This window comes from Salmo salar, chromosome ssa07 (assembly GCF_905237065.1).
Source record: "Salmo salar chromosome ssa07, Ssal_v3.1, whole genome shotgun sequence".
In the NCBI taxonomy this organism is placed as follows: domain Eukaryota; kingdom Metazoa; phylum Chordata; class Actinopteri; order Salmoniformes; family Salmonidae; genus Salmo; species Salmo salar.
The window spans coordinates 52,670,388-52,792,283 of record NC_059448.1 but is presented as its reverse complement, the minus strand read 5'-3'; the positions used below and the strand labels follow the sequence as shown (position 1 = coordinate 52,792,283).

The window sequence follows — 121,896 nt, the reverse complement described above, 5'->3', positions numbered from 1 at the left end:
AGTAATGCAAGATATGTAAACATTATTAAAGTGGCATTATTAAAGTGACTAGTGTTCCATTTATTAAAGTGGCCAAGGATTTCAAGTCTGTATGTAGGCAGCAGCCTCTCTGTGTTAGTGATGGCTGTTTAACAGTCTGATGGCCTTGAGATAAAAGCTGTTTTTCAGTCTCTCGGTCCCAGCTTTGATGCACCTGTACTGACCTTGCCTTCTGGATGATAGCGGGGTGAACAGGCAGTGGCTCGGGTGGTTGTTGTCCTTGATGATCTTTTTGGCCTTCCTGTGACATCGGGAGCTAGATGTGGGTGGAGCAATGTCAACATAAGGGTGCAAATTAAAAACACTCACAAAAGCTCCACATCCAGCTTCTTCACTTGTGGGATTGTCGGGGGGGGGGATTGCTGAGGAGTGTTTCTGTCTGTAATAAAGACCTTTTGTGGGAAAACCACATTCTGATTTGCTGGGCCTGGCTCCCAAGTGGGTGGACCTATGTCCTCCAAGGCCCACCAATGGCTGCACCTCTGCCCATTCATGTGAAATCCATGGATCCATGGACTAATTTATTTCGTTAAATTGACTGATTTCATTATAGGAACTGTAACTCTGTAAAATCGTTGAAATTGTTGCGTGTTGCATTCATATTTTTGTTCAGTATAAAACAATCAATAAAAGACAGAGGTAAGAGCTGAGAAATGAGGGAGGGAAGGAGAGATGTTTTTTCCAGGTGCTTTAACCATGTGGTTTTAATGTTTGGTCCTCTAAGGCAGGCACTCAGAGAAAGACCAGCCGTTGTGGGAAAAGAGCAGAAACACACCAGGAACTTTTTTATCTTCTAAAAATGATTTATTAATACAATATGGTACAGTACACCCCATAGTACTGTATGACTGGCAGAAACCAGATGAGGCAAAAGTAGAGAAAACACTAAACAATGATCCCATATCTGTACGTGACTGAGTAAGGAGTACATAATCACATTAAAACCTTTCTAAAATCATGGTCAGCAAAAAATTGAATAAAATAAAACATACAAATGGAAGAAAATGCAGTTTGTCCCATCTCGAAGAACTCTATGATGCCGTCCCAGGTGCCTTCACTCCGACAACTCCGTCCCAGGTGCCTTCACTCCGACAACTCCGTCCCAGGTGCCTTCACTCCAACAACTCCGTCCCAGATGCCTTCACTCCAACAACTCCATCCCAGATGCCTTCACTCCGACCTAGGTGCCTTCACTCCGACAACTCCATCCCAGGTGCCTTCACTCCGACAACTATGTCCCAGATGCTTTCACTCCGACAACTCCGTCCCAGATGCCTTCACTCCAATAACTCCATCCCAGATGCCTTCACTCCGACCTAGGTGCCTTCACTCCGACAACTCCGTCCCAGGTGCCTTCACTCCGACAACTCCGTAACAGCGCGGCGACAACAGCGGATCAAAGAGCTGCACCAGAGTGGAGAACACCACGTCTTCCTGTAACAGACATCAACGACAAGAAGAACAAAAACAGTTAGAAAACAACGTCAAAGACCCCCTCCCCAAGACACACCACCGCACCGCAGAGTTTGTCTTTGAACCACGCCGCGAGGGGCCTCAGATGAGAACTGCTCTCTCCCCTGTAAAAGATCTTTGTAACGTTTCCCTTGAGTAGTCACATCTGTGCAAATATTGTGTTAGGTGGACTCTGACAGGCTGGAAGCAGCATGTTTGAACACTGTCTTTATGTTTGAACACAGTCTGGCTTGATACCTTACAGATACTGACCAATTATGGCTCCATGTGTTTGGTAGGCCTGCACTGAGAGCTATGCTTTTGTACAAAGCTAAATCAACAGTCTGCACTGACCACCACATGCACGCACGCTCACACACAGTATATGTCATTTGAGTGTGGACACTTTTGGTTGAACTTGGAAAAAAATCTGCATTCTAATCAATTTCTGTTACATATTCCTGTTAGAGAACACTTTTGTACAAGGCATCAACCTTAGATAGCTCATTACGATCACTCAAATCACAGATTACGTCATTAGTTTTGGCCCGGAGTACAACGGTGTGAAGTTACACCCCTGGTCTGTAATAAGGGGGACACCTCAAACTCTCCACAGCGCGAACTCAACCCTAATGGCGTCCTCTCTGATTTCTCTCGACTTAAGTGATCTGTCGTCGGAGAAATTTAACAAGTCGCAAAGCTCCTTTAATGGGACAAGCAAATCATCAAGACCTATGGATAAACATACAGCAGTTATAGGAGCTGAGTTTAGGGGCCTTAAAGGACACGTCCGTTGAGTACACGCCGCTATGACTTCAATAGGAAGGACTCCATATGAAATCTGAATCGGGAGTTTCTTCATATAGCCGTGTAATGTGTGTGATAACTTTGAGAACTCCTCACAAATTGGCACAAGGATCACTCAGCATTACATTTGAAGAGTGTCGACGCGGAGCGTTTTAAAGTTGTTGTTTTTTCAAAGCATGTTCTCAGAGCAGGAAATGGAAAATAGAAATTCTAAACGGCTGAACCTAACAGGAAGGTGGGACTACGTGTCTGGAACATCGGACGTAAGCAGAAGCCATCGCGTAACAGTCATAATCACTACATTATTCCCCTACCCAAGTCATTCAGAAAATAGCTCAACCCTTCTAAGGGCCACACCACTGTATCACTTTAAAGAGATGGACCGAAGACAACTAATAGTCTACATAACCACGTCATCCAAAATCCCTTCTGAGAAAACATGAATGGAACAGCTAAACAGGTACAGTATTTGGCTGGTCTCAAATCTGTTTGTGCTGTATAGCCAACTTCTATGGTCAATGTTGCATATACAGCAGAAACAGATCTGGGACCAGGCTTGAACGGTATAGCCATTGTCTCTGTAGCAGCGAAAGCCACTAAAACCACACTCCAAGAATCCTTCTGCTTTTGTCCTATCACATTGTGAATCAATGAACACACCCTATAGCAATTAGCCAGACAATGTGCATTCCAGGCCCAGACCTCCTCTGTTTGTAGCTGGGAGGGAGAAACAATAGTTCCCTCCATTGGTCTGGCGGCTGAGGTCATGTTCTCACCCACTACTTAGCTCTGGGGAACCAGACACTGGTAATGATGGGACAATGAGGAAAAGAGATGTTTGGTGTCGCGCAGCGGCCGTTTGAAGTCATAGGGACCGGGCCACTATATCTGGCCTGCGTGTGTCTGTGTGTGTTCGTATGTGTGTCTGTGTGTGTCTGTGTGTGACCACAGGTTGGAGGGATTGAGAGAGAATGAACAAGGAGGAAGTGAGGCCTCTCCTTTTTTAGTAACATTGATTGGTGTGCTGTAGTTGGGGTGCATCTCAATAGTGGACCCCATCCCTTGTCTCCTCTCCTTTATCTGCACGGACCTGTAGGAACTGGACAGGTGAAAGCAAATCCCCAGTAGACATTCACCATTTTAGTCTCACCGATCCCTATTCAGATCAGTGCATATGAAGGAGACAAGGAGAGGCGTCCACATTAGACTAATGAGATGCATCCCAAGTCTGTTGTGTGCCATTGTGGTTGAGGCTGGTCCTGTACCTGTTCTTTCAGGAAGCAGAGGCGGTCCAGGAGAATCAGACCCTCGATGCAGGGAGCCAAAGTCACCTTCAGCTGGGTAAACACAGGTAGCAGGTCAGTAAACACTAGTTTTAAGTGTACTTCTGTTAAGTGTACTTCAACACTATGGGATCCAACGGAATACAACTAGGTACCTTATCAAAGCAGAGCAAGGGCATGGCTGTTGTAACATCACTGAAATAGAACACCTCTGATTTCAAAACTAGGTTTCATTAGCAGCCTGCGGACAGTAAAAATATCACTTAATTGCCAGATTATTTACACAGAGTAGAGTTTACACAAGTCATAGACCAAGTTTAATAAGGCTTAATAACCGCTCCAAAACAGAAAGTGCTGGACAAAGAGAATCAATGCTCCTATAGCCATAGAAGTCCTGTGTGAGCCATTCATTCAGAGTGATGATACTTCCTCTAGGTAGTAGTGCTACGGTATCCCAGTTGGGACCTACCATGTTAAAGGCCTCCATCTCAACCATCCTGGGTCGGTATGTGTCGTGGTAACCCTGTATGACACCGTCAGACAGCTGGTCGAGAGGGAAGGAAGGAGGGAGAGGGGAAGGGGAGGAGGGAGAGATGGGAGAGAGGGAGGGAGGGCGAGAGGCAGAGAAGAGGTAGTGAAAGAGAGATGGAGGAGGGAGAGATGGGAGAGAGAGGGAGGGAGGGATAAAGAGAAGAATGTGGGAAGTGTTAGAGACAGAGCAGAGTCATGTGTGGAGGTGATAGGTGAGTAACATGAGAGTGGTAACACACAACCCATTGAACACTTTTAATCCCAGGCTTTACGAGCAACAAACCTCTCATTTATAGAACGACTCGAGGGAGCCAGTTCAGACATGCCTTACCCATGATCACACAGTACTCTAGGTGCACATTACACAACTTGTCCATTTCTAAACAGCCCTTTAGATTCCATGTGTCAGTTTCAAAGATGGTGTAGAGCAACCAAAGACGTTCAACTGTACAGGGACTTCAGGTACCGTTACAGATGATCGTTACTGTCACTTCAATTGTACAGAGCTATGCTAAAAGCCTGTCCTCTCGCCGGGATTTCACATCTTACGCCAAGAATACGCTGTTGTTGTTTTTTTACACCAAATCCATTATGGGTTGCTTTCCTGGTGTCCAAAGCAGCAGTGTGGGATTCCCCCTGAGGATGTGTTGCTCTGAAGAACATTCCCAAGTCTGTTCCCAAAACGTCCTAATATTGTGATATCTCCCATCACTGACCTTTGACTCGTCCAGCTCCAGCCTCCGGAGGGCTCTCCAGACGTAGTCCACGAACGAGGTGGCCTTGGAGTAGACGTTCCCCACACGCTTCTCGCTGCCAACGACACACATGTGAAGACAGCTCTTTCAACCCCCAAATCACCATCGCTGAAATCAGCCTACCAGTGTATATTAAGTCATAGGCATCTGATTCTCCTCTTCCCTCTCTTATTTTTCCTCCCTTGCTACGCTACGCTACACTACGCTACAACACCCTGACAACCAAAGTGAAGCGGTCATCACACATGCAACAGTAGAGAGGTGGTCAGGTCCATTCATGAGGTATGGGATCCTGACTTCACTCAGTGAGGGACCCAGTGTCCTGTAGTCTACAGGTGTGAGGTTGTCATCGTGTGTGTGTGTGTGTGTGTGTGTGTGTGAGGTTGTCATCATGTGTGTGTGTGTGTGTGTGTGTGTGTGTGTGTGTGTGTGTGTGTGTGTGTGAGGTTGTCATCATGTGTGTGTGTGTGTGTGAGAAGTTGTCATCATGTGTGTGTGTGTGTGGTTGTCTTTGTGTGTGTGTGTGTGTGAGGTTGTCTTCATGTGTGTGTATGGTTGTCTTTGTGTGTGTGTGGTTGTTTTCGTGTGTGTGTGAGGTTGTCCTCGTGTGTGTGTGGTTGTTTTCGTGTGTGTGTGAGGTTGTCTTCGTGTGTGTGTGTGTGAGGTTGTGTGTGTGGGGTTGTCTTTGTGTGTGTGTGTGGGGTTGTCTTTGTGTGTGTGTGGGGTTGTCTTTGTGTGTGTGTGTGTGGGGTTGTCTTTGTGTGTGAGGTTGTCTGTGTGTGTGTGGGGTTGTCTTTGTGTGTGTGGGGGGTTGTCTTTGTGTGTGTGTGTGTGGGGTTGTCTTTGTGTGTGAGGTTGTCTGTGTGTGTGTGGGGTTGTCTTTGTGTGTGTGGGGGTTGTCTGTGTGTGTGTGTGTGTGTGGGGTTGTCTTTGTGTGTGAGGTTGTCTGTGTGTGTGTGAGGTTGTCTTTGTGTGTGTGTGTGAGGTTGTCTTTGTGTGTGTGTGTGGGGTTGTCTTTGTGTGTGAGGTTGTCTGTGTGTGTGTGAGGTTGTCTTTGTGTGTGTGTGAGGTTGTCTGTGTGTGGGGGGGTTGTCTGTGTGTGTGTGTGGTTGTCTTCGTGCGTATGTAATACAGAGGATACCTCCCCTGTCTCTCTGGGGCTGAGAAGACCAACTGTAGATTTCTCCGTTCTGTTTTCACCAGGATCAATCATTCCTCTTCACTTGTTCTACTTTACCCAGCAGCAGTCAACAACCCATTCAGGAAGTCTGATGATCTTACATTGTGGGCTGCTCCTTACAATGTTCAAAATTACTATTGACCATAGCTTCAGCTAGAGGGGTAGAGAATACCCTTCTATCTTCACATCAGAAGTCTGTGTTTTTTGTATCCTAGCTGAATGAATTTGAGTAAGTGGAGATTCTTACAAAGTGGCCACAAACCATAAAATGAGGGCCAGTAAAAACCCACTAGAGCAAAAGCTAACAGGTTTTGTCAACGGTACTGCAGACTCCCCAAGACAGGGGCACCTGGACACTCTCAGTAGTCTCCGTAACCAGGGAGACCAAACCTACCTTTTAAAGGAGCTGTAGTGATCCTTTAGAATCACATGGATTAGGGAGACCAAACCTACCTTTTAAAGGAGCTGTAGTGATCCTTTAGAATCACATGGATTAGGGAGACCAAACCTACCTTTTAAAGGAGCTGTAGTGATCCTTTAGAATCACATGGATTAGGGAGACCAAACCTACCTTTTAAAGGAGCTGTAGTGATCCTTTAGAATCACATGGATTAGGGAGACCAAACCTACCTTTTAAAGGAGCTGTAGTGATCCTTTATAATCACATGGATTAGGGAGACCAAACCTACCTTTTAAAGGAGCTGTAGTGATCCTTTAGAATCACATGGATTAGGGAGACCAAACCTACCTTTTAAAGGAGCTGTAGTGATCCTTTAGAATCACATGGATTAGGGAGACCAAACCTACCTTTTAAAGGAGCTGTAGTGATCCTTTAGAATCACATGGATTAGGGAGACCAAACCTACCTTTTAAAGGAGCTGTAGTGATCCTTTATAATCACATGGATTAGGGAGACCAAACCTACCTTTTAAAGGAGCTGTAGTGATCCTTTAGAATCACATGGATTAGGGAGACCAAACCTACCTTTTAAAGGAGCTGTAGTGATCCTTTAGAATCACATGGATTAGGGAGACCAAACCTACCTTTTAAAGGAGCTGTAGTGATCCTTTAGAATCACATGGATTAGGGAGACCAAACCTACCTTTTAAAGGAGCTGTAGTGATCCTTTAGAATCACATGGATTAGGGGAGACCAAACCTACCTTTTAAAGGAGCTGTAGTGATCCTTTAGAATCACATGGATTAGGGAGACCAAACCTACCTTTTAAAGGAGCTGTAGTGATCCTTTAGAATCACATGGATTAGGGAGACCAAACCTACCTTTTAAAGGAGCTGTAGTGATCCTTTAGAATCACATGGATTAGGGAGACCAAACCTACCTTTTAAAGGAGCTGTAGTGATCATTTAGAATCACATGGATTAGGGAGACCAAACCTACCTTTTAAAGGAGCTGTAGTGATCCTTTAGAATCACATGGATTAGGGAGACCAAACCTACCTTTTAAAGGAGCTGTAGTGATCCTTTAGAATCACATGGATTAGAGAGACCAAACCTACCTTTTAAAGGAGCTGTAGTGATCCTTTAGAATCACATGGATTAGGGAGACCAAACCTACCTTTTAAAGGAGCTGTAGTGATCCTTTAGAATCACATGGATTAGGGAGACCAAACCTACCTTTTAAAGGAGCTGTAGTGATCCTTTATAATCACATGGATTAGGGAGACCAAACCTACCTTTTAAAGGAGCTGTAGTGATCCTTTAGAATCACATGGATTAGGGAGACCAAACCTACCTTTTAAAGGAGCTGTAGTGATCCTTTAGAATCACATGGATTAGGGAGACCAAACCTACCTTTTAAAGGAGCTGTAGTGATCCTTTAGAATCACATGGATTAGGGAGACCAAACCTACCTTTTAAAGGAGCTGTAGTGATCCTTTAGAATCACATGGATTAGGGAGACCAAACCTACCTTTTAAAGGAGCTGTAGTGATCCTTTAGAATCACATGGATTAGGGAGACCAAACCTACCTTTTAAAGGAGCTGTAGTGATCCTTTAGAATCACATGGATTAGGGAGACCAAACCTACCTTTTAAAGGAGCTGTAGTGATCCTTTAGAATCACATGGAGGACGGCCCTATAGAAGAGTGACTCCATCTGAATCTGTGGGAGACACAAAATAATAAAATATCCCATGTTATCTTCACTTACAAAAAAAAACTATTTTCTTGAGATATTCATTCACTCTCTGCCAGTGATTAGGGTGCGTATTAAAACCCATTGGAGGAAACGTTTTTATGACAATGCCCAATGCTTATACCAAACTCAACATATGATCTGAGTGCAATCAGACTGGTTGTTGGACGCGAGCTGCCGTTTAAGCACGCAATCCCATCCCTTAGTGATTACATTAATATTCAGAAAAATTATTTATGAATGGTCCGGGCAGTATCGTGTAACGGGTTTGACCCCGCACACTAGTGTCCCAAGTGGCAGCCTATTCCCTATATAGTGCACTACTTTTGAAAGAGCCCTATGGGCCCTTGTCAAAAGTAGTGCACTATATAGGGAATAGGGTGCCACTTGGGACGCAATCTAAGGTCGGCGGCTCAAATATCTATAGTATTGTAAGTCTCAATCAGGCCTTATTGTATGTGAAAGACCCTGGAGATGTATGGAACAGTGTTCTAAGGCATCCCTATCCACTTGCTCTGGAAGGCGTCATATAAAAACAGGATCTGTAGCGTTTGGGAAACGCACGTGGCCAGATGCTGGATGCAATCATTCAATTGATCAGCTTTGATTATCTTTGATGAGCACAAATTTGTAGCAACCAAAAAAACTCATTGAACTGTGATTGCATGATGTCATTCTCACACAGACAACTCATTGAACTGTGATTGCATGATGTCATTCTCACACAGACAACTCATTGAAGTGTAGTTTGGCCAAATGTGTCCAACGTATTCATATACATGTATATAGTACTTACCCCTTGGCCCTTGGCAACTCTCTCCAAAGCCTGATCAAGAGAAAATAAAGTGAAATGTTATTAAGTATTCAGTATTTATTAGGACCCCATGAATGGACTCTCCCTGGGGTCACAACAGAGTTAAAATAGTTACATTGCTCTTACAACATGTGGTACTCAAAAGGTAGAAGATATCAATTAGTTAGTCTCACTACAATAACAGACTGAGGACCAACTGTTCAGCATTGAACAGTTGTGGGCACTAAAAAGTCAATACTGTGGCACAACCTAACCGTATAGTGCCCTCAACTATACTGTCTAGTTGAAAGATGGTGCCTTAAATATTATACTGAACAAAAATATAAAACGCAACATGCAACAATTTCAAAGATTTTACTGAGTTACAGTTCACATAATGAAATCAATTCAAATAAATTAATTAGGCCCTAATCTATGGATTTCACATGACTGGGAATAAAGATATGCATCTGTTGGTCACTGATACCTTCAAAACAAAGTAGGAGTGCAGAGTGCCCCACCATGGGGCACTCTGTTCACAACGTTGACATCAGCAAACTGCTGGCCCACACAACACCATACACGTGGCCTGCGGTTGTGAGGCCGGTTGGACGTACTGTCAAATTCTCTAGAACGACGTTGGAGGAGAATTATGGTAGAGAAATGAACATTGAATTCTCTGGCAACAGCTCTGGTGGACATTCTTGCAGTCAGCATGCCAATTGCACACTCCCTCTATTTGAGACATCTGCGGCATTGTGTTTTGTGACAAAACTGCAGATATTAGAGTGGCCTTATATTGGCCCCAGCACAAGGTGCACCTGTGTAAGGATCATGCTGTTTAATAAGCTTCTTGATATGCCACACCTGCCAGGTTGATGGATTATCTTGGCAAAGGAGAAATGGTCACTAACAGGGATGTAAACAAAAGTATGTACAAAATCTGAGATTTTTTTTATTTCAACTCATGAAACATGGGACCAACACATTACATGTTGCCTTTATATTTCTGTTCAGTGAGATATATATATATATATATATAGCAAATTACATTTGACTCAATATCTGTCACCTAAGGTGAGTCAAGCTTACCAGACACGCCGACATCCTGGCATTTCTGCCACAGAACCAGGACTGCTCCCTCAGATAGCCACTCAGGGGGAAACCACACACGCTGCTGCTTGGACACTCTGAAACAAACAAACACACACACTTTAACACCAGCTGTCAGAACTGCACCGTGTATTTAACACCATAGGAAAGTGTGACTATGGTAGATGACAGGCCACCAACCAAAGTCCAAAGGGAGAGAGAATGAAGTGAAACAATACTATTCAGAGTTTCAAACTCAAAAAAGTTTCAAACTCGAAAAACCCGAGAGCGCGGGCGTCGCTAACCCCTTAGCCACCTTACTCTTTGACTCCACTCCTGTTGAACACATGGTAGTGGTATTAGCAGAGGCAGTCCTGGTCAGAGTCAATTGGAGCAGACAGGCTTTGCTAGAGTTTGAAAGCTAGCTTACAGTGTACGTTGTGGAGTGTTTACATTTCGTTAGCACGCTAGCCTTATCTCAGCCATACTGAACTGACCACGTCTCGAGGGCCAAGCACTGTTCGCCCCCTTCCCTGGCACACACACGTGTTTCTAATATTGTAGCGGGCGACGAGGCATCTGTTAGTTCCCAACAGTCAGGAAGAAGGAGACACAGTGGCTCTAGGGCTCTGCGGCACGCTTCCTTCACGCCCTTAAGGACTGGTCCCGGGCCAATTTATGTTAAGGGAAGCTGATCTCACATCAGATGATGGGTCTCACACTCGGCTAAATCCACCAGACTGAATGACTATGACGAATGGTGCAGTCCAGTGGCTATCGTTCCATATGACACAATTGAATGGATGTTTCCTATACGACTTAGCTAAGGATCTCCACACTCTTATAGTCTTGAGCTCTTTTAGTGGTTTGGGTTCCCATCTTTTAGGGTGAGGTAGTACACTGCAGGGTTTGGCCCGCATCCCAGAATTCTCTGCAAGGCCGAGACAACGAGAGAGAGAGAGACAACGAAGAGAGAGAGAGAGAGAGAGAGAGAGAGAGAGAGAGAGAGAGAGAGAGAAGCATGAAAGGACGTCTGGCACAACTCAAGTGTTTTCAATCAAAACGCTGTGATGTCATTATTGGCGAACCCAACAGAGTGGCGAGTAACAGGACAGGGGTCGCAGTGTTAAGAGAGAAAGCGTGATAGGAAGCAGCTCACCACGCCACGGTGCCGAATCCCTGTTAAAAGCACGCAGGGGTTGTCATCACACACAGAGAGGATTCCAGGTTTCATACCTCACAAAGGGAGGGATAGGGGAGCAGCTGGACCTAACATTCTGACCAATCACATCTGTCTGAAGCTAAATGTATATCTAGCTATGACAGGGAGAAAAGAACCACATGATATTGAGTCTTCTAGGTTAAAAGAATAGAGGAATGTAGACTTAAGCAATAAGGCCCGAGGGGGTGTGGTATATGGCCAATATACCACGGCTAAGGGCTGTTCTCACGCCCGACGCAATGCAGAGTGCCTGGACACAGCCATTATCCGTGGAATGTTGGCCATATACCACAAACACCCCAGGTGCCTCATTGCTATTATAAACTGGTTAACAATGTAATTAGAGCAGTAAAAATAGATGTTTTGTCATACCCGTGGTATATGGTCTGATATACCACGGCTTTCAGCCAATCAGCATTCAGTGTTTGAACCACCCAGTTTATAAGAGAGAATATTTCACTGTTGATGTCAGGGAAACAAATGTATTGTAAATTGGAGGGGGAAAAAGCAAGGGGAACAGGATATAGACACTACTATGGACTATTTACTGTTGACCTTTCAGCTGCAGGTCCATGTATCAGACAAGTCTCCTTGCCTTTGTGTTTTCTATGCTATAGCCCTATGGGTCTTTATATTCTGTAGAGTAGATAGTGTTTTCTATACTATAGCCCTATGGGTCTTAATATTCTGTGTAGAGTAGATAGTGTTTTCTATACTATAGCCCTATGGGTCTTTATATTATATGTAGAGTAGATAGTGTTTTCTATACTATAGCCCTATGGGTCTTAATATTCGTGTAGAGTAGATAGTGTTTTCTATACTATAGCCCTATGGGTCTTTATATTATATGTAGAGTAGATAGTGTTTTCTATACTATAGCCCTATGGGTCTTTATATTCTGTGTAGAGTAGATAGTGTTTTCTATACTATAGCCCTATGGGTCTTTATATTCTGTGTAGAGTAGATAGTGTTTTCTATACTATAGCCCTATGGGTCTTTATATTCTGTGTAGAGTAGATAGTGTTTTCTATGCTATAGCCCTATGGGTCTTTATATTCTGTGTAGAGTAGATAGTGTTTTCTATACTATAGCCCTATGGGTCTTTATATTCTGTGTAGAGTAGATAGTGTTTTCTATGCTATAGCCCTATGGGTCTTTATATTCTGTAGAGTAGATAGTGTTTTCTATACTATAGCCCTATGGGTCTTTATATTCTGTGTAGAGTAGATAGTGTTTTCTATACTATAGCCCTATGGGTCTTTATATTCTGTGTAGAGTAGTGTTTTCTATACTATAGCCCTATGGGTCTTTATATTCTGTGTAGAGTAGATAGTGTTTTCTATACTATAGCCCTATGGGTCTTTATATTCTGTGTAGAGTAGATAGTGTTTTCTATACTATAGCCCTATGGGTCTTTATATTCTGTGTAGAGTAGATAGTGTTTTCTATACTATAGCCCTATGGGTCTTTATATTCTGTGTAGAGTAGATAGTGTTTTCTATACTATAGCCCTATGGGTCTTTATATTCTGTGTAGAGTTAGTGTTTTCTATACTATAGCCCTATGGGTCTTTATATTCTGTGTAGAGTAGATAGTGTTTTCTATACTATAGCCCTATGGGTCTTTATATTCTGTGTAGAGTAGATAGTGTTTTCTATACTATAGCCCTATGGGTCTTTATATTCTGTGTAGAGTAGATAGTGTTTTCTATACTATAGCCCTATGGGTCTTTATATTCTGTGTAGAGTAGATAGTGTTTTCTATACTATAGCCCTATGGGTCTTTATATTCTGTGTAGAGTAGATAGTGTTTTCTATACTATAGCCATATGGGTCTTTATATTCTGTGTAGAGTAGTGTTTTCTATACTATAGCCCTATGGGTCTTTATATTCTGTGTAGAGTAGATAGTGTTTTCTATACTATAGCCCTATGGGTCTTTATATTCTGTGTAGAGTAGATAGTGTTTTCTATACTATAGCCCTATGGGTCTTTATATTCTGTGTAGAGTAGATAGTGTTTTCTATACTATAGCCCTATGGGTCTTTATATTCTGTAGAGTAGAGTAGTGTTTTCTATACTATAGCCCTATGGGTCTTTATATTCTGTGTAGAGGTAGTGTTTTCTATACTATAGCCCTATGGGTCTTTATATTCTGTGTAGAGTAGATAGTGTTTTCTATACTATAGCCCTATGGGTCTTTATATTCTGTAGAGTAGATAGTGTTTTCTATACTATAGCCCTATGGGTCTTTATATTCTGTGTAGAGTAGATAGTGTTTTCTATACTATAGCCCTATGGGTCTTTATATTCTGTAGAGTAGATAGTGTTTTCTATACTATAGCCCTATGGGTCTTTATATTCTGTGTAGAGTAGATAGTGTTTTCTATACTATAGCCCTATGGGTCTTAATATTCTGTGTAGAGTAGTGTTTTCTATACTATAGCCCTATGGGTCTTTATATTCTGTGTAGAGTAGATAGTGTTTTCTATACTATAGCCCTATGGGTCTTTATATTCTGTGTAGAGTAGATAGTGTTTTCTATACTATAGCCCTATGGGTCTTTATATTCTGTGTAGAGTAGATAGTGTTTTCTATACTATAGCCCTATGGGTCTTTATATTCTGTGTAGAGTAGATAGTGTTTTCTATACTATAGTCCTATGGGTCTTTATATTCTGTAGAGTAGATAGTGTTTTCTATACTATAGCCCTATGGGTCTTTATATTCTGTGTAGAGTAGATAGTGTTTTCTATACTATAGCCCTATGGGTCTTTATATTCTGTGTAGAGTAGATAGTGTTTTCTATACTATAGCCCTATGGGTCTTTATATTCTGTAGAGTAGATAGTGTTTTCTATACTATAGCCCTATGGGTCTTTATATTCTGTGTAGAGTAGATAGTGTTTTCTATACTATAGCCCTATGGGTCTTAATATTCTGTGTAGAGTAGTGTTTTCTATACTATAGCCCTATGGGTCTTTATATTCTGTGTAGAGTAGATAGTGTTTTCTATACTATAGCCCTATGGGTCTTTATATTCTGTGTAGAGTAGATAGTGTTTTCTATACTATAGCCCTATGGGTCTTTATATTCTGTGTAGAGTAGATCTTTCCTAGTGTATTGTACATTTAGAATGATGACTTAATGAAGTTTTTTCTGCATTGATTAAGTGTGATTGGGATACAAATACTACAGCGCTCTCGTATGAAGTCAGAATACATGTTGGATAAATCATATCCAATTCAACACCTGAACATTAGCGGGTCAAAAATATCACATTTGCAATCCTCTAAACTGTTATCCTGAGACGATAAATCCATTCAATGATTCTAACAGTCTCTTCTTAGCTAACCGAATCTAGAGAGCGCTAGTTGGCTGTGTGCCCAAGTCATCAACCCACATCAGTGTTTATGCTACTTCATATTTGGCGTGTGAGAGAATTATGCTTCCCTTGGGCTGGTGAGAGTGACAATGTAGACAGTGCAGGGTGACAGAATTATGATTAGCATAAAAACTGGGGGACGTCGGTGGACAGGTTGCAGGTCTCCTAGTGGGGGAGAGGAGGCAGTTGCAGTCTGTAGTCCTAAGTAAGAGTTCGGCTCTGGTTGAGATTTCCACAATGGAAACCATATGTTCTCTAAGGGGTGGAGGAGGGTGGGTCTGTGTGCTGGTGACTGTGCCTTCCTGCCTGCATACTGTATGCATGTATGTATGTATGTATGTATGTATGTATGTATGTATGTATGTATGTATGTATGTATGTATGTATGTATGTATACTGTGTGTACCTAATGAATGAATGAAATCGAAGCCTTTCCCTTGGGGAATACACAAAAGCCTCTCTGTACACCAGGTTGGTAATTAGATGGTAAGTCCACTGCCTCCTTTCCCTGTCCCTCTGACTGATCTGAATGGACTTGATAGGTGAGTGACACTGTCATTCTAACCAACAGTATCTAGTCCATTCCCACTGGAGGAACTTTGTGAAGGATCTATGCTCCTCAAAGAGCAAAAGGGTTTAAGTCAAGTCATGAAGTCCAGGGGTTCCCAAACTATTTTGCTTCATGACCCACCAATTGAGGTGTCATTTGAGTTGCGACCCACAATAAGGGTTGAGTGGTGGAAAAACATACACTGACCAAAGAATAAGTATAACAGATTAAAATAACCTATTCTTCAAAACACACACACACACACACTCACGGTATGCCAACCTTTACTTTCCCCCTGGCCATGTAATTACCTTGTCTGGTGGGATCAAACTCCTCAGAGAGAAGGTGGTAGCAGCAGCCAACGCTGCAGACTGAGAGGAGCTCCCGTTTGGCCACAAACATGCGCAGGGTGCTGGGCGCCAGGTCTCCACACGTGTGCAGACCAACCATGACCGCATCCTGGGTTTGGAAAACAGGGAGAGCGGCCTCAGCACTGAAACAGGCCTACATTAGCAATGTGATGCAGAGCTGGCATCAGTGATCATTCAATTATATTATAGGCACATTGACACAAGCACACACTTGGAAGAAAATGTCTACTTGAATGTGTATGTACTATGGTGTGAATATGAATCTTAGGGACTTTATCTATCTAAATGAATTAATTGCCACACAACCGCAGTTGGTGACATTTGCATTCAAAAGAGCATGGTTTTGCCGTTGTCGTTGTCTTATTGGTCGACAGTGAGTGTCACCTACCTCTAACTCCCCAATAATCTCTTTGAGCTCCGTCTCCGCGGTAACGTAGGAGGTCAGAGGTGAGTACAGCATGCCGCTGCCCATGCCACCACTGTTAACCCAGCTCCTGGCCTTCCTCTCCAGGTTCTCCCTCTTCCTCCTCTCCCTCTCCTCCAGGCTCAACTCACTGGGGGGACCCCGGGGGGAGGTGGGCTCCACCATGCCCACACACAGGGCACTGAGAAAAGGATCCTCTGGAGCTGAGGCTGGGTCACTTTGGTCCAACTCTGGAAGGGAATTGTCCTCTAACAAAATGGCGGAGGTAAGTGATGTCATTGCATCTTCCTCATTCCGATCTGTTAACCCTGTTGTGTTGGTCTGTGCCTCCCCGTCTCTCCTCCCCTCCTCCTTCTCTGCATCCCCACTCATCTTAACCATATCCTCTCTCTCTCTCTCACCCGGTGCAATATCCTCCAAGTCTTCCTGGCCTGAAGGGGGCATCACTGTCAGAGTTCTATTGGCTTTGCTGTGCCTCTGGTAGGCCCGGGAGTACTTCTTGAGCTTCCTGTTCCTCTCCTGGGCGCCGTGCGTGTTGCTGCTGGACGAGTCGATGCCGTACACCTGGAGGCCGTACCGCAGCGACAGGAAGGAGCACAGGTAACCTTTCCCCGAGCCCACGTCAATCACCTGGGAGACAAAGATTTATTGTGATGGGTCAGAAAACAATGTAGTCCAGTCGATGTTGTTCAAGCTTGTCTTGGGTGCACTACTCATAGGGTGTGCAGGCTTTCGTTCTAGCCCACCACTGTTTAATTAATCAACTAATCATCAAGCCCTTGATAAGTTTGGTCGGGTGTGTAAGGCTGGAACAAAAGCATGCATACACCTTGTAGGTGCCCAGGAGCAGGATTGAAGAACACTGTTGTGGTCAGGGTGGTCAGGGTCAACGTTTTAAACAGAAGAGAGTTTCTTATCCCACAATATCAGATAGTACCTGGATCTGTTTCAGAGTGTTTTCTTCTGTTTTGTGCCTGCTAAAATGAGACCCGGTTGTGTCTCACCTGTTTGACCCGGCAGCGCTGGGCTAGGCTGGCCACCACCTCTGACATGGCCTGCACCTCGTGGGACTTCTTGGAGTTCATAAATTCACCACTCTCCACCACAGCAGCTGGAACTGTCAATGGACACACATGTGCAATGTCAGTGAATCCTTGCATGGATGGCAAAACTGTACACTATCTGTGCATTGCTATTGAGAGACCTGTGAAAAAACCTAGTGTCAGTGACCATAGAAATAGAATTACTATAAATAGATAGTAATTATATTTCTATATCAGTGACACTAATGACAGTGTGTTGCAATGACAGAACCAAGGCCTTGGACTAAAACAAACAGTTCTCCTTTAGTTATTCTTAGGATAGGTTAGGATAATGTCCATTCTTTTGTACCTTCCTCCAGGGGTTGAGCGTTGTCAGTGTGTCTGAGGGATTGCAGTAGCTCTGTGCGGCCCACACAGACCCCGAGGCCAGGCAGGGAGTGGGCATAGGCAGCCTCCAAGAGCTCAGCCACATCCACCAGGCGCTTACTATCATCACAGAAACCAAAGGTGATCTTCTCGGCTTTTCGAGAGTAAAAAAAAGAAACATAACAGTTGTCCTTTGTTTATTTTATTCAACATTTTTACTTTGATAAATATTACAACCGTGTAATAACAATTACATATGAAACATTTCATATTTGTCAATGAACCATCGACAAAATAACGCTTACTGTACCATTGCCATGATTTAAGTAGTGTTCTGGCGTCCTCTTGTGGTCACCATTCAAAGTGATCTCTGTCAAGACATCCACGGGTGGCACAGCCATGAACTGGTCCCATACATCGCAAGTGTAGAAATCCACAGTGTGGGCATTGGCGATGCTCAGTGAAACAGAGAGGAAGAGTTTAACAGCATCTATTTTTTTCTGAATCGCTTCCAGAGAATTCATGGAAGATGCCATTGAATAAAAACTCTAACCTAGACGTGTTTACAGCAGGTCCTGGAATGACTCCCCTCTTTACAGTATAATCAGGCATAACTAGTTGCAACTGAACGATGATGAGTTTCTTAGCACGTATGTGGCAGCCATGTTGGGTGTACCGAAATACATTGAGTTCTATGGACGCTATCCTTACTTACGCACCAACACAAATTACGTCCCTCGTGGTCGATTGCTCATGGATGGATTTGTCATGTCTTTCTGAGACCACCACATACGTCATAACAATGCGACGAAAAGCACATGCGAAGTAAACACATGAAACTTGCGATATTTTGCTAAAATTTTGTAAAATGGCACCACCAGCACAGCACAAAATGAAGACCAAGGGCACATTTGACGGAAAACGTGCCAATAGAATCCAACCCTACAATCGACCAGGGGGCAAGAAGAAGTGGGTCTCTGAGCACAAACTATTCGACGGCAGTATTGGAGAAGGTAGCTAAGATCGCTTGCCAGTGCTAGGTAGCCGTAGTCTGAGTTCCAGTCACTTTATCTAGCTAACTTGCCACTGGAATGTAATAGTTAGCTGAACAGAGACGGCAACCAGGCTAAGTTAGCCTATCTAGCTATCTAAAGTGTTTAAAATTGCAGTTCATGTATATTGTATAAAATGAAATCATTCAATATGTTAGAGTGCCAGGATAACTAGACCTTCCAACTGTGGAAGTGGGGAATCTATAAAGGTCCTGAATAATCTATGAAGCCCCCCCCCAAATGGATCAATTAGCTAATGAACTTACTTAGCTACATGGGTGGCTAAATGTTCATGTGTAAGTTAACAAACAGTGTTTTTGCAGATATACGTTCATGCTTGAGCCATAAACATCTCTCTTGCCTCAGGTCAGGGCTTTGCCTTCAAAAGGAAGGAGAAAGTGAAACATGAATACAACAAACTGCTACGGAAGGAGAGGAGGAAGAACACAGAGTTCAAAACCCAATATACAGAACAGTACCCCGAACATCTGAGGCATCTCTACGAGGCTGAGGCCGAGAAACTGAGGAATGAGGTTAAGACGAACAGAATCAACAGAACCAAAGCTAGGATGGCTGGCGGTGGTGGTCCAGTAGAGGAGGAAGCAGCTCCCATGGACCCAGCTACATCCATAGACCATGCAGCTGATTCTGGCATCTCCTCTGACAAGACTGACTCTGCCTCACAGCCCACTCCAGCAGTAGTGCCCTCAAAGAATGACAGGTAGTCACTTAAATAATGTTTACAAACTGCTTTACTCATTTTATTTGTATATATTGTATTATATTCTACTGTATTTTAGTCAACGCCACTCCGACATGGCTTGTCTTAATATTGATATATTTCTTAGTTCCATTATTTTGCTTTTAGATCTGTGTGTATTGTTGTGAATTGTTAGATACCACTGCACTGTTTTTCGCTAGGAACACAAGCATTTCGTTACACCCGCAATAACATCTGCTAAACATGTGTATGTGACAATACAATTTGTTAATCTGGTTTTGAGTAAAGCAGTTTGTGCAAAAAATGTAAATGCATTACCCACTTGCAGTGCACTGTGTAAAATGTCATTTCTGTCAGTGAAGTGTGGCAATGCTTTGTGCGAAATGTCATTGCAGTCAAGGCCAACCACTTGAAGGAGTTACAATGCGTGATGCAACATGTTAATGTGTTGTTGTTTTCCAGTCTACCCATGAGTAACCGGAGTAAAAAGAAAATGCTGAGGAAGACTTCCTATCAGAAAACAAAAGAGGAGTTTGAAAGTGTTAAAGAAAAGCAGAAGAATAAGAAAGAGGTATAGTGTTTCACGTTCTCAATTTAAAGTCCTCAGAAAAGTACTATCGTAGGTCAAAAGCGTTGGACTGTTCTCAACGAGTGGTATTTTTTCCTCCATATAGGAGTTTTTGAAGAACAAGGAGCAGAAAGAAGAAGCTATCAAGAAGTACAAACAGAAGAAAATGGAGACATTTCAGATGCTGAGCAAAAAGACGAAGAAGGGGCAGCCCAACCTGAACCTACAGATGGAATACCTGCTCCAGAAGATTCAAGGGACCGGGCCGGGAAAATGACCCGGAAGAATGGACGTCAAAGGCTTCAAATAGCAAATAAACAGTTGGAACTCTTACTGTGATGGTTTTATATCATAGATGAGTCTTGTTCTTCTTTTGTGATCTGCCATTGTGAATAGATTGTATCATAATAGATTTTCAGACTTTTTAGCAGTTTATTTACATTTTGAACCACAAGGTGGCATTTGAGAGATGAGCTGTTCTTGTAAAATATTTAAATATTCCTTTCAAATAGCAACCATTTCTATTAAATGTTAATAAAAGGTTGTAAGCAAAGTCTGGTTTATTGTTCTATTCGTGAGTGCACCAAGAACTAAAGCTAGTGTTGATCCAAGAAGACTGCAGAATTCAGAGTGGCAAATGTAGTGTTTTATTTGTAGCGGGACAAAATAGAGACCATGTCCTGGACACTCCCATAAAATGACATCTCTTTGGACGGCACGGTGTACTTCCTTGCCCAGGCGTTGTCATAGTTACAGATCATGTGTAGCGCGCAAGTCTTTTGATGTCCATGATGCCCTTTCACTGTCGCTGTCATTCTAATAGTACTAATTACCTGTTGCATGTTGATATTTAACGGGAGTTCTGTCTACCCTAAGTGATGATTATTAGTGAGAACTCGGAACACTAAATCCCCTCAGGCGGCTGCCCCATGACATCACATGGTATGCGAATTACTTTTCAAAGCGTCGTTTGAGAGGCAAGAACTTCCTAAATAGGAAGTCTGGTCATCGCTCTCTGTATTTTGGTCCGTGTTGATAGTTTCAGGGCTAATATCTTAATCTTTTGGAGATAAAAGGTAAGTTATTAGTGTTTTTCTTTTGCTTATCCGATAATTAATTTGATTGCTTATTTTACTCAATACAGAATGCATGAACTTGCCTATGAACATTTTTATGGATCATATAGACGTAAGAAATTATACATATTTTCACACCCATCGGTTTTAAATTGTATACATGATGACAAGCACACATTCTAGTTTCGATTTTGTCACAAAGGGCAACAAACATATTGCACAAATTATATTATTGCTTTATTTTTTAGATTATGAAGATTTTATACATAATTAATTCCTAATTAAATAAAGGTTAAATAAAATAAAAATGCTACTGTTGCCATTTATGTTGCTTAATGCTCCTTCTAATGACAACAAACCAAACTGACATTTCCTTCTAAATGGGATGCTACATCCTTTGGTCTGGCTAGGTGAGTAAAAGGCAGATGATATCCTGGTCCCAAAGTGGAATACAGAGTGTTTTGTAATATGATAGGCTATAGGCTACCAACCCGGTCTCAGAGCATTTCGTATTATTCTGTATGTAAATCAGAGACACTCCATTTCGTATGATATGTTACGTTACGTTTCGTATGGTATGTATTCATTTGTGAATAGTGTTACCCACATTAGTCAACATCTACAGAGCATGTCATATTCTTTTTCTACCTTAACTAAAACTGCTACTGTACAGACCTACTCATGAGTTCAAGGCTGATAGGCCTTGATTTGAAGCCCATGATGCTGTCACCCACACCTAACGTTAGCTATTTCCACAGAAGCCCTATCCCGCAATAACCACTTCCTCCCCCTCAATTTGTTGTGGTTAACTGTAGCCCTGCTTTACAATGTAGTGAAAAACATAGCAGCTCAGGGTGCAGATTAGCAATAGACTGATAGCAGCACAAGGATGTTACTCTCTAGAGCATAGGCTGTAATACTTTTGTGTTTAGAAGATACAGTAAGTCTACCGACTGCTAATAAACAGTGTTCCCAAACCTGAAGAGAATTTCATTGAGTGTTTTTTTTTCACAATGTCTAGACTGTAGTCTATGGTATGCAGGAATTAACATAGTCGTGAGGATTGTATGCTTCGGTATTAAGATAAGCCGTTATGTTTGTACTTCCCAGCATGTTAGCTAGGTTGAAAGTCTAAGCTTATGAAAAAGGGAATTTATACCCCAAGGACTATCCGGCTGCTGACACATGGTTCAAGACCAAACTTTTCTCACCATAGTTGTTACTCAATAATAACACTAACCCCTTTCCTGTTATTTTTCACATAGATAAGAGACTTACATCACAGAAAGAGTTCTGCTTTCATGCATTACTAGCCTACAACACACTACCAACATGACACACAGCTCAAAAGCTGCTTTTAGACAGGCAGACCGATTCTGATATTTTTTCACCAATTTGACCATTCAGATCAGCTCTGAAAAAGAGCTGATGTGGAAAGATCTGCTGTGATTGGTCGAAAAAATAATTCTTGGAAAAAAGATCAGAATTGGGCTGCCTGTCTAAATGCAGCCAAACAATGACTTATGAGAGCGTATAAATCTAAAAAGAAGACATTACATCGTGATGCTCTCTGTAATCATGGTCTTCATGTACCCACTTTTCAAACAGATTTAAGGTTATATTCTAATGTCTTTCCTTTTTATTCTTCCCAGGAACAAGACAGACCATTTACTGAGATATGAAAACTCTTAGACAGTCTCTGTGGCCTCATCACTACTGACTTGTGGTGCCTAGTCTCATCGCTCACCATGACCCCAACCGGCCAGGCCGAGGAGTGAGACAGCCATGTCTGATTCTACCTTGTTCAGAGCCACCAGAATACTCTGCAGAAGTATATCTAGTGACATGGAGGAGTCTGAGGCCAAGGGCAGAGGAGGAACTGTCCCCATGAGGAAGTGTTCAGACAGGAGGGGTTCTGATTGGGGAAGCATCACCATGCTGGATAAGACCAAGGAATTCTTCCAGACCTGCGATGTGGAGGGCAAAGGCTTCATCACACGCACCGATATGAGGGTTAGAGGAGGGGCTGATGGGGGGGGGGGCTTGTTTTGCCTCAGTTTTACACTTGTTAGAAACTTAGATGTTATGGACATAGATGTCTATCCCATTGATGCAGCCATGCTTAGATAATCGTTTTGACAGAGGGACAATTATGGGAATTATGTCAAAACCCACTGGGCAAAAACTCTTTGAATCAACGTTGTTTCCACGTCATTTCAACCCAAAAATTACATGTGATGACGTTGAATCAATGTGGGGAAATAATTGGATTTGAAAAAAGTCATCAACGAAGGGAATTTTGTATTTTTTTCACCTAACCTTTAACCTTAATTCAATGACATAGTGACATTTGTTGTTGGATTCACGTTGAATTCACATTAGTTGACAAATGTAAATCAAAACTAGACGTTGAACTGACGTCTGTGCCCAGTTGGAAGTCACTGATTAATTCTGAACGGATACAACTAAAACGAGTTGAAACAAGTTCATTTCATGGGTTAAGGTACACACATACACACATACACACAGATGATGCTGTCTCTCACAACCATGAGATAACAGTGTGACATGCAGGAGGTGCTTTGTGCTATGGCTCTCTACCTCATTGACCATTCAGAGGTTTTCATATCGAGACCTATCCACCTGCTCACTGAAGAAGCCACTCAATAGCACGGCACCTTTGATCACTGTGTCCAGGAACACTGGATGGATTTCCATCAGAAACATGTGCATGCACACACATACACACACACAGTTTTTGTATTTCACTCAAGCACTGTTTTGAAATGAACAAGAGTAGGGTTTTGTACATTTATATAGTTTATAAACAGAAGAAGAATCACCTGGAAAATGGTAATGTTGATGGTGTGCATTATTTAAGGATAATGTAACATGTAATTGCCTATTAATGAATACAATCATATGGCCTATACCTTCTGTGCCAATATTCTCCCGTCCCTTTTTGCAATCAGGTCTAGCATTGACCACACCACTGGCACTGACAATATGAAATCCACAATAATGTTGTAAACTTAGTTAATCACTCCCATTTTCTAGTCAATGGCTTTCTTTGTTTTCCTTGACACATTTCTATTCAGAGAGGCAGGACAAGGTCAGGGTGACATATTACAGCTGTAGTAGATGCACATCCAATGCTACTGAGTTGAATATCTTTCTCTTTGGAGTGAAGCAGGAGAGGAATGTTGGGCTTGTGTTGTGTTACGTCTCTTAGCAGAAGAAACAATCTATTTCTGTGTGTGTGTGTGTGTGTGTGTGTTCCACAGAGGCTTCACAGAGAACTACCCCTCACTGCTGAAGAACTGGAGAATGTCTTTGACTCCCTGGATACTGACCAGAATGGCTATCTCACCCTCGAAGTGTTCTCATCAGGATTCAGTGAGTTCCCTGTTTTTCTCTTTATCTCCCTACATTCAATTTCAATTCAATTAAATATGACTTTATTAATCCCCAAGGGAGAATCTGCTGTATATCTCATGGTTTACTCTTAGTTCAATAACTTGTGTTTTGAGATCAATGTAGTGAGGGACCACATTCAAACGTGACAAAGATAAGGTATAGATTAATTTATCTCCTAGCTGGCAGGGAGTAGATGCTCTGTAAGGATAGGTTGTACTCTGTATAAAATGCACTTCCAAACTTAAAAACTTGAGTTCTCTTTTCACAACCATCGGAAACTTGATAATTGTGAGTGCAGGGCACTTTCAAAATTGAAACACCCCTATTTGTAATTCAAACTGATGTTACGACACCTTGCTGGTGGTGCTTATGCTTCCTGCTCTGTCCCCAGGTCAGTTCCTGCACGGCCGGAGGATCTCTGTAGCCGAGGACGCAGCACGCGTCCTCCCCACTTCGAGGAAGCCCTCAGAAGCCCTATACCAGAGCCAATGGGATGAGAGGTTGACTGGAGGGTGGGAGGATGAGGAGGAGGAGAGTCACTTCTGTATGCTGCTGGAGAGCCTAGGGGCCAGCAACGTGTTCCAGGAGTCAGTGGAGTTAACCACACCTCACATTATTACATACTATATTACTATACAATAGTAATTACATATTCAACATTACAATATTGCACCTTGTATGTATTCCCCAAATATCTTTGTTTGGGGTTGTTACCTCATCTTGGAAAGTATGGGGTTGCACTTGCAACTTGCCCATCATGGCTTTAGCTGGTTCATGGTGTACAGAACTGTTTGGGCGCCACCTCTCTACGCTTTTGGAACACTGTGTCTTTACAGTGATTTTAATGGTTTCTGTTATAGTGGAGGTCAACCAGTAAGTTGAATGTGACCGGTCCCTGTAGTTTTATCAGAACTCTTACCCTCCGTCTCTCCCTCCTCCAGTCCAGGTGAGGTGCGCAGCTTGTGGGCCCAGCTGAGGAGGGACGAGCCTCACCTCCTGTCGAACTTTGAGGAGTTCCTGGCCAGAGTCACCTACCAGATCAAAGAGGCCAAAGAGGAGAGGAGGGAGATGGAGAGCGCCCTCCAGAGGTCAGAGACCACAAATACCTCCTCTGTTGTCTCTGCTACTCCCTGGGCCAGTTTACCGGACACAGATTAAGCCTAGTCCCAGACTACAAAGCATTGCCAAGGGAGAATCTCTTTTGAAAGTGCTTTTTAGTCCAGGACAAGGCTTGATCTGTGTCTGAGAAACTGGCCTTTGGAATTTAGGCATGATTATGTGATCATTATGTGTGATATCTTCACTGTGACTGTTTAGTGTACTGCAACCACAACCATTTAAACCACAATACAAACAGCTTGCAGCTTTGTAAATGCACATCCAATATTTCTTCGGTTTCTCGATTGCAGCTCATCAGAGTGTAATTATTTGGTTCAAACAGCAGTCATTGATTCATAGAACTGACAATAGCTTGTTCAGTTCCAACCCATGTGACAGATCTATGGTCTATTTTGCTATAGAGGTCTGTTTGTGTACCAGATTGTAGAACAAATAACATTTGATTCAGGATTCTATCCCATTGAAAGTAGTCATTTTACATGAAAGTTGAAAGCACTGAGTAGTTAATAGCTTCAAAAGATTGATACAGACCTTCAGTGAATGAAAGCAGCGAGGTTCTAGCAAGTCAACTACTCCAGACATAAGTTACGTTACTTGTTGAACCTGTCGGTGACATGTTTTTACATTTATTTTATTTGCATTTTATTTATTTCACCTTTATTAAACCAGGTAGGCTAGTTGAAAACAAGTTCTCAATTACAACTGCGACCTGGCCAAGATAAAGCAAAGCAGTTCGACACATACAACACAGAGTTACACATGGGATAAACAAACATACAGTCAATAATACAGTAGGAAAAAAAGTATATATACAGTGTGTGCAAATGAGGTAAGATAAGGGAGGTAAGGTAATAAATAGGCCATAGTGGCGAGGAAATTACGGTATAGCAATTAAACACTGGAGTGATAGATGTGCAGAAGATGAATGTGTAAAGTGGAGATACTGGGGTGCAAAGGAGCAAATCAATACAGTATGGGTTGAGGAAGTTGAATAGGCTATTTACAGATGGGCTACATCAGTTGAAGAGCACGCATTTAGTTTTACTTGCATTTAAGAGCAGTTGGAGGCCACGGAAGGAGAGTTGTATGGCATTGAAGCTCATCTGGAGGTTAGTTAGCACAGTGTCCAAAGAAGGGCCAGAAGTATACAGAATGGTGTCGTCTGCGTAGAGGTGGATCAGAGAATCACCAGCAAGAGCGACATCATTGATGGATACAGAGAAGAGAGTCGGCCCGAGAATTGAACCCTGTGGCACCCCCATAGAGACTGCCAGAGGTCCGGACAACAGGACCTCCGATTTGACACACTGAACTCTATCAGAGAAGTAGTTGGTGAACCAGGCGAGGCAGTCATTTGAGAAACCAAGGCTGTTGAGTCTGCCGATAAGAATGTGGTGATTGACAGAGTTGAAAGCCTTGGCCAGGTCGATGAATACGGCTGCACAGTATTGTCTCTTATCGATGGCAGTTATATCGTTTAGGACCTTGAGCGTGGCTGAGGTGCATCCATGACCAGCTCGGAAGCCCGATTGCATAGCGGAGAAGGTACGGTGGGATTCGAAATGGTCGGTGATCTGTTTAACTTGGCTTTCGAAGACCTTAGAATGGCAGGGTAGGATAGATATAGGTCTGTAGCAGTTTGGGTCTAGTGTCTCCCCCTTTGAAGAGGGGGATGACCGTGGCAGCTTTCCAATCTTTGGGGATCTCAGACGATACGAGAGGTTGAACAGGCTATTAATAGGGGTTGCAACAATTTCGGCAGATCATTTTAGAAAGAGGGTCCAGATTGTCTAGCCCGGCTGATTTGTAGGGGTCCAGATTTTGCAGCTCTTTCAGAACATCAGCTATCTGGATTTGGGTGAAGGAGAAATGGGGGCGGTTTGGGTGAGTTGCTGTGGGGGGTACAGGGCAGTTGACCAGGGTAGGGGTAGCCAGGTGGAAAGCATGGCCAGCTGTGGAAAAATGCATATTGAAATTCTCAATTGACGTGGATTTATCAGTGGTGACAGTGTTTCCTAGCCTCAGTGCAGTGGGCAGCTGGGAGGAGGTGCTCTTATTCTCCATGGACTTGTGAGTTTGTGCTACAGGAAGCAATTTTTTTTGATAAAGCTAGTCTTTGTGCGTTTATGTTTCTGCCTGTAGACACAGAGCTCTATGTGGGTTTACCATAATGCTATATAGAATGCCCCCGTTATCCCTTTCAATAGACCGCTAAGCTCAGATCATATTCTCAAAAGGGAACATTGATTGCAAGCCTGAGGAATTGGCTGCCATGTAGACAGATATGAGAATGTATTTTTCTCCCCTGAAACAATGTACACTGTACTACCTTTGATAGGTATTTGTCTTGCTATGGTCCCCATTGTGTTTGGTAATACTAATGCATTGTTCTCATGGTACCACTTAAGACAACGTGAGTCCTCTTACTAATTGGTTGATTAATAAGGTGGCGGAATGTTAAATTCCAAGAGCAGTGCTTTTCCATCTGTATCGACACAGACAGTATGCTGGTACCTGCGTGTACCGGTCTGTGTAACTACAGATGGAAAAGCAATGCAGTAGACTAATGTAATGTGACCAGTTCTTTGGCAATGGGTTGAGCAGGCAGAGTGAAGTAGAAGTAGAAAAAATACATGTTCAAACATTTAATAAATTAAGGAACGGTTTCACAAGTTCACCTTTTCAGCGTGGCTCATCTCTAGCCCACTAACACATTCACAAATCACAGGAAGCAGACATCCATTTTTCTTCCCGCCAATACTCCCAGGAACCACCATACCTCTGGACTGCATCACTTCCCGTGGGCTACCACCTAGAACAGAAACAGGGTTTACATACATGCCAACTGTTCTGTTAATTAGTCAGTTGTCCAATGAGAAGGCTTGATGAATTAACATGGGCAATTAGTCACACCTGTGAGGCTATGACATAAACAGAATAACCTATAATCAATCTTAAACCTGCCACTTGTAAACAGCATCTGGTTAAGTAGTTATTTAATTGTTATTAAATCCATTCTCCCCCATACATGCAGGAAAGCAGCCACACACGACATTGAGATCCGCGGTCTGTATGAAGAAATGGAGCAACAAATGAAAAGCGAGAAGGACCGGCTGCTCCTCCAGGTACATATAGTTGATTAGTTAGTTGAAATGACTTGTGACCCTCTCCCAGACCTGGACTGTCTCTTAACACCACACTCTAGACACCTGCTGGAACCCTACCTACTGTATACCCTTGAACAAGGATATCAATGGACTCAACAAGGTTGTGTTGTATTTCTGTTGTTTAATTTCTCCTATCCTAATGTGCTCTCCCCGTCTCTCCTCTGGTCTCCTTCAGGACTCAGAGCGTCTCCAGTCTCGTAGTCACGACCTGGAGCACCAGCTGTCCAGTAAGGAGAGAGAGCTGGAGCAGCTCTTCCAGAAACAGAGGCGGGTGAGTGACTGAGGTGCCTCCTGGGTGGGTATAATTTGTGGAATGTTCCAACAGGAATCTGTTCCAAAAACGTTGTAAAGAACAAGGTTGCCAACAAACAACACATACAAAGTTGTATAGCAGCAGAATAAGATACCGGGTAGGAGTGGACTATTTTAATTCCGTTTTTCACTCGCCATGTTTATTCCGAAAATGTCTGTCCTCACTCTCGTAGCCTATTGACAAACATTAAGAATAAACTACATGGTGAGTTGATGTCTTTTCGACAGCTAGTTAGCTAGGTGAATCGATCATGTTACTTTGTATGTGTTGTTTGTTGGCAACCTTGTACTTTAAGACGTTTTTGGAACAGATTCCTGTTGGAAAGTTCCACAAATTATACCCCCCCCGCCCGCCTCCTGTAACTCTCCAGGCGGAAGGTTGGCCACCTCTGGTCTCCTGCAGGGCTTAACCTACTTCTTGATTTCAGTCTTTGTGTTTTCAGTGCAGATAAAGCAAAATGAAAGACAAAAAGAAGCTGTGACTATAATAGAATACATATCTCCCTAACAATGTTGCCCTTTGACCCCCCCAGTTGGATCTCCAGTGTCGCGACCTGAGCAGTGAGCAACAGGAGAGCCGGGTGGAGAATGTCAAGCTGAAAATGACCAATGAGGAACTGAGCAGAGAGCTGGAGAGCACCTGTCAGGAACTGTCCTTGGCCCAGGAACAACTGACCATGCTGCAGGACCAGGCTTCCCGCCTGCACCAGGAGAGAGAGATGTGGGTTAATATTACCACTAGATGTAATGACCAAACACACTCACTCACCTAGGCATCACACTTCCACAAACGTTCCATCAGTGGCTAAGGCATGTCACTCCTAGCACAGCTAACATTCAGTAGATTACTGTCCAGGTGTGGTTCAGTGAGCTTTGGTGACTGTCTCTCTCTGCTCAGGGAAATGTACCGAGTCACTGAGGGACTACAGAGAGAGAAACAGAGCCTGATGAAACAACTAGACCTTCTCAGGTAAGTTACACACACACACACAGTATGCATGTTATACATTTAATTTGACAACTTATTGTTTTTTGTCCTCCTTGCAATATCTATCCAGAGAGATGAACAAACATTTAAAAGATGAGCGAGACATATACTGTGCTGTGGTGAGTTCTCGAATCATGATGTTTTGACTGTTACCTTTGAGGTGATATTGAATGATAAGACATATTCAAGCCAAAGGCACATTTTATTTCCACATTATATGGACATTGACAACAATTTTTTTTTCTTCTATTATATTCTATTCTGTTCTCTTTGCTCTACAGAACCCCAGGAACTCCCCCAAACAGAAGCAGAGAGCAGGATTGGTCAATCTGTTTGCGGACACCAGCCAGCAGCCGGTTAAAAGGTGAGGTCATTTCCTTTAGAAGTGCCCTGAACATAATTAAGTCTTGTCGTGTGTGAAAGGAAACTGATTTTATGTCCGTCAGTAACGTGATTTAAATCATTGGATTAAAGAGGAGAAACAGGATGTGCAATCAAAAAATGTGTTTTTGAGGCCAAGGCACCCAATTAGTCGATTTAATGTAAGGTACTTTACAGCATAAGGAGTGTATTTGCAATATAATATACTAACAATATATTTTAAATGTAGTGACTTCTGCGCTGCTCTTGACAGTAATGGCAGCACCCAGAACCATTTTGAGTTACCATTTAATGATAATGGCCTGTAACGAGAGACTAACGTGAAAATGGGACACTCAAACATTTTTTTTTGATCCAATATCCTCTGTTTCTTCCTCTTGTCTCCAAAGAGCCTCACTCCTCACCCACAATGGGGGTTCCTATGAGTTCCTTGATGCGCTGCCAGTAGAACACCTTCAAATCTCTTTTGTCTCCTCCCCCTCCTCATCTAGCGAGGACGATGTTGACACCGCTTGTCCACCACGTTCGCCGAAAACCAACTACGGCCTGGCCAACGGCTACCACGACTCCAACACCTCGTCTCCAACCCAAGTGGTTGAGGTGGAGGCACAGGGGGTGAGGGTGAAGGAGAGGCTCTCCAAGTTTGAGTCAGAGAAGACCCTCGCCCCCACCCAGAACGAAAGGGACAGGCATACAGAGTGCCAGAGTAAGCCGGAGGTTGGGGGCGACGGCCTGGACGGTCCCCCAGATGGGTGGCCTCTCCGTCGGGTTATCTCCATCGAGGAGGACCACCTCCCCCACCTGCTTCATGGAGGGCCCCAGCCCCTGCTGCACCAGCTCAGTGAGAAAGACGACGAGGAGGAAGAGGAGCAAGAGAAGGAAGATCTGGAGAGTAGTAGCCCCTTCGCCCCTGTTCCTCTACCCATCCCGGTCACGACAGTGTCCCCCTTCAAACACAGAGGTAGTTTCAGCAGAATCAGAAATATCCCCTCGTCACCTCGAGGACAGCCCGTTGGCAAGGAGACCCAAAATGTGAGCAAATCTCTATTCATGTATTGTATTTTAATTCACTTTGGAATGACTGAGTTAGAATGAAGTTGACCCCAACCCTGCTGTAGTAGGACATTACCTAATAAGATCAAATCTATTGTCCTTGTGTTAAGCATCAGAACGAAAACCCTTCATCTGAGTGATCAACAACATTTCCAAAGAAGCTCTTCAATATGCAATCAATTGAAAATATCATTCTGTTGTCCTCTTTCTCTGCCTATCCCTCCAGAGGGTGAAGGAGAGGGCCGTGCCTGCCCCGGACCGCCTGTTTAAGGTGGTTCTGGTGGGAAACTCCAGCGTGGGCAAGACTTCCCTGCTGCGCACCTTCTGTGACGGCCGCTTCCACCCCTCCAGCCCCGCTACTGTGGGTGAGAACCGACAACACATTACTGTGTCCCACGGGTGTCACGGACCTTTTGTGTGTTAATACAGTGGCAGTGGTCGTTTGTGCATTCACCTTGTGTGAAGGTGGTGTGTGTGTGTGTGTTACTATCAGAAGATTGAAGGGCAAAGCACCATCACATGAAAGGGCTTGTAAAGTCAGACTTCCTGTCTATGAACCTCCGGTAAGCTTTGTACCACCGCAGATTATGTCACATCGAATCAATTTAATTCTCCTCTGAATCCCCTCGGTTCCCCCTTATAGGATGGCTTGTTTGATTTCACCGCTTTGACTGTGAAAGACAATTTACCTAAGCATCATGCTTGATGAATAGCTCAACTACCCCCCCTGGTGTTCATTAATGAAATGATGTAATGCTACAGTATATTATTGATGTGTATTCCTCTTAGTACCCTAATAACCAGTCGGAGGGCTATTCCTGACAGGTATTGACTACAGTGTGAAGACTCTAATGTTGGACAACACCCAGGTAGCCATGCAGCTGTGGGACACGGCCGGGCAGGAGAGGTGAGCAGCCACGACCAGTGAAAATATTATTGCCAAGACCTCACCAATAGATACCAGTAGCTAAGAAAACAATGTGTTGTTTTTGCCTGGATGCTAGTCTGAGAATGTGACTTAAATGACATCAAAGCAACGTTCTCAGGTTGGCATTTGGTACTTTGGCAAAATAAACAGGGTTCCATTTTGTCCAGTTGTGACTTTTCTCTGTGTTGGCTACAGGTACCGCAGCATCACCAAGCAGTTCTTCCGTAAGGCAGACGGCGTGGTGGTCATGTACGACGTCACGTTCCTGGACAGCTTCAAGGCCGTGCGACCCTGGCTCATCAACGTCCAGGTCAGCTCACATTTGGCCTTTGGCCAGACAGGACATGACAAATAATTGTCTGTTCTAAACAGTTCATTTCTATCTGAACGTTTTGAACAGACGCCTGACCTTTCATTGACCTCTGTTTTCCCAGGAAGCTGCGGGAGTGGGCATTCCCATCCTGCTCCTGGGCAACAAGATGGACGCGACGTCCGAGAGGGAGGTACCACTTAAAGATGCAGAGACTCTGGCCCATGTGAGTTCTCCGTTTAGAGACTCATAAGTATAATCCTATAGCATACTAGGACAATCTCAAGAACTGAACGACCAACACAGAGTGGGGGAAATCTGTTCACTGTCTATAAATATGGACAGGACCTCGCATAGCTGTCACTATTGCCATCTGTAGGTCCTCTACAGATGCCATATCTTAATTTGACCATCCTGTTGCAGGAATTTTCTTGCACAGCAGGAAATGTAAACTTGTAGCATATTCAAGGTATTAAAAAAAGCTTCTAAAGTTTGTAATTTCCACGTAAACATTTTTGACTTGCCAGCAGCATACCATCATGCATCCTACTGCTAGCTTGCCTCTGTAGCTAAGCAGGGTCGGTCCTGGTCAGTCTCTGTATAGGAGACCACATGCTAATGGAGGTGGTGTTGGAGGGCCAGTAGCTGGCACCCCTAAAAAATAAAATGTCCATTAATTATAATTAACATTGCCTGTTGCTGCAGGATTATTTTCCAACCTGGCTCAAATGAACATCCTACAACTGTAGCTAAGTGACAACCAGTGACCTGAGTCTCTTCTCCCCTGTAGGACACCCGTGTGATATTCTATGAGGTCAGTGCTTATACCGGCTACAACGTGACAGAGGCCATGATCCACCTGGCCAGGTAAGGGAGGGAGAGGGACAGCCCCTAGGTATCCAGATCTGAATGAATTGGACAGGTATAAGCTATGTTAATGTTCCCACCTCCCCCTCTGATCAATTAGAATTGGAATATTGTATGGATGTTAATCCTTTCAGATTAACTGAAATCTCCAGAGGTTAGGAGTCAATTTGGGGACAGTGTGTGACATGTCAATGCGTCTGTCTGTGTGTCCAGAGTGCTGAAAGAGCAGGAGGATCAGGTGAGAGACACGTTTGTCTTACTGGAGGCCCTGCCCATCAAGAAGAAAGCCTGCTGCAAGTAAAGACACTCTGACAGAACAGAGAGAGAGCATTTGGAATGGCTGGAGACTCCTGATAACAAGTGAAGGAACTCTTCAATCTAACTCTTTCTCTGTGCTCTCGGAGCCAAATCTTAACTTTGTGTACATTTGTTAATCAATGTCTCAAATTAGGACGGCCATTCTTTCAGTACCTGTTTTGTTAAAAGCAAAGAGCCCAGTTGAGCTGGATCATAGTGGATTTAGCTCTAGTCTACATTACAACCCTTTGTCTGTGTTATTTGGATCTCCTGACTGTTATGAGCAATAGACATGTTCTACTGTAGAACTAATGGTATATTTTGTCAATTTAAAAAGTGGATATTATTTCAATGTATAGAATGAATGTTTTTCTTTGGTTGTGATTATGTTGTTAATCAAAACACAGAATGGATATGTAAATAAGAGCTTGATTAAGTTGTTAGTCTGTTACAACATAAGCACAACAAAATAATGATTGCCATAAATTGATTAAAATACTGATGTGAAATGTAATTATTTGATTCTTACCCAACAATTCTAATTGTTCTTTATTTGTTCATCACTCCTACACCACACCCCAAAATCAAAATGGTAAAATAAATGTTCCAACTGGAGATGGAAGACAAGACATTTCTCCCAGGTTTCTATCATTAAACATGTTCCATTAGCAATTGTGAATATCTCAAATGATCAAACCATGATGCCTGAAATCAACCAAGAACAAAAAGCTAAACATGCAAATAACTTACCAGTACGGAATACCAACAAAATATACCTAACTTGAACAAACACTGAATGACTTTCCTGTTAAACTCTTAGGTTCTGCATTCGTTGAACTTTGAAAGACATCGGTGAAACAGAGGTGTAGTCTGTCTGTTTTCCTTGATAAAAGACATGCTCAGAGTTTGTCCTTAAAGTACCTCTGGACTGGCATCTAAAATACCTATAACTCCTTCAGATCTAGTACTAATAACACTGAAACTCAACCTGAATAAAATAACTAATCAAGTTCATCAGGGATATTACATTCTCAGGGCAGCTTTTAAAAATGTGGCAGGTGATGGCGCTATTGCTTCGAAATGGCTTGTTTTTATGACATCACATAGGTGCTGGAACGCTGTCATCCAATCAGATGCGTATCGTGTCCCCCTAGGACCAATAAGAGGGCCTGTTGGAGAGCCTGTGCCCTTCCTCTCAAGATGTGTCCAATAGGGGGCTGAGGAGGGTGATATCGCCCTTTGCTGGTCAGCTAGCGCATCTTGTAGTCGTGGGAAATGGCCGCATTGCACAGCTGTCCTTTAAAGTCCAACTCAAAGGTGAACTCCAGGTCCCGCTGTAATACAAGAGAAGACTCTTCAGTCCAACTATAACCATTTGACAGTATCGTGTCGACCCCAACCATAGGTGCTGCCTCTGGTATTTTCTTTTCACATTGTCCTCCTACAATTTCAGCAACTATGGATGTGTAACCAGGCCAGCACAGTACGGCTTGGCTTAGTAGTGGGAAAATGGTATTTGAGATGGACACAACAGTAGGGATATTTAGCCCTTTTGAATGCTTTGAAAATACATCCTTCTTTCCTACCTCCATTTAAAGTAGTCACTGACGTACAGTTGAAGTCAGAGGTTTACATACACCTTAGCCAAATGCATTTAAACACAGTTAACAATTCCGGACATTTAATCCTAGTAAAAATTCCCTCTTAGGTCAGTTAGGATCAACACTTTATTTTAAGAATGTGAAATGTCAGAATAATAGAGTGATTTTATTTCAGCTTTTATTTCTTTCATCACATTCCCAGTGGGTCAGAAGTTTACACTCAATTAGTCTTTGGAAACATTTCCTTTAAATTGTTTAACTTGGGTCACACAAGCTTCCCACAATAAGCTGGGTGAATTTTGGCCCATTCCTCCTGACAGAGGAGTCAGGTTTGTAGGCCTCCTTGCTCGCACACACTTTTTCAGTTCTGCCCACAAATGTTCTATAGGATTGAGGTCAGGGCTTTGTGATGGCCACTCCAATACCTTGACTTTGTTGTCGTTTAAGCCATTTTGCCACAACTTTGGAAGTATGCTTGGGGTCATTGTCCATTTGGAAGACTCTTTTGCGACCAAGCTTTAACTTTCTGACTGATGTCTTGAGATGTTGCTTCAATATATCCACATAATTTTCCTCCCTCATGATGCCATCTATTTTGTGAAGTGCACCAGTCCCTCCTGCAGCAAAGGAGATTTCTCCAATAAGTACGATCTTTGTCCCCATGTGCAGTTGCAAACCGTAGTCTGGCTTTTTTATGGCAGTTTTGGAGCAGTGGCTTCTTCCTTGCTGAGTGGCCTTTTAGGTTATGTCGATATAGGACTCGTTTTATTGTGGATATAGATACTTTTGTACCTGTTTCCTCCAGCATCTTCACAAGGTCCTTTGCTGTTGTTCTGGGATTGATTTGCACTTCTCGCACCAAAGTACGTTCATCTCTAGGAGACAGAACGCGTCTCCTTCCTGAGCGGTATGATGGCTGCGTTGTCCCATGGTGTTTATACTTGCGTACTATTGTTTGTACAGATGAACGTGGTACCTTCAGGTGTTTGGAAATTGCTCCCAAGGATGAACCAGACTTGGCAGTCTCCAATTTCTTTTATGAGGTCTTGGCTGATTTCTTTTGATTTAACCATGATGTCAAGCAAAGAGGCACTGAGTTTGAAGGTAGGCCTTGAAATACATCCACAGGTAGACCTCCAATTGACATTAATGATGTCAATTAGCCTATCAGAAGCTTCTAAAGCCGTGACATCATTTTCTGGAATTTTCCAAGCTGTTTAAAGGCACAGTCAACTTAGTGTATGTAAACTTCTGACCCACTGGAATTGTGATACAGTGAATTATGAGTGAAATAATCTGTCTGTAAACAATTGTTGGAAAAATGACTTGTGTCATGCACAAAGTAGATGTCCTAACAGACTTGCCAAAACTATAGTTTGTTAACAAGACATTTCTGGAGTGGTTGAAAAATGAGATTTAATGACTCCAACCTAAGTGTATGTAAACTTCCAACTTCAACTGTATGTAAGGTTGGATAAGTGATGGAAAGTTTCCCACCGTACTACTTTCACCAATCCAACCCTCTCCGATCTGTGAATACTTCAAATAAGGGAAGAAGGGAGGATGCATTTGTAGAGTTTTAACAGTTAAAGTCAGTGGGTGGTACAGCAATAGGATGGCGGTTTTGCGGCGTCTGAGCTAATACTCAGGTAGGGCTTCACTCTTAGAAAGACATATTCATAGATCATGTTAAAGACTTGACATCTATAGTCAGGAGTCGTTGGTTGGACTATAGAAAACCCCCATCTGGAATAAAAAAAATTAAAACAGCATTTTATTCTATGCTGGCGTGGAGTGAGCTGCAGTTCTAGTACAGCGTAACTCTATTCTCACCACATTCTTTTCGTTAGGCTTGACTGCGATGCTGCCCAGTATCTCCTCTCCCTTCTTCACAGTCAGGTAGTCCTCCAGGTAAAACACTGTCTGCTTCCAGTGGGTACTTGCGGCATCAGGAGCTGGCCATGGGAGAGAGGGGGAGGAATAGGAGGAGGAGAACAAGAGGAGGGGGAGATGGAAGAGAGGGGGAGGAATAGGAGGAGGGGAACAAGAGAGGAGGAGGGGGAGATGGAAGAGAGGGGGAGGAATAGGGACAGGAGGCGAGAGGGAGATGGAAGAGAGGATAGGAGAAAATGAGTAGGGGAACGAGAGGGGGGGAGATCTCAATTGCATACATATTGAGTCCTCTCTCCTTGTCTCCTTCTCATCACCCATTGGATAAGAAAGCTAGATGTTCCTCCCCTCTGACCTATCCTCCAAAGGGTTTGAGAAGGAGAGAGGACGCAATGAGTATGCAATTGAGATCTTCACAGAGATGGTGGAGAATGAAATAATCAGGAGAGGGAGACAGAAAAAGTACCATTGGTCTGTATTTTTAACCTGTGCCGTTCCACTTAACACCACTAGAGGGGGGTCAAGAGCTGAGAATCCAAGTCAACTTGTCATTACAGGAAACAGCATAGGATGTTATTACTACATGTTTTTATGTCTAGCAGTACCTTTTGATCATCAGCCTCAAACCTACACCTCACAATAATATCGCCCTCCCCTTGTCAAAACCTTGATGAATTAACATGCAAAAAATGTGCTGTGCTTCCACAATCTTCCAAACAAAACCAAAGGATCATTGCCAGAGACAAGAATCTCCACAACTACAGGTATGAGAACAGTTTTTCACCCTGGCTTATTTGTACAAGTGCTACAGTTGACTGACTTACACGAAATGATTGATGTCTGTTTGAAATGACAACTTTCCATTGTTGCATAACCTGGACAGGACCCAGAAACTGAACACAGTGGTTCTCTCCCTGTAAAAGATCTCTCGCGGCTTCAGGTTCCAGACCTTATAACAACACAAGTGGCTTGTGTGGAAGACATGTAACTTATATTGTCATACACCTCATTTCAAAGGACCTAGCGTTTAGTCTACTTGAATGTGGTCACATCGCGGGTTAAGTTCATTAGTGCACACCGTAGCAAAACATTTTTGAAACGGAAAACATAAGTAGGTCTTTCTTATTGGACTAGTTTAGGTAGTCCTTCCCTGTTTCAGTCTGTTTTCTGACTCTTGGTGCCAAATGAACACAACCCATATGTGTGTGGTGAGGTCTAACCGGTAGAGAAGCCAGTCTTCTTATGACACTTGGTGAACTCGATGTTGAAGTAGGTGACCATGGCGTGGACATAGTCGTTCCTCTGGATCTGCAGGCAGAAGGCCGTGGTGAAAGACAGGTCCTCAGGCTTCACCGTGTAGATGTCCACTTCCTGGGTCATAGGTTACAAGGGAAATATGGTACAGGGTGACATGCATCGGAAGATAGATATCTCTCTCTCTCTCTCTCTCACACACACACACACACACACTTCTCCTTTCTCCTCTATCTCAACATCTCTCTCTCTCTCTCTCTCTCTCCTTACATCTATCACTCTCTCATACATAAAAGCACTGTCAGACATACACAAATCTCTCAAACACACGTCTTTGGCTCCATTCTGCCTCTTCAACCTCATTATCTATGGGATGATATTAGATTGTTGGGAAGCTTCATGACATGCTTTCTGATCTGCGGTGTTTTCTTCCCAGTCAGTGAACAGGTTTCTCTGCTGTGTCAGGAGCTATAATCTATTCTGTCACACTAAAGCACTTCAGGCTTGTAACTGGAAATGGAATCCACACCCTCTACCTGACTAAGCTCTCCTTCCATTTTTATGTTCTGCTCTTTATTTCATTCAATTCCACCCAATATATTTGTTTATTCATTCATTCACTCATTAATTTATCCATTCATTTATTCAATCCAGTCAGTCAGTGAGTCAATCATCTTTTTTATTAATTAGTTCCTTCATCTGTTCAATTCATCCATTCATCCTTTCATTCATACGCCCTTGAAAGCATGGCACCTCTCAGCATCAAATACTTTCCTCCTGAAGATAATGCACACAGCATCTTATACCTCACACACTGAAATGGAGGATATATTCTCTCTTTTGGATGATTGATGTGACATTGGACAGGACAGACAGGCCGTCATTGGACAGGACAGACAGGCCGTCATTGGACAGGACAGACAGGCCGTCATTGGCCAGGACAGACAGGCCGTCATTGGACAGGACAGACAGGCCGTCATTGGACAGGACAGACAGGCCGTCATTGGACAGGACAGACAGGCCGTCATTAGCCAGGACAGACAGGCCGTCATTGGACAGGACAGGACAGCAGTGTTAAATCCCAATGTGTCACACAGACCCGGGAGTGCTAGGCCTATTTATGGCTCAGATACGGTGGCTGGCATGGGTCCCACTGTGAAGTCTGTACAGTCTAGACACATTCATTGACAGGCAAATCACAGACAGGGACACGGAACCCATTTAGGGCTCATCATAATTCTTGGCTGGTAGTTTCTCTGTGACACTTCAATTTTTTAAAGTCATTTTTTAGTCTGTCTGGATTCAGGCAATAAATAATAACAAGTATGTATTATACGCAAGTGAGATTTAGATTTTTTGTTGTTGTTGCATATCCCAACTCCCCCTGAGAGTAGGGTCACGGCCAGGGTCAGCCATTAACACACACACACACACACACACACACACACACACACACACACACACACACACACACACACACACACACACACACACACACACACACACACACACACACACACACAAACTGACCTTGACTAGGCAGGAGTTGGTCACCACCTGTTTGGGGTCCACCACGTCCACCAGGGGCTCTCTCATGGCCACATTACGGATGCAGGTCATGTCAAAACCGTACACGTTCTCCCACCCTGAATACACACACACACTCAGATATGAGCAAATCTGGTACACTCTGTGTCTGAAGTGGTGGTCATCACACAGCCGCTCTCTCTCTCTCTAAGTGGTGGTCATCACACAGACCCCTCTCTCTCTAAGTGGTGGTCATCACACAGACCCTCTCTCTCTCTAAGTGGTGGTCATCACACAGCTCTCTCTCTCTAAGTGGTGGTCATCACACAGACCCTCTCTCTCTCTAAGTGGTGGTCATCACACAGACCCTCTCTCTCTCTAAGTGGTGGTCATCACACAGACCCTCTCTCTCTCTAAGTAGTGGTCATCACACAGATTCTCTCTCTCTCTCTCTCTAAGTGGTGGTCATCACACAGACCCTCTCTCTAAGTAGTGGTCATCACACAGACCCTCTCTCTCTCTAAGTGGTGGTCATCACACAGACCCTCTCTCTCTCTAAGTAGTGGTCATCACACAGATTCTCTCTCTCTCTCTCTCTAAGTGGTGGTCATCACACAGACTCTCTCTCTAAGTAGTGGTCATCACACAGACTCTTTCTCTCTCTCTAAGTGGTGGTCATCACACAGACTCTCTCTCTCTCTCTCTCTCTCTCTCTCAGTGGTGGTCATCACACAGACTCTCTCTCTCTCTCTCTCTCAGTGGTGGTCATCACACAGACTCTCTCTCTCTCTCTCTAAGTGGTGGTCATCACACAGACTCTCTCTCTCTCTAAGTGGTGGTCATCACACAGACCCTCTCTCTCTCTAAGTGGTGGTCATCACACAGACTCTCTCTCTAAGTAGTGGTCATCACACAGACTCTTTCTCTCTCTCTAAGTGGTGGTCATCACACAGACCCTCTCTCTCTCTAAGTGGTGGTCATCACACAGACTCTCTCTCTAAGTAGTGGTCATCACACAGACTCTTTCTCTCTCTCTAAGTGGTGGTCATCACACAGACTCTCTCTCTCTCTCTCTCTCTCTCTCTCTAAGTGGTGGTCATCACACAGACCCTCTCTCTCTCTCTAAGTGGTGGTTATCACACAGACCCTCTCTCTCTCTAAGTGGTGGTCATCACACAGACCCTCTCTCTCTAAGTGGTGGTCATCACACAGACCCTCTCTCTCTCTCAGTGGTGGTCATCACACAGACTCTCTCTCTCTCTCTCTCTCTCTCTCTCTCTCTCAGTGGTGGTCATCACACAGACTCTCTCTCTCTCTCTCTCTCTCTCTCTCTCAGTGGTGGTCATCACACAGACTCTCTCTCTCTCTCTAAGTGGTGGTTATCACACAGACCCTCTCTCTCTCTAAGTGGTGGTCATCACACAGACCCTCTCTCTCTAAGTGGTGGTCATCACACAGACCCTCTCTCTCTAAGTGGTGGTCATCACACAGACCCTCTCTCTCTAAGTGGTGGTCATCACACAGACCCTCTCTCTCTCTCAGTGGTGGTCATCACACAGACTCTCTCTCTCTCTCTCTCTCTCTCTCTCTCTCTCTCTCTCTCTCAGTGGTGGTCATCACACAGACTCTCTCTCTCTCTCTCTCTCTCTCTCTCTCAGTGGTGGTCATCACACAGACCCTCTCTCTCTCTAAGTAGTGGTCATCACACAGACCCCCTCTCTCTCTAAGTAGTGGTCATCACACAGATTCTCTCTCTCTCTCTCTCTAAGTGGTGGTCATCACACAGACCCTCTCTCTCTAAGTGGTGGTCATCACACAGACCCTCTCTCTCTCTCAGTGGTGGTCATCACACAGACTCTCTCTCTCTCTCTCTCTCTCTCTCTCTCTCTCTCTCAGTGGTGGTCATCACACAGACTCTCTCTCTCTCTCTCTCTCTCTCAGTGGTGGTCATCACACAGACCCTCTCTCTCTCTAAGTAGTGGTCATCACACAGACCCCCTCTCTCTCTAAGTAGTGGTCATCACACAGATTCTCTCTCTCTCTCTCTCTAAGTGGTGGTCATCACACAGACCCTCTCTCTCTCTAAGTAGTGGTCATCACACAGACCCCCTCTCTCTCTAAGTAGTGGTCATCACACAGACTCTCTCTCTCTCTCTAAGTGGTGGTCATCACACAGACCCTCTCTCTCTCTAAGTAGTGGTCATCACACAGACCCTCTCTCTCTCTCTCTCTCAGTGGTGGTCATCACACAGACCCTCTCTCTCTCTCTCTCTCAGTGGTGGTCATCACACAGACTCTCTCTCTCAGTAGTGGTCATCACACATACTCTCTCTCTCTCTCTCTCTCTCTCTCAGTGGTGGTCATCACACAGACCCTCTCTCTCTCTCTCAGTGGTGGTCATCACACAGACCCTCTCTCTCTCTCTCAGTGGTGGTCATCACACAGACCCTCTCTCTCTCTCTTAGTGGTGGTCATCACACAGACCCTCTCTCTCTCTCTCAGTGGTGGTCATCACACAGACCTCTCTCTCTCTCTCTCTCTAAGTGGTGGTCATCACACAGACCCTCTCTCTCTCTCTAAGTAGTGGTCATCACACAGACCCTCTCTCTCTCTAAGTAGTGGTCATCACACAGACCTCTCTCTCTCTCAGTGGTGGTCATCACACAGACCCTCTCTCTCTCTCTCTCTCAGTGGTGGTCATCACACAGACTCTCTCTCTCAGTAGTGGTCATCACACATACTCTCTCTCTTTCTCTCTCTCTAAGTGGTGGTCATCACACAGACTCTCTCTCTCAGTAGTGGTCATCACACATACTCTCTCTCTCTCTCTCTCATGTATACTCTCTCTCTCTCTCAGTGGTGGTCACACACAGACCTCTCTCTCTCTCAGTGGTGGTCATCACACAGACCCTCTCTCTCTCTCTCAGTGGTGGTCATCACACAGACCCTCTCTCTCTCTCTAAGTGGTGGTCATCACACAGACCCCCTCTCTCTCTAAGTAGTGGTCATCACACAGATTCTCTCTCTCTCTCTCTCTAAGTAGTGGTCATCACACATACTCTCTCTCTCTCTCTCTCTAAGTGGTGGTCATCACACAGACTCTCTATCTCTCTCTCAGTGGTGGTCATCACACAGACCCTCTCTCTCTCTCTCAGTGGTGGTCATCACACAGACTCTCTCTCAGTGGTGGTCATCACACAGACTCTATTGGCACTGTGTTGGATTGGAAGAGTATCTCAAGTTTTAGATTGAGACTAAAACTGTTATTCTCTATTTGCTGCCTAGGATCGATAACAACCCTCAGAAACAGTGGAAAGATAGCACAGCTTTACAGTTGCCAAAAACGTGGGCTCAGTCCTTCCACCCTCCCTTAGTGTGTCTATCTGGTGTTGCTCTAGTGAGAGACAGGGGCCTTAAATACTCTTCTACTATGTCTGGCAGCCTTGTATTATAGGTCTACTTCAGTTAGGGTTAAGAACAGAGCAGACAGGCTCTCCCTCTCTTACCTCCATCCCTCCTCTACACAGCTCTCTGTAGTCTAGTCCAACCCAGAGGCTGGAGGAGAGAGCCTACCGGAAGAGGGAGAGGATAGGATACCTCCAGCATACATACAGTATACACACAGTAGCTAAGAAACGGAGACGGAAGGATGTTCTCACAGTGTATCTTGAAGTCCTTGTACTGCCTGTCCTCGATGGCCACCACATACAGGGCAGCCCTGTCAGGAAACATCAGCCCTCCAGGCTTCTGAATGTGAGAGGAGACACCAACATAAATTTAGTTGAGATACACCTCATAGAGAATAGAGACATCCTACAGTCACATGCATTGTCTGCACACCTGGCATCCTGTAACATTAGCTCATACCCGGTCTAAAACCCTGAAGCAGCAACACTGGTTAGAAACCAGATCGTCTTCTCGCTGGGCGCTATAAGCAGGACCTTTGTCGATATGTGGATGCACACACACACGCACAAACGTACATGCACACACACATGCACACACATCATTGCACACATACATGCATGCATGTACAGGTGTAGAATCTTCATTTGATCTATATTGTAACAGAAAAATTATTCTGCAGCAACAGGATTTGAACGTTTAGTCCATAATGTTGCTTGATTGGTGGTTAGGCTATTAGCTGGACAAAAGGTGGCTACATGAAAAGAGCATTACTGTTAATATAACCGTGTGTTAGTGTGGGTTTTCAGTGAATTTATGTAAATCTTCAAAGCTCATCTGCATATCCTGTGGTGCAAGAAAATTCTCAGCAACAAAAGACTGACCAAATTAAGATCCTACACCTGTATTTTCTCTCTCTCTCTCTCTCTCTCTCTCTCTCTCTCTCTCTCTCTCTCTCTCTCTCTCTCTCTCTCTCTCTCTCTCTCTCTCTCACACCCATACACAAAAACAAACACACAGGCTTACTAGCCATTTGTCCCTGGCGAAGATGACCGTATTGAGCATAGACTCGTAGAAGAGACAGTAGCCCATCCACTCTGAGATGATAATGTCTACTTTCTCCACTGGCAGCTCCACCTCCTCCACCTTCCCATTGAAGATGGTGATGACTGAAGGACAGGACACAGAATGTCACTCACAACACACACTCCACTACACTAAACACTCCACTACACTAAACACTCCACTACACTACACTAAACACTCCACTACACTAAACACTCCACTACACTAAACACTCTACTACACTAAACACTCTACTACACTAAACACTCTACTACACTAAACACTCCACTACACTAAACACTCCACTACACTACACTAAACACTCTACTACACTAAACACTCCACTACACTACACTAAACACTCTACTACACTAAACACTCCACTACACTACACTAAACACTCTACTACACTAAACACTCCACTACACTAAACACTCCACTACACTACACTAAACACTCCACTACACTAAACACTCCACTACACTAAACACTCTACTACACTAAACACTCTACTACACTAAACACTCCACTATACTAAACACTCTACTATACTAAACACTCTACTACACTAAACACTCTACTATACTAAACAATCTACTACACTAAACACTCCACTCCACTAAACACTGCACTACACTAAACACTCCACTAAACACTGCACTACACTAAACACTCCACTATACTAAACACTCCACTACACTAAGCACTCCACTATACTAAACACTCTACTACACTAAACACTCCACTACACTAAACACTCTACTATACTTAACACTCCACTACACTAAACACTCCACTACACTAAACACTCCACTACACTAAACACTCCACTATACTAAACACTCTACTACACTAAACACTCCACTACACTAAACACTCCACTACACTAAACACTCCACTACACTAAACACTCTACTACACTAAACACTCTACTACACTAAACACTCCACTATACTAAACACTCCACTATACTAAACACTCCACTATACTAAACACTCCACTACACTAAACACTCCACTATACTAAACACTCCACTACACTAAACACTCCACTACACTAAACACTCCACTACACTAAACACTCCACTACACTACACTAAACACTCCACTACACTAAACACTCTACTATACTAAACACTCCACTACACTAAACACTCCACTATACTAAACACTACACTACACTAAACACTCTACTATACTAAACACTCCACTACACTAAACACTCCACTACACTAAACACTCTACTATACTAAACACTCCACTACACTAAACACTCCACTACACTAAACACTCTACTACACTAAACACTCCAAAACACTAAACACTCCACTACACTAAACACCCCACTACACTAAACACTCCACTATACTAAACACTCCAGTACACTAAACACTCTACTACACTAAACACTCCAGTACACTAAACACTCTACTACACTAAACACTCCACTACACTAAATACTCTACTACACTAAATACTCTACTACACTAAACACTCCACTACACTAAACACTCAAATACACTAAACACTCTACTACACTAAACACTCCACTAAACTAAACACTACTCTACACCAAACACTCCACTACAACAAAAATATATTCTAAATGTTAGAATAACATTGATCAAGTGTCAATGTTCCACTTTTTGTTCTGGGTCATTCAATTAGATGTCCATCTGTGGAGTTCCATCAATGTGACATTTCAGAGTGGTGATCAGTGACATACAGCTCATTCTGATTGATGTCTCAGTTTAGCGATGTTTTGTTTGGGAGGAGAGCTGCCAGACAGAGCTGCCAGACAGAGTCCAGGGTGAAGATGTCTGTCTGAATATCTCTCCCTCTCTCTCTCCCTCTCCCCTGCCTCTCTCTCCTCTCTCTCTCTCTCTCTCTCTCTCTCTCTCTCTCATTGATACTTTATCAATGTTAATATATCATGTCTCTCAGTATGCCAGCTGTCTCCCCCACTGCACCCGGATAGTAATAAGGATCCACAGAACATGAGTAGCCTATTATGTATACTATGCATATTATGGTTGCAAGTTGCCTTTAGACACAGTTCTAGAATCAGAAGTTGCCTTTAGACACAGTTCTAGAATCAGAAGTTGCCTTTAGACACAGTTCTAGAATCAGAAGTTGCCTTTAGACACAAATCTGTTTATCCTCCCCAAATCCTCCCCAAATCCTTGTCCCTTGACTAGTTAACTTGTAGCATGTAACTTTGACAGGACATAGCCATGTCGCCTACCCTGTGTGAACCTATATAGATAATTGGTTTGTAGTGTAACTCTTACCATTGTGTAGGTGGTTGGACTTGATGATTTTCTCAGAATACTCTGATATACTTGAACACTCAATCTGGGGAACATAACAAGAAGGAACAAACAGGTTTGATGAATGTCAGTAAATAAAGAAAAGGTCTGGACTGCTCCTGTGCTTTATTCAGTGGAGAAATGTTGGATGTGCACATCACCTACATACTCGTTGATGAATGTTAGGTCACACACACACACACACACACACACACACACACACACACACACACACACACACACACACACACACACACACACACACAAGGGTTGCAGCTTTACCACTCATCCTAGATCCAATCTCCACTTTATCAAAAATGTTATCCATGTGCTGTATCTTTTCCCTCTCTCCTCCATTGGTGTTATACAGTGGGAAGAACAAGTATTTGATACACTGCTGATTTTGCAGGTTTTCCTACTTACAAAGCATGTAGAGGTCTGTAATTTTTATCATAGGTACACTTCAACTGTGTTTGTGTGTGTGTGTGTGTGTGCGTGCGTGTGTGTGCGTGTGTGCGCGCGCGTGTGTGTGTGTGCGTGTGTGTGAACAAGTGTCAGTGCTACACCCACCAGGACTTGTATCATTTATATCCACTTCAACTCAACAGACAGATCAGACGACAGTCGAATATCAACCATCAAGTCCTTTTGTTCCTCAGCCTGGTTCACACTACAGGGCCAACCCGAGCCAGGCCACGCCGATCTGGGCTGGCCTGGTAACGCATCCACCATGGCTGCTTGAGCCATGCTGGAAAAGGACAATGTGAAAGGAAAATATAAAACCCAGCAGGGTATGGTTCAGCTCGGCCCTATAGTGTCCAACAGCCATCTGTTAAATGCATAGTCAGGGGCGCGTTCAGAAGCACGCAACGTTTTGGAAAGTTTAGATAGAAATAGGCTATGTAGAACGAACATGCCTCTCCACATGGAGAATTAAGGAATCACATCAGCTCTATTCATGGAAAGTCTATCTGCAACATTCGACAACGTTTGGGAAATGAACAGTGTGAAAAATGTGTTTGGTGTTTAAAGCAGGACAAGGACTCTCACCCCGTACACGTGCCTGGCGCCCGCGTTGGCAGCGAACATGGACAGAATGCCTGTCCCACTGCCCACGTCCAGAACTATCTTGTCCTTGAACATGTGCTTGTTGTGGTACATGGCATTCCTATAGGTCAGGGTCCGTACTTCATCCTTCAGCATCTCCTGTCCAACAGGGAACAAGATGGGAATGTTGATAGGATTGGGAATCTCACAGAGAGCTGAATCCTAACTTTTATTTAAGTCGAGTTTTCACTTAGGGCTGGATTCAATCCTTATCGCAGAAGTATTGTGGAATATCCAGCCTTTAGTCATGCATTGGTGTCAATGGGAGACTAAGTGAATATTTAACTTATGTGGAAGTTAGGATTTCCAGAATGTGCAAGACTTTGTAGCTCTGTGACAATGACTAGGTCCAGGAGTTGTACCTGGTCAGGTCATGGGGTCAGGAAAACATGATACCATGATACACAGAGGATGTCAAGCTCAAAAAACTTAACCCTATCCCAGCGAAGATCGGCTTTTCATTCATCTGACTTTCAGTTATCTGCATGTCCAGCCCTCATATTTAGCCTCACAATGAAGTATTTTACCATTTTATTTTCAGGACAACCAGGGCTACAAGTAGAACACAAAACACAATTTGACTTAAACAGTTGCATTCATGGGTTTTATTGACAAATGTCAATTTAAAAACTTAGGTCTGTGAAAAAATGTATATCTAACAACTGTTTGGAGTTTGTGACATCAACTATGTGAGCTTATCATAGTTTTACAGACAGTATGTCCTATGATCTTCTATGTAGAAGAACCCCTTACCTTCTAATCACTCTTGTGTGGCTTGTCTGCTTCATAGGGCAAGTAGTTTTTCATAGATAGCTTTTAATAGTTTGTAGCTCAAACCATTCGGACTCTACAGATGTTTTTCTATAAAAGACCCGGACCCAGACACCCTTTCGGGATCCGCCCTTGTCTCAAAAACGCTGCTCTAGTGCAGCCCCCATTAATCACACAGACTAATGGTGTCTATGGGTGCAGAAGAAATAAACAAATCCAATGGTACAACCCAGAAGTCTGTAACTCAAACACACTATGTTAAAAAAGGGCTTAGATGTCCAAAACGCCCTGGCAATACGGTGGGACTCATTGGGTTAATATCAGGCTAAGAGAGATTCAACAGAGTGTGGAAAATGTGTATATAAATGTCCTCATACAGGACGTAATGAATATGCTACACTGAACAATTCAGAAGTGGGAGGTACATGTGTGTGTCCCAAATGTCCCCATATTGTATAGCGCACTACTTTCCACCAGATCCCTATGGGCCCTGGTTGAAAGAAGTGCCCTACATAGTGAATATGGTGCCATTTGGGACGTAGTGCATGTCCTCTTAAACATGTAGAAATGACAGCTTCTGGATTTCTATTCATAGAAAACGATCATAGTGACAGAGGCAGTATTTAGGCCGCATCCCTGGCACAGGCTCTTTAAATAGAGGTAGGTCTATAACGAAACCCTGCTGGGATTATCTGATACCCATCTATCTGCACTCGCACACACACTCACACATTTTATCGGGGGCAGTTCTGTTCTTGGGTCTGCTTGGCATTCAGACTGTAACCTGACCCACATGCTAAATAAGGACCTTGATAGAAACACATTTTTTGGTTGTTCCCATTTTCTTTTAGGTTACCTAGAGCATTTGGGGTATGAGTCTGACACTTCAATAGATCACTATCTGGGGTATGAGTCTGACACTTCAATAGATCACTATCTGGGGTATGAGTCTGACACTTCAATAGATCACTATCTGGGGTATGAGTTTGACATTTCAATAGATCACCTCTGAGGTATGAGTCTGACACTTCAATAGATCACTATCTGGGGTATGAGTCTGACACTTCAATAGATCACTATCTGGGGTATGAGTCTGACACTTCAATAGATCACTATCTGGGGTGTGAGTCTGACACTTCAATAGATCACTATCTGGGGTATGAGTCTGACACTTCAATAGATCACTATCTGGGGTATGAGTCTGACACTTCAATAGATCACTATCTGGGGTATGAGTCTGACATTTCAATAGATCACTTCTGGGGTATGAGTCTGACACTTCAATAGATCACTATCTGGGGTATGAGTCTGACATTTCAATAGATCACTATCTGGGGTATGAGTCTGACATTTCAATAGATCACCTCTGGAGTATGAGTCTGACACTTCAATAGATCACTCTCTGGGGTATGAGTCTGACACTTCAATAGATCACTATCTGGGGTATGAGTCTGACACTTCAATAGATCACTATCTGGGGTATGAGTCTGACACTTCAATAGATCACTCTCTGGGGTATGAGTCTGACACTTCAATAGATCACTATCTGGGGTATGAGTCTGACACTTCAATAGATCACTATCTGGGGTATGAGTCTGACACTTCAATAGATCACTATCTGGGGTATGAGTCTGACACTTCAATAGATCACTATCTGGGGTATGAGTCTGACACTTCAATAGATCACTATCTGGGGTATGAGTCTGACACTTCAATGCCTCGCCCTCTTTCCTTATCCATGCCAGGTACCAGGATGTCAGTCCTGTGACAGTCAGTCAGTTAAGCAGGCAGGCAGGCAGTCAACCAGTCAGTCCATTAGTCAGTCAAGCAGGCAGACAGGCAGCAAACCGTCAGTCCATTAGTCAGTTCCTTAGTTGTTCAGTCAGTCCGTCTGAACATCTGCTTGTCAATCCATCAATTAAATTTGCTGGCAGCTGCATCCGAAAACGTGTAAAGCCTAAACCCCCCAGAGAGCAAGCAGTGGTTACAAAACATCCCAACAGGCAGGATAGTAAGAACATCCATGAGTCTCCTACCTACAGTGCCTCCAGAAAATGTTCACACCACTTGACTTTTTCCACATTCTGTTGTGTTACAGCCTTTTTTGGGTCACTGGCCCACACACAATAGCGTATAATGTCAACTTTTGTACAAATTAATAACAAATGAAAAGTTGAAATGTCTTGAGCAATAAGTATTCAACCCCTTTGTTATGGAAAGCCTAAATAAGTTCAGGAGTACACATTTGCTTAACAAGTCACATATTAATGTACGTATTAATTGCATGGACTCACTCTGTGTGCAATAATAGTGTTTAATTAACACGATTTTTGAACGACTACCTCATCTCTGAACCCCACACATACAATTATCTGTAAGGTCCCTCAGTCGAACAGTGAATTTCAAACAGATTGAACCACAAAGACCAAGGAGGTTTTCCAATGCCTCCCAAAGAAGGGCACCTATTGGTTATAATTATAATGAATTATGCTTTGGATGGTGTATCAATGCACCCAGTCACTACAAAGATACAGGCATCCTTCCTAACTCAATTGCCGGAGAGGAAGGAAAACGCTCAGGGATTTCACCATGAGGCCAATAGTGACTTTAAAACATAGTTTAATGGATGTTATAGGAGAAAACTGAGAATGGATCAACAACATTGTAGTTACTCCACAATATAAACCTGATTGACAGAGTGAAAAGAAGGAAGCCTCTACAGAATAAAAATATTCCAAAACATGAATCCTGTTTGCAATAAGGCACTAAAGTAAAACTGCTAAAAAAAATGTGGCAAAGAAATTAACTTTATGTTCTGAATACAAAGTGTTATGTTTTGGGCAAATCCATCGCTAAGTACCACTCTTCATATTATTAAGCATGGTGGTGGCTGCATCATGTTATGGGTATGCATGTCATTGGCAAGGAAGAGAGTATTTTAAACATTTTAATGATACAAAAACCAGAATAGAGCTAAGCACAGGCAAAATCCTAGAGGAAAATGGGTTCAGTCTGCTTTTCAACAGACAATGGGAGACAAATGCACTTTTCAGCAGGACAATAGCCTAAAACACAAGGCCAAATCTACACTGGAGTTGCTTACCAAGATGACATTGAATGTTCCCGAGTTGCCTAGTTACAGTTTTGACTTAAATCGGCTTGAAAATCTATGGCAAAACTTGAAAATGGCTGTCGAGCAATGATCAACAACCAACTTGACAGTGCTTGAAGAATTTTTTTAAGAATAATGTGCAAATATTGTACAATACAATCCAAGTGTGCAAAGCTCTTAGAGACTTGCCTGGAATGACTCAGCTGTAATCACTGACAAAGGTGATTCTAACATGTATTGACTTAGGGGGTTGTATACTTATCTCATCAGGATATATTAGTATTTTATTTTGTATAGCTTGTTATTTCACATTACAGAGTATGTGGATTGTTGACAAAAAAACAACAATTAAATCCATTTTAATCTCACTTTGTAACACAACAAAATTTGGAAAAAGTAAAGCGTTGTGAATACTTTCTGAAGGCACTATATCTACCTCATGGATGAGTCTCCTACCTACTTCATGGATGAGTATCCTACCTACCTACCTACCTACCTACCTACCTACCTACCTACCTACCTACCTACCTACCTACCTACCTACCTACCTACCTACCTACCTACCACCTACCTACCTACCTCGTGGATGAGTCTCCTACCTACCTATCTGATAGATGAGTCTCCTACCCACCTACCTACTTCATGGATGAGTCCCCTACCTACCTCATGGATGCCAAAGTGGGCGTAGGAGTCAAAGTAGTAGTCCTGCGATGTCATTTCCTCTGGGTTGAGCAGCTTTGCCATCTTGCCGCGCCTGGGGCAGGTGGGCAGGGCCGCTACATGGGGCGTATGTGGAGGGTGTGGCACATGGTGGACAGTAGGCACAGGTTTTGGCAAGGAGGCAGGCTGAAAGGACTGCGACTGGGGGGTAGTGATGGTACGCTGCCGCTAAGAGAGAGGAGGGGGTGAGGCAGAGAGAAATAGGGAATATGAAGACAGAGAGAAGGGTAGGGATAGCGCAAATAAAGAGACAGAAATAAAGATAGACAATGTGGGGAGGAAAGAGAGATGGGAGAGTGAGAGATGAAAAGGTGGGAGGGAGAGGGATATATAGAGAGAGAGAGGGAGGAAGGGAGAGCGAGGGAGAGATTGAAAATTAGGGACAGACAAAAGTGAGTGGAGGTGTATTTGAAGAGAGGGCACTTGAACATTATCAGAGAACAGCAACAGGACTGGATCTGTTTGCAATAACAAATCGCTTTCAATACAGTGCACTTTGATTCAAAACCATTTGTTATAGCATTACATGGCTAAATGTGTTATTTACAAATACAGTGAAGCACTTAGAATGCATTAGAGGTCACTTGGTAGGCTAGATTACATAATGTTACGCATCTACCCGTTTTCAGAGCAGCAGGAGTCCATGCGACAGATTGTGCCGAACGGATAGTGAAATCAGCACCAAGGACAGCGCACACGCTAACCACTACAGATCATTTCTGCATTGCATTTCTTTGCAAATTTAATATTTTAACGGGATATATGCCATAACAATTTACAAAAACAACTAAACGTTGCATGTGCCTGCATTGCTTTTTACAGACACCAGTAGTCGATACATCATTGATTACTTCAAAACTGACAAAGACACTAAAACATTAATAAACAGAACCATCAGAAATGGATCTTTATCGATTATATCAATATTACCGAAGATTTTGACCAGCATTTGTCACTCCTTGGATCATTTACCAGCGAACTGACATACCTCAGAATTGTCCGGCTCCGCCATTTTTCTCCGTAGGAGCAGGCAACGCGAGTGCCTCAGTCCCATATGAGCCAACGCGATTTCTTCAACCCAGGGAGGGAAAAATCTTATATAAAATAAACTTAGTAGCTCTCTTTGGATGAGCTAGATTTGTTTTCTCTAGATTGACTTTCATAAATGATGCAAACGTTTAATATCAGAAATAGTTCATATTTTAGGCTAAATTCCAACTTATTGTTAGCCCCCTAAAAAGTTATCATGCTCTTCTAAAACGTTTGTTTCACATCGATAAAAACGACAGTTTTCCATTTTGTAAAAGTTACAGGTGGTTCCTATAGAGGCACTTGGACATCAATTGCGCCAGCACCCCGAATTAACCTTCCTCTCTCCTCTAGCGCACTGCAACATATGCCTATGATGCAAGCAAACTATACCAAAATGCCTGTAGTCCACGTTAGGAAAATACATCCTCATTCTCGGCTTCCCCTCAACAGTTGTTTTCCACGTCTGTCAACATATCTCACAAGTCGTTGGCTTGAAATCGCCCCGTCAGTGATATTTTATTCGGAGAAGGATGCGCTATCCTCCGTTTGACTTGGCTACGTTCCCATGGCAAAAGTTGAACTTGACTATTGAGTTGGAGCTGTTCATTTAAGGTTTTACAGGCAGGCAGGCACCCGTTTTTCCAAGAACCGGGTCGTGATCAGAAGTTATAAATCGATGCCTCCCAGATGCTTCTCTTCACCTTCACACCAGATTTTCCGGCAGAATATAGAGAGATACTGTATTTAGCGGACCAATTGCCGTACTTCTCGACTTTCGCAGGATTCCCCACCCGGCAGGGCAATTCTTATGAGCACGCAAGTGTCTGTACCTTTGCAGCATACGTTTCCCCCATACTGTATCTAAACTACTTTATATGAGCCATGACCTTGAAGACATGTTCTAGCCTACTTTCGTAATTAACACAAGAAAAGCCTTAAATCATTTGGGGCAAAATGGATCGAAACTGTGCGTAATTTTCCTAAATGATACGAATGACTCTTGACACACTCCCAGGCGTGCCATTCGATCTTAAATGTGAACATTTGTGAATGATCTAATTTGCAGAGTCATTGCAAAGTTGGAAATCTAATCGCCTACAGGTGTTTAGTTTATTTCCCTAAAGTGTCATTATGCATAATGAGGACTTGGATCGCGATACAATAATTGCTGCTTTTAAGGTTGCACCGCAATTTCATAATATAAAATATATATGATTGATGGGCTACACATACTGTAATGAGTATCGTCCGTTATCATATGTTCAGCATCACACTGACCAGGCCTAAGACTCAGAACCAGAAGACGTTATTGCCATGCAACAGTGTTACTACTTCTCTTGGTCTTTTACAAAAAAATCATCCATATATTTTCTATCTTATTTCTATCGTATTCATATAATAATAAAACAGAAAAAAGTAAACGTCCATTAATTTAATGACGCATATTTGCACAAACAGCCTTGCATTTCAACACTAAACTGTGACACTTGCAGACACATTGTATATTATCCGCAAAACACCAAATGACTAAGTGTCTCTCGACTAAAGCGAAATCTTGTTCTAGAGCAGATGCCTCGAGCCTGTTCCTGATTATAGATTGAGGAGGTGTGAGTTTATTGTTAGGCAGCTATAGCAGCTTCCCCCACATTACCACTGCCTGCCTGCCTCCCACTTCCCTGCTTGTGTAATGGCTCAACAGTGGCAGCTGCTGATGGAAACTGGGGAGCCATGCTTCCATTCACAGATGCTGAGAATGGTAATACACAAGTGCCACACACACACACACACACACACACACACAGCATCAAACCATATTAAAATAAATATTCCTTAGGCCATTTAAAAGAAGAAAGTATACAATTACACAAGGACAAATCCAGAAATTGTCCTTCCTCCCTGGGGCAGTGGTGTAGCCTAGTGGTTAGAGTGTTGGACTAGTAATGCCAGGGTTGTGGGTTCGATTCCCACGGGGGGACCAGTATGAAAATAAATTTAAAAAATGTATGAAATGTATCCATTCGCCACTGTAAGTTGCTCTGGATAATAGTGTCTGCTAAATGACTAAAATGTAAATGTAACCAAAAGGTTGTAAGTTCAAATCCCTGAGCTGACAAGGTACAAATCTGTGCTTCTGCCCCTGAACAAGGCAGTTAACCCACTGTTCCTAAAATAAGAATTTGTTGTTAGCTGACTTGCCTAGTTAAATAAAGGTAAAAAAAACATGTACTTTCTTTAACAGTCATGAGCATTATGTGCTGGTTGTACTCAAGGACACCAGCCCATGCAACACACTGCACAGCTGTGGGTGGCAATAGCCTTGGGCAGCTTCTTAGTACAAGTACGTCTGTCTGTATACCATGAGAGGGAGTGGGATTGCTTTTTACAAGGTTCACAAACGTTGAGGAAATAAGTATTTACGATTGAATTAGTATGAAAATCATTGTTAGATGATACCTGAAGTCTGCACTCTGACATAGCAGTAGCATTGTTGCTACAATATTAACCTAATTACAATGACAAACATTATGATGTTAACGACTCTAGGGTTGCATCACCATATTCTCTCTAGTGCACTACGTTTATTATTTAACATTTACATTAAAGGTATTTTAACACTTTTAACACTCTTTAATGAAAATCCAGACAAGATGGAGAAACAGCAGATAGATTTGGGATGCAACCCACTCAACCACAGATCTGAACAATTATTACCGGCCAGTCTTAATGGGAGTAAATGAAATAGTTGCTCAGCGAAACTTGGTGATCAACAAACTTATTCTGACATTATAACGCATGCAGAGCTGGTGAATGGGAGTTTGAATTGGTGCTTTCTGGGCATTAAACATATACATAACGCACAGGTACTGGTTCAGGGTCAGCTAGCTCTAGGCTAAGGTTGGTGCTAACCCACTAGAATGTTCAAGTGTGAACACTCGCTTAGCCCTGGCAAAATCTCCCTTAGCTCAGGGCTAAGGAGGCTCTTAGCCCTGGGCTAAGGTGCAGTGTGAATGCGCCTAAAGTGCATTCCCTCACGTGTTGTGTCCTTTAATCACAGTGTCTTGTTTTGAGTCTTGTTTGTTGACTATATCAATTTAATTAAAGTGCACCCTGTTGATTAGGCTTTGGGAGTTTAAAAAAATACATATTCTGGTAAAATAATGTTGTTTACCCAAGCAAAGTGTTGACTGATGCAAATAATTTCATTTGACACCTCATGCGTGAAATTAATATTTTAGAGACTGGTATGGGGTAATTTGAGATTTCGAAACAATGTGGTCAACAAGGAGGTGCGGGTGGTTCTATCAACAACAGCTCCCTCTTCATTATGCAGAGTAGTCTGCCTGTTGATGAAGTGGCGGTCTCTCCGACCCCCCACAGGCTAAGGTTAATTTGATATTTAAAAAGAGAGCAGAACATCATTGATTTGACTGGTGTGGTCAATTAAATAATGATGGAAGTGAAAAGGAGATTGGGTCACAGTGGCGATTTTAGTATGTAAATCTTGGTGGGGCAAACTCAAACCATTTGTTTTAGATACATGCCAGCAAAGTCACTACACAACACTAAACAATACATTAATTGCACTATAATGGTGACAAAAAGTGCCACAAACTGTTAGGGCCTACATAAAGCTGTCCCAACAGCAGAACTTTCTTTCAGCACCATGGAGTGAATCCTTACCACCGCTACCCTGGCTATCAGCAGAGCCTTGTCTGGCAGCGAAACAGTTCATTCAGCCTCATTTACTGCCGTTTAAAAAAACCTAGCTGACATCGCTGACTTGCTTAAACAAATGGTGTTTCTACTGACAATTGAGATGTACAAACTATAAGGGAACGACGAGCTGATAAGAGGCAATCCATAATTTCGATTAAGACATTAATGAGCAAGCTAGGACGGACGTAGTCAATATACAGTTGAAGTCGGAAGTTTACATACACCTTAGCCAAATACATTTAAACTCAGTTTTTCACAATTCTTGACATTTAATCCTAGTAAAAATTACTCCCAAGGATGAACCAGACTTGTGGAGGTCTACAATTTTCTTTCTGAGGTCTTGGTTGATTTCTTTTGATTTTCCGATGATGTCAAGCAAAGAGGCACTGAGTTTGAAGGTAGGCCTTAAAATACATCCACAGGTACACCTCCAATTGACTCAAATTATAAGCTTCTAAAGCCATGACATCATTTTCTGGAATTTTCCAAGCTGTTTAAAGGCACACTTAGTTGACTGTATGTAAACTTCTTACCCACTGGAATTGTGATACAGTGAATTATAAGTGAAATAATCTGTTGGAAAAATTACTTGTGTCATGCTCAAAGGAGATGTCCTAACTGACTTGCCAAAACTATAGTTTGTTAACAAGAAATTTGTGGACTGGTTGAAAAATGAGTTTTAATGACTTCAACCTAAGTGTATGTAAACTTCTGACTTCAACTTCCGACTTCAACTGTATATATATATACACTGCTCCAAAAAATAAAGGGAACACTTAAACAACACAATGTAACTCCAAGTCAATCACACTTCTGTGAAATCAAACTGTCCACTTAGGAAGCAACACTGATTGACAATAAATTTCACATGCTGTTGTGCAAATGGAATAGACAACAGGTGGAAATTATAGGCAATTAGCAAGACACCCCCAATAAAGGAGTGGTTCTGCAGGTGGTGACCACAGACCACTTCTCAGTTCCTATGCTTCCTGGCTGATGTTTTGGTTACTTTTGAATGCTGGCGGTGCTTTCACTCTACTGGTAGCATGAGACGGAGTCTACAACCCACACAAGTGGCTCAGGTAGTGCAGCTCATCCAGGATGGCACATCAATGCGAGCTGTGGCAAGAAGGTTTGCTGTGTCTGTCAGCGTAGTGTCCAGAGCATGGAGGCGCTACCAGGAGACAGGCCAGTACATCAGGAGACGTGGAGGAGGCCGTAGGAGGGCAACAACCCAGCAGCAGGACCGCTACCTCCGCCTTTGTGCAAGGAGGAGCAGGAGAAGCACTGCCAGAGCCCTGCAAAATGACCTCCGCAGGCCACAAATGTGCATGTGTCTGCTCAAATGGTCAGAAACAGACTCCATGAGGGTGGTATGAGGGCCCGACGTCCACAGGTGGGGGTTGTGCTTACAGCCCAACACCGTGCAGGACATTTGGCATTTGCCAGAGAACACCAAGATTGGCAAATTCGCCACTGGTGCCCTGTGCTCTTCACAGATGAAAGCAGGTTCACACTGAGCACATGTGACAGACGTGACAGAGTCTGGAGACGCCATGGAGAACGTTCTGCTGCCTGCAACATCCTCCAGCATGACCGGTTTGGCGGTGGGTCAGTCATGGTGTGGGGTGGCATTTCTTTGGGGGGCCGCACAGCCCTCCATGTGCTCGCCAGAGGTAGCCTGACTGCCATTAGGTACCGAGATGAGATCCTCAGACCCCTTGTGAGACCATATGCTGGTGCGGTTGGCCCTGGGTTCCTCCTAATGCAAGACAATGCTAGACCTCATGTGGCTGGAGTGTGTCAGCAGTTCCTGCAAGAGGAAGGCATTGATGCTATGGACTGGCCCGCCTGTTCCCCAGACCTGAATCCAATTGAGCACATCTGGGACATCATGTCTCGCTCCATCCACCAATGCCACATTGCACCACAGACTGTCCAGGAGTTGGCGGATGCTTTAGTCCAGGTCTGGGAGGAGATCCCTCAGGAGACCATCCGCCACCTCATCAGGAGCATGCCCAGGCGTTGTAGGAAGGTCATACAGGCACGTGGAGGCCACACACACTACTGAGCCTCATTTTGACTTGTTTTAAGGACATTACATCAAAGTTGGATCAGCCTGTAGTGTGGTTTTCCACTTTAATTTAGAGTGTGACTCCAAATCCAGACCTCCATGGGTTGATAAATTGGATTTCAATTGATTATTTTTGTGTGATTTTGTTGTCAGCACATTCAAATATGTAAAGAAAAAAGTATTTAATAAGATTATTTCATTCATTCAGATCTAGGATGTGTTATTTTAGTGTTCCCTTTTATAAATATATATATATATATATATTTAGGTAAATAGGTGGGTTGCCACTGGTCACATAACGAATACCGAGAAGGTGAAAAACAGTGTGAATGCTCTTAAAGTGCATTTTGTGTCCTTTTGTCACAGTGAGAGGTACGCACTTTTAGCAATGATCACACAGACGCCACTGTCATTACAGTGAAGCTGACTGAGACACACACACACACATACACATAGACACACTCTATATACACACACACACACACATACACATCAAGACACACTCTATATACACACACACAGCCCCCCCACCCCCTTTACACACAGACAGATAGATGTGTTTGTTGTTTCCTCTGCCAGTCCTGTCTTTGACTTTGTCTGCTCGACCGTGGCCCGAGCTTAGCCCCTCATGCGAGACAAGGCATTAAAGAGCTTAGCGGGCTACAAACGATGGGCGATAAACTAATGACGGTGGAATGGGAAGGGACAGACAGGTGCTGCCAAGGAATATAAATTAGTTGAGTTCTGAGAGAAGGAAGTATACTTACGCTGTTTATTTCTCTCACATTTGAGTTGGCTCCGAGTTTATTTTCAGTCTCCAGGGTGTGATTAAAATTGGCTTCAAATTCAGAGCTGTGATGATCTCCCTCTCATAAACAGCTGCTGTGTTTGTGACTTCTGCCCATTAGCTCAGTGAAACACAGAATCCATGATGGATCATAACATCCCCTTCTGTAATGGAGTTTGGGGAGACTGATGTTGCTGTAGCAGGTAACATCCACACATCCTTTCTTGGTGGCACTCCATCAATTCCTAATGGGCTGTGGGGATTATTGGGTTACTGAGATGAGGTTAGAGGGGAATACACAATAGTCATCCTGTTTGTTAGAAAGGAAGCAATCTGAAGACAACTTATGTGAAAAACTGGGGAGAACATAACATTGAAAAAAAATGTAGAGCTGAGCAAGAGAGGATAAATATAACCTGGTTCCAGAATCCAGATCTGTTTGTGCTGTCATTCCATTCCCATTCCAACATTCCAACCCAGCGTTTACAAGACATCACAGACAGATCTGGAACCAGTCTAGGATCAATAGGCTTGTAGTCATAAACAATTATGATAGGCCCTCTCTATTGTTTTTCAATCAATTCATATTTGGGAAAGATTAAAGGCTTACAAATCTGCCACTATGACATTTGGTCAATTATTTCCCAATTATCCTAGCTATTCAACTGGAGGTCTCTCACCCAAACTATTTCCCTCACATACACACCTGAATTATAATCTTATGTGGCACTTTCTCCCAAACCACAACATATTCCATGTGCCCTGTAATTGTCATGTAGAACCCCATAGCCATGCTGAGGCCTAGGAATGGTAATTTGCGCTTGAGGATGTTTGCTTCATCCTGAACTCCCCCTGCAGAAAAACACCATTATTTCCAATCATACTGCGGTTACCTCCCAGTAGCGCATTTGTTTTTCGCCGTCATCTTTGTATTCATTGTGTGACCCAAACTCATTTTCACTTTCAGCATTCTTAAAATAATTGACCACGCCAGTCAAATCAATGATGTTCTGCTCTCTGTTGAAATACCAAATTAACCTTAGCCTGTGGGGTTCGGAGAGCCGTCCACTTCATCAGCAGGCAGACTACTCTGCATAATGAAGAGGGAGCTGTTGTTGATAGAACCGCCCGCGCCTCCTTGTTGACCACTTGATCAGAATGGATGACGTGAAGTGTTTTTGAAACCTCAAATTACCCCATACCAGTCTCTAAAATATGCCCTAACCGCATGAGGTGTCAAATGAAATGATTTGCATCAGTCCACACTTTGCTTGGGTAAATAACATTATTTTCCCAGAATGTGTATTTTTAAAACCCCATAAACCTCATCTACCGGGTGCACGTGATTAATTGGATTGATATCATCAACAAACAAGACTCAAAACAAGACAATATGTAACAAACTTACTAGACTTGTACTTGTGTGAATAAACACACAAAAACAATGTAATTACCGCCTGTTACATTGTATAGGCCTGTAGGCCAATGCGCTGTAACAGTAGCACTGCGGCTTAAATACTATCCAAATCAATGGGGGCGGGTAGTTTCATTCATTTCCTTTTCACCCCATAATGACCCCTCATTCTTCCCCACGGACTGGACGCTAGGGAAGCATCAAGCTTGATTGTATCATCACATAGCCTATGCTACAATAACGAGACGGCTATTCGTCCGTTTATCCTCAGAAGCAAGCCGTGCATTTGGTGAGTGAGGTAATTACGGCTACTTTCCTAAATTGAGATGCATGCAAATATAAGCAATTTCGTGAACTCTGTCTGCTACACGCAGCTCAATGCAGGTGCATCCAGTGTGCGGTGTTTTGTTAGGGAAGCCTGCTCAGTATCCATGGCCTCCAAATGTAGCAAAAGATTTTGGGAAATGAAAAATGAAATCATATTTTTTATGTTTTGAAAATATTGTCTAGTGCATAGGCAGCGGTTTCCTTATTCGGTTTTGTAGACAGTCAGAACGTTAAAAGTGAGTCTGCAAACCAACGTCCAGCCTATTCCACTGATCAGCGAGCGAAATGGACGCTGCGTAGATATAGACAAACGTGAGGATCTATGGCAATTTAGATTTTCATATTGACGGTGAGGATCCCTTCTCTGATATGAAGCTTATCAAGCACTCATCTCTTGATGGATGTTTTATGCGGGGGAAAATCGACGGATCCTGCCTGCCTTCTGGCTGTACATAGATTGCCGCAAGTGCCCGTAAACACACATCCATCACATATGCTCACACAGCGTGAGGTAGCCTAAATGTGAGTGCATGTATATCGTTGATATATTACAAGCTACATCTTGCTGGCCGGCTGGCCTGGCTGGTTGCATAGGTAGCCTACTTGTAAAACATTCTGTCCAAAGCATATTCTAGAATGTTCTGTTTTTGTTTCTTGTCTGTCCCATCAAAGTTACACAGTAACTGATTTGTTAGTCCGAGGACAAAACTTTCAGCTCGTTTGTTTTCAACCAGTGAATGACATACCGGTAGCCTGCAAGTCACATTTCAGAGCTTGTGCTCTTTGATAATGCATGTTCAGACAGTTCAACCCATTCCCTGTGTACTGGAACTCCCTATAGCCCAAAGCCACTGGTTTGAAGGAACAGTACACACAGTACACCCATTGTGCTGAATAACGTTTGAGCCAGCAACTTCACAAAGAATAGAATAGAATAGGACAAGAGCTGAGTAGAGCATGAGTATAGAATACAAACAGTAGAATATAAATGTCTTAGATTCGAATCACTGTATTTTCCCCAAGAGTCAAATAGAATGAATACAGAAAAGAGTAGAATATAGAAAACAAACAGTAGAATATAAATGTAATTGATTCGAATCACTGTATTTTCCCCAAGAGTAGAATAGAATGAATACAGAAAAGAGTAGAATATAGAAAACAAACAGTGTAAAATAGAATACAATAATGAAATAATTTTTCCCAAGGGAGCTTTAGGTGTTGCAACAGTAGCCTATAAACACATATCAGCACAATTAAAGATACAGATACCAAGAAAACGAAACAGTTTTGATGCAGTTTAGGGTTTACAGACAAAGCCATATTTGCAGATGTGTTACTGCAATGTTTATAGTTGGGCTGTAATGGCATGAGCTAAACTTCTCCTAGGTATCAATGTGGCTAATCTATAATTAGCAGCTTGCCATAATTTCTTATGGGAGGATGGACACACACACACACACACACACACACACACACACACACACACACACACACACACACACACACACACACACACACACACACACACACACACACACAGTGATATTAGCTTGAGCTAGAACTGAGAGAAGTCTCCAAAGGCTTGCAGTGGCATTCGTTGCTGTCTGCTGATTGGCAGATCAATGTGGCAGGCCTAAGTGCTCACTAACATCTCCTTTTATTTAAAGTGCTGCAAGTGTGTGTATTATGAATGATTTATGTATTTCTAGTCAAGTCCACTGGTGTGAATGATTTATTTACCTGTTGCTGTTATTGGATATGTGAGGTTAGCAGCATCTAGAAGTACTGACTCTTACACAGTGTGTGTCAGTGACTAGATCCATTCTATGCAATGCTTTGGACATAAACCTTAATGAAATGAGTTGATGAAAATGCCATAACTATACTATAAAGACAGTCTTACAGGAATAATTGACTCTTGTTAGTAGCTCAGCCCTATGATTGACAGGTCTGAGAAATGAAGAAGTGGATAGTCATGTCATATTAGATTACGCTGTCCAGTGATGCTGTCCAGTGATGCTGTCCAGTGATACTGTCATGGCGATGTGTCAATCAAAGGCCTTCAGAGGCTAGGCAGCATCTTTCTCCCTCTATTTAATTGGAATGTGTGTGTGTGTGGGTGTGTGTGTGCGTGTGTGTGTGCATGTCTCCACAAATACCTTTGTTTTGGCGGCCTGGCTTTTGTTATAACACCAACGCCTCTTCACAGGGTGTTCACAGAGTGTGAGGATAATCAATGTCCCTTGTCTGGTGTGCTATAGTTGCTAGTTATCGTGCAGAAGGGAGGAAGTAACCAACAACAGTTTGACTGACTGCTGGTGGATATGTGATTTGGGTTATTGTTCCTGCTCATGTCATGCCTTGTGTGATGTGTTATTGTCCTCAAAATGTCCCCACATTTTATGTCTTAATTTGCATTAGAATTACCGGTTAGCATTTTCTATGTTGTTAGACCGTTTCTCAGCCATTTGAAATGCTATGTGAATTGTCAAGTCCTCAGAACTCCTGGTTAGATTTTTTGTACCCTGTTTTTATAATATTCTTCAAACATTGGAGAATCTTGTGAGAACAGAAAGTCTGTGAGACCTGCTGGTTGGGGTTTCTACCCTGTTTTCAACACTGCTGACTGTTATGAGAACAGTCAAGTACTTTTCAGCCCTGTTGACTGTTATGAGAACAGTCAAGTACTTCAGATTCAGAACTGCCAGTTTAAGTTTTGTACCCTGTCTGTCCAGAGCTGTGGAGGGGAGATGTCGGCCATGTACAAAGACGACCAGGATAACTGGATGACTGTCTGCCTCAAGTACCTCCTCTTCGTCTTTAACGTCCTCTTCTGGGTGAGTAGCACTAGCCTGGTAAACTGGCCTGGTAAACTAGCTCGGTAAGCTAGCTCAGTAAGCTAACCCGATAAGATCTTTTTGTGTTGGGAAAGACCAAGTGAGTTGGCTTTACAGCACAAAACAGATCTGGGATCAGGCTGTATTAAACCTCTAGTACACAGAAACAATACTTTTCTTCCAGTGACAGGTTCATAGTTGATTTATTTAAGAGGGGACTCAGGGAGAGAGTGAATTGGGTTAACGTTCGCGAAGGCATGCATAGGGAAGAACGATATTTGACAGGTTTTACATCAAAGGAAGCTAGTTAGACTTCTTGTGTGACTTCTTGTGTTGCTCTTTCTTAGCCAAGAGAGAAGGAGAATCAGAGAGAGAGTTACAGTGAGGAAAGAGAGGGAAAGAGTTACAGAGTGAGGAAAAAGAGACACAGAGGGAGAGAAAAAACATGACAGAGAAATGGAGTGGCGGATTAAATTTAGGAGCGCTAAGAAATGGACTTGGCCCAGTGTACTGTAATATTTATGGCCTGTCGGTGTTGGACCGAGGTGCTGTGGATCAAACCTGGTCCCTGGCAGCTGGTGTACGTTTAATGTTTAATAATACAGTTAACTATTAAAGCTATGTTCTGCTGGGCCCTTGGGCCTGAAAACAGTCGTTCTCTGTCTACAAAGTAAGGGATCAGATTCAAACGGGTTCTCTTTTATATCTCTCGCTTTACATTTCACACTAACCTAACGACTTCCCTTCAAACCCCACATTGCATAACAGTAATACCTCCCACTTTCCCCAACGGCCACAGCCCCAGCCTGTCTGTTCCTCTATATTGTAACTCTGCACCCAATGATACTACATACTAATACTCCGGAGTTGCCCATTCCTTTAAACTATCACTTTTTCCCCTGGCATGGTGTTTTAGCACTATAGATGTCAGATCTGAATTTGAGCCAGTTTGCTACAGCAGGAAAATAATCGAATAATCCTGCAGCAACAGGAAATGTGAGTTATTATGTGAATAATAATTAATGGACATTTTTATAGGGGTTGATACATTTCCAGTGGAAATTACAAACATCAGAAGCCTTTTTAAACCTAAAATACGCTACAAGTTTGACATTTCCTGCATTGCTGGAAAGTTCTGCAAAAGGGTGATCAAATTTACATCCTACATCTGTAGCAGCAGTGTTTGTTGTTTGGGAGTTGGGACTTGGCGTGTAGAGGAGGAGGAAAGGGATGGGAGGCTGAATAGGCGTGACTCTCCCTGGGATTTCCTGCACGTCCGGGTGTGACATAGATGACAGAGATGGGGAAAACAGATTAAGGGCATCGCCACGTCACCCCTCTGATGTGGCCACCATTGTTTATGGAAACGAATCACTCCACTCTGGCTCTGTTTGGCTCGCTCTCCTTTTTTGTCACTCTGCTCTCTTCCTTTCTCTCTCTCTTTCTCTTTTTCTTTTTCTCTTCCTTTTTCTCTCTCTTTCTCTCTTTCTTTTTCTCTTCCTTTCTCTCTCTTTCTCTCTTTCTTTCTCTCACTGTTTTTGTGTATATCCCCTTCCTCTCTGACTCACTTTATTGACACTGCGTTCTCTCTCTCTGTCATCCTCCTCTTTGTTTTTCTATCTCTCTTTCTCCCTCTCTTTGTTTTTCTATCTCTCTTTCCCCCTCTCTTTGTCTTTGTTTGTCTTCCCTTTCCCTCTCTGACTCACTTGGTGACACGCCAACACTCTCCCCCTCCTCATTCTCTCTCCCCCCTCACACCCCTCCTGTCACCTTTCCTACTCTCTCTCCTTCTCAAATTCAATTGAATTCAATGAAATTGGCATGAAACATTTAAAGCCAAAACAAACATGTGGGAACACATGACATCAACCTGTCTCTCTCCTCAGGTTGGTGGAGCGGCGGTGATGGGCGTGGGCATCTGGACCCTGATAGACAAGAGTGACTACCTGAGCCTGCTGGCCTCCAGCACCTTCACCGTGTCCGCCTACATCCTCATCCTGGCCGGGGCCCTGGTCATGGTCACGGGCTTCCTGGGCTGCTGCGCCGTCATCAGGGAGCAGAGGAGCTGCCTGTCCACGGTGAGGGAGCCCTCCCTGGGCAGGGTGACTACTCTAGGCCCCAGGCTTTCTGGATGTCTCTGAAAGGCCCCTTGGTCTTCTGAATGTTTATGTTGATTAAAGGGATAGATTGCACACATTACAACATTAGTTAGATGCATTATATTGAAAGTAGTGTATGGCTCATAGATAACTTTCAGGATAAGATACTAACTAATGCTGTAGTTCGTGTGAGATATCTCTTTAATGGCACTGTTGGTGTTTGCATAAGAAAGGGGCTGGTTATATACTGTAGCTACAGGTGACTGGTAAAATGAGAGAACACAATGAAACAAGGAGAATGGAGCTATCTGCACTCTGTTCTCCCTAAGGGAATATTCATTTAGAACATCCGTTTAGCTTGTCCCAATTCCAACTCACCTTGGTTGCACTCATCACTTTTGGGTACATTGTATGTACTTTCCTTTACCCCAGATACCGGTTTCCTTTGAAACGTCCCTGTACCTGACGCTCCTTCCCTGCACCCCTGCTCTCACAGCTCCACTTGTGTCTTTCTCTTATGCGTGTGTGCGCGCGTGTGTGTCTGTGTGCGCGTGTGTATCTCTGTGTGTGTGTGTGTGTGTGTGTGTGTGTGTGTGTGTGTACGCTGGGAGCTGACAAATGAGCTGACAATACTGTCCTCATTGTTTTAAAGAGACAGGCCAGGCAGGAGAGGAGCAGGCCGGAGGTGGGCCACTAACTCTGCGACTGCAGCAGGATTGGTTATAGTCAGGCATTAGTAGTCATACATGAAACAAATGGAGGGGGGAGAGGGGGCTTTGGGTGGTGGAGGGCAGTGGTATAAAGTACTTAAGTAAAAATACTTTAAAGTACTACTTAAGTAGTTTTTGGGGTATCTGTACTGTACTATTTATATTTTTGACAACTTTTACTCCACTACATTCCAAAATCAAATAATGTACTTTTTACCCCATGCATTTTCCCTGACACCCAAAAGTACTTTTAAATGCTTAGCAGGACAGGAAAATGGTCCAATTCACACACGTATCAAGAGAACATCCCTGGTCATCCTACTGCCTCTGATCTGGCGGACTCTGTCACAGAAAATGTCGTACTCTTCGGCGAATATGTCGCATGGGAGAGAGAAGGACCAAGGCGCAGCGGGATTGTGGACACTCATGTTTATTACTGACAAAACATGTAAGGCATCCACTTGAAAAACAACACTAGACAGTACTCACGACATGGACAGTCTTGCAGGCTATACAAAACGCAGTGCAAAATCAATTCCCCACAACCCCAAAGAAAAACACACACACCTATATAGGACTTCCAATCAAAGGCAACTATACACACCTGCCTTCAATTGGAAGTCCCAATCACCAACACAACATTTAACAAACACAAACCACCTGCCACATCCTGACCAAGACTAAGCAATACGCCCTCTGCTGGTCAGGACGTGACAGTACCCCCCCTCAAGGTGCAGACCCCGGGATGCACCTAAAAAAAAGAAACGCAAGAAAATCCCCAATACCCCAACAAAACCAACAAACAATAACCCCTAAACAATAAGGGAGGGAAGGGAGGGTGGCTGCCGTCACCGACGGCACTGTGCTACACCCTCCCTCCCCAACCCACCTATCCTGGAGGTGGCTCAGGTGCAGGACCTGGACTTCGTTCCACCTTTGGCGTCGCCCACTTCGGTGGCGCCGCTAGCTGACGTGCCACTCGGGCTGACCCTGGCAGACGGACCACTCGGGCTGGGCCGGAGGACAGGAGGGCCACTCGGGCTGGGCCGGAGGACCGGAGGACCGGAGGGCCACTCGGGCTGGGCCGGAGGACAGGAGGGCCACTCGGGCTGGGCCGGAGGACAGGAGGGCCACTCGGGCTGATCCTGACTGATGGGCCACTCTGGCAGCCCCGAACAGGCGGGCCACTCTGGCTGATCCGGGCAGTCGGGCCACTCTGGCTGATCCGGGCAGTCGGGCCACTCTGGCTGATCCGGGCAGTCGGGCCACTCTGGCTGATCCGGGCAGTCGGGCCACTCTGGCAGTTCCGGGCAGTCGGGCCACTCTGGCAGTTCCGGGCAGTCGGGCCACTCTGGCAGTTCCGGGCAGTCGGGCCACTCTGGCAGTTCCGGGCAGTCGGGCCACTCTGGCAGTTCCGGGCAGTCGGGCCACTCTGGCAGTTCCGGGCAGTCGGGCCACTCTGGCAGTTCCGGGCAGTCGGGCCACTCTGGCAGTTCCGGGCAGTCGGGCCACTCTGGCAGTTCCGGGCAGTCGGGCCACTCTGGCAGTTCCGGGCAGTCGGGCCACTCTGGCAGCTTCTGACTAGCGGGCGGCTCTGGCGGCTCCTGACTGGCGGGCGGCTCTAGCGACTCCTGACTGGCGGGCGGCTCTGGCGACTCCTGACTGGCGGGCGGCTCTGGCGACTCCTGACTGGCGGGCGGCTCTGGCGACTCCTGACTGGCGGGCGGCTCTGGCGACTCCTGACTGGCGGGCGGCTCTGGCGACTCCTGACTGGCGGGCGGCTCTGGCGACTCCTGACTGGCGGGCGGCTCTGGCGACGTACGACTGGCGGGCAGCTCTGGCGACGTACGACTGGCGGGCAGCTCTGGCGACGTACGACTGGCGGGCAGCTCTGGCGACGTACGACTGGCGGGCAGCTCTTACGACTGGCGGGCAGCTCTGGCGACTTACGACTGGCGGGCAGCTCTGGCGACTTACGACTGGCGGGCAGCTCTGGCGACTTACGACTGGCGGGCAGCTCTGGCGACTCTTGACTGGCGGGCAGCTCTGGTGACTGTTGACTGGCACTCCAGTCTTGCCCCGTCAAACAGCGCTTGTGCCCCCCCCTAAAAAAATCTTGGGGGTGCCTCTCGGTCTCCCTTACCCGTCGTGTTCCCCAGTCCTCGCCAGACTTCTTCCGCTGCTTGGTCCTGGTTTGGTGGGGAATTCTGTCACAGAAAATGTCGTACTCTTCGGCGAATATGTCGCATGGGAGAGAGAAGGACCAAGGCGCAGCGGGATTGTGGACACTCATGTTTATTACTGACAAAACATGTAAGGCATCCACTTGAAAAACAACACTAGACAGTACTCACGACATGGACAGTCTTGCAGGCTATACAAAACGCAGTGCAAAATCAATTCCCCACAACCCCAAAGAAAAACACACACACCTATATAGGACTTCCAATCAAAGGCAACTATACACACCTGCCTTCAATTGGAAGTCCCAATCACCAACACAACATTTAACAAACACAAACCACCTGCCACATCCTGACCAAGACTAAGCAATACGCCCTCTGCTGGTCAGGACGTGACAGGACTCACTAAACACACATGCTTCATTTGTAAATTGTGTCTGAGTGTTGGAGTGTGCCCCTGGCTATCCGTAAATTTAAAAAAAACAAGAAAGATGGTGCTGTCTGGTTTGCGTAATGTAAGGAATTTGAAATGATTTATCATTTTACTTTTGATACTTAAGTACATTTGATCAATTACATTTACTTTTGATACTTAAGCATGTTTAAAACCAAATACTTTTAGACTTTTACTCAAGTAGTATTTTACTGGGTGACTTTCACTTTTACTTGACTCATTTTCTATTAAGATATCTTTACTTTTACTAAATGAGAATTGAGTACTTTTACCACCACTGGTGAAGGGTGTGTTTTGGTTGTGGGGTTAGAGTGAGTGGTTGTTTAAAGGAGAGGCTTGAGTGAAGAGTTGGTGTTCATCAGATCACTATGGCTGTGGGGTTGTATGAAAGAGAGATGTGTCTGTCACGTCCTGACCAGTATAAGGGGTTCTTTGTTATTGTAGTTTGGTCAGGGCGTGGCAGGGGTGTGTTTGTTTTGTGTTGTCGGGGGTTTTTGGGTATTCTATGTTTTGTATTTCTATGTTTTTTCTATGTTGTGTATTTCTTTGTGTTGGCCTGGTATGGCTCTCAATCAGGAACAGCTGTACATCGTTGTTGCTGATTGGGAGCCATACTTAGGTAGCCCTTTTTCCACCTGTCTTTTGTGGGAAGTTGTTTTTGCACTGCTGTGTGTGTAGCCTGCGAAACTGTTTAGCTGTTTTTAGTTTTCTTGTTTTTCCGTTGTCTTCAATAAAAGTTATTATGAGCATTCACATACCCGCTGCATTTTGGTCTACTCACTACGACGGCTGTGTGTGTGTTTGTGTAGAACACAATATAATGCAATGTTATTACCAATCAACAATGGCTGTTAGGAATTAGCTTTAGTGTGGTGTGTAATAATACACCTCCCACCTTCCTCCATCTGCCATAACCAATATTCTGGCATTACCACACACACACTGTGTTTGTTGATGATGATGATGTGTGTGCTTGTGCGTGTGGCTATGCGGCTGCATGTGTGTGTGTAGCCTGTTAGAGGGCAAGGTAAAGAGGGAATGGCTGCTTTAACTCTGTTATAGACTATGGTCTCCTAAATGAAGGCTCCTCTACAGCTGTGTGTGTGTGTGTGTGACAAACAATGGTTTTGGCATAGCTTTGTTTTTCCTCGCCTCCACGCGTCACAGCAGCGGCAGGCTGGGAATGAGCATCTGTCTCCCCGTGATAGCCTTGAGCGCCACGCTGCACGCCAAACGCTTTGTGTCCCGCCTCTACGACAGGTGTGCCTAATTAGCCCTGGTGTGTGTGTGTGTGTGTGTGTACGTGTGGGAGTGTGTGTTTGTTGCTTCATTTAGTTTTTGGTTGATTAATTGTGTGTGTGTATTTAGTGTGTGTGTTTGTGTGTGTGTGTGTGAATGTGCATGAATGTGCGTGTGTGTATAGCTCTCTAAAAAGCTCAACCACCAGTCTTGTTAGTCCATTGTTGCTTTGTGTGTATGTGTGTGTGTGTGTGTGTGTTGTGTGTGTGTGTGTGTGTGTGTGTGTGTGTGTGTGTGTGTGTGTGTGTGTGTGTGTGTGTGTGTGTGTGTGTGTGTGTGTGTGGGCGAAACATACTCACCATTTACATACTCTGCTGTTAAATCGAAATAGTGTTATATCACAATGATACAGAAGAAGATTTTACACAGCAGATAATGGTTGGTTGGAACCGCCTACCCCCAAGCCACCCCCATTTCTCATCGATTTAAATACACATATTGATATCTTCCAGACTAATTGGCTAATAAGGTGCTAATTAGGCCACTGAGACTTGTGTGATGTCCTCTCCTCTTCTCCAGTAGCATACTAATGATGGTTGCGTTTTAACAAAGTGTTTTTCTATGTGTGGTAACGATATCTATGAAACATCCACAGAAGATTCATTTATAGCACCTTAGTTATATCACCCCGTAACATAGACTTTATAAGCATTGCTCGAAAAAAATCCATACCAGCTCATAGCTCCTTTTAGGAATGTGTTGGATGGACATTGGTGGTACAATGCATTATAACACTTGATTCATTCATAATGGCTGATGATCCATATGAGTGAATATTAATGCATGTATGCCTTCAGTGCATCATTTAGAACTCATTATTGAAAGGCAGTTTAAATACCATGTGTTATTAGTATTATTATTCATTATCCAGAAGTGACTCAAAGAAAGTCTTACCCGTATTTTGTCTCCCATGAAGCCTGGATTTCAGCTCTATATCAACATAATCATACAGTAGCTAATCCCTGGATCAAAGCTTTATGATTCTGTCAATATTGCTGTTGTTTTCTGGTGTTATTGTTGCTCCACTGAACTAAGTACTGAATGTACTGGTTTGGAGGTGTTATATTGTTTTACTGAGTACTAGTTTAGAGGTGTTGCAGGGTTTTTTACTATTAGTTTGGAGGTGTTGCAGGGTTTTTTACTATTAGTTTGGAGGTGTCGCAGGGTTTTTTACTATTAGTTTAGAGGTGTTGCAGGGTTTTTTACTGAGTACAGGTCTGGAGGTGTTGCATTTTTTTTTTTACAGAGTATTAGTTTGGAGGTGTTGCAAGGTTTTTTACTATTAGTTTGGAGTGGTTGCAGGTTTTTTTACTGAGTATTAGTTTGGAGGTGTTGCAAGGTTTTTTACTGAGTATTAGTTTGGAGGTGTTGCAAGGTTTTTTACTATTAGTTTGGAGGTGTTGCAGGTTTTTTACTGAGTATTAGTTTGGAGGTGTTGCAAGGTTTTTTACTATTAGTTTGGAGGTGTTGCAGGTTTTTTACTGAGTCCTGGTTTGGAGGTGTTGCAGTTTTTTTTTTACTGAGGACTGGTTTGGAGGTTTTGCAGGGTTTTTTACTATTAGTTTGGAGGTGTTGCATAGTTTTTTACTATTAGTTTGGAGGTGTTGCATAGTTTTTTACTATTAGTTTGGAGGTGTTGCAGGTTTTTTTACTGAGTACTAGTTTGGAGGTGTTGTAGGGTTTTTTACTATTAGTTTGGAGGTGTTGCAGGTTTTTTACTGAGTCCTGGTTTGGAGGTGTTGCAGTTTTTTTTACTGAGTATTAGTTTGGAGGTGTTGCAGGATTCTTTACTGAGTATTAGTTTGGAGGTGTTGCAGTGTTTTTTACTATTAGTTTGGAGGTGTTGCAGTGTTTTTTACTATTAGTTTGGAGGTGTTGCATAGTTTTTTACTATTAGTTTGGAGGTGTTGCAGGTTTTTTTACTGAGTATTAGTTTGGAGGTGATGCAGGGTTTTTTACTGAGTATTAGTTTGGAGGTGTTGCAGGTTTTTTTTACTGAGTATTAGTTTGGAGGTGTTGCAGTGTTTTTTTACTATTAGTTTGGAGGTGTTGCATAGTTTTTTACTATTAGTTTGGAGGTGTTGCTGTTTTTTTTATACTGAGGACTGGTTTGGAGGTTTTGCAGGCTTTGTTGTGTTCTGTTCATTGTTGTTCCCTCAGGAGATAGAGGTGTTTTATGTCTCTCTTAGTTCTCAGTACATTTAGCTGTCTGCAGCGGAAATCAAAACCTCTCGCTTTTCTTTTTCTCTCTCGCTCTCTCTCTCTCTCTCTCTCTCTCTCTCTCTCTCTCTCAAATATTAAACGTATCCCCCTCCCTCTACACTCTGTTCTCTCCCTATTCCCCCTTCTCTTTCTCTGCTAGGAGAAATTTGACAGACATCTCACACCCCTAATTCATTTCTCCTCATTCTGCACAGTCTGTCACATTGCTCTCTATTCCTCTGGTCTTTTTTCATTCTCTCTGTCAGCTTTGGGAATGCAGGTGCGTGACAATACAAAGACACTTGATGGAACGTTTTATATCTGCATTGTCACAATAACTGAGTGATTTTTGGTAGGAGTCTAAGAGTGAGTGTTGGTTAAGATGTTAAGTGAGACTGTTCTAAACAGAGACATGCAGTTAATGCAGCATTATGTCTTATATTCAAGAGAGAGTTTTGCCTGTAAGTGTTGAACTGAACTGTGTTAAGACTGATCTCTCTCTCTCTGTCTGTCTCTCTCTCTCTGTCTCTCCAGTATTTCTGCTGTCTGTTGTTGATCTTTCTCATAGAGCTGGTGGCAGGAGTCCTGGCCTACGTGTATTACCAGAGGGTGAGTGACTACTTCTCCACCTTCATCTTTTATCCTCTTGTGTACCCATCCCTCCCTTCCTCCCTCTTCCCCCCCCACGTATTTGTTTTATTTTTAAATACTGATCTATTCATTGAGTCTGGAGTGCAGTTCTGGGACTGCATCTCCATTGCATTTGAGCAGCCATGTGTGTGCGTGTGCATGCTTACCTGGTGTGTGTATGATACCTGTGTAAAGACCATGTATCTGGAGCCCTGATCTCCAGACTGACCTCAACCCCGAACCCTGATCTCCAGACTGACCTCAACCCCGAACCCTGATCTCCAGACTGACCTCAACCCTGAGCCCTGATCTCCAGACTGACCTCAATCCTGAGCCCTGATCTCCAGACTGACCTCAACCCTGAACCCTGATCTCCAGACAGAACTCAACCCTGAGCCCTGATCTCCAGACAGAGCTCAACCCTGAACCCTAAGATCATCCTAATCTCACACATCTGTCTGTCTTTCAGTATAATCAGAAGTAAATGGTAGACTCAATATCCTGGTGAGGGGAGATCTTATTCACTGGAGTTGAGTTGAGTTTCAGATAAATCTAAACATAAAGTCTCACACAAGCAAGGCAACCCCACTTCACTCTCCTCTTTTACTCTAACTGAGGTGTTCTCTCTCTCTCTCTCTCTCTCTCTCTCTCTCTCTCTCTCCTTGTCTACCCCCTTCCTCGCTGTCCCTCTGTCCATCTCCCCTCTGTCGTGTCTTTGGCATCATTAAACCGAAGACTTATTTTTAGCAAATAAATTCTTTGTAATTATTATGTGATTAAACTAACTTAATCATGTAAATGTAATTAACTAGGAAGTCGGGGAACCAAGAAAAATATTCAGATTACAAAGTTATAATTTTCCTAATATAACTTTCCGATATTTTAATATCTGATCAATTAGTCTTCTAATTAATGAATTATTCTTTACCTCACGTTAGTCTCATTCCAAACTTCATAAATTGTTGGTTATCTGCACGAACCCAGTCTTCACTATGAATCATCCATACATCAATTGTCTTAAATAATTTATTTACTAACTAAATAATCACAGAAATGACTAAACAAACAAACAGTAGATATAGTTATAAGGAAATGATAGCGGAGTTTCCCTAGAGGGATAAACCGGTATCGCGGCTTGGTAGACAAAGGGACTGAAAAGGGCACGAAAGATAAAAGACACTACAAAGTTGATAATTATAACAATTTAAATGCTAATCCTTTGCACATGAATGCTCACTCATTCGGGAATAATTGCAATCAATATATATATTTACGCTCAGTGTGACATCGCGATCTCTGTTGGAAAGTTTGTTTCTGTTCGAGAGTTTGTCTGCTCTCTCTCTGCCGTGGTTAGAATGGATAGATCAGAGTAACATTCAGCAATGTTGTTGTAGAATAGATGTTTCGGTGGTTGTCGGTCCTCGCATTCACAGGTATATAATTTCTAGCTGCAGACTAGTAATTAGTATCAAAGAGTAGCTCTTATTCTGTCGGATCAATAGTCTCAGAATTTAACCACGTGGTATGGTTAAAAGATTCAGCAATCTACTCAAACCTTAACTTCCTCTGTGATGAGGTACTGGTCTCGACTCAAACCTTAGCCCTCTCGGTTATCGAGGTAAGCTGGTCTGCAGAGGATTCTCCAGGTGGGGGCTATATTCAGAAGAGCAGAAAAAGGCTGTCCCATGATGCCAGATTAATGTCTGTGCTCATGGTTAACTTTAAAGGAAATTCAGTTCCCTTTCATTAAACAGTTTAAAATCACATTACATAATTTCACAAATAGTTTCGTCTTTACTCATTTATTTTATACAACAATTAGATGCAAGTCTCATAACTGAGACTCTTGTATAAACAGAGTTATGTTAATGTGGCTGTATTGTCTCTCATGAGTTTCACAAACATTAAACGAAATGGACCAGTCGTATCTGGATTCTTCCCCGACCGTGTACACCTTCTCCAAAACATGTACATTGTTCAGCTCTCAAGTTCTATGCTGGAGAAGAGGTTCCTTTGTCCTCCTGTGAAACGTTCTCTCTCTCTATACTGTCTGGCCATGAGGAAGAGAGTCCACAAAGGAATTTACGACCTGAGATAACAGCAGCCTGGGTGTAGGTGAGAGAGAGAGAGGGGGAAGGCACGCTATACCCAAAGAGGGATACGTTATGACACTTCCCTCTCTGTTTCCCTCCCTACCTCTCCCCCTTCCTTCCTTCCTTCCTTCCTTCCTTCCTTCCTTCCTTCCTTCCTTCCTTCCTTCCTTCCTTCCTTCCTTCCTTCCTTCCTTCCTTCCTTCCTTCCTTCCTTCCTTCCTCCTCCCTACCTCTCCCCCCTCCCTCCCTCCCTCCCTCCCTCCCTCCCTCCCTCCCTACCTCCCTCCCTCCCCTAGCTCAGTGAGGAGCTGAAGCAGCACCTGAATGAGACCATGACAGAGAACTACGCCCAGCCAGGGAAAGAGGCCATCACCCTGGCCGTGGACAGACTACAGCAGGACGTAAGGACTCAATCTCCCATTAGCCTTTGCTTAGTTTTTCTTGAAGGGACAGGAGCGCCAGTGGTAAAGCTGGTTCACATTAGTTATGGCACATAGTTGTTACACTCAACTGATAAAGCTGCTGTAGGACACACACACACACACACACACACACACACACACACACACACACACACACACACACACACACACACACACACACACACACACACACACACACACACACACACACACACACACACACACAATCATCCCTGTTCACCTTGAAGCATGTGAGGTTCAATGTTAATCATATGCGAGGTCACGTCCACTATATGGGTACAGTATGATGCAAAGATGTCAATGCAGTCTGTAATACGTAGTTATGACTACTTGGTTTACAAAGGTTTTTTGTGATGTGTTTTTTCTGCCTCTTCATTATTTTGTTGATTGATTAGAATTAGATGCGATGGTTTTCAGACATCAACTAAGTGTATCTAATGATAAACACAATCCCACTCTTCTTCTGTTGGTCAGTTCAAGTGCTGTGGCAGCAACAACTCGTTTGATTGGCTGCATAGTGTGTACATGACCTCGGCGGTGTCGGAGGGCAGGGTGGTCCCGGACAGCTGCTGTAAGACCATCACCACCCTCTGTGGCCGCAGAGACCACCCCTCCAACATCTACAAGACTGAGGTGGGTGGGACTGTTGGAAAATCATCTTTCAACAGCAAATATGTGCCAAATGGGTTACAGCAGACTTTAAGTGGTCATAACTGGACATTTCCACAGTAGAAATGTGTTATGTTGTCTTTCTATTTCATAGCGATGACAGCAGAGCCCAGCACTGTCAGTGGAATGGAACTGTCCATCATGATTTCAGATCTAACCATTTGTTCATATTTAATGGATCAATACAATTCAAGTTTCATCCTAAAATATTCCTTCAAATAAATCTTTCAAAAAATATAAATGGATCTCGACATGGAACAATTGATCAATATTTCAGGACCAGAAGGTTGTATTGGGCATCGAATGATTTGTAATGTCTGAAATGGGGACAGACAGATGATATGTCCCACAGAGCTCGACTGTCTCCTTTCATATTCTGTCTATGAAACTGAAACAGTCAAATACTCTGGTTTGGAAAGTCACTTTTGCCAACAACTTTTCTCTACTTGACAGAATATCAGTAAGGGATGATAGCGTAAGCGCTCTGAGAATATTTAATAAAATATTTGAGATGCTACTTTCGCTTTTATCTGTGACAAGCTGGAGAAGTCTGTGCTTGTTTCTCTCTTTCGCACACACACACACACACACACACACACACACACACACACACACACACACACACACACACACACACACACACACACACACACACACACGCACACACACGTCTCGCTCCTTGGTTCCTCCACTTGTCAGTGTCACTCCAGTTCAGAGGAGTGAAAAATTGATAAAATCTCTTTATAATTTAACAAAGTTTATATGGGTGGAACTGAAATATTTACTGTGCATTTAGGGAGTCCGCTGTGGTTGACAGCTCCCCACACACTCGGAAAACACTTGGGTTGAAAATGTGCTCGTCAATGTGTTTTCACTTGTCTAGGAAGCTGAGATGTTTAAAAAAAATGTCCTCAGAACTGTGACTCACAACATGGCTTGAAACAACCTACTCAGTCAAAGCTCTTTGGTAAAACAGTATGACACTGGATGTACGGAGGTGACTGCCCATGGATGTTTACGTTCACTCCATCCAGCCATGGCTCCTCAATGCCCCCTCTACCCACATCTGAGTGACGTGTGTGTGTGTGTGTGTGTGTGTGTGTGTGTGTGTGTGGTCAGAGAAGGAGCCTCCTGAGAGAGACCTAATTCATCCCACTGTTCTCTCTACTTCTCTCAGGCTGCCTGTTAGAAGTTGATGTTACTCTTCAATAACACAGACCCCAAAGCAAATCAGGGGGAGAAAAATAGGTTTATTCAAAGAGGAAAAATCATAGATGTTATGCTGAGAGGTAGATGTTCATTATTCCCTGTCCTCGGTGATTCTCTCCACAGAACAAAGGGACAGGATGTAATTTATAACCCAACCCTAGCCTGGGGTTGACCAATTAGAATTCCTTGCAAATAAACTGGGCCAATGGCCAAATAACAAGTCTCCTATTTCAGGCTCAATGTATTGACAAATTCCTCCCATGTCTCTGACACATTGATCATTAATTCCCTATTACAGAAAAAAACACTATTTCCATTCATCGTTAATTCCCTCTTGACCTTTAGTCCTCTGTGTTGTGTATTATTTTAAAATAGTCTTACACTGCCCAAGTCCTTTATCTTACTGTAGTTTGTTCTCTGCAGTGTAACTCTGTACCACACACACACACACACACACACACACACACAATTGCCGCAGCAATTTGGAGACAGACATAGAAAGAGCTGGAGAGGGTAGGGTTGATAAATATACTCTGGTAAATGAAGAGCATAGCCCAATTCAATTCTCCTTGTTCACACCCCCTCAAGGATCAATTCCAATTCTCCTTGTTCACACCCCCTCAACGATTTAGAAGCATTGGATTGATCCACATATGATAGACACTGACTACATCAATCAGGTGTGTCTGTGCATGTATGTGTGTGTGTGTTCATCCCTGTGTGCTTGTGCATCATACATGTGCGTACTTGTGTGTGTGTGTGGGAAGTGATTTGACCCCTGACCTGTAACCTTTGCCCCACAGGGTGGCTGCATCACCAAGCTGGAGCAGTTCCTGGCTGACCACCTGCTGATCATTGGAGCTGTAGGGATAGGAGTGGCCTGTCTACAGGTCGATCCCCCAACACTGACCAGTGGCTTTATTAACAGGAAATGATGAGGCCTTATTATATTTCAGTACTGTGGTAGCACCTCACCACAGACACAAGCTTTCACTATCAGACTATCACAAACTATCATTTTGTTTTTGGGGGATTTGGGGTATCACCGATGTCATGGATATCAATATAATATAGTGATAATAGTGGATATAATCTGCTACTATGGATATTGGTAGCCTTACTGTTGAAATGTCTTCAATGCTAGCTAGTATCTAGATGGATAGTTGGGGACAAGCGCAATAGAGATTGTGAACAGAAAGGGAGAGAGAAGGCAAGGTAAACTTTGCTTGTTCCTCTTAGTAGAGTAACGGGTTAAGAGGTGAGACGATTGCTTAAGGAAATATATATATATTTTTATATCAGTCTCAAAATATATCCACATGATAAAAGGCTTTCCAATTTTTTGTACAAATAAACATCAATCTGGCTATAATCTTCCTATTACCTCAAAGATGCATCCAGTAACTCCTTTTACCGGTCAGACAACCTTTCAATGCACTCTATTACCCCCCTATATCCTCTCAGCTGTAATCTGATCCCATTCACATTCTGGGATTTGATTTGCTGCGGCCTCAGATGGACCAAGCTCATAGCCCAATCCACTCACAGCCCCTGTCATCCCGTATACGGCTTCAAAATGGCAGATTTTGTCATTGATAAGCGCCTGAATTGGAATGAAGTGGCTGTACAGTAACATGCTATACCTGACTTCAGAGCTCAGGGTCTCTGCTTCACAGCTCTGTATGGGTTTTGACTGACAGCCGTTAACTTGAGCACTGCTCGCGACAAGAAGATGCCCCCGTCCCTCCCGCTAATTGGGCTACGTTTGCACATTTGTTATTGTCTGAGTGAGGGAAATGCTGTGAATCGAGAGGAGTCGATGTGTTCTGAAAGATGAGACGTTGAGGATTATAATAAATACCGCTTTGATGTCATACAAGCAAACAACACACCTGTGAGTCCAAATGTGCACTTCACATTTCCATATTTGAAACTCATGTCGTTTACAGTATCGTAACGTTTCTGATCGATATAACCCTAACCCTTCTCAGCAGTATCGTAACGTTTCTGATCGATATAACCCTAACCTTTCTCAGCAGTATCGTAACGTTTCTGATCGATATAACCCTAACCCTTCTCAGCAGTATAGTAACGTTTCTGATCGATATAACCCTAACCCTTCTCAGCAGTATAGTAACGTTTCTGATCGATATAACCCTAACCCTTCTCAGCAGTATCGTAACGTTTCTGATCGATATAACCCTAACCCTTCTCAGCAGTATCGTAACGTTTCTGATCGATATAACCCTAACCCTTCTCAGCAGTATAGTAACGTTTCTGATCGATATAACCCTAACCCTTCTCAGCAGTGTTAGTAACGTTTCTGATCGATATAACCCTATCCCTTCTCAGCAGTATCGTAACGTTTCTGATCGATGTAACCCTAACCCTTCTCAGCAGTATAGTAACGTTTCTGATCGATATAACCCTAACCCTTCTCAGCAGTATAGTAACGTTTCTGATCGATATAACCCTAACCCTTCTAAGCAGTATAGTAACGTTTCTGATCGATATAACCCTAACCCTTCTCAGCAGTATCGTAACGTTTCTGATCGATATAACCCTAACCCTTCTCAGCAGTATCGGAAGAAAAAGGTCCCTCCCCTCAGACCAGTGTGTTTTGAAGAGGAAGTGAGGAGATAGGATGTAAAGAATCAAGGAAAGATACGTTGAGATGGGGCCATGGACAGGAAACTGTATACCTTTCTCTCTCAGCATGCTTTGTTATAACTCTTGGATGGGGCAGCTGCTCTCCACCATCGATCTGCTCTCTGCAAATAAACTCCACAGGGACTGGACTGGAATCTCCATCCCCCAGCATGGATCGATCTCCTGAAAATGGTTTACTGTTCAACCAACGTTGTTCATAGATTGGTGTTTTCGTCAAGCTTGGGATGTGATGCTCGGGTTGAAAGGTTTCTTATTGCAGTCCGGTGATGTTTAGTAGCCAAATCTCAGATTTAGTTTGTGCTCTCTAGCCAACTCTCGTCATGCTACATCAGTCAGTTATATACAGCACACAATACGGCATCAACACATCTGGGACCAGGCTAGATGTTTTGCAGTCAGGAGCAGGACATCTCCAATCTAGCTGTGGCACCACTTCACTCTGTTAATAATACCAGACTGTGCCATTTCTTTGCTTATTTACAATATTATTGTCATATTCTCCATAAATTATCTTTGTATGGCGAGAAAACAAGGCTTTGTTAATTAATTTAGATTTTATTTAACATTTTGATACAGCCTAACTGATAAAACTGCACAGTTTTGATTTGTACATTTCAGATAAAGTATAGTCTTGCACTTCACGATATATCGTCATTGTCAAATATTATGATATTAGATTTAATCATATATCGGCCCAACCATAGCTTAGACCAAACCTGAACATACAGTACTGGCTCCATCTTGGCTACTCCTTCCAACCAACCAGAGTTGCCACTCTTCTCAGTGTTCCCATAGCTTTTCTCTTGGAATTCCACAGAGGAGTCATGTGATCTTGTCACTGTGGAGACTGTCGACATGGGAATTCGGGGTTCCTAAGAAAAACAAATGTTTTATTAGCCCAAAGACCCTCCCCCTATTAGACAATATATTCCCAAATAATATGCTGACATTTTTCCACACACATATACAGTGAGGGAAAAAAGTATTTGATCCGCTGCTGATTTTGTACGTTTGCCCACTGACAAAGAAATGATCAGTCTATAATTTTAATGGTAGGTTTATTTGAACAGTGAGAGACAGAATAACAACAAAAAAATCCAGAAAAACGCATGTCAAAAATGTTATGAATTGATTTGCATTTTAATGAGGGAAATAAGTATTTGACCCCTCTGCAAAACATGACTTAGTACTTGGTGGCAAAACCCTTGTTGGCAATCACAGAGGTCAGATGTTTCTTGTCGTTGGCCACCAGGTTTGCACACATCTCAGGAGGGATTTTGTCCCACTCCTCTTTGCAGATCTTCTCCAAGTCATTAAGGTTTCGAGGCTGACGTTTGGCAACTCGAACCTTCAGCTCCCTCCACAGATTTTCTAAGGGATTAAGGTCTGGAGACTGGCTAGGCCACCCCTTAATGTGCTTCTTCTTGAGCCACTTCTTTGTTGCCTTGGCCGTGTGTTTTGGGTCATTGTCATGCTGGAATACCCATCCACGACCAATTTTCAATGCCCTGGCTGAGGGAAGGAGGTTCTCACCCAAGATTTGACGGTACATGGCCCCGTCCATTGTACCTTTGATGCGGTGAAGTTGTCCCCTTAGCAGAAAAACACCCCTAAAGCATAATGTTTCCACCTCCATGTTTGACGGTGGGGATGGTGTTCTTGGGGTCATAGGCAGCATTCCTCCTCCTCCAAACACGGCGAGTTGAGTTGATGCCAAAGAGCTCCATTTTGGTTTCATCTGACCACAACACTTTCACCCAGTTGTCCTCTGAATCATTCAGATGTTCATTGGCAAACTTCAGACGGGCATGTATATGTGCTTTCTTGAGCAGGGGGACCTTGTGGGCGCTGCAGGATTTCAGTCCTTCACGGCGTAGTGTGTTACCAATTGTTTTCTTGGTGACTATGGTCCCAGCTGCCTAGAGATCATTGACAAGATCCTCCCGTGTCATTCTGGGCTGATTCGTCACCGTTCTCATGATCATTGCAACTCCACGAGGTGAGATCTTGCATGGAGCCCCAGCCCGAGGGAGATTGACAGTTCTTCTGTGTTTCTTCCATTTGCAAATAATGGCACCAACTGTTGTCACCTTCTCACCAAGCTGCTTGGCGATGGTCTTGTAGCCCATGCCAGCCTTGTGTAGGTCTACAATCTTGTCCCTGACATCCTTGGAGAGCTCTTTGGTCTTGGCCATGGTGGAGAGTTTGGAATCTGATTGATTGATTGATTGATTGCTTCTGTGGACAGGTGTCTTTTATACAGGTAACAAACTGAGATTAGGAGCACTCCCTTTAACCTCTCTGGGAAATGTGGGACGCACAATTCAACAGCCAGTGAAATAGCAGGGCGCCAAATTCAAAACAACAAAAATCTCATAATTCAAATTTCTCAAACAAACTACTATTTTACACCATTTTAAAGACAAACTTCTCGTTAATCCAACCACATTGTCCGATTTCAAAAAGGCTTTACGGTGAAAGCATAGCATTAGATTATGTTTGGACAGCACCTAGACAAGAAAAACCACACAGCCATTTTCCAAGCAAGGAGAGGCGTCACAAAAACCAGAAATACAGCTGAAATGAATCACTAACCTTTGATGATCTTCATCAGATGGCACTCATAGGACTCCATGTTACACAATACATGTATGTTTTGCTCGATAAAGTTCATATTTATATCCAAAAACCCAATTTTACATTGGCGTGTAATGTTCAGAAATGTTTTGCCTCCCAAAACTTCCGGTGAATGAGCACATCAATTTACAGAAATACTCATCATAAACGTTGATAAAATATTAAACTGTTATTCAAAGAATTATAGATACACTTCTCCTTAATGCAACCGCTGTGTCAGATATCCAAAAAACTTTACAGCGAAAGCACACTTTGCAATAATCTGAGTACAGCGCTCAGAGACGAAACCAAACCCGCCATTTTGTGGAGTCAACAAAACTCAGAAATAACATTATAAATATTCACTTACCTTTGATGATCTTCATCGGAATGCACTCCCAGGAATCCCAGTTCCCCAATAAATGTTCATTTGTTTCGATAAAGTCCATATATATGTCCAAATACCTCCTTTTTGTTCGCACGTTCGGTAGAGTACTCCAAATGCACTGTGCTCGCGCAGTTAAGTTCAGATAAAAAGTCAAAAAAGTTATATTACAGTTCGTAGAAACATGTCAAACGATGTATAGAATCAATTTTTAGGATGTTTTTATCATAAATCTTCCATAATATTCCAACCGGACGATTCCTTTGTCTTCAAAAAAGAAAAGGAACACAGCTAACTCTTACGGGAGCGCGCGCCACTGAGCTCATGTCATTTTCTTAGTCATCTGACTCCAGGACCTCTTATTCTCTCCCCATTCCCAGTAGAAGCATGAAACAATGTTCTAAAGACTGTTGACATCAAGTGGAAGCCTTAGGAAGTGCAAAATGACCCCACAGACACTGTATACTGGATAGGGAATCACTTGAAAAACTACAAACCTCAGATTTCCACACTTCCTGGTTGGATTTTTCCCAGGTTTTTGCCTGCCATATGAGTTCTGTTATACACACAGACATCATTCAAACAGTTTTAGAAACTTCATAGTGTTTTCTATCCAAATCTAATAATAATATGCTTATCCTACCTTCTGGGCCCGAGTAGCAGGCAGTTTAATTTGGGCACGTCATTCATCTGAATTTCCGAATACTGCCCCGTCACTAAAAAGTTAAGAGTGTGCTCCTAATCTCAGCTCGTTACCTGTATAAAAGACACCTGGGAGCCAGAAATCTTTCTGATTGAGAGGGGGTCAAATGCTTATTTCCCTCATTAAAATGCAAATCAATTTATAACATTTTTGGCATGCGTTTTTCTGGATTTTTTTGTTGTTATTCTGTCTCTCACTGTTCAAATAAACCTACCATTAAAATTATAGACTGATCATTTCTTTGTCAGTGGGCAAACGTACAAAATCAGCAGGGGATCAAATACTTTTTTCCCTCACTGTATGAAGCATACATGGGTAAGATAACTACTGTAGCTATGTCCTTAATATGTGTTAGCGGTCCATTGACAAATCACCCATCTTTTCCCAAACTAATTTAGACCAGCTTTTGATCTAAATGGGCTCTTCTCTATTGGGCTTGAAGGTCTGATTGTATGTCAGTAATGTCAGTCTGTCAGTCTGTGTAACGGTTGTCTTCGTCGTCAGACCAAACAGAGAAGTCATCGTCTGAGAAAGTGGACCAATACGCAGCGGAGTTAGTGTTCATCATTGAAGTTTAATTTACTAAAGAACACTACACAAAACAAAACAAAACAAGAAAACCGACAGCCAAACAGTCCTGTCAGGTGCAAAACACTAACCAGAAACAATCCCCCACAAAACCCAAAGGAAAAACAGGCTCCTTATGTGTGACTCCCAATCAGCAACAACGAACTACAGCTGTGCCTAATTGGGAGCCACACACGGCCCAAAACAAAGAAATACACAAACATAGAAAAATGAACATAGAACGCCCTGGCCTAACCAAAATAAAGAACAAAAACCCCTCTCTATGGCCAGGGCGTTACAGTCTGTCAGTGATGTCTCTGTGTGTACTGTCTCTGTGTCAACTGTTCCTCTCTTGTCTTTAATAACTGAAATAGTAATAGTCTCTGTGTCAACTGTTCCTCTCTGTCTTTAATAACTGAAATAGTAATAGTCTCTGTGTCAACTGTTCCTCTCTGTCTTTAATAACTGAAATAGTAATAGTCTCTGTGTCAACTGTTCCTCTCTGTCTTTAATAACTGAAATAGTAATAGTCTCTGTGTCAACTGTTCCTCTCTTGTCTTTAATAACTGAAATAGTAATAGTCTCTGTGTCAACTGTTCCTCTCTGTCTTTAATAACTGAAATAGTAATAGTCTCTGTGTCAACTGTTCCTCTCTGTCTTTAATAACTGAAATAGTAATAGTCTCTGTGTCAACTGTTCCTCTCTGTCTTTAATAACTGAAATAGTAATAGTCTCTGTGTCAACTGTTCCTCTCTGTCTTTAATAACTGAAATAGTAAGTCTCTGTGTCAACTGTTCCTCTCTGTCTTTAATAACTGAAATAGTAATAGTCTCTGTGTCAACTGTTCCTCTCTTGTCTTTAATAACTGAAATAGTAATAGTCTCTGTGTCAACTGTTCCTCTCTGTCTTTAATAACTGAAATAGTAATAGTCTCTGTACCTTTGTCCTTAGTTTGGTTGTAATTACGCTAATCTCTATCCTCTTTCAGTATCCCCCTATACTTTGTCTAATATAGGTCACTAACCTCTCTGTGTGTATGTGTGTGTGTGTCTCTATGTATGCCTGTGTGTATGCATGTGTGTGTTTACGTGTTTGTCTATGTATGTCTGTACGTGTGTGTATTTCTTTGTGTGTGTGTGTGCGTATGTCTGTGTGTATGTGTGTGACCTCTATAGCTGGCCGGGGCCATGTTGACGGCCTGCTTTATCTATCTGCTGTATAAAGAAGAGGAGGAGGACTTCTCTGCCGTGTGATTGGCTAAGCCTCTGTCTGGTCACACTCAGTGGGGACGGGACAAGGTTGGAGGGCATTGTGGGAAATGTGTTCTGTGTGTGTCTATGTGTTCATTTTTGTGATTGTGTCTTTTGTGTTTTTGTGTAGATATGTGTTGTCTGCATGTTTGTGTGTGTGCGCACTCGTGCGTGTGTGTGTCTCTGTGTGTGTGTGCGCGAGTGCGTGCATGCGGGTGTCTCTGTGTGTGTGTGTGTGTGTGTGTGTGTGTGTGTGTGTGTGTGTGTGTGTGTGTGTGTGTGTGTGTGTGTGTGTGTGTGTGTGTGTGTGTGTGTGTGTGTGTGTGAAGAAGACAAAGAGACAGTTGATCAGAGATAATGCATGCTATATTGCCTGGCCTATGCTTTATTCTCGGTACCACCGAGCGACGCCCACCCCAATAGGGACACCAGGCTGACCTCCACATGCATGTTGACCTTTGACCTTTGCATGGCTGAAAGGGCTTGACAACATTATCCACAATCCGAGGAGGTCATGAGCAAAACAAACAGTTCACTGAAGTGCTCCCACAGACTACACTATGAGATTAATGCCCACAGATAAACGCGAATGACAGGTGTGCTTGACCAGATTTGAAAGAAACCCATACAATACATTTATCATCTGAAATTGGGTAATAATATGGAAAGAGGACACCGCTAAATGTATTCTTCATGATTTCTTTCTTCATAGCTTTTTATGATTGCAGCACATTTGATAACTTATTTCTTGTCAGTGTCTTCACCTGCCACATTGAAACTACTTTCTTTATATTCCTTGTCACTCCAAATGCTAAACTAACGAGCAGAAAGGAAGTTTAGCACATTCTGTCCTCCATCCTCTGTCTCTTCCTCCACCCCCTGTCTCCTCGTCCCTCCTCCTCCTCCTTCCTCCATCTCTTCCTCCTCTGGCTCCCTCCATCTCTCTGTGAGTTGTGTGTCATTCTCTACCTCCTCACTCTGTCATCTGAATTCTCAGTGGTGCTGGCAGGGTTAGAGGCATTGTAAAACCGCCCTGAGTGCTGAGCCTCCAAGGACTTCTTTGACGAATCTACTCCCCATGTTGTGACCCGGTCGATAATACCCTCAGAGAGGAGAAGACTTGCAGGGGGGCCGTTGATTGAATCTCAGCCCTCCTCTGTTTGTCGTTTGTCATCCGTCTCACACACACACACACACACACACACACACACACACACACACACACACACACACACACACACACACACACACACACACACACACACACACACACACACACACACACACACCACATACCCGTCCAGCGAATATGCCTCATCTAAGTCCTAACCTCTCAGCATTTTCCCTGTGTATTACTGTAACTCTGCTTTTGTCTCACAGATCAATGAGACCTTTCATATCCCCTATCCCTTAATAGTGATGACATGGGATGATCTTGTTAGAAAAAAGGACGGTTTAAGGCTTTTGGCAGAGTGAAAGCACAAGTGTGTGTGTGTGTGTTGCTATGTTGTGCTGTGTGCGTCAAGGCCTGTTGTATCCTTCCATTTCCTCTCTACCTTAATCTCATCTTATTGATGTCGGCTCCTTCATCCAAACCAGCGCCAACTAAAGCTCTCTCAGACCGTCCTGCCGCAGATCAACCAAAGTACCTACACAGTTCTACTGTTGTATCCCAGCATCGCTTCACTTCTTTCTTTTTCCTACACACAAGGTATTCATAGGATTTTAAAGCAGTCCAACTCACAAGTGGAGTTCTGAATGTACTTTATAGAATACTTAAGGAGAAGAAATATCAAGTGTGATGTAACCTATTAAGTAGTCAACAAAAGCAATGTTTAGGGCTTTCTCAAGTTAAGCTGGTCTCAACACTTCCTATTACAATATATTTGTGCTCGGTGTTGAGAATTTGGAGTGCACTAGGCAAAATGTTTTGCATCACAAACCTCCAAAAGGCCACACTCCGTGTGGCCATAGACTCCTTTCTAAGTATTTACTTACGCTACATTAATCATTTATTTCTTATTATTTTAAATGCCTCACAGAAAATGACAAAAACATCATAAAACATATTCTTCACTTTGTAAAACATCAATTTAATTGTATCCAATATTTTACCTCAGTTTAATCATGTGATTTTTTGGTAGATTTTTTGTAGATGAATTATTAATGGATTATAACACTGGTTTTGAGAATGTTGGCAGGGCTTCAGACAGAAATGTCCTTTGAAAAATGGAAGTTTCTAAATGAATGTTTGTTCACAGATTATCTCTCTCCAACAACAGTCATAGTGGGAGCTCTAACATTCACCACTGGCCACCACAGGCCCAATTACACCACTGCTGCAATACTGGCTGCTCGGCACTCCTGTTCCCATAGTAACCACACACTTCCTCACCCTCTCACCCCTAACCCACTCTTCTCATGCTATCCCACTATGTTACCATGACGACTGACCTTTACCCTTGATTGACCTTCACAACAATTGTGTGTTTCAGATCTGTGGGATGGTGTTCACATGCTGCCTACACAGAAGGATTAAGTTGGATCCTTACTGAACCCTACCGTCAAGCCCCCCAACACCATCCTGCCTCATGGCCCAGGGAGCAACGATGCCTGCTGAACACTCAACCTTGACCTCTAACCCCTCCTAACCTCTGAACCTTACGATCCAACCCTGCCTGGACCCTCCTGGATCCTTCTGCACCCCTGCCTTGGCTTGGATGCATGCACAGCCCCCCCCCACTCTCAAAGACAGGGCCAATGAAGAAGAGATGATTTGGTATTTTGGTATTGTTCTTTTCTGTAGTAAGCCTACTGCTGTTTATGTAAGGTAGTTCTTACTGTATGTTCTCAATACAGTCAAATCCTTACTGTAGATTTCACAACATTCCACACAACTGGAAGGCAAACCGAAGTGGTTGTGACTGAGAATCAAGTGTACTGTACACACTCTCATGGTGTCGCTGCTTACGAAGGGTTATTCAATCATCCCAGGATGTTTTGTCTTCCTCAGTTCCTGTATTGATTTATCAGTTAGTTAGAACATGTTCATGTTTATTACCACTTCCATTAACCTGTGGATAGGTTCTTTTTCACAGGACAAAAAGTACATACTTAAAAGCCATGATCATTGTGAAATAAAACATTGTTTCTTTGTTATATTCACCTATTCTCCTAACCTCGTCCAACCATAGTGCAGAGGTAATCAGTCTGGTAATATAAGGCTACTATTCTCCATCAATCTTACAGTATTGATGCTTCACTATGCTTGCTGACTGCATTTGCACTTATGCCAACTAAATTCCCTCAACTCAATACACCATTATGTCCACATTCAAGAGTGCTGTGGCCATAGCAGGATTCATCTGTAGGTTAATGGTATTACCATATGACTGGGGATGTGTCCCACAATGTGCCTCTGTCATCCTTTTATCACACATTCTTTGATAGCAATGTTACACCAATTTAATGGTTCACCACAAAGGGAATCCCATGGTCATCGATGTGTTTTCTTTGTGACGTAGATCAATCATGAGTTGATTGATATCCACAGAATAATCAAGCAGATATGGGGAAAACCTAAACTTGATATGAATGAAAATAGCACTAAACGCTGCTAAGAGTAACGTTGCACCTAACATTTCTGTATGTGTTGCCTCCGTAGTTTGACTAACGAATCTGGTTCTGTGTTGTATGCTTTGCTAAAGGTGTTGATATCGGCGAAGTCGCCTTTCTTGCAGTACCATATAAACCTACCACTCATCTTTCAATCCCAGGACCCATTGACTTGTTTTACGACCACTTTTATTATGCTGGAGAAACATGTTGTCATTTACCACTGATACAGGGTCAGATATTTCTCTGTCACCCTACTGGTTAAGATTAGGATTCAGGGGTTATGGGTAACTTCTAGTTGAACGGGAGAGGTTTGAACTGTCATGAGTCTGTCCTCTCCTCTGGTGTGGGTTAGGATCCCCATCCAGTGGTAGATATTGGTATATACTCCTGTGCAGCGCTCCTGTAGTATTCTGTGTAAGTTAGCAACATTTCGGGAACGTTCAATAAATTCCCTGGTTTTCCAGAAATCCTGTTTGGGGGATTCCGGATTTCCTGCTTATTCCCTCCTGATTCCAGGATCCCTCCAACCAAGATTTCAGGAAAACCAGGGAATTTATTGAACGTTCCCGAAATTTTGCAACCCTATTTCTGTCTGATTGGTTGTGGAGCAGCCAGGCAGCCTTGCATCGACTACTGCTTTTAAAGACTAACTACATTCCTCTGAAGGCAGGAGATATATTTACATTTTATTGTTTACTACGACTTAGAAAATGTCTGAACCATTTCCACGAGAGGACACTTTCAAAGAGAGCGTTCATTGGCTTGACTATTGTCAAGGACACATTCAAATATTATTGGTTGGCCATTACCAAGATAGGACATTGGTCTTTGTTTTTTAGGAGTACTGGTAATTCAGCTGACAAATTCCAGTTGATACAATGACAACAATCCTTTTTCAAAGTTGTATGGATGTTTTGCTGTTATTCCAAGAGATGAAGACACATATACAGATGGTATTTTTTCTATTCCTCCAAGTGAAGCTCTCTCAGACAGAAAGCTGTTCTTGTTGTTCATGTATTTTTTAATCTGAAATGGGTCAAAATATGATATAACATTATAGTATGTATAATATAAAATATATAATAAAACATATGTGATATGATCTGGGCTCTTTCTATACTGTACACTGTAGTAATCAAAGTATGCCTTTGTCTGTTTAACAAAAATGTCATAATAGCTTTTGAATTTATGTTGATGGTAGTCTTTAACCAGATAAACTTTATTTTTCTGTTTCCTAAACCATTCAATGGTTTGGTATTATTATTCTCAGCTGTTCTCTTTGCATCAATGTCTTGAATGTTTTGTTACATTATATGACTATTGCTACTTTAAATGTTGATATTTATACTCTGAGATATGAAGAAGGTTATATGTGCACAGACCATGTTTGAAAGAAGTGCACATGGATGGAAACATTCATCTTCAGCGACATGTAGTCTATCTGTTAAGAGTGTTGCAAGGTAAACAAATCTGTCAATGTGCCCTTGAGCAAGGCACTTAACCCCAATTGTACTTGTAAGTCTCTCTGGATAAAAGCGTCTGCTAAATGACTCAAATGTAAATGTTTGTAAAAGCTGATGTGACAATGGTATTGGGATGCACTGTATGACTTGTTCTATACAATGTGATTACATAAATGGTTTCTAAACTTTACTCAATAAATATAATACTATATTAGTGAATATATTACTATTTATATGATTATTTATTAATGTTGTGGAAGATTGTTTGGGTTGAATCCTCTAGTTGTGGTGGATATAGTGTATGTTATGGTGATATGTTGTCACTAGGTGGAGACAAAGTTGTGCCCCTAACAAGCGTTTGAAGGTAATCATCCCAGGATGTTTTGTCTTCCTCAGTTCCTGTATTGATTTATCAGTTAGTTAGAACATGTTCATGTTTATTACCACTTCCGTTAACCTGTGGATAGGTTCTTTTTCACAGGACAAAAAGTACATACTTAAAAGCCATGATCATTGTGAAATAAAACATTGTTTCTTTGTTATATTCACCTATTCTCCTAACCTCGTCCAACCATAGTGCAGAGGTAATCAGTCTGGTAATATAAGGCTACTATTCTCCATCAATCTTACAGTATTGATGCTTCACTATGCTTGCTGACTGCATTTGCACTTATGCCAACTAAGTTCCCTCAACTCAATACACCATTATGTCCACATACAAGAGTGCTGTGGCCATAGCAGGATTCATCTGTAGGTTAATGGTATTACCATATGACTGGGGATGTGTCCCAATATTCTTTAATAGCTCCCTTGCCTCATTTGGTTTCTTTCACAACCACTGATCTGACATGACATGTTAAGTGAGTGCATTGTGTCGCAGTGATCCAAATATCTCAGTAAGGGAAGGAGATGAGGAGGGGGAGCCAGTTTAGAGTGTTAAGAGACAGTCCAAGACATCAGCCGGTTAGGGAAGGAGATGAGGAGGGGAAGCCCGTTTAGAGTGTTGGGACACAGTCCAAGACATGGGGCCTGGGGAGTCTGTCAGTCTGTCAGTACTTCCATCTCCATCAGCAAGCAGAGGATGGCTCCTATTTCCTCAGCATGTCACACACACCCTGGAGAGAGGGTGTAAATGCATGCAAACACACCTACTGTACACACATAAACACACATAAACACACACACACACACTGATAGAGCTTACAAACAAACAGACAGACCCACATGAAAAAAACATTCAGTTTACTATACAGTATTTACTATAGAATAATACAGAATACTACAGTTTACTATAGAATAATACATTATTTACTATATAATTTGTAGCATACTGTAGTATACTATAGTAAATACTACAGTATACTTCAGACCTCAAAAACACTACAGTAAATACTGCAGGAATGTCCACAAAAACACTACTGTAAATACTATAGTAAAGTCTGCAGAAACACTGAAGTGAATCCTACAGTAATGTCTGCAAAAACACAACTGTAAATACTATAGTATTTAGCCGTAGTATACTATAGTATATTTTCATGTGGGCACACACATACTGTACATACATATACACAGACACACACACACACACACACACACACAGCGTGCTTTACACACACATTGCTGGGGCCGACACATGGGGGTGAATTGGAAGCAGCTGGAGATACACTCCTCCCATAGTGGACTCTGCACATCATCCACATCATCCACACACACCCTCTCCCATATCTCACCCTCTGACAGCCAGGGGGTGGACGTTTCTTTCTCTCCCATATCTCACCCACTGACAGCCAGGGTATGGACGATGCAGAGGGACATATCCAGCAGTCAGCTACTAACACATGCTGTGGTCTCCACACACTCTCTCCATCTCTACATACCATATTGTACACACACATACACTCACACGCAGACGTATGCACACACACACACACACACACACACACACACACACACACACACACACACACACACACACACACACACACACACACACACACACACACACACACACACACACACACACTTCTGGTTTGGATATCTTTTCACATTGATAATGTGCTGCTTGAATAGGAGTAATTTTTATAAATGACCCATATTGATTCCTATGCCATGTGGAACTCAGTGTATGATGATATCATTGTGGCATGGATATCTGATGTCAGAAAAGGGTTTTGTCCTTAACACATATAATATATCATGGCACTTTACAACACAACCATTGTCCAAGCAGTAGGCCTACACCTGCACTCAATATGTGTGAAAACGCTGGGAGGCTTAACTATGAATAAATACGGTTGATGTACAGTACAAGGAGGTGCCGTAGGCCCTGTGTAAACTGATGCATGTGTGTAAATGCAACTCCTCCTCACCTGCCAGTGGAGTCATGAGACTGAAAGTGGTCTGGGTCTGTACTGGGTTTAGACTGGGCCTGGACTAGATCTGACCTTTCTGTGTGGATTGGGTCCAGATAAGACTTGGAATGGATTTGGACTAGGTCCAGATATGGTCTAGACTTGATCTGGATTGTCTGTCTAAACATGGCCTGGACTAGGTCTGGACAAGAGATCTAGAATGAGATTCTATGGTCTAGACTTGGTCTGGACAGATTTGGACTGTCTTCGTTTGGACTTGGTCTACTTTGTCTAGACTACATCTGGACTGGGTGTAGGCAAGGACTTGGTCTGGACTTAATCTGGACGAGACGTATTCTAGCTGTTACCTGTGGTCCGGACTAGACCTATTCTAGACTGCCTGTTACCTGAGGTCTGGACTAGACCTATTCTAGACTGCCTGGGTCCTGGGGTCTGGACTAGACCTATTCTAGACTGCCTGTTACCTGAGGTGTGGACTAGACCTATTCTAGACTGCCTGTTCCCTGAGGTCTCGACTAGACCTATTCTAGACTGCCTGTTACCTGAGGTCTGGACTAGACCGATTCTAGACTGCCTGTTACCTGGGGTCTGGACTAGTCTGGACTATACCTATTCTAGACTGCATGTTACCTGGGGTCTGGACTAGTCTGGACTAGACCTATTCTAGACTGCATGTTACCTGGGGTCTGGACAAGTCTGGACTAGACCTATTCTAGACTGCCTGTTACCTGGGGTCTGGACTAGCTCTGGACCTGCATGTTACCTGGGGTCTGGACTAGTCTGGACTAGACCTATTCTAGACTGCCTGTTACCTGGGGTCTGGACTAGCTCTGGACCTGCATGTTACCTGGGGTCTGGACTAAACCTCTTCTAGACTGCCTGTTACCTGAGGTTTGGACTAGTCTGGACTAGACCTATTCTAGACTGCATGTTACCTGGGGTCTGGACTAGTCTGGACTAGACCTATTCTACACTGCCTGTTACCTGGGGTCTGGACTAGTCTGGTCTAGACCTATTCTAGACTGCCTGTTACCTGGAGTCTGGACTAGTCTGGACTAGACCTATTCTAGACTGCCTGTTACCTGGGGTCTGGACTAGTATGGACTAGACCTATTCTAGACTGCCTGTTACCTGAGGTCTGGACAAGTCTGGACTAGACCTATTCTAGACTGCCTGTTACCTGGAGTCTGGACTAGCTCTGGACCTGCATGTTACCTGGGGTCTGGACTAGACCTATTCTAGACTGCATGTTACCTGGGGTCTGGACTAGTATGGACTAGACCTATTCTAGACTGCCTGTTACCTGAGGTCTGGACAAGTCTGGACTAGACCTATTCTAGACTGCCTGTTACCTGGAGTCTGGACTAGTCTGGATTAGACCTATTCTAGACTGCCTGTTACTTGAGGTCTGGACTAGCTCTGGACCTTCTCCCAGTGGTCCTCAGTCAGACCTCAGAGCTGCTGAATGGGGCTCCCCCTGTTCCTGCTCCTGTGGGGTATACTACAAAGCATCAATGAGTTAGCCAACTAACGTTGATCAACAACCAGAAACAACCACACATGTTCTGGTTCATTAAGAATGCTAAACTTGATATGTGTTTTTGATTGCTGGATAAACTAAATCATGCTCATTTCAAGCTTATCTTTCAAAAGAAATAAAAAGTTATTTAAAAATATTTAGCCAAGTTTGCTGTCTAGCTCCTTGACCCTGCTATGTAGTATATATGTAGTATATATGTAGTATACCCCTGTGGGCTACTTGTGGGAATGAATGCATTATATTAGCTGCGGCAGTAAATGTGTCGGACAGATTCCTCCAGGGATCAAAGGGGATAACCAAAGCACCGGCAGGCAGAGTGCATGAGGCCATAGTGCCAGCATAAATCCAACATAATATCGCTGTCAGCATACGGCCATGTGTTGTTAGCGTCACAGAACCAGAAAACACAGAGAGATGCCAGATGTGCTGGTTGGAGTGGGCGGAAACTGCCTGTAACCACTGATCTGAGGTCAGATATATTTGATTGGTATTATGGTTGAGTTTAGGCTCGGAGGTGGGGTAATCTGATCCGATCTGTGGTTAACATGTGACCTCTTATCTTAGATAGAGTTCACATTGTGTTAGTTTCCCATTTCATTAAATATATCACTTAGCCTGAGAATGAAGGCTATGTGAGGTTTACACGTCTTGGCCATGAAATTGAATTAAGATGTAGAAACACATGACAAATGCATGAACTAATATCCTGAACAGAGATGTATTCCATTATGTTACTGTAAAAGGGGATGTTGTTTCCCCAGTCTAGGTTGTCTAGGAACAAGAGTGCTTTTATTTTGAAATACCAGAGTTCTGCAACTTTTATTTTGACTCAGCAGCAGAGTGATAGAGTGGACTTGGTCAATGAGGTCACATTAGGGGTTAACACATTTTCTATTAATGTGTACTGCCTTATTATTTTACCATAACAATGGTATTGTGTAATTTCTCAAATCAATGCAAATCCGTATGATCTGTATGTCTAATCTTAGCACAGCTATAAGAGAATATGAAGATAAAATATCATACTGGTTCGGTCCATTTCCTAGTTTAACCGTTACATTTTTCAGGGCATGTCTAGATGGGATACAGCTTTTGTCAAATTGATGTCAAAAGTAGATTTTTGACGAGTCGACAGATGGAACCACATTATGATTGGCTCAATATTCAGGTATGCTATCCCTGTACAATCACACAGCCTAGCCTTATGGCTATGATGCTGCCCTCAGCATAAGACAATGACGAGGGCACCCCCTCAAGAGGGTATAACATTATTACTATTAGTACTGGACTTTGTTATTAGTATATTGCCTATTGTCCAGGATATGAACACAGTGATGACACCACACCAATTAATGAACAATTGTGTCACACGGACTTGGACAGAGACATGTTGGGCTGGGGGAATGGGATAGGGAGTTGGGGAACATGTTGGGCTGGGGGGAATGGGATGGGGAGTTGGGGAGAATGGGATGGGGAGTTGGAAGTAATGGGATGGGGAGGTGGGGGACATGTTGGGCTAGGGGGAGTGGGATGGGGAGTTGGGGGAATGGGATGGTGAGTTGGGGGGAATGGGATGGGGAGTTGGGGGGAATGGGATGGGGAGTTGGAAGTAATGGGATGGGGAGTTGGGGGACATGTTGGGCTAGGGGGGAGAGGGATGGGGAGTTGGGGAGAATGGAATGGGGAGTTGGGGGGACATGTTGGGCTAGGGGGAATGGGATGGGGAGTTGTAGGGAATGGGATGGGGAGTGGAGGGACATGTTGGGCTGGGGGGAATGGGATGGGGAGTTAGAGATAATGAGATGGGGAGTTGGGGGGAATGGAATGGGGAGTTGGGGGACATGTTGGGCAAGGGGGAATGGGATGGGGAGTTTGGGGGAATGGGATGGGATGGGGAGTTGGGGGGAATGGAATGGGGAGTACGGGGGAATGGGATGGGGAGTAGGGGGGGAATGGAATGGGGAGTTGGTGGAATGGGGAGTAGGGGGGAATGGGATGGGGAGTAGGGGGAATGGAATGGGGAGTTGGGGGAATGGGGAGTAGGGGGGAATGGGATGGGGAGTAGGGGGGGAATGGAATGGGGAGTTGGGGGAATGGGGAGTTGGGGGGAATGGGATGGGGAGTAGGGGGGAATGGAATGGGGAGTTGGTGGAATGGGGAGTAGGGGGGAATGGGATGGGGAGTAGGGGGGAATGGAATGGGGAGTTGGGGGAATGGGGAGTAGGGGGGAATGGGATGGGGAGTAGGGGGGAATGGAATGGGGAGTTGGGGGAATGGGGAGTTGGGGGGAATGGGATGGGGAGTTTTGGGTGTAGGCCCACCTCTTTTTCTTTCTTTTTTCTTTACTTACCAATTGTATTATTACAAAATCCTGTGTGATCAATATAATAATTTATCTGTATGTATTTCTTACTTTAGAGTGGCAGCCTATGGCTACATGTGGTATAAACTAAGTGTGTAAATTGACATGAATATTGTACCATGATGTTTAGCATTTTAGCTAACCCTACCCTTTTCCTAACCTTAACCTAATTCTTCTAACCTGCTACATAAGTTGCAGCACCCCTTGATAAGCATGCCCAGCTTAACTCAACAGAATGTTCACAGCCATTTCCATGCTTGAACTGCTAGCCAGCAAACAGTGTTTTAGCATTAGCCAGGGCACATAAATACACTGGATTTACCAAAGGAAATAACACAGTATGAGCATAGCTTAAAGTTAACAAGATGCAAAGTTTTGACTATTTCTTTTTTCCTTGGTAGAACCAGTGTATTTGTATTTTCACTGGTCAGACACCGAGGGTTATTGTATTCATTAGAACTGCAAATATGCTGCCTTTTTGTTATGGGAATTGCAAATGTTACATAATTTATGAATATTGTAATATCTTGTAAGCTTGTACCATATACTTTGCTCTATCGCTTTATAAAACTCTATGCAGTAATGACCTTTGACCTTTCTATGAAGGAGGCCAAAAGTAAATACTTAGATCCACTCCATCAATTAGTCGTTGTGGTGTCGTCTTTATACTCTGAATACAACCCAATGAGAAACCGCTGCCATTTACAAGACCCCGCATGCAATAATTACCTTTGACCTTTCCTTAAACAGGAAGCGTGGGCCTAGGAAGCATGTGGAGAAAGCTGTGGTTTTCAAGGTATATGTGTTGTGTTCAATCAGAGGGAGATGGAAACAATGTAAAGTGTTTCAAGGTGGATTTCAAATCCAGGTCTATGATGATGATGATGGATGCCAAACATCAGGAGGGTGGTCTGGAGGTTACCATGACCACACCATGATGGATTGACATTTCCTTTTCAGTCTCTAATGGCGTTTTAAAAAGGAAGCTGCTGTAAACAATGAGAAAGACCCAGCAGGAGTCTCTGACATGGGAGTTAAAAATGGACACCTAGATGGATGTTGGCCCGGCTTCCTGCTGCTCTCTGGCCGTGACATAGAAGCGCAGTGCATTCTACCACTCAACAGAAGGACGAAGTTCAAACCCTAGGAATAGCTGTCACCTGAAGGTAAGTGATCTGCCATTGTTTAACTATATTTCCCACTGTGTTGAAGACAAGTGAACAGGCCCCAGCAGTGACAGAACTGAAGAATAGTTGTCAGTGTTGTAGTCTAGCTTGGTGTGTTAAGGTCAGTGCCCAGGCCATGTTGGTGTATTGTATTGACTTTGTAACTGGTCTGGAGGTGTTGAAGAATTTGTGTTTGTGATTTGTAATGCTTTGTCTGACTAGCTTCTGACTGTGAATCACTTCAACACATGCTTCGGACCTTTGGCGACTACTTCGGGGTTTTTTTTACCTCCTGCTTTGTGCTTGATGTGTCAATGCGTAGTTCACACATAAAGAATTACTGTCTTACCTCAGTTAGCCGCGAAGTCCCTAGTTTGAAAGCGCCTGTTTTTCTGGAAGCTGTGCTGTGCCATTTCCCCTTCATTTTCCGCCACTTGGGTCAGCCCCCTAACAATTCGAGATCAACTAATGAGCTTCAGCCCCTCGCCATTTGAGTGACAGCTAGCAAGATGTGCACACACAGCAGAGAGAGAGAGAGAGAGAGAGAGCGAGAGAGAAAGAGCAATCACGTGGTGCACACATCTACACATATGTGATGTAGAAAACACATATGTGATGTAGAAAACCACTTTTGGCTCGATAGTGCTACTTTTACAACTACTGGCTAAAAAGTATACAAAAGTACCAGAGAATCTTTTTCAGTTAGCCTAGTATTGTTTGAGTCAAGGAAGTGACCCAAATGCTTGTCTTAAAGTAACTTATAAGTGATCACCTATAACCTGGGTTGTCTTTGTCGGTGGCTGATGAGGTCAACATACACTACCGGTCAAAAGTTTTAGAACACCTACTCATTCAAGGGTTTTTATTTATTTTGACTATTTTCTAAATTATAAAATAATAGTCAAGACATCAAAACTATGAAATAACACATATGGAATCATGTAGTAACCAAAAAAGTTTAAACAAATCTATATATATTTGAGATTCTTCACAGTTAGAAACCAATATACACAGGCAGTTAGAAAAGCCAAGGCTAGCTTTTTCAAGCAGAAATTTGCTTCCTGCAACACAAACTCAAAAAAGTCCTGGGACACTGTAAAGTCCATGGAGAATAAGAACACCTCCTCCCAGCTGCCCACTGCACTGAGGATAGGAAACTCTGTCACCACCGATAAATCCACTGTAATTGAGAATTTCAATAAGCATTTTCTACGGCTGACCATGCTTTCCACCTGGCTATCCCTACCGCGGTCAACAGCACTGCACCCCCCACAGCTACTCGCCCAAGCCTTCCCCATTTCTCCTTCTCCCAAATCCAGTCAGTTGATGTTCTGAAAGAGCTGCAAAATCTGGACCCCTACAAATCAGCCGGGCTAGACAATCTGGACCCTTTCTTTCTAAAACTATCTGCCGAAATTGTTGCAACCCCTATTACTAGCCTGTTCAACCTCTCTTTCGTGTCGTCTGAGATTCCCAAAGATTGGAAAGCAGCTGCGGTCATCCCCCTCTTCAAAGGGGGACACACTCTTGACTCCAACTGCTACAGACCTATATCTATCCTACCCTGCCTTTCTAAGGTCTTCGAAAGCCAAGTCAACAAACATATTACCGACCATTTCGAATCCCACCGCACTTTCTACGCTATGCAATCTGGTTTCAGAGCTGGTCATGGGTGCACCTCAGCCACGCTCAAGGTCCTAAAAGATATCGTAACCGCCATCGATAAGAAACAATACTGTGTTGCCCTATTCATTGACCTGGCCAAGGCTTTTGACTCTGTCATTCACCACATCCTCATCAGCAGACTCAATAGCCTTGGTTTCTCAAATGATTGCCTCGCCTGCTTCACCAACTACTTCTCTGATAGAGTTCAATGTGTCAAATCGGAGGGCCTGTTGTCCGGGCCTCTGGCAGTCTCTATGGGGGTGCCACAGGGTTCAATTCTTGGGCCAACTCTTTTCTCTGTATACATCAATGATGTCACTCTTGCTGCTGGTGAGTCTCTGATCCACCTCTACGCAGACGATACCATTCTGTATACTTCTGGCCCTTCTTTGGACACTGGGTTAACAACCTTCCAGACGAGCTTCAATGCCTTACAACTCTCCTTCCGTGGCCTCCAACTTCTCTTAAATGCAAGTAAAACTAAATGCATGCTCTTCAACCGATCGCTGCCTGCACCTGCCCGTCCATACAACTCTCCTTCCGTGGCCTCCAACTGCTCTTAAATACAAGTAAAACTAAATGCATGCTCTTCAACCGATCGCTGCCCGCACCTGCCCGCCCGTCCAGCATCACTACTCTGGACGGTTCTGACTTAGAATATGTGGACAACTACAAATACCTAGGTGTCTGGTTAGACTGTAAACACTCCTTCCAGACTCACATCAAACATCTCCAATCCCAAAGTTAAATCTAGAATTGGCTTTCTATTTAGCATCAAAGCATCCTTCACTCATGGTGCCAAACATACCCTCGTAAAACTGACCATCCTACCGATTCTCGACTTCGGCGATGTCATTTACAAAATAGCCTCCCATACCCTACTCAATAAACTGGATGCAGTCTATCACAGTGCCATCCGTTTTGTAACCAAAGCCCCATATACTACCCACCACTGCGACCTGTATGCTCTCGTTGGCTGGCCCTCGCTTCATACTCGTCGCCAAACCCACTGGCTCCAGGTCATCTACAAGACCCTGCTAGGTAAAGTCCCCCCTTATCTCAGCTCACTGGTCACCATAGCAGCACCCACCTGTAGCACACGCTCCAGCAGGTATATCTCTCTGGTCACCCCCAAAGCCAATTCCTCCTTTGGCTGTCTCTCCTTCCAGTTCTCTGCTACCAATGACTGGAACGAACTACAAATATCTCGGAAACTGGAAACACTTATCTCCCTCACTAGCTTTAAGCACCAGCTGTCAGAGCAGCTCACATATCACTGCACCTGTACATAGCCCATCTATAATTAAGCCTAAACAAATACCTCTTCCCCTACTGTATTTATTTATTTATTTTGCTCCTTTGCACCCCATTATTTCTATTTCTACTTTGCACTTTCTTCCACTACAAATCTACCATTCCAGTGTTTTACTTGCTATATTGTATTTACTTTGCCACCAGGGCCTTTTTTGCTTTTACCTCCCTTATCTCACCTAAATTGCTCACATTGTATATAGGCTTATTTTTCTACTGTATTATTGACTGTATGTTTGTTTTACTCCATGTGTAACTCTATGTTGTTGTATGTGTCGAACTGCTTTGCTTTATCTTGGCCAGGTCGCAATTGTAAATGAGAACTTGTTCTCAACTTGCCTACCTGGTTAAATAAAGGTGAAATAAAATAAATAAATAAAATACATTTTTTTAAAAGCCACCCTTTGCCTTGATGACAGCTTTGCACACTTTTGGCATTCTCTCAACCAGCTTCACCTGGAATGCTTTTCCAACAGTCTTGAAGGAGTTCTCACATTTGCTGAGCACTTGTTGGCTGCTTTTCCTTCACTCTGCGGTCCGACTCATCCCAACCCTTCTCAATTTGGTTGAGGTCATGGGATTGTGTAGGCCAGGTCATCTGATGCATCACTCTCCTTCTTGGTCAAATAGCCCTTACTCAGTCTGGAGGTGCGTGGGGTCATTGTCCTGTTGAAAAACAAATGATTGTCCTACTAAGCCCAAACCAGATGAGATGGCGTATCGCTGCCGAATGCTGTGGGAGCCATGCTGGTTAAGTGTGTCTTGAATTCTAAATAAATCACTGACAGGTTCACCGGCAAAGCACCCTCATACCACCTCCTCCTCCACGCAATTTATGAGGCTGGTAACCCTAATGAACTTATCCTCTGCAGCAGAGGTACCTCTGGGTCTTCCATCCCTGTGGCGGTCCTCATGAGAGCCAGTTTCATCATAGCGCTTGATGGTTTTTACAACTACACTTGAAGAAACATTCAAAGTTCTTGAAATTTTCCGTATTGACTGAACTTCATGTCTTAAAGTAATGATGGACTGTCGTTTCTCTTTGCTTATTTGAGCTGTTCATACAATAATATGGACTTGGTCTTTTACCAAATTGGGTTATCTTCAGTATACCCTCCATACTTTGTCACAACACAACTGATTGGCTCAAACACATTAAGAAGAAAAGAAATTCCACAAATTACCTTTTAACAAGGCACATTGAAATGCATTCCAAGTGGCTACCTCATGAAGCTGGTTGAGAAAATGCCAAGAGTGTGCAAAGCTGTCATCAAGGCAAAGGGTGGCTATTCGAAGAATCTCAAATATAAAATATATTTTGATTTGTTTAACACTTTTTTTGGTTACTACATGATTCCATGTGTTATTTCATAGTTTTGATATCTTCGCTATTATTCTTCAATGTAGAAAATAGTAAAAATGAAGAAAAGAAACTTGAATAAGTAGGTGTTCTAAAACTTTTGACCGGTAGTGTACATACATTCTATTTGGATTTGTTTGCGTTTTTGTGGATGCATGGAGTTCCAAGCTGCATCTTGCATCCAACCTTCTTTTTGTTACTGACAGTATACGGTTGTTTTATGTAGGCCTGATACTTTTAGTTTGTTGTGTGTGGGCACACATTTGCACGTGTGTGTGTGCTCCCTGGCATTTAGATATTTATGGTCCTCAAGAGAGGGAAATACGTTTTGTGTGAATGTTTACACAGAATCCTATCTGAGCATCTCTCCTGCCTCAATTCTGTCCCCAATGGGCCGGTCAGGCTTCTTGAGTAATGAGAATGTCTGCCATTGGATTTAACCCTGCTTTCTAAGCCAATAGAAAGAGAGGAGGATCGCCATTTAAAACAGATTAGGCTGTCACCTTGTGTTTGTGTGAGGGACGCTCGGAGAACTAGAGAGAGAGAGAGCAGGAGGAAGAGAGAGAGAGAGGGTGAAAATAAGAGTTCACTTTATTGTGTGAGATTGACGGTAAGGAAGGATGAGAGAGACTTTGGCTTGGCCTTAGAGTAGTGAGCAGTGAGGACACAGAGTGAATCATCAGAATGGAAGGTAAACAGCCTTATTTCACTTCCAAGGGGAAGTAAACACTCACATTTACGGGTGCAGCGCTGCCCTTGGGGGCTTTCAGCTGCTGCCTTTGACTCTGAGGAGGAATACTAGACAAAATAGGAGAGACTGAAAAAAAAACATTGGCCTGTTTGAGGGAAAGTGGTTTGTGGTCAATGGATAGAAATGTGCAGGATTGGCATGCTGTTCATCAACTGTACTTTATAAATGCTCTCTTCCTTCCTCTTCTCTTGATCAAACCACTGATCTGGTGTGATTACCCAGGCCAAAGCAAGGCTTCAACTGCATAGTCTAGCAATGTCCTGGTTACTGTTTCTCAGTTCGTCTTACCATTACCACATGACAGGATCTGAATGGAACATCGGCCCCTACCTTCTACCCTCTACTCTTTCTGTAGATCTAGAATATCACTGTCAATCTGGAATATTACTGTAGATCTGAAATATTACTGTCAATCTGGAATATTACCCTAGATCTGAAATATTACTGTAGATCTGAAACATTAATATAGAACTGAAATATTTTATTTTAATTTTTTTATTTGACCTTTATTTATACAGGTTTTTCTCATTGAGATAACATCTCTTTTCCAAGAGAGACCTGGTCCAATAGCAGCAAGGGGAACAACGTTTCAGACAAAACAACTTACATACACTAACACAATATTAAACACAACTATAAACACACATACAATACAACAAAAACATTTTATGTTAAAAACACGAAAGTCTTGACTAAAAACAGCTGGCTTAAATATCACCGTAGTTCTGAAATATTAATATAAATCTGAAATATTACTGTAGATCTGAAATATTAATATAAATCTGAAATATTACTGTAGATCTGAAAGATGAATATAAATCTGAAATATTACCTTAGATTTGAAATATTACTGTAAATCTGAAATGATTTGATAGGTAGGCCTATAAAAAATATGGTAAGTACTCCGCTGATAGAGTAGGGGCTAGTCTGGGCCAACAGGGAAACCAGCGATAGTCTCCTGGCTGGCATCATATTTACCTGTATCTAACCTACCTATCAACTGTACATGTACAGCATGCCCAACCCATTTTAACCTTCCTAAATCTTGATATTACTGTATATAACCATTTCTGATATAGTCAGCACAAATATCACCATAGATGGGATACTAGAGCATGTGAAACAAGCTAATGGATTATATTAGGCTTAGTTAGGAATGTGTTGTGTATTTGAATTTGAAGTTTCGCACCAGGCTGATGCACACAATATGACTATGACTTTAACATTGATGAACCCATACTACAAGTTTCAAAAAAGGTAAAAAAGCACATCGGATGTCACAGGATTCCGCTCTTATGTTTATGCATGCGGCGCTTAATGTGTCAACGTACATTTCCGAAGCCCTGTCTAAGCGCGAGGAAGAGGGGGGTTACTGAGCTACAGTTGAAGTCGGAAGTTTACATACACTTAGGTTGGAGTCATTAAAACTCGTTTTTCAACCACTCCACAAATTTCTTGTTAACAAACTATAGTTTTGGCAAGTCGGTTAGGACATCTACTTTGTGCATGACACACGTCATTTTTCCAACAATTGTTTACAGACAGATTATTTCACTTACAATTCACTGTATCACAATTCCAGTGGGTCAGAAGTTCACATACACTAAGTTGACTGTGCCTTTAAACAGCTTGGAAAATTCCAGAAAATGATGTCATGGCTTTAGAAGCTTCTGATTGGCTGATTGACATCATTTGAGTCAATTGGAGGTGTACCTGTGGATGTATTTCAAGGCCTACCTTCAAACTCATTGCCTCTTTGCTTGACGTCATGGGAAAATCAAAAGAAATCAGCCAAGACCTCAGAAAAAAGATTGTAGACCTCCACAAGTCTGGTTCATCCTTGGGAGCAATTTCCAAACACCTGAAGGTACCACGTTCATCTGTACAAACAATAGTACGCAAGTATAAACACCATGGGACCACGCAGCCGTCATACCGCTCAGGAAGGAGACGCGTTCTGTCACCTAGAGATGAAGGTACTTTGGTGCGAAAAGTGCAAATCAATCCCAGAACAACAGCAAAGGACCTTGTGAAGATGCTGAAGGAAACAGGTACAAAGTATCTATATCCACAGTAAAACGAGTCCTATATCGAAATAACCTAAAAGGCCGCTCAGCAAGGAAGAAGCCACTGCTCCAAAACCGCCATAAAAATATCCAGACTACGGTTTGCAACTGCACATGGAGACAAATATCGTACTTTTTGGAGAAATGTCCTCTGGTCTGATGAAACCAAAATAGAACTGTTTGGCCATAATGACCATTGTTATGTTTGGAGGAAAAAGGGGGAGGCTTGCAAGCCGAAGAACACGATCCCAACCGTGAAGCACAGGGGGTGGCAGCATCATGTTGTGGGGGTGCTTTGCTGCAGGAGGGACTGGTGCACTTCACAAAATAGATGGCATCATGAGGCAGGAAAATTATGTGGATATATTGAAGCAACATCTCAAGACATCAGTCAGGAAGTTAAAGCTTGGTTGCAAATGGGTCTTCCAAATGAACAATGACCCCAAGCATACTTCCAAAGTTGTGGCAAAATGGCTTAAGGACGACAAAGTCAAGGTATTGGAGTGGCCATCACAAAGCCCTGACCTCAATCCTATAGAAAATATGTGGGCAGAACTGAAAAAGCGTGTGCGAGGAAGGATGCCTACAAACCTGACTCAGTTACACCTGCTCTGTCAGGAGGAATGGGCCAAAATTCACCCAACTTAGTATGTAAACTTCTGACCCACTGGGAATGTGATGAAAGAAATAAAAGCTGAAATAAATCATTCTCTCTGCTATCATTCGGACATTTCACATTCTTAAAATGAAGTGGTGATCCTAACTGACCTAAGACAGAGAATTTTTACTAGGGTTAAATGGAATTGTGAAAAACTGAGTTTAAATATATTTGGCTAAGGTGTATGTAAACTTCAGACTATGGAATTGTTTTAAAAAGGTCATACCAAGGATTATTTTGCTATTTGATTTTGAAAAACTATTTGATTAAAATGTTTATTTGGCCTTCACGCTGTTAGCCCGTACAAATTCATTGAATAACAGATTCACTACAGATAAGTCCCCCCCCAAAAGAATCGAAAGGAAGTTTGTTCTGAAGTGTCTGTCCAATATCTGAGAGATATGAGAAAGATCAGGAAACATTATTATTATTATTATTATTTTTACATGTGTTTAACCCCTTATTTGTGACACTAAAAAAGTATCCATTATATACTGTACTTCCATTCATTTTTTTCAACTGTTCCCGTGGGACCTTCAGAAAGTAACAGTTTGTAGGCCAAACCATTCGGGTGCTACAGATGATTTTGTGAGAAGACCGATTTTCAGCATGTCTCATGGTCTGACAAACACTGCTATAGCTCTGTCACCTTTCACTGCAGATGCAGAAGTGCAACATCGGCGCATGCGGTGGATTGAGACGCGTCCAATGGCAAAAAACAGATACAGTTTCTCTTAAACTGATGGATTTTTATGGGGATTTCTCTATTATGCACATTTTTCCCAGCGGGCAACGACATCGACTCTAGGGGGTTAGGTTTGCAGCTGTTAGAATATGCGAGTCCTTTATCCATCTGGATTTCTTTTAAAACTTCCTCCAGGTTAAGATGTGTCTCTATAAATCATGGTTTCTCCTGTGAACATGATTCAGTGTCTTCATATGTTCTTTGTTGGTCCGGTTGGTGTTGCTTTGAATCTGTAAAAGATATTAGCCAATTAAATGTTTCTACAAATTTTTTCCATATCATGTGCGATTTCCATTATGACATGCTAGAGTATTACTTACCCATAACACACCACTGGACTAGGCCTATAGCCTATGTCATATTTTCCTATGGTTTGAGGTGTCGGCATAATCTAACTACTGATTCCAGGACAACTTTATTTGTTGCTGATAATGGGTTTAGATTAAGGCTGCAATAAGAATAACTGATCCAGAGTCAGTCGTAAACTGGAGTCAGCAGAAGTATAGTTGGGTGCAGACAGTCCAGTAGACAGTGGTAAGCCACTCTCCTGTGTGGCTGTGGAAGTGTTGTCGTTTTCTTTTCCGCAGGAGTGTGTGTGTGTGTTTGTGGGAAACTCTGGCTGACTCTGAAGCATGCATACATTCAGCTTTGGAACACACACACACACACATACACACACCACACACACACACACACACACACACACACACACACACTCACACACACACACACACACACACACACACACACACACACACACACACACATGGAGATAGAAAAACACATGCACACACACTCTCTGTCTCTCTGTGTGTCTCTGTCTTTGTCTCTCTCTCTCTTTCTCTGTCTCTCTCTTTCTCTCTCTTTCTCTCTGTGTGTGTCTGTTTCTCTCTCTCTGTCTACTGTCCCACTGCCAGGATGGGATTCATGCCTTACATAGCACAGCGTTTAGACTGTCTCTGACACACATGCCTCACATTACTCCTGGCGTCTTCAGCCCTTCTACAAGAGAGACATACGTGTGTGTGTCTGGCTGTCTGTCTGTGTACATTTGTGTGTGAGAGACGGAGCTTCTCCAGTAGTATATTACAGTTGTATAAATAGTACTACTTCCCAGTGTTTTAGATTACAGATATCTTAACCATGAGAAAGGCTTGCCAAATACCAAACAAGTTGGGCATACACTGCATATACAGCTGTATGAACATATTGCCACTTGCAGGTTTCGTATTGACCAGCAGAGGGACCCAGTGGTCTAAATGAGAGTTTTGGCATTCATGTACTGTAGACATCCACTGAAATCAATTCGGGATGAGCCAAATCCCAGCATTTGGTGCCTTCTGATGATGATAGTGGCTAGCTAATGTGTCTGACGACAGAAATGAACACATTTGATGCTGTGTTGACAACCTTTTTGATTAGGGCTAAGTGACTGATTACAATGGACGAGAATATGAATCCTGAGAGATGATAATAATTAGTGATCAGATTTAAATAATGTAGTGGGTTGAAGTGAGGGAAGAACAGGAAAATGGATTATAATAGTTAGAGATCAGATTTAAATAATGTAGTGGGTTGAAGTGAGGGGAAGAACAGGAAAACGGATTATAATAATTAGTGATCAGATTTAAATAATGTAGTGGGTTGAAGTGAGGGGAAGAACAGGAAAACAGATTAGAATAATTAGAGATCAGATTTAAATAATGTAGTGGGTTGAAGTGAGGGGAAGAACAGGAAAACAGATTATAATAATTAGAGATCAGATTTAAATAATGTAGTGGGTTGAAGTGAGGGGAAGAACAGGAAAACAGATTATAATAATTAGGGATCAGATTTAAATAATGTAGTGGGTTGAAGTGAGGGGAAGAACAGGAAAACAGATTATAATAATTAGGGATCAGATTTAAATAATGTAGTGGGTTGAAGTGAGGGGAAGAACAGGAAAACAGATGATAATAATTAGAGATCAGATTTAAATAATGTAGTGGTTAAATAATGTAGTTGGTTGAAGTAAGGGGAAGAACAGGCAAACAGATGCATGAGGACAAGTTCACATGTGCTCTAAAACAATCACCATGGAGACGGCCATTTAAGTGTGCGCTTCCAAACAAAAGCTGGCAATATCCTGGAACTAAAATGTCTGTGAGGAGATGGCACATGCCTCCATTTGGTGGACGAGAGTCGTCCACGGCTACTCCTGACCAAATGGTGCAGTGAAATCTTTTAAAAACCGCAGGTGAAAAGGGGGGAGTACAGTACATCATTGTAAGAACATTAAAAACTCCTTTGAAATTCTAAACAGCTTATTGTTGGATTCTAATTCTTGGCCATTAATACTTGTAATGGATTTATTAAGAATTTGTTATGACAACAAATATATTGAAAACATTTATTCATCAATAGCCATTAAGGTGCTACTTTCACTCCACCAAGGCTCCTATTTGTTACCCTGATACATAAACCCACTCTAGATTCAGCACAGTATCAATTCCACTGCAGTATTCTATGAAGGCTTATTACGCAATATAAGCTCTGATAATTTTACCAGGGCAGATTCTAATTAGGAACACATGCCTACAGTTGGGGGGGTAAAACAGTATAATGTCAGTCTGCAGATGAGGAATTGTTTCTCCGTTGGTCGCAGCCAGGGGCCATTTTTAAAGTCCTGACAGCAAGAAGGAGAGCGAGAAGATGGCAAAGAGAAGACGAGAAGGTTTTGCACATGTACTCAGCCCTAGACCTGTCTTCAGAGTGAAGGCTCGTGGGAAATAACCTTCCCCTTATTATTTTTCGGTGAGGTACTTCTGAAGAAAGAGAAAGGCGGGAAGAAAGTGAGATGGAGGGAGGGATGGAGGGGTGAGTTTCTTTCCACCCGGGCAGCAGTTGTTAGAGGGTGAGAAGTCCCAGGTGAGAGGAGACCAGGAGAGGCTGACATCATGACAGGCCACTTCATCAAAGCTTTTGGATCGGAGGGCCAATTGGATACCTGTCCAGGGAGAGCCACTGTTCTCTCCAATATATGTGTTATATATATATATATATATATATATATAGCAGGAACAAACCGCTTTAACAGCCACGGCTCTGATACGGCATGCATTGTTGGAACTGGCCCACTTTTTCCAGACTACGTTTATGATGTCATCTTTTTCAGATACCCTAGCCATCTCCATTTCTCGTCACAGAAAAATGAATACAAGGTTGACCCCCTCTTTTTCAGTGGACTTGATAGTTCATCCGTTGCCATGGACACGCTATTGAATATTTTTTTCTTTACCTTTTTGAAAACGAGAAGTTTTTCTAAAGCTTATTTAAATGAGGATAACTAGTCACAGCACTGCTATTCTGCTGAAGTGCAATCAGGCACACATGTATGAATAGATTATTCAGAGGGATTGAATGAGAGGCTCGCATTCAGAGAAAGTCAGTCAAAATAGATAGGGGAGATTTGGGTCTCTACAGCTGTCGTGGATGGCAGTGGTCCTGTGTCGTTTTGATCTTTAGATACTCCCAAGCGCTGGGTTCATCATAATTGGTATAAATCATATTACGAACTTGAGCTTGAAAGACCATAAACAACATAGTTATTTACCAGCCAGTGACATCAATCTAGACCCCAGTCCTAGTAACTAATAAACTGAGGCCCCACTGTTTGTTGTTCATATCCAGGTCAAGGGTTGTTCTCCCTCCATGGGTATCTACCACCCCACGTCAGATGTCAGTCATACCTGACAGACAGACCAGTCCAGCACCCTGTGCGGTGTTAGACATATTCAACACCCACAGCTGTTCTCAAGCCACTCGGATTGTGAGAGGGATGGAGAAAGAAAGACTGGCAGTTCTGATTCTGAAACAGCCACCACCCCCCCAGCTCCACAGCTTCCCAAATGCCCCAGGAAGATTACTGACTCTGGGACAGTTCCAGCGTCCCCTCGCTCCGGTCTGGCCAGTCTCTCCCTCATGGCTCCCACACATCCAGAATAACCATTAGAGGTGGAATCCAAGCCTAGATTACTCAAATCCTCCACTGCAGGGGTTAACTGTTTGGCATGTCTCGCCGCCGGCCAACGCTGATGATGTCACCGGGCCCCAGTTGTCAGTGAGTGGACCCGGTGGATGATGTCACCGGCATGTCGTGAGCGGGTGACGGACAGCTTGGTGTGTTGTGGGCCACAGATGGCGGGGGACTTTTGTGTTCGCCGAGTGCCTAGACTGGTGTCTTGTCGTGTTGGAGGACACATGACACAGCTCTGTGCTGGGTTGATAGGTGGGTTCTCCTTCTCTCTCTCGCTTGTTGTTTATCAATGCATTCTCTCTGTCTCTCTCCCTTCTCTCTCTGTTTTTGTGTCAGTCTGTCTCTGTTTCATATGTATATCACCATCTATGCCTCTCCATAGCTCTCTTTCCCAGTACAACCCTGTTCATTTCTCTTTATTTCTCTCTCTCTCTTTTTCTCCCTCTCTCTCTATATATATATATATATCTCTTTTCTCTCTCTATCTCTCTCCCCCTCTCTGTATTCTCTGAGTGCTGGGTGAGTGTGTCCTCTGTGTGTCCTGTCACTGTGCTTCCTCTCTCATTGAGGGTGATGGCAGGGGCCATAGGCCCTCTATATAATACCCCTCATATTTTCCCACTGGAGACCCCACTGCTGCAGTCTCCTCCGCTTGAGAAATAGGCTGAGACAACACCCCCTCCCCCTTCTCCTCTGTTTCCTCCAGCCCTGCCAACCCTAGTTCAGCAGGGAGCAGTCCAACAAAATTGTGTTTGTGGTGGAGTCACTCGCCCAAGCTTCATAGAGATTAATGCCCAGACAGAGTGAGATGACATTTATGAGGCTGAAAGAGGAAGGGAAGGAAGAGAGAGAGGGAGAGAGGGAGAGGGAGGGTGGCACAATGGTCCTTCAAATCTGCCCCCCAACCTTCCAACCAAACAGAACTATTGAAGAAGACGATGGAGGAGTGTGTGTGTGTGTGTGTGTGTGTGTGTGTGTGTGTGTGTGTGTGTGTGTGTGTGTGTGTGTGTGTGTGTGTGTGTGTGTGTGTGTGTGTGTGTGGGTGGGTGGGTGGGTGGGTGGGTATGTGTGTGTGTGTGCGAGTAATGAAAATATAGGGCTATATAGGGCTATATAAATACATTTGATTTGATTTGATCAATGTCAGTCTATAGTAACTGTCCTTTTCTCCAGATGATCAATGTCAGTCTATAGTAACTGCCCTTTTCTCCAGATGATCAATGTCAGTCTATAGTAACTGCCCTTTTCTCCAGATGATCAATGTCAGTCTATAGTAACTGTCCTTTTCTCCAGATGATCAATGTCAGTCTATAGTAACTGCCCTTTTCTCCAGATGATCAATGTCAGTCTATAGTAACTGTCCTTTTCTCCAGATGATCAATGTCAGTCTATAGTAACTGCCCTTTTCTCCAGATGATCAATGTCAGTCTATAGTAACTGTCCTTTTCTCCAGATGATCAATGTCAGTCTATAGTAACTGTCCTTTTCTCCAGATGATCAATGTCAGTCTATAGTAACTGCCCTTTTCTCCAGATGATCAATGTCAGTCTATAGTAACTGCCCTTTTCTCCAGATGATCAATGTGTCTCCTGACCCCCTCCTGTCTCAGCCTCCAGTATTTATGCTGCAGTAGTTTATGTGTCGGGGGGCTAGGGTCAGTCTGTTATATCTGGAGTATTTCTCCTGTCTTATCCGGTGCCTTGTGTGAATTTAAGTATGCTCTCTCTAATTCTCGCTTTCTCTCTTTCTTTCTTTCTCTCTCTCGGAGGACCTGAGCCCTAGGACCATGCCTCAAGACTACCTGGCATGATGACTCCTTGCTGTCCCCAGTCCACCTAGCCGTGCTGCTGCTCCAGTTTCAACTGTTCTGCCCGCGGCTATGGAACCCTGACCTGTTCACCGGACGTGCTACCTGTCCCAGACCTGCTGTTTTCAACTCTCTAGAGACAGCAGGAGCGGTAGAGATACTCTCAATGATTGGCTATGAAAAGCCAACTGACATTTACTCCAGAGGTGCTGACCTGTTGCACCCTCGACAACTACTGTGATTATTATTATTTGACCATGCTGGTCATCTATGAACATTTTAACCTCTTGGCCGTGTTCTGTCATAATCTCCACCCAGCACAGCCAGAAGAGGACTGGCCACCCCTCATAGCCTGGTTCCTCTCTAGGTTTCTTCCTAGGTTTTGGCCTTTCTAGGGAGTTTTTCCTAGCCACCGTGCTTCTACACCTGCATTGCTTGCTGTTTGTGAACAGCATGTGAGCATGTGAGCATGTGAACAGCTCTCTCCTGGCCTGCAGCCCATCAGTCTTCCACAGGGCCTTGATCAATGGGGCCGAGACGCTGCAGCCGAGACACCAGTCATCCTCGTTACTGACACCACTAGGCTAGCAGTAGTGGTACGCCGGGCTGGGTGGCTGCTGTTTGGCTCTGTCTCTGCTCTCTCTCTTCCACTCGAGAGAGCAAGGCACTCTGTACTAGACTACTACAGTACTTCAGTCACAGAGAGCAAGGCACTCCGTACTAGACTACTACTGTACTTCAGTCACAGAGGGCAAGGCACTCCGTACTAGACTACTACTCTACTTCAGTCACAGAGAGCAAGGCACTCCGTACTAGACTACTACAGTACTTCAGTCACAGAGAGCAAGGCACTCTGTACTAGACTACTACAGTACTTCAGTCACAGAGAGCAAGGCACTCCGTACTAGAGTACTACAGTACTTCAGTCACAGAGAGCAAGGCACTCCGTACTAGACTACTACTGTACTTCAGTTACAGAGAGCAAGGCACTCTGTACTAGACTACTACTGTACTTCAGTCACAGAGAGCAAGGCACTCCGTACTAGACTACTTCAGTCACAGAGAGCAAGGCATTCCGTACTAGACTACTACTGTACTTCAGTCACAGAGAGCAAGGCACTCCGTACTAGACTACTACTGTGCTTCAGTCACAGAGAGCAAGGCACTCCGTACTAGACCACTACTGTACTTCAGTCACAGAGAGCAAGGCATTCCGTACTAGACTACTACTGTACTTCAGTCACAGAGAGCAAGGCACTCCGTACTAGACTACTACAGTACTTCAGTTACAGAGAGCAAGGCACTCCGTACTAGATTACTACAGTACTTCAGTTACAGAGAGCAAGGCACTCCGTACTAGATTACTACAGTACTTCAGTTACAGAGAGAAAGGCACTCCGTACTAGATTACTACAGTACTTCAGTTACAGAGAGCAAGGCACTCCATACTAGATTACTACAGCGGATATATGGAATTTTGGATGCTGGTTATGTCAGCCAAATGACTGTGTCCACCATTATAATCGTACCGTCTTCAGTCAGCTGTTCATGGCGGTCTTCATCCATGATCGGAGGTTACAGGACTATATAATCACCGTGCCAGCCCTAGCAGTACTGTAACGATACAACTGCATTTTCAAGTTAAGACCACTGCTCAACGCAACTTCAGAGTACATTGTGTGTATGACAGCATTTCAAGTAAAACAATGTGCACTGAGACAGTAGTTGTTAGGAGATGTGTTTACAGTGGTGTTACAATTTAAGTATAATGGCTGTTCAGTTTGTGAGGTGTGCCAACCACAGCAGTGGTTCAGGTTTAATGTCTGTGTACAAACCACATATTACATTAGGAACAAGTCAATGCTATAACATAACTCACCATCTACAAACTATTTAGATTTCAGTATGTTAATGCTATAACACAGCAGGAGGCTTTCAGTTTCCTAATATGTCTTCTGTAACACAGCAGGAGGCTTTCAGTTTCCTAATATGTCTTCTGTAACACAGCAGGAGGCTTTCAGTTTCCTAATATGTCTTCTGTAACACAGCAGGAGGCTTTCAGTTTCCTAATATGTCTTCTGTAACACAGCAGGAGGCTTTCAGTTTCCTAATATGTATTCTGTAACGTAGCAGGAGGCTTTCAGATTCAAAATGTCAGCTGCATTTCAGTTTCAAAACGTCTGTTTCAGTTCCAACAGTATTCCCAAGCATGCACTATAATTCTGCAGTATTTCAGAATCAGTAGATCTAAACAGCACTGCTATACAATGGAATGTCTGTCACGTCCTGACCAGTAAAGGGGTTATTTGTTATTGTAGTTTGGTCAGCGACGCGCTTCAGCCCGAGGTATTCAGCGGGGGTGGACAGGTTAGGTGGGGGACTAAGGCCAGAGCCTGAGCCACCTCCACAGTAGGAGGGTTGGGGAGGGGGGGTGTAGCACGGGAACCGTCGGTGACGGTAGCCACCCTCCCTTCCCTCCCTTTAGTTTGGGGGGGGTTTATTTTTGTGGTTATTTTTTTGTTTGGGGGGGGGGGTACTGTCACGTCCTGACCAATAAAGGGTTTATTTGTAGTTTGGTCAGGACGTGGCAGGGGGTGTTTGTTTTATGTGGTTCGGGGTTTGTTGGGATATGTTGTTATGTAAGAGGGGTGTTTGTTTTATGTGTTTCGGGGTTTTTGGGTATTGTTCTGGTTTTGTATTTCTATGATTTTCTAGGTTGTGTATTTCTTTGTTGGCCTGGTATGGCTCTCAATCAGGAACAGCTGTACATCGTTGTTGCTGATTGGGAGTCATACTTAGGTAGCCCTTTTTTCACTTGTGGTTTGTGGGAAGTTGTTTTTACATTGCTGTGTTTAGCCTGCAAGACTGTTTGTCGTTCGTTCGTTTTCTTGTTTTCTTTATGTGTTCAATAAAAGTTAAATATGAGCACTCAACCCGCTGCGCCTTGGTCTACTCCGTAGGACGGCCGTTACAATGTCAGTTTCCTTATAGGTTTCTCCTGCAGTGCAACTTCATTACAGTTTCACTACACTGTCACGAACGGGCTCGAAGCCCATAACAAAAAGGGAGACAACATGGAGATAAGGAATAAAAATATATTTAATAACTGAAGTAACCTATAAACAATGGTGTATGTAGTCAGTAGTGTAAGTGAGTGGTTGCGTGCATAGATGTGATAATGAGGGGTGTTGAAAGGTGCAAAAGCAAACAAACAAAACGGCCACAAAAATGCCACAACCAAAATCCAACAGTGTGTTGAATGGGGAAGAGGTGTATTTATCCCGGGACACACCCGGGTCCGGGTGTGTCCCATTTCGCTCATGACCCACCTGGCTCCACCCACCGACATCCTAATAAGGAAAAGAAGAGCAAAGAGAAAGAATAAGGCAGACAGAGTGGGAGGTCGTCAGTCACCCCCCCATAAAACCGGGGACCAACAAGGACCCGGAACACCACACCAATCACACAAACAAAATACTGCCCTGGATCCTAGTAGATGTCCCAGTCTGCGTCCCAAATGTCCCAGTCTATGTCCCAAATCCATGAGGGGGTACATGTTCACACTTCCACTTGCCCCAGCCAACCTCGTCCTCCCCAGACCTCAGCAACCTTTGCGCACAGGAAGCAACGTTTAAGAGGAAAGAAGAAAACGAGACCAGAGGGGAACAGACAGGAGCGACAAGACAGGACAATACCAAACAAAATAAACAACGGTCAGTCACGTAGACATTCAGGAACAGGGCGCACGAGAGAGCACGTCAGCAACAAGCTCCAACGAAAATAACGTCTCAGGGTCCTTCTCATTAAATTTTGGCAACAACCGTAAGTTGCCAACAATATCAAATGAGTCCAGAGCATGACCAAGAGAGGAGCGACCCCTACGGAAAATCTGGGTCACCTTCACAGCCAAACTCTCCCCTGAGAGCTTTCCTTCCCTAACCAACTGCAGCCGCTCTTGTTGCAACTTGATTTTTAGCACACTCCAAATCCTGTTTTAATGCCAATTACTTTTCATTCTTTACACGATCATGCTCTAGTTGTAACAGAAGCAGTTCTTTCTGTTGTTCAAAAGACAGACCGCTAGGTCTAAGAGATGGGGTGGCCATTGTAATGAAACGGGGAGACGGCTGGGGAGGTGGTGAGTCCTCGACAGAGGCTGCTCCAGAGGTAACTTCAAGAATACCACTCTCCATCAGATTCGCTTTCAATATCAACCTAACAGAATTTTTGACATTTATCACTAATTTCAACCTTGTAGTGTTCAGCGATCTTCAACAGCTGTTCTTTAGTACATAATTCTAACAGTTCCTCTGATGAAAAGCGAATTAACTTGTCTACATTAGACACCATAGTCATAAGTAAATACTATAAAAATGTACTTGCTCTTCCCCTCTGCTGAGCTCACCAAACCACAACAAGAGAAACGCCAATCACACTGGGCACCACAGGAAAGATGAGGTATATATGGAGCTTCCCCAAATCATACAATAACTCAACCCTAGTCTTCGTGCGGATTTGCGGTGGGCAAGCACGCACTGTAGCCCGCTGGCATGGAAAACCCCCCCAGCATGCTGCCAGATTCCCCCCAAGCCACGGATGTGCCCCCGAGACAACTGCTCAGTCCACGGACACCACACAAAAATAACAAACAAAATAACCATGCCCAACGTATTCCAAAGTGAAACACGTCGCTAAGCCTAACGGGAAAAGACAGGCTATAGCTCCAGGTAGCAAATGGCACTGCCCTACCCAAATCTCCCACTGAGGTACACAGCAGATTGTATTCACCTCAGACCGATGTCCCAACAGCGAGTAGAGCAAGAGTTTCCAGCCTGGGCAGGGGCCTGGAAACTAACCAATGTACTCTCTCCAAAGCAGCACACAACCAACTATCCACCGCAGTGGCAAGTTCACTTAACAAATAAAGGCAACCAACACTGGGCACCAAACATTACAACTCAAAAAGCTGTAAGAAAAGATGCAAACAAAGCACCTACAGAGTTTATCGAACAATAACTCCACACTTTCTCCCAAACAAAATACTCATACCAGTTAGCCTAACGACACTAGTATTAGTCCTTCATCATGCAACAAAGTGCTATACGCCAAAATGTCTAGGAACCAGCCTTACGATCCTGGATGACTCACACCACAAAGCGAGAAACATCCCTTTCAGAGCCTGGACGAGCCCCCACTTGTCACGAACCAGCTCAAAGCCTGTAACAAAAAGGGAGACAAGTTGGAGATAAAGAATAACAAAAATATATTTAATAACTGCAGTAACCAATATACAATAAACAATGGTGTATGTAGTCAGCAGTGTAAGTGAGTGGTTGCGTGCATAGATGTGATAATGAGGGGTGTTGAAAGGTGCCAAAGCAAGCAAACAAACAAACAAACAAGCGAGCAAACAAACAAAACAGCCACAAAAAAATGCTACAACCAAAATCCTACAGTGTGTCTACATGGAGAGAGTGTCCTCAATGAATGAGGAAAAGGTGTATTCACTCCGGGACACACCCAGGCCCAGGTTTGTCCCATTTCGCTGACGACCCTCCCGGCTCTGTCCACCGACATCCTAATAAGGAAAACAAGAGCAAAGAGAAAGTATACGACAGAGTGAGAGGGTCGTCACGACAGTATATCGGTGTCTGCGCTGTACAGTAGTGCTAAGTTACACTACATCTATGGGATGTTTACTTGAATAGGTTCCCCTGGAAAACAGATCTCACCATCCTCTGTAGAGCCTTGCGGTTGAGGGCAGTGTAGTTGCCATCCCAGTCGGTGATGCTGCCGGTCAAGATGCTCTTGATGGTGCAGTTGTGGAACTTCTTTAGGATCTGAGGGTCCATTTCAAATTTCTTCAGTCATCTGAGGTTGAAGAGGGATAATTTAAGCACTACAGCAGTGGTTCAGTTACAAAAAGAATTGTGTGTACAATTGCAGTTCCAACTTAAAGACTGTTTTAAAGAGTGTGTATAATGGCTGTTCAGCTTGTGAGGTGTGCCAACCACAGCAGTGGTTCAGGTTTAATGTCTGTGTACAAACCACATATCACATTGAGAACAGGTCAATGCTATAACATAACTCACCATCTACAAACTATTTAGATTTCAGTATGTTAATGCTATAACACAGCAGGAGGCTTTCAGTTTCCTAAAATGTCTTCTGTAACCCAGCAGGAGGCTTTCAGTTTCCTAATATGTCTTCTGTAACATAGCAGGAAGCTTTCAGTTCCCTAATATGTCTTCTGTAACATAGCAAGAGCCTTTCAGTTTCCTAATGTCTTCTGTAAGACAGCAGGAGGATTTCAGTTTCCTAATATGTCTTCTATAACATAGCAGGAGCCTTTCAGTTCCTAATGTCTTCTGTAATGTAGCAGGAGGTTTTCAGTTTCCTAATATGTATTCTGTAATGTAGCAGGAGGCTTTCAGTTTCAAAACGTCTGTTTCAGTTCCAACAGTATTCCCAAGCATGCACTATAATTCTGCAGTATTTCAGAATCAGTAGATCAATATCAGCACTGTTATACAATGGAATGTGTCACGACTTCCACCGAAGTCGGCTCCTCTCCTTGTTCGTTCAGCGATCGACGTCACTGGTTTTCTAGCCATCGCCACTCCATTTTTCATATGTCCATTTGTCTTGTCTTGTTCCATACACACCTGGTTTTCATTTCCCCAATCAATCTACATGTATTTAACCCTCTGTTTCCCATCATGTCTTTGTGTGTAATTGTTTCATGTTATGTGGTGTTTGATTTATGCGCTTAACTTTTATTTATGTTCCGTGTTTTGAGCGCGTTTGATTATTGTAGTGGTCTTGTTTTGGGACGGAAAATAAATGTGCGCCTGTTAACTATACTCTGCTCTCCTGCACCTGACTTCTCCTCCAGTACACGGCATAACAGAATGTCAGTTTCCTTATAGGTTTATAAGCCCTGTAGTGCATCATCATTTCAGTTTCAGTGATAAACATTATATGTATGCTAAAATAATTATTCTGTTCTTTGTTTATTTAATTTTTTTTTACCTTTATTTAACTAGGCAAGTCAGTTAAGAACAAATTCTTATTTACAATGACGGCCTACACCGGCCAAACCCGGACGACGCTACGCCAACTGTGCGCCACCCTATGGGACTCCCAATCACGGCCGGTTGTGATACAGCCTGGATTCAAACTAGGGTGTCTGTAGTGACGCCTCTAGCACTGAGATACAGTGCCTTAGACCGCTGCACCATGAGCTATTTACTTTATATTCGGATTCTTATCTTATTTCTTATTGTTGTTGCATTGTCCAGAAGGAACCTGCAAGTAAGCATTTTGTTGGACAGTGTATACCATGTATATCCTGTACATATGACAAATACAACTTGAAACTTGAGTACACAGTATATCAGTGTCTGTGCTGTACATGTAGCACAGTAGTGCTAAGTTACAGTACATCTAGGGAATGTTTACTTGAATAGATTCCCTTGGAAAACAGAGCTCAGGTGAAAGACGTTTGCATGTAATTGGATACAAAACCAAAAACTAAAGTACATGGCTTATGGCTTAAATGTACAGGGAATGACATCAGAAGATCTTTTGTGTCTCCCACATGAAGCCCCAGTGAGATCTGAATATTGTCTGCTCTTTTCATAAACAGCCTGCTTCTTTGAGGTGAACCGTCTAGTCCCAGCCAATACACTGATTCTATCTGGTGTCCTTGAGGTTCAGTGATGTACTGTATGTCACATGTTGCTTAATGAGTGACACACACATAGTTACACACAAACCAAAATAACGCAAATTCGCACACACGCAGATGAAGCTGTCAAAGACTTCAGCGCTCTATTGATTCTCTATCACGGGGGCTTCTGTCAGTGAACATGTTTGAGCACAAAACCCATCTTTTCATTACTCAATTAAATTGCAGTGAGGAATTTAGGAAATCTGTGGTTGTTTTTCTTGCTTGGGATACATATTTATCTCAGTTATGTCAGTTAAAATCCCCTCTCTGTTCTTCAGAAGCATCTCCATTGTAAGGTGTAAGCCTGGGAGCGATAGAGGAAGAGGGATAATTAAATAGAAAGGGTGAATATTCTTTCCCTCAACCACAACTGAGAATTCTCCCTTGTCATGTAGGTAGCTAATTGTTCTGTGGACGTGGCTTACCACTAGAGTAA

The 121,896-nt window shown here is 43.2% G+C and overlaps 5 protein-coding genes across 13 annotated transcripts; 3 read left to right on the top strand and 2 right to left on the bottom strand.

Annotated features, from left to right (window-relative positions):
• Positions 1 to 821: 821 nt before the first annotated feature.
• LOC106609624 (probable methyltransferase-like protein 25) lies at positions 822 to 18,243 on the bottom strand. Of its 3 annotated transcripts, none has more exons than XM_045722248.1 (12): positions 17,754 to 18,243; positions 17,427 to 17,597; positions 17,039 to 17,151; positions 15,999 to 16,664; positions 15,551 to 15,743; positions 10,087 to 10,184; positions 8,998 to 9,027; positions 8,095 to 8,168; positions 4,829 to 4,922; positions 4,051 to 4,125; positions 3,564 to 3,635; positions 822 to 1,473 (listed from the first exon to the last, which is right to left on the bottom strand). In XM_045722248.1, exons 1-12 carry the CDS (start codon positions 17,977 to 17,979, stop codon positions 1,366 to 1,368), a joined length of 1,920 nt encoding a protein of 639 aa, XP_045578204.1. In that variant the 5' UTR covers positions 17,980 to 18,243; the 3' UTR covers positions 822 to 1,365. The 3 variants fall into 3 exon arrangements, 2 of the variants coding, with proteins under 2 accessions (XP_045578204.1, XP_045578205.1); XM_045722249.1 differs by having other exon boundaries at positions 15,551 to 15,698; XR_006770674.1 differs by lacking the exons at positions 822 to 1,473; positions 3,564 to 3,635 and having other exon boundaries at positions 4,098 to 4,125; positions 6,442 to 8,168.
• On the top strand, positions 18,230 to 20,337 carry tap26 (Thyroid transcription factor 1-associated protein 26 homolog). 2 transcript variants are annotated; one of them, XM_014208578.2, is made up of 5 exons: positions 18,230 to 18,456; positions 18,862 to 19,216; positions 19,679 to 19,787; positions 19,891 to 20,057; positions 20,098 to 20,337. In XM_014208578.2, exons 1-5 carry the CDS (start codon positions 18,312 to 18,314, stop codon positions 20,099 to 20,101), a joined length of 780 nt encoding a protein of 259 aa, XP_014064053.1. In that variant the 5' UTR covers positions 18,230 to 18,311; the 3' UTR covers positions 20,102 to 20,337.
• Positions 20,338 to 20,548: 211 nt separating this feature from the next.
• On the top strand, positions 20,549 to 34,213 carry LOC106609625 (EF-hand calcium-binding domain-containing protein 4B). Of its 3 annotated transcripts, none has more exons than XR_001329729.2 (18): positions 20,549 to 20,860; positions 22,513 to 22,873; positions 24,145 to 24,256; positions 24,669 to 24,864; positions 25,219 to 25,365; positions 28,431 to 28,521; positions 28,739 to 28,834; positions 29,409 to 29,596; positions 29,774 to 29,845; positions 29,934 to 29,982; positions 30,145 to 30,227; positions 30,634 to 31,276; positions 31,524 to 31,662; positions 32,123 to 32,204; positions 32,421 to 32,535; positions 32,660 to 32,761; positions 33,326 to 33,457; positions 33,616 to 34,213. XR_001329729.2 is itself a non-coding variant. In XM_014208580.2 (18 exons), the coding sequence occupies exons 2-18, from the start codon at positions 22,646 to 22,648 to the stop codon at positions 33,701 to 33,703; spliced, it is 2,508 nt and encodes an 835-aa protein (XP_014064055.1). In that variant the 5' UTR covers positions 20,549 to 20,860; positions 22,513 to 22,645; the 3' UTR covers positions 33,704 to 34,213. The 3 variants fall into 3 exon arrangements, 2 of the variants coding, with proteins under 2 accessions (XP_014064055.1, XP_014064056.1); XM_014208580.2 differs by having other exon boundaries at positions 33,326 to 33,402; XM_014208581.2 differs by having other exon boundaries at positions 20,551 to 20,860; positions 30,736 to 31,276; positions 33,326 to 33,402.
• A 22-nt stretch (positions 34,214 to 34,235) lies between these two features.
• LOC106609627 (protein arginine N-methyltransferase 8-B) lies at positions 34,236 to 54,309 on the bottom strand. Of its 2 annotated transcripts, none has more exons than XM_045722246.1 (10): positions 53,448 to 54,309; positions 52,403 to 52,627; positions 47,800 to 47,955; positions 46,732 to 46,795; positions 44,403 to 44,545; positions 43,631 to 43,718; positions 39,975 to 40,090; positions 38,411 to 38,561; positions 37,134 to 37,255; positions 34,236 to 35,033 (listed from the first exon to the last, which is right to left on the bottom strand). In XM_045722246.1, the coding sequence occupies exons 1-10, from the start codon at positions 53,511 to 53,513 to the stop codon at positions 34,950 to 34,952; spliced, it is 1,215 nt and encodes a 404-aa protein (XP_045578202.1). In that variant the 5' UTR covers positions 53,514 to 54,309; the 3' UTR covers positions 34,236 to 34,949. The 2 variants fall into 2 exon arrangements, with proteins under 2 accessions (XP_045578202.1, XP_045578203.1); XM_045722247.1 differs by having other exon boundaries at positions 53,390 to 53,471.
• A 7,343-nt stretch (positions 54,310 to 61,652) lies between these two features.
• Positions 61,653 to 92,124, top strand: LOC106609629 (tetraspanin-11). 3 transcript variants are annotated; one of them, XM_045722244.1, is made up of 9 exons: positions 61,653 to 61,781; positions 64,546 to 64,647; positions 66,534 to 66,725; positions 74,129 to 74,203; positions 76,614 to 76,718; positions 77,235 to 77,393; positions 79,442 to 79,528; positions 86,755 to 86,877; positions 89,325 to 92,124. In XM_045722244.1, the coding sequence occupies exons 2-8, from the start codon at positions 64,561 to 64,563 to the stop codon at positions 86,830 to 86,832; spliced, it is 783 nt and encodes a 260-aa protein (XP_045578200.1). In that variant the 5' UTR covers positions 61,653 to 61,781; positions 64,546 to 64,560; the 3' UTR covers positions 86,833 to 86,877; positions 89,325 to 92,124. The 3 variants fall into 3 exon arrangements, with proteins under 3 accessions (XP_045578200.1, XP_045578199.1, XP_045578201.1); XM_045722243.1 differs by having other exon boundaries at positions 61,666 to 61,772; XM_045722245.1 differs by lacking the exon at positions 86,755 to 86,877 and having other exon boundaries at positions 61,666 to 61,772.
• Positions 92,125 to 121,896: the final 29,772 nt, after the last annotated feature.

Coding starts and splice junctions, on each gene's coding strand:
- LOC106609629 (XM_045722244.1), top strand. CDS start 64,561: ATGTCGGCCATGTACAAAGACGACCAGGATAACTGGATGACTGTCTGC. Junction 74,204..76,613: donor CCTACGTGTATTACCAGAGG/GTGAGTGACTAC, acceptor TCCCTCCCCTAG/CTCAGTGAGGAGCTGAAGCA. Junction 76,719..77,234: donor TGGACAGACTACAGCAGGAC/GTAAGGACTCAA, acceptor TCTGTTGGTCAG/TTCAAGTGCTGTGGCAGCAA.
- tap26 (XM_014208578.2), top strand. CDS start 18,312: ATGGCACCACCAGCACAGCACAAAATGAAGACCAAGGGCACATTTGAC. Junction 18,457..18,861: donor CGACGGCAGTATTGGAGAAG/GTAGCTAAGATC, acceptor CTCTTGCCTCAG/GTCAGGGCTTTGCCTTCAAA. Junction 19,788..19,890: donor AGCAGAAGAATAAGAAAGAG/GTATAGTGTTTC, acceptor TCCTCCATATAG/GAGTTTTTGAAGAACAAGGA.
- LOC106609627 (XM_045722246.1), bottom strand. CDS start 53,513: ATGGGACTGAGGCACTCGCGTTGCCTGCTCCTACGGAGAAAAATGGCG. Junction 52,628..53,447: donor CGGAGCCGGACAATTCTGAG/GTATGTCAGTTC, acceptor CCTCTCTCTTAG/CGGCAGCGTACCATCACTAC. Junction 35,034..37,133: donor AGCCTAACGAAAAGAATGTG/GTGAGAATAGAG, acceptor CTTGTATTACAG/CGGGACCTGGAGTTCACCTT.
- LOC106609625 (XM_014208580.2), top strand. CDS start 22,646: ATGTCTGATTCTACCTTGTTCAGAGCCACCAGAATACTCTGCAGAAGT. Junction 22,874..24,144: donor TCACACGCACCGATATGAGG/GTTAGAGGAGGG, acceptor TGTGTTCCACAG/AGGCTTCACAGAGAACTACC. Junction 24,865..25,218: donor GCCAGCAACGTGTTCCAGGA/GTCAGTGGAGTT, acceptor TCCCTCCTCCAG/TCCAGGTGAGGTGCGCAGCT.
- LOC106609624 (XM_045722248.1), bottom strand. CDS start 17,979: ATGGCATCTTCCATGAATTCTCTGGAAGCGATTCAGAAAAAAATAGAT. Junction 16,665..17,038: donor AGCGCTGCCGGGTCAAACAG/GTGAGACACAAC, acceptor TTTGTCTCCCAG/GTGATTGACGTGGGCTCGGG. Junction 1,474..3,563: donor TCTGCTTCCTGAAAGAACAG/GTACAGGACCAG, acceptor TGTCTGTTACAG/GAAGACGTGGTGTTCTCCAC.